The sequence below is a fragment of the Salvelinus namaycush genome, chromosome 4, assembly GCF_016432855.1.
Source record: "Salvelinus namaycush isolate Seneca chromosome 4, SaNama_1.0, whole genome shotgun sequence".
Lineage (NCBI taxonomy): Eukaryota > Metazoa > Chordata > Actinopteri > Salmoniformes > Salmonidae > Salvelinus > Salvelinus namaycush.
The window spans coordinates 62,771,806-62,915,984 of record NC_052310.1 but is presented as its reverse complement, the minus strand read 5'-3'; the positions used below and the strand labels follow the sequence as shown (position 1 = coordinate 62,915,984).

The 144,179-nt window shown below is 42.4% G+C and overlaps 3 protein-coding genes and 2 pseudogenes across 7 annotated transcripts in view; 3 read left to right on the top strand and 2 right to left on the bottom strand.

Moving 5' to 3' along the window:
- Positions 1-29,957, top strand: part of LOC120046707 (peroxiredoxin-like 2A) — a 31,823-nt gene extending 1,866 nt beyond the window's left edge. The window contains exons 1-7 of one of the 4 annotated variants that reach the window (XM_038992142.1): positions 7,913-8,593; positions 20,918-21,088; positions 21,255-21,300; positions 24,166-24,224; positions 24,403-24,543; positions 24,793-24,960; positions 28,939-29,957. In XM_038992142.1, the coding sequence (XP_038848070.1) occupies positions 21,258-21,300; positions 24,166-24,224; positions 24,403-24,543; positions 24,793-24,960; positions 28,939-29,019 (492 nt within the window). In that variant the 5' untranslated portion in view covers positions 7,913-8,593; positions 20,918-21,088; positions 21,255-21,257 and the 3' untranslated portion in view covers positions 29,020-29,957. Of the gene's footprint in view, positions 1-7,912; positions 8,594-20,743; positions 21,089-21,254; positions 21,301-24,076; positions 24,225-24,402; positions 24,544-24,792; positions 24,961-28,938 lie in introns of those variants that run through there. The other 3 variants (XM_038992141.1, XM_038992140.1, XM_038992143.1) reach the window with 3 other exon arrangements.
- Positions 29,958-30,240: 283 nt separating this feature from the next.
- On the top strand, positions 30,241-43,025 carry LOC120046706 (annotated as a pseudogene).
- A 5,667-nt stretch (positions 43,026-48,692) lies between these two features.
- On the bottom strand, positions 48,693-55,726 carry LOC120045684 (sideroflexin-1-like). 2 transcript variants are annotated; one of them, XM_038990621.1, is made up of 10 exons: positions 55,560-55,726; positions 54,716-54,886; positions 53,675-53,773; positions 53,008-53,083; positions 52,815-52,900; positions 51,426-51,553; positions 49,685-49,734; positions 49,162-49,202; positions 48,939-48,986; positions 48,693-48,789 (listed from the first exon to the last, which is right to left on the bottom strand). In XM_038990621.1, the coding sequence occupies exons 1-10, from the start codon at positions 55,721-55,723 to the stop codon at positions 48,693-48,695; spliced, it is 960 nt and encodes a 319-aa protein (XP_038846549.1). In that variant the 5' UTR covers positions 55,724-55,726. The 2 variants fall into 2 exon arrangements, with proteins under 2 accessions (XP_038846549.1, XP_038846548.1); XM_038990620.1 differs by having other exon boundaries at positions 54,716-54,881; positions 55,555-55,723.
- A 23,819-nt stretch (positions 55,727-79,545) lies between these two features.
- Positions 79,546-136,187, top strand: LOC120045952 (PDZ domain-containing protein 7-like). Its single transcript, XM_038990876.1, has 16 exons — positions 79,546-79,846; positions 80,078-80,215; positions 91,745-91,919; positions 94,749-94,925; positions 95,257-95,404; positions 97,116-97,176; positions 102,521-103,036; positions 119,684-119,917; positions 120,157-120,162; positions 120,635-120,807; positions 123,089-123,180; positions 123,372-123,463; positions 125,883-125,951; positions 127,656-128,357; positions 133,071-133,171; positions 136,038-136,187. Exons 1-16 carry the CDS (start codon positions 79,546-79,548, stop codon positions 136,185-136,187), a joined length of 3,135 nt encoding a protein of 1,044 aa, XP_038846804.1.
- Positions 136,188-141,594: 5,407 nt separating this feature from the next.
- The window catches only part of LOC120045683, a 9,868-nt pseudogene continuing 7,283 nt past the window's right edge, over positions 141,595-144,179 (bottom strand).

Sequence of the window (144,179 nt, the reverse complement as noted above, 5' to 3'; positions counted from 1 at the left end):
TTCATCAGACCAGAGAATCTTGTTTCTCATGGTCTGTCAGCCCTTTAGATGCCTTTTGGCAAACTCCAAGCGGATTGTCATGTGCCTTTTACAGAGGAGTGGCTTCCTTCCAACCACTCTACCATAAAGACCTGATTGGTGGAGTGCTGCAGAGATGGTTGCCCTTCTGGAAGATTCTCCCATCTCCACAGAGGAACTCTGGAGCTCTGTCAGAGTGACCATCGGGTTCTTGGTTACCTCAATAACCTAAAACACAAAGCCAAATCTACGCTGGTGTTGCTTACCAAGAACACACTGAATGTTCCTGAATGTCCGAGTTACAGTTTTGACTTAAATCTACTTGAAAATGATCAACAACCAATTTGACAGATCTTGAATTATTTTTGAACGAATAATCGGCAAATGTTGCACAATCCAGGTGTGGAAAGCTCTTCGAGACTTAGAAAGACTCACAGCTGTAATCGCTGCCAAAAGTGCTTCTACAAAGTATTGACTCAGGGGTGTGAATACTTATGTAAATTAGATATTTCTGTATTTAAATGTAAATGTTTTGCAAAACAATTCTAAAAACATGTTTCTAGTTTGTTATTATGGGTTATTGTGTGTAGATGGGTGAGGGAATAAAAAAAAGAATGCATTTTGAATTCAGCCTGAATTCAAAATGTGTAATCAGGTGTATGAATACTTTCTGAAGGCACATTAATTTAATAATCAACATTGTTATTTCACTTCCATGAGCCTAACTTTGATGCGATTCATGTCACAGGGTCAAACTAAAGGTGTCTTTCTTGTCAGTTAGTCTACAGTACATACATAAGTACAAATGGTGCTGGCCAATAAAGCGAGAGTTGTAAGCAGTTTAGTTCTAAGAATTCAGAATTATCAAGCTTTATTTTTTTATATCGTTCCCAGTCTAAAATACATTAGGACCCAAGTCCATGGGTAAATTGATTTAGGAGGGAATGACCGAGTCGTCGGTCCAGCGACCTGTTGACCCTATCAAGTACTTAGCCCAATGGATTCTGAAATATAAAGAGAGTTAACCCCCGATGAGAACTTGGAGAAGAGAGTAGCCCTTTCCTGCAGTCAAATGATCTAGTGGCCTCATGGGTGGAATGTTATTAAATGTTTTCGTAATTTCATAATTAACAAAAAAATATAAAAATAAACAGCCGAACATCCAATGTTTCTATGTCAAACGGTTTTGTTATATTTCATTTTTCTGTGATGTATAAAAAGTGTAATATTGGGATGCAAACTCCAAATGGTATACATTTCAACTCTATCTGACATAGTACAGGTGTCGTCTTTTTAGCCATGTGTGTGAGGTGTATACTTTTGTTTCAAACTTGATTTGTTTAAGACTGGCAAAGTGCTTCTTGAGTGGCGCAGTGGTCTAAGGCACTGCATCACAGTGCTAGTTGTGCCACTAGAGATTCTGGGTTCGAGTCCAGGATCTGTCGCAGCCGGCCGTGACTGGGAGACCCATGGGGTGGCGCACAATTGGCCCTGTGTTGTCCAGGTTAGGGGAGGGTTTGGCCGGCAGAGATGTCCATGTCCCATCGTGCACTAGCGACTCCTGTGGCGGGCCGGGTGCAGTGCACACTGACATGGTCGCCAGGTGCACGGTGTTTCCTCCAGCACATTGGTGCGGCTGGCTTCCGGGTTAAGTGGGCAGTGCGGCTTGGTTGGGTTGTGTTTTGGAGGACACACGGCTCTCAACGTTCGCCTCTCCCGAGTCCGTACGGGAGTGGCAGCGATGAGACAAGACTGTAACTACCAATTGGATACCACGAAAACGGGGTAAAATAAAAATTATAATAAAAATAAAAAAGACTACCAAGAAACACTCTGTGTGACCCTGATTTAGCCCACTGCAATAAAAGGTTAAGTTATTTTGCTAACAAGCTAGCTAATGGTAATGTTAGCTGTTGTGATGTATTAACATGGGCTGTTGATATGGCTATTGTAAGCTAGGGTGTATTCATTAGTTGGATTCCGTTGCAAAACGTTTTGTCTGTTGCAAAACGTTTTGTCTGTTGCAAAACATTTTGCAACGGAAACCGTTTACCGTTTACTCTAGTAACCAAAACGGAAGCAAATAGATCAAACAGAACCAAACGAGGAGGGACCTAGATGAATTTGTCCAATAGTAACTCTTGTTTTCGTTGCAAGTAAACGGTTTCCGTAGACAAATGTTTTGCAATGGAATCAGACTAATGAATACACCCTTAGCTTGCTAACTTCCAACAAGCTTACCTGTGAAGGCTTTCCTATCATAAGCATAAAATAGTTTTGTTTTACACTGTAATTGTACATTTGCTTGTAAAAGCTATTGCAGCTTCTGTGTTTGACTAGGAGTCTAGCCAGATAATGTTAAAGAATAAACACTTTTTCATCCATTGCCTCTGGAGTTATGCTTCGTTCATAAGTAAGTGGGAAGGTGGTGTTTCCCAAATACGACTGGAAAAAATCTACTTGAACGCTGCTCCAACTCGTAATTACTAGTGGGAAACTCGTCGACTTCTCCCAGATGCTGACTTCTGACGTCACCTACTAAGGAAATGACCTTGATAACAACATTTTTGGCAGTTAAATGTAACAAGAAAACATTATTTATAAAAAGCAATCTATTATTAATATGGTTTTTGAACACTATAAATTTGTTTTACGAGCATGATAGCTGTACTTTATGTTTATGGTTGACGCAGCTTGTTGGCCATTAGCCAATAACCTTTTCTCAAAGAGTTCAAAGCACGTGAATGCATCCAACTAGTATTTACAACTTCACATCTGGTAATGACCCACTTTCCCACTTGGTTATGAACCTAGCATTATAGTACTGCGTTCACACTTATTATAAACATTGGCTAGTCAGACCACTATTACTGTTCCAGCTGGCTTATAGTTGTTGTTGCTTAGGTAGTGTAAAGCATAGCACAGCCTGCCCTAAAGTACCTCATTGTTCTACCAAATAAAATATACAAATATTTATTGACAGAAAGATGCATCAATCTCAGATAAAGAATCAGAGCGAGCGAAACAGCACCCCTCTGTCTCAGTAAGTGTAGTAGACCATGTATCTGATGCTGTCTGGTCAAAAAGAGCATGACCTGTAATACTATTTCTGTCCAGACAGCATCAGATACATGGGCTACATGTAGTATGACAGAGGGGTGCTGTTTCGTTCGCTCGGATGCTTTCTCTGGTGAGAAGCGTGAGTGCTCACTCTCGACAACATCTGTCCAGAATAAGCCCAATGTGTTTCTACGGGCTTAATATGCAGACCTAAGCATCAGTGAATCCAAAACCACCCCCTACCAACTCGCTCGGGAGGCCCTCCGTTGTCACATATTGCTGACGAAACTCAGAGGGTGACTTCCAAAGAGTGGCGACAAAACTGACATGTGCGCGACTATGGGGCAAAACAGACAGGGTTGGCTTAGGTCAAGGGGGGGCAAAGTATCCGGCCCAACGGGCACTTCAATTTGGCTCGGGAGACATTTTTTAAATGTATTAAATATTATTGTATTTGAGTTGCGCTCAGTCTTCATAGCCACTTCATTGCTTGATGACTTTTGATGTGAAAAATGAATGCTGCGAAAATGAGAAAAGTGGACTCTGAATGTCGTGTGTTTAAAGAAGAATGGACAGCAAAATAGTTTTTTACTAATATTGGACATAAAGCGGTATGTCTGATATGCCAAGAAAGTGTTGCCATTTTTAAGAAATATAATCTAAATCGTAATTTTTTAAGCAAGCATGCTAACTACGCTAGCTGCCTGTCCTCTCAGGAAAAGGCCAGGAGGCCTCAGAACTCTGACATCAGAGACACTGCTAAACTTGTAATTTTTGTCAGAGAAATTAAGGAGAACTTTGAAATAACAAAGGAACTTCTTGCGATGGAATCAATGATGGAAACAACCAGGGGCTCTGATTTATATGACAGTGTCTCTGCCTGCTTGGAAAAAATGAATCTATCGTGGAGCAAACTGACAAACGTCACAACAGATGGATCACCAAATCTAACCGGTAAAAACATTGGCCTGCTAAAAAGATTACAAGACAAAGTAAAAGAAGAAAGCCATAACTCGGAGGAATTGATATTTCTTCACTGTATTATTTATCAGGAAGCCCTGTGTAAAAGTGTGTTAAAGTTGGAAAAAGTTTCAATGTGGTTGTAAAACTTCTCAACTTTTTGTGGGCAAGGGGGCTTAACCATCGTCAGTTCATTCAGCTTCTCAATGACACAGAGGCAGAGCACCAGGACTTGTACAATTCAAACGTCGCTGGCTAAGCCTGGGGAAAGTATTTCGCTGTGTGGGAACTGAGAGGGGAGATAGGTATGTTCCTTGATACGGTTGGTAAAGCTGACGACTTCTCCGAATTGAAAGACAATGACTGGCTGGGCGACTTTGCTTGGGTGTGGACATATTGGGGCATCTGAACGATCTAAATGTGAAACTGCAGGAAAATTGTGTTTTTGTGCTTGAACTGTATTCCAACATTGAAGCCTTCAATGCCAAACTTATGTTGTTGTCCAGACAAATGAGCAGCCGGTCTCTCGCTCATTTTCCGACATTGGCCGCACTGAACACGCCCATATCGCAGTGAGACATACAGTAGCACTTTGATCGACTTGCATGCTGAGTTTTCCCGCCGCTTCTCATACTTCACCAAGATTGAGACTGAACTGGAGCTTGTATCATGCCCCCTGTCTTTCGACACTGAGAAAGCACCAACAGACACACAATTGGAGCTCATCGACCTCCAATGTGACAGTGCTTTGAAGGAGAAGTACAAAACAGCAACAATAGACCAGTTCTATGGCCCACTGAATGAAACAAAGATTCCAAACATTAAAAAGCACACCAAAAGGATGCTTGTTTTATTCGGGTCCACATATGTGTGTGAACAAACGTTCTCAGTCATGAATTACAACAAATCCCATCACAGGTCAAATTTAACAAATTACCACTTGTCAGCTGTTCTGAGAATCTCTATATCAAAATCAAATCAAATCAAACTTTATTTGTCACATGCGCCAAATACAACAAGTGTAGATCTTACTGTGAAATGCTTACTTACAAGCCCTTAAGTTCAAGAAGACAAGAAGAGTTAAGAAAATATTTACCAAATAAATGAAAGTAAAAAATTATACAAAGTAACATAATAACATAACAATAGAGGCTATAACAAGGCTATATACAGGGGTTACAGGGGGGGGGGGGGGGGTCAATGTAATAGTCCAGTGGCCATTTGATTAATTGTTCAGCAGTCTTATGGCTTGGGGGTAGAAGCTGATAAGGAGCCTTTTGGTTCTAGACTTGGCGCTCCGGAACGGCTTGGCGTGTGGTAGCAGAGTAAACTGGAGTCTCTGACAATTATATTGGCTGTCCTCTGACACCACATATTATATAGGTCCTGGATTGCAGGAAGCTTGGCCCCAGTGATGTACTGGGCCGTACGCACTACCCTCTGTAGCGCCTTACGGTCAGATGCCGAGCAGTTGCCATACCAGGCGGTGATGCAACTGGACAGGATGCTCTCGATGGTGCAGCTGTATAACTTTTTGAGGATTTGGGGACCCATGCCAAATCTTTTCAGTCTTCTGAGGGGGAAAAAGTTTTGTCGTGCTCTTTTCACGACTATTTTGGTGTGTTTGGACCATGATAGAGCGTTGGTGATGTGGACACCATAGAACTTGAAACTCTTGACCCGCTCCACTACAGCCCCATCGATGTTAATGGGGGCCTGTTCGGCCCGCATTTTCCTCTAGTCCACGATCAGCTCCTTTGTCTTGCTCACATTGAGGGAGAGGTTGTTGTCCTGGCACCACACTGCCAGTTCTCTGACTTCCTCCCTATCGGCTGTCTCATCGTTGTCGGTGATAAGGGCTACCACTTTTGTGTCGTCAGCAAACTTAATTATGTTGTTGGAGTCATGTTTGGTAATCATTTAGGCAGGTTACCTTCGCTTCCTTGGGTACAGAGACTATGGTGGTCTGCAGTGAAGACACTTGCCAGTTGGTCTATGCATACTTTGAGTACAAGTCCTGGTAATCCATCTGGCCCCGCTGCTTGCTCACATCGGCTACCGAGAGCGTTATCACACAGTCATCCAGAACAGCTGGTGCTCTCATGTATGCTTCAGTGTTGCTTGCCTTGAAGCGAGCATAAAAGGCATTAAGGTCGTTTGGTAGGCTCGCGTCACTGGGTAGCTCGCGTCTGGGTTTCCCTTTGTAGTCCGTAATAGTTTTCAAGCCCTGCCACATCCGACGAGCATCAGAGCCGGTGTAGTAGGATTCAATCTTAATCCTGTATTGACGCTTTGCTTGTTTGATGGTTCGTCTGAGGGCATAGCGGGATTTCTTATAAGCGTCCGGATTAGTGTCCCGCTCCTTGAAAGCGGCAGCTCTAGCCTTTAGCTCGATGCCGATGTTGCCTGTAATCCATGGCTTCTGGTTGGGATAATGTATGTATGTACGGTCCCTGTGGGAACGACGTCATCGATGCACTTATTGATGAAGCCGATGACTGAGGTGGTGTACTCGTCAATGCCATTGGATGAATCCCGGAACATATTCCAGTCTGGGCTAGCAAAACAGTCCTGTAGCGTATCATCTGTGTCATCTGACCACTTCCGTATTGAGCGAGTCACTGGTACTTCCTGCTTGAGTTTTTGCTTGTAAGCAGGAATCAGGAGGATAGAATTATGGTCAGATTTGTCAAATGGAGGGCTGGGGAGAGCTTTGTATGCATCTTTGTGTGTGGAGTAAAGGTGGTCTAGAGTTATTTTTCCTCTGGTTGCACATGTGACATGCTGGTAAAAATTTGGTAAAACTGATTTAAGTTTGCTTGCATTAAAGTCCCCGGCCACTAGGAGCGCCGCTTCTGGGTGAGCATTTTCTTGTTTGCTTATGGCTTTATAGAGTTGGTTGAGTGCGGTCTTAGTGCCAGCATCGGTCTGTGGTGGTAAATAGACGGCTACGAATAATATAGATGAGAACTCTCTTGGTAGATAGTGTGGTCTACAGATTATCATAAGGTACTCTACCTCATGCGAGTAATACCTTGAGACTTCTTTAATATTAGACATCGCGCACCAGCTGTTACTGATAAAAAGACACACACCCCCACCCTCTGCTGGTGCATTGAAAATCCCTCCAGCTCTATATTATCCGTGTCATCGTTCAGCCACGACTCCGTGAAACATAAGATATTACAGTTCTTAATGTCCCGTTGGTAGGATAATCGTAATTGTAGGTCATCAATTTTATTTTCCAATGATTGCATGTTAGCAAGTAAAATTGATCGCAGTGGGAGTTTACTTGCTCGCCTACGGATTCTCAAAAGGCAGCCTGATCTGCTTCCTCTTTTTCTCTGTCTTTACTTCACGCAAATGACAGGGATCTGGGCCCGTTCCCGGGAGAGCAGTATATCTTTCTCGTCGGACTCGTTAAAGGAAAAAGCTTCTTCCAGTTTGTGGTGGGTAATCCCAGTTCCAGAAGTTATTTTCGGTCATAAGAGATGGTAGCAGCAACATTATGTACAAAATAAGTAAAAAAACAAGTTACAAACAATGCAAAAAAACAAACAAAATAGCACAACTGGTTACGGCATGTAAAATGTCAGCCATGCTCTTCGGGCGCCTTCTTAACAGACACTTAGTGTCTAATATATTATAGACCCATCAAAGATGACACCAGACGTTGATGTCCTTGTCAGGAGAGGTGACCAGACCCATTGTTCACATTAAGACACAAATAACCATGACTGTGGTAGGCAAGGATTCTGATTTTTCATGGTGATGGTTATACAGTGAGAATTATCCAGCAATTTGTCCCCATACCTGCCAAAAAAAAAGACTTTCTTCATGACAAGGGTATCTGGATTCTGCCCCTTGCGAATGGCAGCCACAGCACTGGACTGCAGTGTCTCCATGGTAACCAAGCCACTAGAACATGATTTAACTTTTCTCGCTGCCTCTGCACGGCAGACACACTAAACAGCTCATATTCTAGCAATCTCTGCCTCCTTTACAGGAAATTCAAGAAGCTCATGTGCATGCTTCCCACCACAATTGCGACAGTCAAGCGAACCCATCTAGAAACCCATCAACCTCGGGACACACTCCTGACTTGATTGATGCAATTAATGTTCCACTTTTAAATAGTAAAACAAGCATTCAAATGAACAAATCCCTCCTGTCGTTTTACAAGATATAAACCTCAGTAACAGTTAAACATTTAATTTGGGAGGTATTTAATCTGTTACAAGTCTTGAAATCAGACATAAACAAATGCACATGGCAATATGATTACACCTTTCCATTCATGTGTATGAAATTGCACAAACTCCAAACATATCACAGTGCATGTGGGGATAGCACTTGCTGGCTCAGTCGAAGTGTCTGTCTGAGGGTCTAATTATCCCCTACAACCCTAAAGCTCACCTCTGGACCTTGAAGCCAGTTCCACTGCATTTTCTATATGCTCCTCTCTAATCAGGGACTGATGTAGACCTGGGACACGAGGTGGGTGCAATCAAGTATCAGGTGGAACAGAAAACCAGCAGGCTCCGGACCTCGTAGGGTAAGAGTTGAATACTCCTGCCTTACACCCTCGGTAATTGTGCAAATGGCGGGGGGTGCATGTGAACACGCAAATGGAGTGGCGAGGGGAAGGGGGTGATTCAACCCTTGTCACTTGCCTTCATTTATCCTGTTCAATATAAATAAATATAAATATACAATGCATTTGGAAATTATTCAGACCCTTCCATTTTTCCAAATTTTGTTCCGTTACAGCCTTATTCTAAAATTGATTAAATTAATCGTTTTCCTCATTCATCTACACACAATACACCATAATGACAAAGCAAAAAAAGTTTTCTTTGTGTATTTACTGTAAGTATTCAGACCCTTTGATATGAGACTCGAAATTGAGCTCAGATGCATCCTGTTTCCATTGATCATCCTTGAGATGTTTCTACAACTTGATTGGAGTCAACCTGCGGTAAATTAAATTGATTTGACATGATTTGGAAAGGCACACAACTGTCTATATAAGGTCTCAGAGTTGTCTGTAGCATTGAAGGTCCCCAAGAACACAGTGGCCTCCATCATTCTTAAATGGAAGAAGCTTGGAACCACCAAGACTCTTCCTAGAGCTGGCCGTCCGGCCAAACTCAGCAATCGGGGGAGAAGGGCCTTGGTCAGGGAGGTGACCAAGAACAAGATGGTCACTCTGACAAAGCTCCATAGTTCCTCTGTGGAGAATGGAGAACCTTCCAGAAGGACAACCATCTCTGCAGCACTCCAACAATCAGGCCTTTATGGTATAGTGGCCAGACGGAAGCCACTCCTCAGTAAAAGGCACATGACAGCCTGATTCTCTGGTCTGATGAAACCAAGATTGAACTCAGGCCTGAACGCCAAGCGTCACGCCTGGAGGAAACCTGGCACCATCCTTACAGTGAAGCATGGCGGTGGCAGCATCATGCTGTTCGGATGTTTTTCAGCGGCAGGGACTGGGAGATGAACGGAGCAAAGTACAGAAAGATCCTTGCCGATAACCTGCTCCAAAGTGCACAGGACCTCAGACTGGGGCGAAGGTTCACCTTCCAACAGGACAATAACCCTAAGCACACAGCCAAGACAATGCAGGAGGGGCTTTGGGACAAGTCTCTGAATGTCTTTGAGTGGCCCAACCAGAGCCCAGACTTGAACCTGATCGAACAGATCCAGAGAGACCTGACAATAGCTGTGCAGCGGTGCTCCCTGTCCAACCTGACAGAGATTGAATGGATCTGCAGAGAAGAATGGGCGAAACTCCACAAATACAGGTGTGTCAAGCTTGTAGCGTTATACCCAAGGAGACTCGAGGCTGTAATCTCTGAATGAGCTTCAACAAAGTACAGAGTACAGGGTCTGAGTATTTATGTAAATGTGATATTTCATTTTTTTTATTCGCAGAAATGTCTAAAAACCTATTTTTGCTTTTCATTATGTGGTATTGTGTGCAGATTGATGAGATAATAAAACAATTTAAGCAATTTTAGAATATGGCTGTAACGTAACAAAATGTGGAAAAAGTCAAGGGTTATGAATATTTTCTGAATCCACTGTAAATATACACTACTGGTCAAAAGTTTTAGAACACTTACTCATTCAAGGGTTTTTCTGTATTTTTACTATTTTCTACAATGTAGAATAATAGTGAAGACATCAAAACTATGAAATAACACATATGGAATCATGTAGTAACCAAAAAAGTGTTAAACAAATCAAAAATATATTTTGTATTTGAGATTCTTCAAATAGCCACTGTTTGCCTTGATGACAGCTTTGCACACACTTGGCATTCTCTCAACCAGCTTCATGAGGTAGTCACCTGGAATGCATTTCAATTAACAGGTGTGACTTCTTAAAAGTTAATTTGTGGAATTTCTTTCCTTCTTAATGTGTTTGAGCCAATCAGTTGTGTTGTGACAAGGTAGTGGGGTATACAGAGGATAGCCCTATTTGGTAAAAGACCAAGTCCATATTATGGCAAGAACAGCTCAAACAAGCAAATAGAAACGACACTCCATCATTAATTTAACACATGAAGGTCAGTCAATACGGAAAATCTCAAGAAATGTGAACGTTTCATCAAGTGCAGTCGCAAAAACCTTCAAGAGCTGTGATGACTGGATCTCATGAGGACCGCCACAGGAATGGAAGACCCAGAGTTACCTCTGCTGCAGAGGATAAGTTCATTAGAGTTACCAGTCTCAGAAATTGCAGCACAAATAAATGCTTCACAGAGTTCAAGTAACAGACACATCTCAACTTCAACTGTTCAGAAGAGACTGTGTGAATCAGGCCTTCATGGTCGAATTGCTGCAAAGAAACCACTACTAAAGGACACCAATAAGAAGAAGAGACTTGCTTGGGCCAAGAAACACGAGCAATGGACATTAGACAAGTGGAAATGTGTCCTTTGGTCTGGAGTCCAAATTGGAGTCCAAATTCAAGTCTGTTGGAAAAGCATTCCAAGTGAAGCTGGTTTAGAGATTGCCAAGAGTGTGCAAAGCTGTCATCAAGGCAAAGGGTGGCTATTTGAAGAATCTCAAATATAAAATATATTTTGATTTGTTTAACATTTTTTTTGGTTACTAGATGATTCCATGTGTTATTTCATAGCTTTTATGTCTTCACTATTTTTCTACAATGTAGAAAATAGTAAAAATAAAGAAAAACGCCACCTAGCAATTTTATGAAGTTGGCTTTAGCTAGCCCAGATCGGTTTCCAATCTTCCAACCTAATAACTAGCTAACAAGAAGCCATTTCAATCAAGTTACAGTAGCTAGCTTGTCTAACTATTTTAGCTGGCATACCTGCTGGCAAGGTTGGTAGACTTTAGAAAAGCAAGCGATAACTAAATGTACTGAATAAGACTCACATTCCTTTCAATCGTTTACCCAGATTTTAGCAGAGATGCAGAGAAGCATATTTAGTTTCTTTAAAAAAATGACAGTCAGCTCAAGAGGTATGCTTAGATAGGCAGAAAATACACTTTTCTTTTTAACATAAATCTTAACTTAATGATTATGGCTCTAGATTTTATTGCAAAATTCTCTAACTTATGGACGGTGGACCTAGCCCCCCCCCCCCCCCCCCCCCCCCCCCCTTGGACCACCCCCCAGCCATCCTCAAGTAATTTGTGACCCCGCTGATTTTTGGGGTGCATGATGCCCCTGCCTGCCTTCCTGCTTTCCTGCCTTTGGAACAACGACTCCCATTGTTGGGGCAGAGACATGATCATCTTGTCATTATATACAGATCTCTCGTTACAGCCATTCACAAATTGGAATGGAAAGTTGGCAGGTGAACAGTGCACTGTTCAGATGCTGTCTTCCCCTAAAGTAAATTGATGTTTTGACAAAATTATATAATTACTCCTGTCCACTGGCATACCGGACACCCCCACAGCCCCATGCGCCCATCATCAATGTTTATTTTTTGTATATATAAATAATTTTGACAGTAATCTTCTAAAAAATCATTCATAAACCTTTTTTAATTTCCATATGTACTAGGAAGCTAGGTGTTTGTTTCTTTGGCTTCAAGAATGTGACTGATCAAAGTGCCTCAGGCCCCACAAAAATAAATAATTGAACTAATTGAACTGCTTAGGCTATTTGATGTGTATTTATTTATATATTTTTTTATGAATAGCAGATAAATAGCAGCTAAATACTGTCGGCCTATAGCTATAGATAGTAGGCTATACTGCATAATGAAACAATTCATAGTAAACTAGTGTTTTGAGGGTGGACTGACTGTATTATTTGGCATTAACAGACTGGTTTTAAGAACAACAGCTTTATATCCAAGCTGGGCAAGAGCAAGGACTGCTCATGCCATGAGGGTTCAGGTAGGTTATACAGGAACGTTTTATATTCAAAAAAATCTATTGGTTTCTGATAAGTATACTGTTGTTTCAAACATTTATTTTACAATCTGCATTGTTTGAATTTCCAACTTTAAAGTTGCACTATTCAAAAATCGCTCTGCCATTTCCTGGTTGCTAAAACTCTAATAGTTCGCCTAATTTCAGTTTATGTGACCAAATAAGCTAGTATAGTGTAGAAAATCATTCTACCATCTAAACCGCTGTGAAATATATTTTCCATAACCAAAAATATTGTCAAAACTGAAAGTAAAAGACAGAAAACAAAACTTAAAAACGAGAAGAAATAGCGCACATAGAATAGTTCTACCACTTCTTAGACTTGCTTTCAAGTAGAATGATAGATCTATAAATAACATTTCTATGTGAATTTGATCAGGTCACCCAAAAGGTTACATATTGCCACTTTAATTACTGAACAAGTAACTAAATTGCAGCCTTCCCACACAGTACAGCTTCGTGAAATGTTAAGCTTAACATTAGAAAATTATGACCAAGTAAAACATTTATGCATTAGCAATAAACATTTATCCATTAGCTAATGCAAAGCTATAGGCTACATGCCCTGGCACCACAGAAAACCTATCATCCATTTGATAGGCAGCCTCATAGACATGTCACAGTTTCAGCACCATGGACTGCGATCCCTAGTCTATAGGCTACTTTGTGAGTGGCTGTCTGGATGACACATTCAGTTTTTACTTTAGGGAGTGGGGGAGGGGCAAAAACCGACCTAGTGGGGGTCCAGAGAAACTGTGTTAAAAACCTCTTGAGAATATAGGGGGTGCTGTTTCGACTTAGTGAAAATTGGTCTCCAAATTAAACTGCCTCGTACTCAATTCTTGCTCGTACAATATGCATATTATTATTACTATTGGATAGAAAACAATCTCTAGTTTCTAAAACCGTTTGAATTATGTCTGTGGGTGAACCAGAACTCTTTCTGCAGCGAAATCCATGACAGGAACTGCGAAGGTCTGAAAATGAGGCTCTGTTCTCAGATCAGTTTAAAGCTCTGTATGTATCCTATGGGTCGACATGAACTGCACCCGCCTTCCCCTGGATGTCAGTAACCAATGAGAAGTGGAATGGAGTTTCTACGTAGTTCTCAGAGTTTATAAAAGGCCAAGGAACGAGGGGAGCTCTCTTTTCGACGTTCGTCATTGCGCAAAGCAGGACCTCAGGATGGCATTTTGAAACGCTCAGTTATCGACCTTAGATATATCCGTCTGTAATTTAATTCGATATAGGTGTTAGAAACATCATAACGAAGTTATTTTAAACCGAGTTATATCAGTTTATGCGAGTATATTGCTATTTTCGGAATTTCCTTAGTATTGCGTTTGGAGGATTTGGGCATGTTGTGGCCACATAGCTATTCTTAGCTGCTAATTCCGAAGTTGAAGACGACGTTTTACAACCAAGCAACGATTATTTTGGACAAGGGACCACTTGCACAAGATTCTGATGGAAGCTCGTCCAAAAGTAAGAGCTATTTATGATGTTATTCCGTATTTATGTGGAAAAATGTAAACGGATTTGTCCGCCATTATTGCGGCACTAGTCTGGCTGTAACGCACACTGTATGTCTAGTAACGTTAATTTTAAAAATCTAACTCAGTGGTTGCATTAATAACTAATGCATCTTTCATTTGATGTCCAACCTGTATTTTTTAGTCAAGTTTACGATTATTTATTGATTAGATTAGGTGCCTTTCCAAGATGGCGCCGGCCAGAATGCATGACCTGTTGCCACTGATCACATTGTATAACCACGATTTGTGCTGCTAAGTATGCACATTTTCGAACAAAACCTATATGGATTGTGTAATATGATGTTACAGGACTGTCATCTGAAGAATTCTGAGAAGGTTAGTGAAAAATTAATTTATTTTGGTGGTGAATACGTTATCGCTATGTTTGGCTGGAATCAATGCTGTTGTCTGGTTTGCTATTGTGGTAAGCTAATATAACGATATATTGTGTTTTCGCTGTAAAACACTTAGAAAATCTGAAATATTGTCTTGATTCACAAGATCTGTGTCTTTCAATTGCTGTACGCTGTGTATTTTTAAGAAATGTTTTATGATGAGTAATTAGCTAATACACGATGGTCTCTGTAGTTATTCTAGTCATTTTAGTGAGAGTTGTGATGGGGGCTGCAATTGTAAACTATGATTTATACCTGAAATATGCAAATTTTTCTAACAAAACCTATGCTATACAATAAATATGTTATCAGACTGTCATCTGATGAGGTTGTTTCTTGGTTAGTGGCTATTTATATCTTTATTTGGTCGAATTTGTGATAGCTACTGATGCAGTAAGAAAATGGTGGAGTATGGGAGTGGTGTCTTTTGCTAACGTGGTTAGCTAATAGATTTACATATTTTGTCTTCCCTGTAAAACATTTTAAAAATCAGAAATGATGGCTTTATTCACAAGATGTGTATCTTTCATTTGGTGTCTTGGACTTGTGATTTCATGAACATTTTATTATATGATATCCCTGTGGCTTTAGGCTAGGCTATGCTAGTCAGCTTTTGTGATGGGGGGGATCCCGGATCCGGGTTTGGGAGGTGTTAGAGGTTTAAGCCAATGCTCCTGTCTAAATAGAACCATTCAAAATACTTCACCAGAGAGCATGACTTAGCCTCAGAGGATCATTAGCTTTTTTTTTGTTGTTGCTGTGGATTGTTTTAAATCACGCCTATTTGGGAAACCCGCAATTTGGGCAGCGAGTGTGTGTCACGTCCTGACCTTAGAGATCCTTATTTATTCTCTATGTTTGGTTAGGTCAGGGTGTGACTCGGGTGGGAGATTCTATGTTTTCTATTTCTTTGTTGTTTTTGCCATGTGTGGTTCCCAATCAGAAGCAGCTGTCTATCGTTGTCTCTGGTTGGGGAATATATATAAGTTTTGATTTTCCGTTTGGGTTGTGTGGGGAGTTATTTTCTGTTTAGCTGTTTTGTTGCCTGACAGAACTGTGCGCTTTCGTTTTTTCTACTTTGTTATTTTGTTGCGGTGTTCAGTTTATTAAAAATCATGAACGCCTACCACGCTGCACCTTGGTCTCCTTCTTCATCCGACGACACACGTTACAGTGTGGCAATAGGCCTAACTGATTATTGAGTTGCAGATGTCAGTGAAAAGCATCTAAAATATGTGTGAAGACAATGTGTCTTGGGTAAAATTTAAAACATTGAGACAAGAAGAAGGGGAGGAGTGTGTGGCTAAGATATGGCGAGCCTCTCTCCAGAACGCATGCTCTCCAGAATGGCTCAGCTGTCTCCAGACAATTCTTGCAGATTCATTGTTTCATTGTGTGAATTGTTTGCCCTTTGATTGTTTATTTTTTATAAATTCCCCATTACATACTGTATGTCACCAGTAGGTCTCGTAAATGTACCGTTAATCCCAGACATTTGGTTACATACATTTCTGTGAATGCATTTATTAATTAGGCTACAGTCACAACCTGCTACACTTGTGTGAAACAAGTTTTAGTTTATTTCATAACCATCATTAATGAGTTTTGTCTTTTTTTATGTCTTTTGTTTGGAGTGTCTTGTGAGCAATGAGCATGTGTCTGGTTTCTCTGTCCTGATAATTTTGAGGGAGCGTGCGTGCCTGAGCACGCATAGAAGTACCTGGCCTTCTGCCACAAAGTGCCCATTTGGGGATGTCTAAATTTCTTATTGATTGTCTTAACTCACCACATCCACCATGAGTTCCTCAGTAATATTTTCTTCACCTCACACAGTAAGTCAACAAAGTATGTTTTTTAAACATTCATTGAGAATGATAGCCTAATAGTTCCTCACAGTATTTGAAAAATCTTTACAACACTCTCCCGGCCTCGATAATCACCAAGCCTCAGTATGAAAAAGCTAAATATCATGATCTGATGATCCCATACAGTATATCCAGGGAATTATTTTTTAGCACTGTGCTATGCTTTACACACCACCTACGTAGCATAAAATAGGCTATAAGCCAGCTGGAAAAGTAGGCTAGTAATTGTCTGACTAGAAAGAAATCAGCCAAGACCTCCAGACCTTATTGTAGACCTCCACAAGTCTGATTCATCCTTGGGAGCAATTTCCAAACGCCTGAAGGTACCACGTTCATCTGTACAAACAATAGTACGCAAGTATAAACACCATGGGCCCACGCAGCCATCATACCGCTCAGGAAGGAGACGCGTTCTGTCTCCTAGAGATGAACGAACTTTGGTGCGAAAAGTGCAACTCAATCCCAGAACAACAGCAAAGGACCTTGTGAAGATGCTGGAGGAAACGGGTACAAAAGTATCTATATCCACAGTAAAACGAGTAATATATCGACATAACCTGAAAGGCCGCTCAGCAAGGATGAAGCCACTGCTCCAAAACCGTCATAAAATAGCCAGACTACGGTTTGCAACTGCACATGGGGACAAAGATCGTACTTTTTGGAGAAGTGTCCTCTGGTCTGATGAAACAAAAACTGAAGAACTGTTTGGCCGTAATGACCATCGTTATGTTTGGAGGAAAAAGGGGGAGGCTTGTAAGCCGAAGAACACCATCCCAACCATGAAGCAGCATCATGTTGTGGGAGCGCTTTGCTGCAGGAGGGACTGGTGCACTTCACAAAATAGATGGCATCATGAGGTAGGAAAATTATGTGGATATATTGAAGAAACATCTCAAGACATCAGTCAGGAAGTTAAAGCTTGGTCGCAAATGGGTCTTCTAAATGGACAATGACCCCAAGCATACTTCCAAAGTTGTGGCAAAATGGCTTAAGGGCAACAAAGTCAAGGTATTGGAGTGGCCATCACAAAGCCCTGACCTCAATCCCATAGAAAATATGTGTGGGCAGAACTGAAAAAGCGTGGCGAGCAAGAAGGGCTACAAACATGACTCAGTTACACCTGTTCTGTCAGGAGGAATGGGCCAAAATTCACCTAACTTATTGTGGGAAGCTTGTGGATAGCTACCCGAAACGTTTGACCCAAGTTAAACAATTTAAAGTCAATGCTACCAAATACTAATTGCATGTATGTAAACTTCTGACCCACTTGGAATGTGATGAAAGAAATAAAAGCTGAAATAAATCATTCTCTCTACTATTATTCTGACATTTCACATTCTTAAAATAAAGTGGTGATCCTAACTGATGTAAGACAGGGAATTTTTACTTGGATTACATTTCAGGAATTGTGAAAAACGGAGTTTAAATGTATTTGGCTCAGGTGTATGTAAACTTCCGACTTCAACTTTAGATGTTCTTTACCATTCGGCCATCAGATTTGCCATCAATGCTCCTTATAGGACACATCACTGCACTCTATTCTCCTCTGTAAACTTGTCATCTCTGTATACCCGTCGCAAGACCCACTGGTTGATGCCTATTTATAAAACGCTCTTAGGCCTCACTCCCCCCTATCTGGGACACCTACTGCAGCCCTCATCCTCCACATACAACTCCCATTCTGACAGTCACATTCTGTTAAAGGTCTTCAAAGCACACACATCCCTGGGTCGCTCCTCTTTTCAGTTCGCTGCAGCTGGCGACTGGAACGAGCTGCAACAAACACTCAAACTGGACACTTATCTCCCTCTCTTCATTCAAAGACTCAATCATGGATACTCTTACTGACAGTTGTGGATGCTTCGTGTGATGTATTGTTGTATCTACCTTCTTGCCCTTTGTGCTGTTGTCTGTGCCCAATAGTGTTTGTACCATGTTTTGTGCTGCTACCATGTTGTGTTGCTACCATGTTGTTGTCATGTTGTTTTGCTACCATGCTGTGTTGTCATGTGTAGCTGCCATGCTATGTTGTTGTCTTAGGTCTCTCTTTATGTAGTGTTGTGGTGTCTCTCTTGTTGTGATGTATCTTTTTTTTTCTCCCAGCCCCTGTCCCCGCAGGAGGCCTTTTGCCTTTTGGTAGGCTGTCATTGTAAATAAGAATTTGTTTTTAACTGACTTGCCTAGTAAAATAAAGTTTAAATAAAATAAAGATAAAAACAGTTATGACCTAAAGTTTTTTAGGGGGGTGCCTATGTCATACACAACATACAGCACATATAAGGGTAACCCAAATCTTAATGGAAATGTCCAGCACCCCCTGGGAACTCCTGTGACTTGACCCCTGACCTCAGATCTTTTTAAAAAGTCTGTAGAGCAGGGGTGTTAAACTCATTCCATGGAGGGCCTAGTTCCTGCAGGTTTTTGGTTTGTCCTTTCAATTAAGCCGTAGACTACCAAGTGAAGGGAGTTCTTTGATAAATGAAGGTCACTAATTAGTAATCAAGTACAAGGGAGGAGCGAAAAACCCGTAGACACTCGGCCCTCTGTGGAATGAGTTTGAGATGTGCTGTAGAGCCAGTCGCAGAGGTTAAGACCCTTCTTAAGCCCCTCCTGTTCCGGCGGTCAGAGGGGGTCAGTACAGCCACAGTACAGTACAGTAGAGTAGTAGTATTATCTAATATATATTACTGAAATAGTGGGGTCAATACAGTAGTAGTATTGTCTTATATCATATTAGTACAATAGTAGTTATAGTGGGCCACCTGTGCTGTGCGTAGGATATATACAGTATACAGTACATTTGATGCCTCAATATCGTCACACCCTTTTCAGGAAGAAGATGTTTGAATATTCTAAATAAAGGCAGACCTATTTATTAAATTTTGACCTTCTTGACAACCAGCCATGCAGCAATTCAACACCACTATCATGCCAGTCTCTATCCAAAAGCATAACAAACAGAGTATAGCCTAATTCCATAAAATAGAATATAGTTAACAGTGTCATTTCAGATCCCTAAATAAAAGCAGTGAAGAATTAGCCTGGTCCTAGAGCTGTTTGTGCTGTCTTGTCATTTGGTGTGACAATAACCATAGGAATTGGCAAAACAGCACAAATAGATTTGGGACCAGGTTAGTGAGGAATGGGATGAGTGAACAAAATGATAGCATCCTGATGGGCATTTAAGCTAATGTTGGCGGTGAAGCAGAAATCTCCATTCATTCATGGAAATGTTTGAGTAAATGTCCATTACTTTAGACTCTGGGTCCTATTCACTAGGCGCGCAGCGTATGTTAACGTGCCGAAACGTGGAGGTACCATCTGGAAACACTGGGAACAGTCAAACACTCATTTTTGTTTTACGTTGCTCAACATTTTAAAACGTTTTCCTTTGCATGCCCTTATGAATACGACCCTGTAGTACCCCGTAACAGGGGCTCATCGTGAGCTGTGTTCCACCACAGTGTGTGAGTAAGGTCATACTGAACAGGGCTGGTACAGTGATGTGATTGGACTGGGGTTGGTTAAAGGGCTTAGTGCTTAGGGGTTGAAAACACACCAGACCAGGGGATTGAATCCTCCTCACGATAGTAGCAGGGAGACAGATATTGGTGAGTATTTTTTTTTCACACTTACTCTATGCTATAGCTTCAACTAAATTTGATTGATAATGTATTTAATGGATATTTGATCAATGGAATATACATATTGATTGGGTTTTCATTGATGAAGGAGGAAGGCTAGCTTTTGCTGGATACATTTTAGTTGATGTTGAATTTCCTTTATCTAGGCTACAAGTCACAAACATATTGATTAATTAAAGGGGAATATTTTTTTTACAGTAGGTTGATTGTTGAACTCTCAGCATCTACTGACCTGCATTATCTTATGTCAGATAGGGCGTCAATTCCACCTGCACTGATTGGTTGAGGGACGAGCGTCGCGTAGGAGTGATGCGATCTGACTTAAGACAATGACTGATCTGTAGATAGATTGCTCAAGAAGTGTGATTTAAGGAATTTATTTTTTTAGTAGCATATTCCGTTTTTTATAAAACAAGATAACACTCTTGTATGCTGTTTTCCATTCCCGTCTTTGATAATCTCTTTTCAGTGTCACACTGAATGACTGTGCTTCATAGTAACACGATTTAGCGTTACAATTAATGTCGTTCAAAGTCAGCGATATAATAATATAGCCCTGTTTTCAGAGCGCTACTGCAGTAAGCTTTGATTATCAGCTCTGAAGGTCTGGGCTGTAGCTGGCATTGCTCACTGCTCAGAAACAACTAACTGATCGGGTCCAGCAATTACATAACAAAACACCACAACAAAGCAGGGTCCATGGGATGTTTGTAGCAGATACACACACACACACACGCATGCATGCAAAACTACACACACCTACACGCACACACACACACACACACACACACACACACACACACACACACACACACACACACACACACACACACACACACACACACACACACACACACACACACACACACACACACACACACACACACACACACACACACTGTATGTATTATGCATGAGTGGACAATATATTTCAGGGATGAATAGGCTACTTTATTCTATTTTACTCCACATATTCCTATCCCATTCACATCCTGTCTTGAGCCATATTTTTACCCCCAGAGTGGTGTGAAGTGTCTGAGTGGGCCATGGTGACTGCTAACCAGGCGCTGAAGGCAGTAGGCCTGTTCATAGCTTATCTACTGAAGTCCATCACAGACCTGTTCCTCACCAAGCCTTTGTGGGCCAGCCTGAAGGTTCTGGAGGACACTGACCTAAGGGCCACCGGAGGAAGTAAGAATAGAGTCCAGAACACTGAACATTTTATATCCAAATTAATAGGTAAAATAGTTAGTAAGCCAGATATGTTTGTTTTAGATTACAGATCTCCTGTTAGCGTTTGACCTCTTCATAGATTTGGAGAAGTAGGCTATATTTAACCCTTCTCTGTCTCTTTCAGTTCATGAGACATATAAGGCCAAAGCTCTGTGGGAGAAGACTGGGGCTGTCACGCCCTGGCCTTAGTATTCTTTGTTTTCTTTATTATTTTAGTTAGGTCAGGGTGTGACATGGGAAGTTTGTGTGTTTTGTCTAGTTTAGGGTGTGTGTATTGTTTAGGGGGTGTTGTATAGTGTATGGGGTTGTGTTCAGGAGAGTTCTAGGAAAGTCTATGGTTGCCTGGTTTGGTTCTCAATCAGAGACAGATGTCATTAATTGTCTCTGATTGGGAGCCATATTTAAGGCAGCCATAGGCTTTAGGTGATTGTGGGAGATTGTCTATGTTGAACGTAAGTAGCTTGTGTGTGCACTTTCGTTTGTAGCTTCACGGTTGTTTGTTGTTTTGTATAGTTTGTATAAGTGTTTCGTTTCGTGTTCATCTTCGTCGTAAAATAAAAGAAGATGTATTCATATCACGCTGCGCCTTGGTCCATTCATTCACCTCAAGACGACCGTGACAGAATCTCCCACCACACATGGATCAAGCAGCGTGAGCGGAACCAACAACAGCGGCAAAGTAACCAGGACTCGTGGACATGGGAGGATGTATTGGACGGCAAGGGTTGCTACACATGGGAGGAGATCCGAGCTGGAAGAGATCGCCTTCCATGGGAACAGCTGGAGGCGATTAGGAGAGCAGAGGCAACCGGAGAGAGGAACCGAAGTTATGAGGGTACGCGACTAGCAAGGAAGCCTGTGAGTAAACCCCAAAAATTTCTTGGGGGGGGGCTAAGAGGTAGTGGGCCGAGGGCAGGTAGGAGACCTGCGCCCACTTCCCAGGCTAACCGTGGAGAGCGGGAGTACGGGCAGACACCGTGTTACGCAGTAGAGCGCACGGTGTCAACTGTACGTGTGCATAGCCCGGTGCGGGTTATTCCACCTCCCTGCACTGGCAGGGCTAGATTGAGTATTGAGCCGGATGTCATGAAGCCGGCCCTACATATCTGGCCACCAGTGCGTCTCCTCGGGCCGGTTTACATGGCACCAGCCTTACGCATGGTGTCCCCGGTTCGCCTACATAGCCCGGTGCGGGTTATTCCACCTCCCCGCACTGGTCGGGCGACGGGGAGCATTCAACCAGGTAAGGTTGGGCAGGCTCAATGCTCAAGGGAGCCAGTACGCCTGCACGGTCCGGTATTTCCGGCGCCACCTCCCCGCTCCAGGCCAGTACCACCAGTGCCTACACCACGCACCAGGCTTCCAGTGCGTCTCCAGAGCCCTGTTCCTCCTCCACGCACTCTCCCTATGGTGCGTGTCTCCAGTCCAGTACCACCAGTTCCGGCACCACGCACTAAGCCTCCTGTGCGTCTCCAGAGCCCTGTACGCACTGTTCCTTCTCCCCGTACTCGCCCTAATGTGCGTGCCCTCAGCCCGGTACCACCAGTGCCGGTACCACGCACCAGGCCTATAGTACGCCTTGAGAGTCCAGTGTGCCCTGTTGTTGTTCCCCGCACTAGCCTGAAGGTGCATGTCCTTAGCCCGGTACCTCCAGTTCCGGCACCACGCACCAGGCCTACAGTGCGTCTCAGCCGGCCTGAACTGCCCGTCTGCCCTACGCCGTCTGAACTGTCCGTCTGCCAAGTGCCGCATGAGCTGCCCGTCTGTATTGAGCCTTCAAAGCCGCCCGTCTGCCATGAGCCTGCAAAGCCGCCCGTCTGCCATGAGCCTACAGAGCCGTCCGCCAGACAGGAGCCGCTAGAGCCGTCCGCCAGACAGGAGCCGCTAGAGCCGTCCGCCAGACAGGAGCCGCTAGAGCCTTCCGCCAGACAGGAGCCGCTAGAGCCTTCCGCCAGACAGGAGCCGCTAGAGCCTTCCGCCAGACAGGAGCCGCTAGAGCCTTCCGTCAGACCGGATCAGCCAGAGCCTTCCGCTAGACCGGATCCGCCAGAGCCAGCCAGCCAGGATCCGCCAGAGACAGCCAGCCAGGATCCGCCAGAGCCAGCCAGCCAGGATCCGCCAGAGCCAGCCAGCCAGGATCCGCCAGAGCCAGCCAGCCAGGATCCGCCAGCCAGCCAGGGTCAGCCAGCCAGTCCGGTGTTGTCCCTCAGTCCGGAGCTGCCGTCCCTCAGTCCGGAGCTGCCCCTTATCCTGGTGCTGCCCCTTATCCTGGTGCTGCCCCTTATCCTGGTGCTGCCCCTTAGTCCGGTGCTGCCCCTTAGTCCGGTGCTGCCCCTTAGTCCGGTGCTGCCCCTTAGTCCGGTGCTGCCCCTTAGTCCGGTGCTGCCACTTAGTCCGGTGCTGCCCCTTAATCCAGTGGGGTTAATTTGGAGGGTGGCCATTTGGAGGAGGATACGAAAGCGGGTAGTGACTATGGTGGGGTGGGGACCACGACCAGCGCCAGAGCCGCCACCGTGGACAGACGCCCACCCAGACCCTCCCCTAGACTTTATGCTGGTGCGTCCGGAGTTCGCACCTTGAGGGGGGGGTTATGTCACGCCCTGGCCTTAGTATTCTTTGTTTTCTTTATTATTTTAGTTAGGTCAGGGTGTGACATGGGAAGTTTGTGTGTTTTGTCTAGTTTAGGGTGTGTGTATTGTTTAGGGGGTGTTGTATAGTGTATGGGGTTGTGTTCAGGAGAGTTCTAGGAAAGTCTATGGTTGCCTGGTTTGGTTCTCAATCAGAGACAGATGTCATTAATTGTCTCTGATTGGGAGCCATATTTAAGGCAGCCATAGGCTTTAGGTGATTGTGGGAGATTGTCTATGTTGAACGTAAGTAGCTTGTGTGTGCACTTTCGTTTGTAGCTTCACGGTTGTTTGTTGTTTTGTATAGTTTGTATAAGTGTTTCGTTTCGTGTTCATCTTCGTTGTAAAATAAAAGAAGATGTATTCATATCACGCTGCGCCTTGGTCCATTCATTCACCTCAAGACGACCGTGACCGGGGCAGTGATCATGGTGGTACGACGCCCTGGATGCTTGTTGTGCAGAGAGGTGAGCGCTGTGGTTGTGGCGTCTCCTCTAGACTAGCTTGTCTATTTTATACTTTCACACTCCTGACAGCAGCCAGACTCGAGTACTGATGTTTGTCCATGCCTCTCTCGCTCTCTTTCTCTGTCTGTCTCTCTGTCGCTTTGTCTCTTTGTCTCTCTCTCTCTCTCTTTCTCTCTAGGAGGCCATTGAGCTGTCCTCTCTGAAGCCCCAGCTAGAGGAGTTGGGGATCCCCCTCTTAGCCGTGTTCAAAGAGAACAATGGCCAAGAGCTGGACGCCTTCAAGACATTTTTTACTGGGGAAGTCTATGTAGACCAAAAGGTCAGTGATTAACTCATGAATTTACAAAGTTAACATTCACATGAGACGATAAAGTACACAGTTCCTTGTAAAATACATGTTTCCATCGTTTGTTCAGTCACACTGCACACCTTTGTACAATATATGATATAACATTTATTTCACGACATCTTTTCAAATATACATCCAACTGTAGATGTCAGCAAAGTACAGTATCCTACCAATGTCACTGTATCCCTCCATCTAATAACCAAACCTGTTTTTCCTCAGAGAGCGTTATACGGTCCTGTGGAGCATTATATATTCCTGTCTGCGTTGCTGCGTATCGGGGTGTGGAGAAGCCTGTGGAGGGCCAATAGGAAGGGCTGCACAGGAAATATAATCAAAGGAGAAGGTCTTTTACTGGGGGGAGTGTTCGTCATTGGGCCCGAAGATCAGGTAGGGCTATACTGCTTGAACTGGGCACTCTATCCAAGCAATAACAAACAAAAGTGGAGATATAGTTGGAACTGATTAGAAATAGCAAGAATCGATCTGCAAATATGTGACCTATTTCATATGTATTGGATGTTAGGAAGTGCGGTACTAAAATAATTTGCAGCAGGTCTGTATAGTTACGTGAGCATATACAGGTAACTGCTAAAATAAAGGAAAAGCCAACATTTTGCGCTGACGGAGATGGCAGCATCGCAACTAGCTCTTAGGAAACTTTGCCGTATTTAGTTTTTTTTATATACTATTTTTTACATTATTAGCTCAGGAAATGTTTTGTGTCATTACATACAGCTGGGAAGAACTATTGGATATTAGAGTGGCGGTAACTCACCAGAACTACCAGCATTACGACCAGGAATAATACTTCCCTGGAGCAGTTCACTCTCCCAAGAGCAATTAAACTTACTCCAGAGGCCGACCCAAAACATCGCCGGCGGAGGAGAGGCACTCGAGGTTTGATTTCGGAGGCGCACACACCACCCACCACTTCTGAGTATATTACTCACTAATGTTCAGTCTTTGGATAACAAAGTTGATGAGCTTAGAGCAAGGATTTCTTTCCAGAGAGACATCGGGGCCTGTAACATACTTTGTTTCACGGAAACATGTCTCTCTCGGGAGACTCTGTCGGAATCTGTAAAGCCAGCAGGATTCTCAATACATCGCAATGACAGGAATAAATATCTAACCGGGGAAGGATGGAGGGGTGTGTTTCATGATTAACGACTCATGGTGTAATTCTAGAAACATACATACATAAGTACTTTTGTTCACCCGACCTAGAATACCTCACAATTAAATGCCGACCATATTATCTCCCAAGAGAATTTGCCTCTGTCATCGCCATGGCCATTTACATCCCACCTCAAGCCGTTACCTTGACGGCCCTCAAAGAACTTCACTGGACTTTATGCAAACTGGAAACCACATATCCTGAGACTGCATTTATTGTATCGGGGGATTTGAACAAAGCAAATCTGAGGACTAGGCTGCCGAAGTTCTAAAACATATCGACTGTACTACTCACACTGCTAAGACTCTCGACCATTGCTATTCAAACATCTGCAATGCTTACAAGGCCCTCCCCCGCCCTCCTTTCGGCAAATCTGACCACGACTCCATCTTGCTCCTCCCGTCCTATAGGCAGAAACTCAAACAGCAAGGACCCGTTTTCTTCAAACTATTCAACGCTGGTCTGACCAGTCGGAATCCACGCTTCAGGATTGTTTTGATCACTTGGACTGGGAAATGTTCCGGGTAGCTTGTGAAAATAATCTAGATGTATACACGGATATGGTGACTGAGTTCATAAGGAAGTGTATAGGAGATGTAGTACCCACTGTGACTATTAAAACCTACCCTAACCAGAAACCGTGGATAGATGGTAGCATTTGCGCTAAACTGAAAGCACAAACCACCGCATTTAACCATGGCAAGGTGACTGGTAATATGGCAGATTATAAACAGGGTAGTTATTCACTCCGCAAGGCAATCAAACAACCTAAACGTCAGTATAGAGATAAAGTGGAGTTGCAATTCAACGGCTCAGACATGAGACGGATGTGGCAGTGACTACAGACAATCATGGACTACAAAAGGAAAACCAGTCACATCGCCGAGACTGACTTCTTGCTTCCGGACAGGCTAAGCATATTCTTCACACACTTTGAGGATAGCACAGTGCCACTGACGCGGCCCGCTACCATGGACTGTGGGCTCTCCTTCTCTGTGGCCGACGTGAGTAAAACATTTAAACGTGTTAACCCTCGCAAGTTTGCTGGCCCAGACAACATCCATAGCCGCGTCCTCAGAGCATGCGCAGACCAGCTGGCTGGTGTGTTTACGGGCATATTCAATCTCTCCCTATCTCAGTCTGCTGTTCCCACATGCTTCAAGATGGCCACCATTGTTCCTGTACCCAAGAAGGCAAAGGTAACTGAACATAATTGACTAACGCCCCGTATCACTCACCTCTGTCATCATGAAGTGCTTTGAGAGACTAGTCAAGGATCATATCACCTCTAGCTTACCTGCCACCCTAGACCCACTTCGATTTGCTTACCGCCCCAATAGATCCACAGATGTTGCAATCGCCATCACTCTGCACACTGAATTCCTATGTAAGTATGCTGTTTATTGACTATAGCTCAGCATTCAACAACATAGTACCCTCCAAGCTCATCATTAAGCACAAGGCCCTGGGTCTGAACCCCGCCCTATGCAACTGGGTCCTAGACTTCCTGACAGGCTTGATTACCATCACCTCCACTCCGTTGATTCTCAACACTGGGCCCCACAAGGGTGCGTGCTCAGCCCCCTCCTGTACTCCCTGTTCACCCATGACTGCGTGGCCAAGTACACCTCCAACTCAATCAAAAGTTTGCAGACAACACAACAGTAGTAGGCTTGATTACCAACGATGAAGGGACAGCCTACAGAGAGGAGGTGAGGGCTCTGGCACTGTGGTGCCTAGAAAACAACCTTTCAATCAACGTCAACAAAACAAACGATCGTGGACTTCAGGAAACAGCAGAGGGCGCACCCCCCTATCTACATCGACGGGACCATAGTGGACAAGGTGGAAAGCTTCAAGGTCCTTGGCGTACACATAACTAACAAACTGGACCACCCACACAGACAGTGTGGTGAAGAAGGCCTCAAGAGGAAGAAGACATTTGGCTTGAACACCAAAAACCCTCACTAACTTTTACAGATGCACAATTGAAAGCATCCTTTCGGGCTGTATCACCGCCCGGTACGGCAACTGCACCGCCCGCAACTGCAAGGCTCTCTAGAGCCGTTCCGCTCTGACATCGTTTGTCCATATGTATTTAGTCTTAATTCATTCCTACTTAGATTTGTGTGTATTGGGTATATGTTGTGTAATTTGTTAGATATTACTTGTTAGATATTATTGCACTGTCGGTGTCACGCCTGCCCCCGCTCCACCTCCCTGGCGCTCGAGGGCGCCAGGCAACCCATCTTTACACGCACTTGGCACCATCATTACACGCAGCGGCGCTCATTGGACTCACCTGGACTCCTTCACGTGGTTGATTGCCCCTGTATATTTGTCTGTTCCTCGGTGGTGTTCCCTGTGTCCGTATTAATTGTTATGTGTTCCTGTCCAGACGCTGTTCCCGTTCTGTTAATGTCCGTCAGTTATTAAACCTTCACTCCCTGTACCTGCTTCTCATCTCCTGTGTTAATCCTTTCAGTCGGAGCTAGAAGCACAAGCATTTCGCTACACCCGCAATAACATCTGCTAAGTACGTGTATGTGACCGATAAAATTTGAAGTGTCTTAATAGGGCTTTGGGCCACCATGAGCCGCCAGAACATCTTCAATGCACCTTGGCATAGATTCTACAAGTGGTCTGGAGCTCTATTGGAGGGATGTGACACCATTCTTCACACAATTCTTCACACGAGAAATTAAATAATTTGGTGTTTCGCTGGTGGTGGAAAACGCTTTCTCAGGCGCCGCTCCCGAAACTCCCATAAGTGTTTAATTGAGTTGAGATCTGGTGACTGACGCACACATACACACTTTAACCCCCTATGCTCTTTTGAGACCCCTCTTTCAAAGTCACTGAGATTCTTCTTCTAGCCATTGTAGACAAAATAACGGGCAACTAGGAATTTTTATACATGACCCCAAGCATGATGGGATGAGAAATGCTTAATAACCACACCTGTGTGGAAGCACCTGCTTTCAATATACTTTGTATCCTTCATTTATCTAAAATTAGGATTCAGGTCTAGTGCAAGTATGTATCAGTGGGTGTGCTTTTATTCTGCTATCATTTACGCATGGTGTGCATTTCATAATTTATTCCTGCTTATACAATGACCACTTGCTGTACTTCCACAGATACCAGTTTTGAGACCCATGTCTGTTCTCTTTCTCTTCCCCATGCAGGGAATTCTGCTTGAGCACCGTGAGAAGGAGTTTGGGGATAAAGTCAACCCAATTCAAGATGGCTTGGCTACTGCGAAATAGTTTACACAAACAGCTTAAAGTCACCATGCAGTCTTTTTAATTGTATTTTTAAATCATCACTGTATGTATAATACATCACTGTGTGTGTGTTTATTTCATGAAAATAACTCAAAATATATTTTTCATAATTTATTGTCCTTTTGCCATTGAAATACTCAGTCTGATCATGTGGGCATGTTGATACAAATTTAAATATATTTACATACACTGCCCTAATTTGCCGGATAGGATCGTCTGGACTAAAGAGCCTACCTAACTTTTAACGTGGGGCGATTCCTATTTTCCACTTAATTTGTATTTAGTGACACATTTCCCCCCCTTTTTAGTGACATGTTCACCCCCTGGTTTAAAAGCACATGCACGAATGGTTCTTTATACATTTAACATGGTAGTTTTGGTTCTTTTATGCAGGAATGACTTTCCACTCACATGTGTTAGCCTCTCATTGACTATGAGTATGCACTTTTGTGTAAAATGTATAGTCTATAGTGAATGTATTTGTGCTACTTCACAGTATGTCTGTCAGTCTCTGTGCATAGAATTTTTACTTTAGATTGTACTTTTTTCTGGCATCCATAATCCTGTAGGTGATTTATACATCATTGAAATTGACCCAGCAGATCCACCCCCAAAACCAGCAGAACCTTTCCCTTTTTCATTGTGCTGAACCTGTCCTGATCTCATCCCTGGACATGTCCTGTCAACAGTGCTGTGTTGTCCTGTGTACTGGTCTCACTACTGTCCGGTTGTCGTCATGGGACTGTGTGGGTGTTAATGAAGGTCTGTGTCTAAACTCTGAATGATGAGAGCTCAGGGCTGATGCTTACACACGCAGTCACACTGCTCAATGGACAAAGATTAGGCTCGCTACCAGGAAAATGCATGAACTGTTACAAGGCATTTGATAATAATAAAGTATATATTTATTCAACCTTTTACTTTTGTTTGTGAGTTTTATGTATACCGGCACTGCAAGTTGTTTACTAAATGGTTGTGTCATATTTTTAAGACATACAAATAAATTAAATGTTTCACCTAATAAAATGGTTGTCTTTATTTTATATTTGTATACCTACACTTATCTACACACATCTTTATATATTATATATCTTTATTTTTTATTCGGTTTTGCCTAGGTCAATCTGTTTTTATTGTTAAAAAATAAGGTTGATTAGTTGATTTATACCAAGGGTCCATGTTATCTTGTGCGATTAGTTTTCCCTGCAATGACTAATCCATTTATCTGGCTCGACTGATGCGCCTACCGCAAATTTTGTTCATTTGAACTGATAAGTTTCTACTGCGCTCTTCTCCGTCAACACAATATTTGTGAGTATCATACCTTTTAATATACATTATTAAAAATATTGTTAAACATGTTGTTGCGAGCATTCAGACCCATAGTATATAAATCTGCAAGCTAACTTGTAAACGTCATCATGCAGCCAAAATCTAGTTTGCTGGTTTAGCGAACTCAGATAGCCAGCTAGTAGTAGATAGCCACATGTGAAGTCAACAAACTACAGTGTCGTTGCTATTACTAACTTCTAACGTTACTTGGCTTATTTAATGCATAAATCAAAGAATACCATACTGTAATTTAGTTAGCTAGTAAAGCTCACTTTATAATACTACTTGCCCCTCAACATGATTGTCTGTAATGCATCCTCAAGGTTGCTTATCATTATAAATAGGCTAGCTAACGTTAGCTAACTATGCCAAATTGCATGGCATGAGTTGAGCTCTGCAAAATTGTCTTGATAGGGTTTGCATGAAAAGCCTAATATATTTTTTCCACTCCGTTTGAAATAAGCTGTAAGACAAGGAGGTGCAGAATTCAGCCAATATTTAGATCTGTAACTAGCTAACATGACATCTTTGTGATTCTAATAATAGGCCCTATGTCCTCATTTTCATTGTCAATATCATTCCGTTTCTCCACTCATTGTCGCTGTAAGCTTAACTACTGATTTATACAATGTAAAGATTCCTTTTCACTCTCTATCTACATGGTATACAAGGAATCCAGTCAAGTTCAGTTCATGACATCTGCCAGGTAGTCTTTATTGGCTGCTGTTATCATTAGGGTTTAGTCCTTTGTCCTTTGAGAAGTGAAAGTCACATTGCAGTAGTTAAGCCTGTCAAGTCGCAGTGAAGTGCAGAACAGAGTACCTATCTGGGATTGAATGAGTTTAAGTTGAGGGGCATTTCTCGAGTGAGTGCAAACCTTTCAGTGGGTGATTGATATATGAATCAATGTTTGAAAATTAAATGAGTTTAAAAATAGTGACTGTACTTGAAGGTTTGGTTTAGTCTGGTTTCACATATCTTCAATGCATGTAGGCCTAAGCATTTGGTGAACCATTTTAGAATGTCATATTCATAGTGTTCAGAGAACCTGAATGATTCATATCTTGAAAAAATAACATCTAAGCTAACCATGACAATACATTAACAGTATGTTATTTGTATTCATATACTAATAACTATGCTCAATTGACTATACTGATGATTTATTGTTGTGTAGCTGATAAGAGAATTTCCAATCCCAATGATAATAACAATCAATCAATAGCTCTGACCAACTCCCGAGGTTTGTAAGACCATGGGTATAATAATAATTAGTCAAAGACTCAGCTTATACAAAAGATTAGTACAGTTTATTCAGAGAACGTTCTAAAGTCAGGAATACAAAACAATTCATTTTATACTGACTTCTCACGCCTACACATTCACACAACCATACGCACGCACACACACACACATACATACAGACAAACACACACACACACACACACATACATACAGACAAACACACGCACACACACACACATACATACAGACAAACACACACACACACACACACATACATACAGACAAACACACGCACACACACACACATACATACAGACAAACACACGCACACACACACACATACATACAGACAAACACACGCACACACACACACATACATACAGACAAACACACACACACACACACACATACATACAGACAAACACACGCACACACACACACATACATACAGACAAACACACGCACACACACACACATACATACAGACAAACACACGCACACACACACACATACATACAGACAAACACACGCACACACACACACATACATACAGACAAACACACACACACACACACACATGCATACAAACAGACGCACACACGTCCTGCTACCCAGCCGCCAGAGATTAGTGACCTTGTCCTTGAGACATACTCCCTGTTCTTCTCCCAAATCTCTAGTCAGGTCGGCACCAAGCTCAGACAGTCTGTGTTTATAATACCATAAAGACATATTGTCTTTACCCTAATTCTGACTAGACTACACATTTATTGATTATGATGTTATACATTCTAATCACTTCCATACAATTATATGTTTCAGGGCGGAATATTCTAACCATTCAATTAACCGATAATTCTCACCTAACAGTAGCCTACTGCTTGTAACATTGTATGTTATGGCCCATCTTGCTTATACAAGGGGAAAGAGGACTAGCCATGTTAGCTGTGGTCTGAGGCATTCGGGTGTGTGTGTGTTGAAGTGTGTGAGTCACACGCATAACTGTATAACCACATACTGTGTCTAGTACAGTACAGTTTGATAGTCTACTTAAGATAAAACGTAACAAACTGAGCAGCTCACATGGTTTGTTTACTTATCCTGCATAAGTCATGTATCAGTTTAATTTTGAGGAAATGGAAAGTAGACGAGCAGGTTTACTGTCATTCATTTGAGTGGTTAGATGTGGTCTGTAGGCACAGTTCTAGGATCAGTTTACCCTCCATTAATCATAGAGGAATCATTGCAACACTGACCTTAGATCAGCATCTAGGAGCAACTGAATTATACTCAGTTAGTACTAGAGGTCGACCGAATATGATTTTTCAACACCGATACCGATTATTGGAGGACCAAAAAAAGCTGATACCGATTAATCGGCCAATTGTTTTATTTAAAAAAGTTTTTTAAATATATATATTTGTAATAATGACAATTACAACAATACTGAATGAACAATGAACACTTTTATTTTAACTTAATATAATACATAAATAAAATCAATTTAGTCTCAAATAAATAATGCAAAAACACAGTGTTGAAGAAGAAAGTAAAAGTGCAATATGTGCTATGTAATAAAGCTAACGTTTAAGTTCCTTGCTCAGAACATGAGAACATATGAAAGCTGGTGGTTCCTTTTAACATGAGTCTTCAATATTCCCAGTTAAGAAGTGTTAGGTTGTAGTTATTATAGGAATTATGACGCGTCGACTATTTCTCTCTATACCATTTGTATTTCATATACCTTTGCCTATTGGATGTTTTTATAGGCACTTTAGTATTGCCAGCCTAATCTCCGGAGTTGATAGGCTTGAAGTCATAAACAGCGCTGTGCTTCAAGCATTGCTAAGAGCCACTGCCAAACGCAGTAAAGTGCTGTTTGAATGAATGCTTACGAGCCTGCTGCTGCCTACCACCGCTCAGTCAGACTGCTCTATCAAATATCAAATCATAGACTTACTTATAATAAACACACAGAAATACGAGCTTTTGGTCATTAATATGGTTAAATAAAGAAACTATAATTTCGAAAACAAAACGTTTGTTCTTTCAGTGAAATACGGAACCGTTACGTATTTTATCGAACGGATAGCAACCCTAAGTCTAAATATTGCTGTTACATTGCACAACCTTCAATGTTATGTCATAATTATGTAATATTCTGGCAAATTAATTACGGTCTTTGTTAGGAAGAAATGGTCTTCACACAGTTCACAACGAGTCAGGTGGCCCAAACTGCTGCATATACCCTGACTCTGCTTGCACTGAACGCAAGAGAAGTGACACAATTTCCCTAGTTAATATTGCCTGCTATCATGCATTTATTTTAACTAAATATGCAGGTTTAAAAAAATACACTTCTGTGTATTGATTTTAAGAAAGGCATTGATGTTTATGGTTAGGTACATTTGTGCAACGATTGTGCTTTTTTCGCGATTGTACTTTTGTTAAATCATCACCTGTTTGGCGAAGTTGAAGTAGGCTGTGATTCGATGGTAAATTTAACAGGCACCGCTTTGATTATGTGCAACGCAGGACAAGCTAGTTAACCGAGTAATATCATCAACCATGTGTAGTTAACTAGTGATTATGTGAAGATGAATTGTTTTTATAAGATAAGTTTAATGCTAGCTAGCAACTTACCTTGGATCCTTGCAGCCACAAGGCCCTTTTGATGCTGCACTCGCGTAACAGGTGGTCAGCCTGTCACGCAGTCTCCTCGTGGATTGCAATGTAATCGGCGTCCAAAAAGGCAGATTACCGATTGTTATGAAAACTTGAAATCGGCCATAATTAATCGGCCGACCTCTAGTTAGGACGCACCTTCAGCTTCACAGTAATTGATATCGCTTGCCTCACCCAGACAACACTGACGAGAGTGAGAGTTTTACATACATTACATACACACAGTGAAACTAGTTTTTTCCTTTTTTTGTCAACAATACACATTTAAGCTACATGTCCCCAGACTGTCTCTGAAAAGAGAATAAAAAACGGAGTCTTTAGCCTACTGTTGGAACCTCAGTCACTACTTCCTAACAGTCATTGGCATGTGAACCCCATGCCATTTTTCGAACACAAATAATTTGACGCTCACGGTAAAGGCTTCTGTTTTTTAGTTGTCTTTCCAGAGAATGGCTGAGTATGCGTTGTATGAGTCAGAGAGAGAGTGAGAGCTCTGGTAGGCTGTGTTTACATAGTCATAATGGCCAAAGGTCCAGGCCCTAAGCTACAGCCCCAAGGGCCAGATGGAGGCTATCTCAGACTCTGCACTGCCTCTGGAGGGGCGTCACTCACAACAGCCATCCCTCTACCACCCCTACAGCCAGACTCCCCTCTCTGAGAATCCAGGCTGCTGCCTTTTACCTCAGCACAGACTCATCCAGCCCTGACACTAACAAGCCCAAATCAGGCAAGGAGCATTACATTATATCTTTCTAGTGACACATACTGTAAACATCCCTTGACTTGTCTCCCAGTTAATATTACGGCCTAGATCAGTGGCCCTTTTTCTATATTGTAGAATAATAGTGAAAATATCAAAACTATGAACAGTCTTGAAGGCAAGGGTGGCCATTTTGATTTGTTTAACACCTTTTTTGGTTACGACATGATTCCATATGTGTTATTTCATAGTTTTGATGTCGTCACTATTATTCTACAATGTAAAAAGAAAGAAAAACCCTTGAATGAGTAGGTGTGTCCAAACTTTTGTAAACTGTAAATTATGAGGAACTTCACAGGGTGGTGAAAGGTGATGAGCTTGATGCTGCTTTCCAATAAATATCGAGAGTCTTATTCTGGTGACATGATGATCAATGTTTTTTTTTGTCAAAACGGAAGCCAAGCAATCTTGCTATTTTGTCCCTAATAATTTCATCATTTAGGTAGCCTATCTGTGAGTTGTTGGCTAGAGCGCACGTGGAAAGACCAGAGTGGGCACATTCACTATACAACACCATTTTTTTGTGACAAAATGATCAGTAGCCTAGAGTTGAAAATGCGATGGACACCTATTTACTTGTATTTTTTATTCAGTACATGGGAATTTAACAGCAAAAGTTATTTTTACGTACACTACGTCATCACGCATAGCTTTTTATCCGCAACAAGTCAATTTGATGGAAACACATTTCTGGTGGGAAAATGCACATTTAGTTTTTATGCAGATTTTCGAGTATTTGCATGAAAATCTGTCGCTTATTGGATGGAAACCTAGTTACTAACGGTAAAGTCCCATGAACTGACTAAACGAGAAGTCATAAGTGTGGCCAAACAGAGTGTGGCCCCCTCCCCCTCACTCCTCTAGTTCTGTTTCCTCTCAGTTTCTTCTTTCCCAAGAACAATATATTTTGTAAATCGACTCTGATAATCATGTTTGTCTATGTCTTCTCCTATCTTTGTCTGCAGTGCTGTCTTCTGTCTTCGCGGTGGAACTGTTTGAGATGGGGATTTGGTCTCTGGGTCTGGGGGCCTTAGGAGCAGCCATCGCAGGGATCTTCCTGGCTAATACTGACCTGTGTCTGACCAAGGCTGCTCAGGCCTCGCTGGAATACTTGGAGGACGCAGACCTCCACTCCACTGGAGACGGTACGAGGGCCCAGGTTTTCCTATTCTACCACCACATAGAAGCATTGCACAGGCCATGAATTTAGACCAACGACATGACAAACAATTTAACCAGTTTTCCAAACCTTAATCCTTGATGGTCAGTCAAAGTTACTTTGTCTCAGGAAAGGTGACGTCACGGTGCAACGCTAAAACCAGCTTCCTTCCTCGACATCAGCAGAGCTAGTCATTTACATTGATGAATTCATTCCAAAAAATATATTTCAGTCCATATGTTTACAAACAATTTAAACTTGCATCCCAAGTGAAAGATTCCATTTTTGTATTATCCTATATAGGTTATTGTAATGTGGGTAAGACGTGCTGTACTGTCCACAAGCTAAATCCTCGCCAATACATGGTAGGCTACATAACTCCCGCAAAACGCTTTGAGAACCCCCAGTGAAAAGCAGTCTTTAAATGCAGACCATTATGAGCTAGCCTATCCTATGCAATTTTCCCTCCGCATGTAACAAGGGCTTAATGTAAAGAGGGAACATGATGTAAAACGGTTACGCTCTCCTTACTAAGTACATTTATCCATGTGTTTAAACCAGTCTTTATACAGTGCCTTAAGAAAGGTGCCTTAAGATTTTCCCCACATTTTGTTGTGTTACAGCTTGAGTTTAAGATATTTCTTTGTGACTGGCCTACACACAATACCCCATATTATGAACGTGGAATAATGTTTTTTTTTTAAATGTTTACAAATTATTGAAAAATGAAAAGCTGAAGTTTCTTGAGTCAATAAGTATTCAACTTTGTAGTTATTCCATAATATTAACAGAATTACAGAATTAAAATAGTCCAAAACATGCATTGTTTTTGCAGCAAGGCACTAAAGTAATCTACAAAACATGTGGCAAGGCAATACACGTTTTGTCCTGAATGAAAAGTGTTATGTTTGGGGCAAATCCAAATCAACACATTACTGTGTACCACTCTCCATATTTTCAAGCATAGTGGTGGCTGCATCATGTTATGGATATGCTTGTAATCAGGTATGGAGAGTTTTTCAGGACAAAAAATAAATGGAATGGAGCTAAGCACAGGCAAAATCCTAGAGGTAAACCTGATACAGTCTGCTTTCCACCAGACACTGGGAGATGAATTCACTTTTCAGCAGGTCAATAACCTAAAACACAAGGACAAATCTACACTGGTGTTGCTTACCCATAAGAGAGTGAATGTTCCTGAATGGCCGAGTTACAGTTTTGACAAATCTAGTTGAAAATCTATGGCAAGACCTGAAAATGTTTGTCTAGCAATGATAAACAACCAACTTGACGGAACTTGATGAATTTAGAAAAGAATAATGGGTAAATGTTACACAATCCAGTGGTGGAAAAATTTACCCAGAAAGACTCTAACATGTATTGATGCAGGGGGTTGAACTCTTATCTAATCCAGATATATTAGTGTTGTATTTTTCAAATGTTTTTTTTCAAATGTTATAATTTTTCTTCCACTTTGACATTACAGAATATTTTGTGTAGATCGTTGACAAAAAATGACAAATCAATTTTAATCAACACTTTGTAACACAACAAATGTTGAAAAAGTCAGGGGGTGTGAATAATTTCTGATGGCACTGTACATGTAACACTGCAGGCTTGGAGTTCTTCTTGGTCATGTAGTCAGGGAAAACTAACGTATGGCCCAGAGGTATTTAATGTACAGTTGAAATCGGAAGTTTACATACACTTTAGCCAAATACATTTAAACTCAGTTTTTCACAATTCCTGACATTTAATCCTAGTAAAAATTCCCTGTCTTAGGACAGTTAGGATCACCACTTTATTTTAAGAATGTGAAATGTCAGAATAATAGTATAGAGAATGATTTATTTCAGCTTTTATTTATTTCATCACATTCCAAGTGGGTCAGAAGTTTACATACACTCAATTAGTATTTGGTGCATTGCCTTTAAATTGTTTAACTTGGGTCAAACGTTTTTGGTAGCCTTCCACAAGCTTCCCACAATAAGTTGGGTGAATTTTGGCCCATTCCTCCTGACAGAGCTGGTGTAACTGAGTCAGGTTTGTAGGCCTCCTTGCTCACACATGCTTTTTCAGTTCTGCCCACAAATGTTCTGTGGGATTGAGGTCAGGGCTTTGTGATGGCCACTCCAATACCTTGACTTTGTTGTCCTTAAGTCATTTTGCCACAATTTTGGAAGTATGCTTGGGGTCATTGTCCATTTGGAAGACCCACTTGCAACCAAGCTTTAACTTCCTGACTGATGTCTTGAGATGTTGCTTCAATATATCCACATAATATTCCTCCCTCATGATGCCATCTATTTTGTGAAGTGCACCAGTCCCACCTGCAGCAAAGCACCCTCACAACATGATGCTGCCACTCCCATGCTTCACGGTTGGGATGGTGTTCTTCAGCTTGCAAGCGTTCCCCTTTTTCCTCCAAACATAACGATGGTCATTATGGCCAAACAGTTCTATTTTTGTTTCATCAGACCAGAGGACATTTCTCCAAAAAGTATGAGCTTTGTCCCCATGTGCAGTTGCAAACCGTAGTCCGGCTTTTTTATGGCAGTTTAGGAGCAGTGACTTCTTTGAGCGGCCTTTCAGGTTATGACGATATTGGACTCGTTTTACTGTGGATATAGATACTTTTATACCTGTTTCCTCCAGCATCTTCACAAGGCCCTTTGCTGTTGTTCTGGGATTAATTTGCACTTTTCGCACCAAAGTTCGTTCATCTCTAGAAGACAGAACGCGTCTCCTTCCTGAGCGGTATGACGGCTGCGTGGTCCCATGGTGTTTATATTTGCATACTATTGTTTGTACAGATGAACGTGGTACCTTCAGGCATTTGGAAATTGCTCACAAGGATGAACCAGACTTGTGGAGGTCTACATTGTTTTTCTGAGGTCTTGGCTGATTTCTTTTGATTTTCCCATGATGTCAAGCAAGGAGGCACCGAGTTTGAAGGTAGGCCTTGAAATACATCCACAGGTACACCTCCAATTGACTCAAATTATGTAATTTAGCTTATCAGAAGCTTCTAAAGCAAGTACATAATTTTCTGGAATTTTCCAAGCTGTTTAAAGGCACAGTCAACTTAGTGTATGTAAACTTCTGACCCACTAAAATTGTGATACAGTGAAATAATCTGTCTGTAAACAATTGTTGGAAAAATGACTATAGTTTGTTAACAAGAAATTTGTGGAGTGGTTGAAAAACGAGTTTTAATGACTCCAACCTAAGTGTATGTAAACTTCCGACTTCAACTGTATGTGCTCTGTCTAATGTATGTACTGTGTGTGTGCTGTAGATGAGAAGACCATGAAGGCCAAAACTCTGTGGGAGAAGACAGGAGCAGTCGTCATGGCTGTACGACGGCCCGGATGATTTTTGTGCAGAGAGGTGAAGTAGTGATGATACTGATACTTTACAGTGTAGTCAGCTTTTTTAATTCTTTCAGAAATGGTCTTAATTCAAGTCTATATTCCACACCATATGTTGTTATGTAGATTCCACTGTATGCGTTAGGAGAAATCTGCAGGCCTAAATTTCAAGTAAACAAGGCCCCATCCTATAATTTTGAATTGTACTAATTGTGTGTGTAGGAGGCCTCTGAGCTGTCCTCTCTGAAAACCCAGCTTGAGGATCTTGGTGTCCCTCTGGTTGCCGTGGTGAAGGAGAACATCGGCACGGAGATCCAGGACTTCCGACCGTACTTTGCTGGGGACATTTATGTAGACGTGAAGGTGAGACTGACCTGACGCTCTATGGGTGCATCTTAATAGTTTAACAAAGGCTTCCTCTCCTCCTTTCCTTCATCTGCACTGGCCTGAAAGAACTGTGAACATGTTTGAATAGATCACTACATAGGCCTGCTATGAAGGAGAGGAACTGAACCATTTGTAGATCAGGGTATGTGAGCGGAGCGAGGAAGCGAGGTTCTTAAAGGCTGGAGCTTCGGCCTTCTTGCCCGCTCCAATTTCGTTCCAGTAGCGCTCACTTCACGAGCTCAGGGCATGCCCGGCCCAGCATGCATTTGTAGTCTACTTTTGTGCTGCTATAGCCCCTTGCTTTAGCTACTGTCATGGCGTTTGCTAAATATTTTCATAAAGAAACTGATTTACAAAAATGAGGATCAAGTACAAGTGCAGTGATTTAGTGTCCACAACTAAATAATCATTGTGGAATCTGAAGACATGTATCCTGAAAGCATGATGGTATACTTACTATGTGCACATGTTAAAAGAAAGGAATGAGTTGGGTAGATAACGAAGTGTGTCATTGTAGCAAAGTATTTATAAACTAAAAATCAGATCTCAAACATTTCATTCAATTTTTGTTCTATTATCTATAAAATTGGCTATAATTGATTTTGGCATATTCTCCCATCCTATTCTCCCATCCCAGCTTTCTGTTTTGATTGGGTTATTTTTTTAGGCCTACCTATAGAAAATTTTCAAAACAAGTCTGCATCTCTGCCCAACCTGGCAAGGGTGGCCAAAAGTGTTTAGCATCCCCAGTGGCTCTGCAAGTGTGGAGAGGATATTCTCTGCTGCCGGCCGGCTCTCCAGACACCATCGCATGAGACTGGCCAATCTCGTGTTTCTAAAAACAAATTCAAAGGCACCAAGTCATTTTTTTTGTTTAATTTGTATTTAATTCTAAGTAAGTCACAGCCTATATGCGCAATTTAGACTATAATGATTGAATACAATAGAATGTTGTTTATATGCTGAGCGCTTTGTCCCTACCAGACTTTTGTGTCATAGGTTATAGCCTTGAATAATAATTTAAATAATATAGTTTAAATAATTCATTTTCGTTCCATCTTAGGCTGCCTGTCTGGCTCCTCGCCTATTTAGAGTGTTTATATGTTTAATATGACATGTAGCCTATTTGAAATCTGTGCTTCTTTACATTCACCTTTTCATGTTTATTCAAATACTTTTCTTTCAGATCCATATGGTTTGGTTTCAATACTTCTAAACCAAATGTTAGGTCCAGGTAGTCACAAAAATATATGGCTGTTGGTTAAATTGTGATTTTTAATGATTGGAGTGGCTTTAAAAAAAAAAAAATTGTATTTGTGAGTGCGGAGTGGAAGTTGGAAAGGACAAGGAGTGGAATTTCCAACCGCTCAACTTTACTCACATGCTCTGGTGTCGATATAATATGCCCATTGTCTGTGCCTGACTTTGTTTCAAGTTTTATTTTCTCCAAGGACTGATTGATTTGTTCGTGTCCGTTGCAGCATCACTTCTACGGCCCACTAGAGAGGAAAATGGGGGGGCTGGGCTTCATCCGTCAGGGGGTGTGGCAGAACTTAATGCGGGCCTGGAAGGCTGGTTACCAGGGCAACATGCTGGGGGAGGGCTTTGTCCTGGGAGGTGTGTTTGTCATCGGAGCGGGGAATCAGGTACCACACCACACACAGGGCTGTGCATCTGGGCATCATTGATTGGAGCTGTTAGACTCAAACTGCCAACACATACCGGGCACAACCACTATCTGTTATCAACTCCTTAGTAATCAGGACAATATGGATACAAACATGATTTAATGAAAATGAATGGACAGAGAGCAGCATTGTTGTGAGCTTGTTTGGTATTATGTATGTCCCTTTTTAAATTAATGTTGTCTTTTTTCCTCAGGGTATTCTTTTGGAGCACAGGGAGAAGGAGTTTGGCAACAAAGTGGAGAATGAAGATGTTTTAGAGGCTGTGAAGAGAATTGTGCCAGTGCAATAGATTTAGTTTTTGTTAGTAGCATTAGATCAACACTGATAAAGAGGCCTCAGACACAACTACTTGGTTATTTCCTGCATTTGTCTTTTCTCAATTCCCTTCAAAACTGAACCATATGCAAACAACAATGCAAGTGTTCTTGAGTTTTGTATGATTACAAAACATTTGACATTTGATCTAGAAAAGCACTAACCTTTGAGTTCTCAGATTGCTAGCTCCACCTATCATAGGACATATGAAACGTGTCAATTCCTCAATAAAAATGTGAATGTTCTAGTATGCTCAGGTGAATAATCTTCACTGCTCATTAGCTCCTACGCCCATAACTTCCTGCACTCATAAGCCCATTGGAAAATGAATGTGTAGCTTATCTCTTTTCTCTAGATGTGGAACCTCACAAATTGTACAAACTAGATGCGTTCTATAGCCTAAAGGCCTTGGTCAGGCCATTATTGTAAAAGAGAATGTGTTCTCATGTCTTACCTGGTTAAATAAAGACATTCTCAGTCAGGGACCTTACAGCATGCACTAAACTGTGAGAACACTTGTACATTACTCATCCTTTGGGAAAGAGAAGTAGATCTACAACGATGGTGTGTTTCACGCTTTTATTGATGTCTCCAATGGAGTCGAACTCAACTTGAGGAATGCATGGTTCTCTATGCCAGTGTTTCTCAACCCTGGTCCTCGAGAACCCCCAACAGTAATCAATTTTATTGTAACCCCGGACAAGCACACCTGATTCAACTTGTCATCAAGCCCTCAATGAGCGCTACAATGAGAATGTGTACTGTTGGGGGTACACGAGGACCAGGGTTGGGAAGCACTGCTCTATGCATCTGGATTCTGTATGTGTTTCATGTTTACGTGTTTCATGTTTACCTGTTCAGGTACTCAAGCGTGACTTGTGTGTGGTCTGTGTTATTAATGAAGACCTGATTGTAAACTCGGCAACGAGGGGAGCAGGTTCGATATCCAAACACACACTGCCTCATACTCACTATGGCCAGGGTGGCCAATGTGCCTGAAACAGGTGTGAGAATGCAAAGCACAATAAACCCTAGACCTCATCACACCATCCTCTTGTCTCTTTTCATCGGACATACAGGACGACTTGGCTTATTGTATTGGGTAATGATGCCAGTGTTGCTGCCACCAGTCTTTTCACACAGGTCACTGGGTGAAAAAAAAATACATTTTTAGAAAGTTCTACATTCAGAGCATCCCTTTCATAAGTCTTTCCATAACACACTGTTCATCTACTTGTGTAGCTCTCTTTTTCAATCCCCCCTGTTTTTACTGGCTTTTGGACAAAGGCATTCTACGAAACAAGTAGAGTTTACCTCAGGCAATGGTCCGTGTTTGTGTACTATAGGAGGTGCTGTAGATGACCTTGTAGGACCACTCCTTTGTTGGAAGACTGCGGTCTGTAAACATTGAGCAATGCAGAGTGTGTCTCACCCTAACGTCAGTGCCGTTAACACATTAAGCAGAGCACAATGTTGTGGAACATTCAGATAAAATAATTATTTCATTTCAATCACTTTATTCTATAGGTCTGAGTAAATACATCTTACATAGTTCAGGTGTGACATAACACTTCCAATGCAATAAAACATGGAGGGGGAAAAACAATCAGGTAGTGAATTCCAATACTGAAAACTACATGGGTATTGAACAACAGTACAAGAGTTACTGTACGTGGACACATTGACATGAAACATCCATACCATTCATGGAGTGTAGCGACGTCATAGATTGTCTTCAGTGTTGTGCCTTCAATGTGCTGCTGAGACCATATTCTATGACATGCCGAAGCTAACCTTGAGATATATTTAACATATAACATTAATATTGCATGAGAATAACCTGCTAGTCAAATAAAACTTAAGCAATGACAAACTTAAGCTCTGCTTTCCCAACTTTATCAACCCCGTCTCTTCCTTGGCTAGGTTTGTAGCTCTGTGGCTCTGTGTGATACACAGCACATCTTTGCCTTGACTAAATGAATAGTACAATCAATCGCAAGCCTTGCATGTTTATCAGCACGATCTAGCTCTAGGTTCATTTTTTGTTCTAATCACATTTCCTTGCCCTCCCCACCAAAAGGACCAGAAAACAACTAAATGGCAGTGATTAAATAAAGCTAGCAGCTGCTGGATAACTAACTTACTATAAACTCATAATAGTAAGCTGTGACTTTGTTTATATCATAGGCATTGTCAAGCACATATTTTCAATACATTTAGAAGAGGTACCCCACACCCCCACCCCCACCCTTTACATTGGTTACTATATAGCACCCAATTGCAGGCCACTTTTACCCAAGATACAACAGAACCCCCCAAAGCCCCAAGATACAATAAAGATGGGGTGTCTTTATATAGTAATAGGCAAGTGAATGAGTGAGTTTTACAATGGTGTCAACTTGCTCATGAAATACATGGTATTATATGGTATTATATTCAATTATGGACATAAAAATTGAATTAATGTGACTTGTGGAATATCCATTTACTCTGCATGTGTGCTTATGTACAGTACAGATGAACCAGTATCTACCAGGATTTCAATTCAGTCAATTGAAATGGAACTGACTCCAACCCTGGTATTTGCAGTTGAAAGCCATGGCATAAATGTAGCAATGTTTACTGTTTGGCCATAATAACACTGCTGCGGTGCATCTGATTGTCTATGGATGATGATAAACATTTGCACTGAAAAGTATGAGGAATCTAGCCTGGTTCCAGATCTGTTTGTGTTATCTTGCCAAATTCTATCTTCACTGTCCCACTAAACAAGACGGCACAAACAGAAATGGGACCAGGCTATGTGGAGTCATTTCTAAAAATAGAGCAATAGAATAAAAAGTCTGTGAGAGGAGGAGATTCATTCATGACCACTGACGTCCATTACAGTGAAATGTCTTGTTAAATATCGGATTTAATTGAGAGACGTGATCTACAACTACCAAGCACAGTGGGATGGTAGGCATGCCATAGAGTACCCCAGTATGAGTCATAATACCCATAAAACCTAGCGGTTAAACGGAACTGGTTCCAATCGTTAAAATAAGGGCTGTGATTCGTGTAGGCTTACGCTGGCATGATGTTTTGATAACTATGTAAATCTCTCTCGGACAATAGGGACTTTTATCAATATAGTCGCCTGTATTTACCCCCGAAAACTGAAATGCTAATGTGGCTATCATAAAGAACTACAAATGCCATGATGATCTGGACGAGACTGCCGAATCGAGGCAAAGGTAAGAATCTCTGGATTAACTATCTAATGTTAGCGTCAGCTAGAGATGACGTGAAGGAGCTTGCAGGTATTTGTAGTTTTGCATGATGTCTACTTTGACGCTAATTAGCATTTTTGAATCAGAGTAAATAGAGATGAATAGATTGATAAAAAGTCACCTTGTGCGAGAGATGTACATGGTTATCAAAACGTCACGCTAGGTTAAGCCTGCACAAAACACAGCCCTTATTTTAAATGTTTCTAAAATCCCCTATGAGAAAATTGAATGGTGAAAAAACAATTGGAACCATTTCCCTGTTTGACCGTTAGGTTTTATGGGTATTATGACACCTCAACTGTGGAGCTCTATACTGACTTTGACAGAGGAAAAGGTGATCTATAGCCTGACAAGACAGCAAACAAATCTGGTACCAGGCTAGGTGACCGAGCCTTACTAAAATCAACCGGGCCAATACTGATGGGTGGTTTTGACTACTACATTCAAAGTCAACTCTCAGACACACAAAAACACAATGGAAATGTGTAATAGTTGGTCTAACTGCCACCTAGTGAAGAAATGGAGCACCGCACCCTGAAGTTTAAAATCTAATACATCTCTGCTATTTATTTGTTAAATATATCCTCTATATTCCACAAAAATGTACGCGTTTTACATACCCGATTTCGACCACACAAAGTTAAATTCAGTTGATATTGTACTACGAAATAGTCTGGTACTACTCGACCAAGCATAAAAAGACATATTACTACTACACTGTCAACATCGATATATTAACAACATTAATATACAGGTTTGATCAGGGATGCTCCAACTAAGCCCAGTTTTTACACACGGGAACTAAAGGTCCCAGCATTACTTCCAACTGTCCTATAATTGATTGCTGATTTATTTTAGCTCAAGGGTTTAAGACAGGTGTCTCAAATTTTATGACCACGGGCTGCATTTCCTAATACAACCACGGGCCACATTAAATCAGCTTAGGAGGCACATTTTGTCAGTCGGACAGTAGTTTCAGACCCCTGGTTCTCACAACTTTGCTTTTGTTTCATGACATTAAAACAATATTATTTGGTATACATATCACCACAACTAATCTAAACCTGACATCATACAGAGTGGGATTCATATATGTACCCTTGCCTCTTATTGCATACATTGGAACCACCATGCGTCTAGGTCTGTATGGCAGCACTGCAAGCCAACTCTTCTTGCCCTTCTCTATTGTAACAGAAGAATGAGCAGTCTAAAGAGGGACCAGGAGAGTCACAAACTGACAGGGGGGACAAAACATTAATAATATCCTTATTACTTTAACATTTAGACACAATACAGTACATTCCCCTTCAAAGGCATTAGTAATGCAAGGCACAAATTTCACCAACAATCAAACTCTTGAGGTCCATTGAAAATGCAGTCACTATCCAAATTAGTATATAGTATATATTTTAGTTATTTAGTAAGCACTCATCCAGAGTGACTTATAGGAGCAATTAGGGTTAAGAAACTTGCTCAAGGACACGTCGGCAGCTTTTCACCTAGTCAGTTCAGGGATTCGAACCAGCGACCTTTCGGTTACTGGCCCAATGCTCTTAGCCACTAGGCTACCTGCCGAAAGACCATGATATGGGGCGGAAACATTATGCCTAGATCCTATCCTAGATAAACCTTTCTGCTGGCATATCATTGTCATCAGTGCAACGAGGAATGTGCTTTTTGAAATCTCAGTAAGGAGTGCCCCCGCAGTGTCATAGCATCTCTAAAGGTTTTCTTCATAACAAAACAGACAGGGTTACTAGGATGAGAGGGGTTTATAAGGTTATCTGGTAGGACAGTGTGTGTGTAAGTACACTTCCAAGGGCAGTGGTGAGAGAGGGAAGCTTTGCTAGTCAACTGGTTAATGTTCATTAGGGCACACTGAAGCAATACGTTTTGCAATGATAAACAAAACCCTGGTAGACCGAAAAAGGAATTTAATAGTCTATATTGTGCTCATAAACCAACTGTTGTATTTTACTACAGACTACAGTTGAGCCAACTTGAGGGAGTGGATATCTAGCAGATTCAATTTAACTATTTTCTAATTCCAAGTCATGAATGGTTTTAGTGCACACAGCTTAAAGGATACGATCTCAAACACAATGGAAAAAACAAATACACCCTGGGGAGAAAAAATATCTCTGGGATTGAAACGAGGGGCGATCTAGTTTGGGGTGATTTGATAGAATTTGTCATTCAGTAACATTCAGTAATTAAACACCCACAACCCCATGGAGGATAAACGCAAAAAAAAAAAAAATCAAACCATAGTCTGTTTGTCAATGTAGCAGTATAAGATAACCGTCTGTCACACTACGCTCGCCTGCGTTTCATTACTTCGAAGAGGCTTTCTCCCCTTGTCTCTTTTATTTGGGAGAGGTGATAGTGAGGGTTGCGTCTCAGTCCTGCAAAGTTGCTTCCTTGTCTGAAATGATGGAATAGGTGGTGAAAGCCTACCAGTCAAATTTTTCTGATTGTACACTGAACTAAAATATAAAAGCAACATGCAACAATTTCAACAATTTTACTGAGTTAAAGTTCATATAAGGAAATCAGTCAATTGAAATAAATAAATTAGGCCCTAATCTATGGATTTCACATGACTGGGAGCCAGGCCCACCCACTGGCGAGCCAGGCCCAGCCAGTTAGGCCCACCTGCATCTATACTGAACAAAGATATAAAACACAACATGTAAAGTGTTGGTCCCATGTTTCATGAGCTGAAATAAAAGATCTGCAGGAATGTCCACCAGAGCTGTTGACAGAGAATTGAAAAGGTAATTTCTCTACCATAAGCCACCTCCAACATAGTTATAGCGAATTTGCCAGTACGTCCAACCAGCCTCACAACCGCAGACCACGTGTAACCACGCCAGCCCAGGACCTCCACATCAGGCTTCTTCACCTGTGGGATCCTCTGAGACCAGCCACCCGGACATCTGAGGAGTATTTCTATCTGTAATAAAGCCCTTTTGTGGGGAAAAACTAATTCTAATTGGCTGGGCCTGGCTCGCCAGTGGGTGGGCCTGCCTTGCTCCCAGTCATGTGAAATCCATAGATTAGGGCCTAATTTATTTATTTCAATTGACTGATTTCCTTATATGAACTCAGTAAAATTGTTGAAATTGTTGCATGTTGCTTTTATATTTTAGTTCAGTGTACAATCAGAAAAATTTGACTGGTAGGCTTTCACCACCTATTCCATCATTTCATACAAGGAAGCAACTTTGTAGGACTGAAACACACCCCTCACTATCACCTCTCCCCCCCCCCCCCCCCCCCCCCCCCAAAAAAAAGCCTAGAACATCATAAACAAACAGGTAAATAAAAAAATATGCATAAATATAATATTCTCTTTGACCTTACAGTTGTTCCCACTGAGCTGTAGTAGCGGGGTCCAACCAGCAGATGGGGATTACCTGTGGTGGGTGTTATTGTGTGGTCCTAAAGGCCTTTGTTGAAGAAGACAGTAGAAGTGTGGGGACTGCTATGTAGTATCCTCTCCTGAAGATCTGTCTCCAGGCTGCTCACAGCCATAGAACTACAGAGAGAGAGGGGGAGGGAGAGAAAAGGGGCCAGAAACAGAGAGAGAAAAATACATTGATTATTAGAGTGTACAATCTCGTTATGTTAAAGAAAAGCAGATCCACTGTCTATAGCTAAGGTATGTAACATATGGCCATATTTTACCTCTTCTGTGGGAAGAGGGCACAGCACAGAGGAGTTGCAAACACCAGGCTGAAAGAGAAAAGGAAGTTTTGTAAACAGTGCAATACAAGCAGTACGCGGAATACAATCGTGACGTGCAGTATTCATGTTATGGTTAGTTTGCTTACAGCGCATGTCATTGAGAGAGGAAAATTACTCCCTTAGACCAACGCAGACTACAGTATCATTAACTATAGATACTTACCACAGACCCACCTGTACTGGGGCGTTTAGGACTGGGAAGCGCTGAGGAGAGAACAGAGACAGAAATTGTGAAAGCAACTCCAAGCTGAAGCAATTTTTTATGAAACCAACTGACAGTATATAGACATTACACTGACAGTATTGAAGAGCTTAACAAGCCTGGTCCAAGATCTGTTTGTGCTTACTCATATGGTCATTGACAAAACAGCTCAAACAGATCCGGGACCAGGCTAGAGATTGCGGATCAACACAGGATATCAGACACGACAAAACACAGAAGCCTGGATTTCCACTGGCTTCTCATGACACCAACAAACAAGTAGCATATTTTACATGGCTGAACCCCACATAGAATGACACTATTTAATTCTGTGGTTTGAACTCCAAATAGAGGATAGGCTTAGTACAACAGTGGCTACATGCCACAGATTATCCTCCACACACACTGTATGTAGTACGGGCTCCAGTAAACCCACTGACTGTTGACAGCATGACAAGCATCCATTCGTCTCTTGTAACATTACCTTCATAAAAGCTTTCTTCTCCAGGGCGTTCATTATCACAGGTGGGATAGCTGTGGACAGACCGAGAGAGAGAGAGAGAAAACAATGAGGACTTTCAAGAGGCAACACATATTTTATTTTATAAAATGCGTTTTTTGGCAGAAATGCCTTCTGGAACATGTTAAGTTTCATGTGCCTTAAACTTGTGTGACATCTGTAAATACGAATACAATTGTTAAATCGCAAGCCTAGTTGGTTTAGCCACAGAAAGACAGGAAACTTCCCGCTAGCCATGATTGGCTGAGATAATGGATGGGCTGGACATGGCGAGAGAGAGAAGTTCAGATTGGTCTGCCATGTAACACGCTTCAGTCAAACATGAGCTGCTCAGTTTGTGTAGATAATCCTTGCTACCTGAGCTTTTTTGAAAGATATTACCTTAGCCATGGAGAACTGCAAAAGTGTTGCTACTGCCCACAACAACATTGCTGCCCCGAATTTAGCCGGTGCTATCGACAAAGATCAGTGGGGGAAAAGTTGTGATGGACTACTTTCTGCACACGGTCAGTGTGAACCTGTGTGACTTGACACAACGCGGACCAAACAAGCTGTACAAACGAAATGGAAACACAGGACGTCTTAGTTAGCTAAAGGGTTTCCAGTCTGCCGTGAAGCGTTCATCCATGTATATGGGTAAGAGTCTAGCTACATTTTCAGATATTATAAGTTTCTAATTTAGTCAGAAAGTCATTTTCATTGCAAGTTAAAGCATACTGTTGGCTAGCTAGCGAATGTTAGCGTGCTGGCTCGCTAGCTAACGCTATGTGTATGATCTGTGTAGTAATATTATTTGTATCTGAGGAAGCCATTTGAATTGCTAGCTATAGCCTAATGTTAGTTAGCTAACAATGAACTTAGTTTGTTAGCTTTAGCTACTTGCAGATTCATACTACAGCATTTCATGCATAGTGGCTAGCTATGACAATATGTTTGTATTGCTAATAGTATGGGTTGAGATTATGGTTCATCGTTTAGCTAGCTAGACAATAATGACCCATCCACTTAGCTAGATGTGGCTTGGGTTGGTTATAGCATTTCTTTCACACGAACCATCAATTTAGACAAGTGTGTCTAGGTAAGCATCATCTAATAATTACACAATATTTTTTATGTGGACACTTCCTATGCAAATAACCATTTCACTGTACCATTTACACCTTCTGTATCCTGTGCATTTGACAAATACACTGATTTAATTTGATATAGTGTGCGTTTATCAGAGATGGTAATATCAAGAACATGACCTGCACCAAAGTCATATTAGGATATAGGCCAAGGACTAGATACGTGTATTTTTAACTGGAGTTTTTCCTTATTGTAGGCTACTACTTTCACCACTTTTCGTCTTGAAATCTTTGGTAGTTTACTACACTACCTTACTAACTCTGTTTAGGACATGGCCTCACACATTCATTCTTAAAGAAATGGGTGGGGCTAAGGCTTAAGAGGGTGTGAACGATGCTGAATAGGTGTAGACAAAAAGCTCTCCAGTAGGTGTACTAAAACATTGAAGGGCCATTTTCTCAAAAGCAGGGTTACAAATTCATCAACTTTCAAAGCAGAATTACTTTCCCATTGTTCCTCTAGTGCAGTGTTTGATACACAATTTTGTTGCGCGGAGTCTCTACTTTCATCCATTGTAGAAAAACACCAGTCCAAATCCAGGCGGTCAGTCACATTGTGTCCGAAACACAGTGCTTACCCATAGCTGGCACAGCCATGCCAATCCTGGACACCACCACCTGGATGATGCCTGACTTGGCAGCGGTGACTGACTCTCCTAACCGGTTCCCTTCCTCATCTGTCACTGGAATGCCGTACTTCAGCTCCCTAAGAAAAGGGACATAAGGAGAGAATGAAATTCAGCCAAATCATGTTGCTATGTCCAAAGTTAACCAGGATATTGTTGCATACGAGTCATTCATGATTTGAAATGCAATCAAACATTTTAGTTTGAAAATAAAATAAAGCAATCCTTGAATTATTTGTGTAAACAATAAATCGTTCCATTTCGGCAATTGTATTCACGAATGCATGAGACTGTTTTTAGTGTTGTTTTAATGTAATTTATTTAGTGTTGTTTACATTGTTCCAAACGATCAGAAAAACAGCACCTGTTTTTGGCACACACAATAAGCACACAGCGCTTGCTCCTTACCTTCTTTTTCTTGATCTCCAGTATTTTCCACAACTAGTCAAATTTATTCCACATGTCTGACTTCCCCTTTACCTCCTGAGCAACCAGTAAACATTTCCCTGTTTCGAGTTTATTTGTCACGTCCTCTGCATCCATTTTGCTGTCACGTGTTACAGTGTTCAGAGTTTGTTATAACCAATTTATTGATCGCTATAAAATCAGGCCCTATTGGTTATGTGCATGCAATGCATACATGTGTCACCTAAAGAGAGCAAGGGTTGAGGGAATGTTTTTCCTAAACAAAAGAGGGATTTCGGTAACAAAACTTGTCAGAAATGGCTGTAATTATGTTGCAGCTTCAGCAACACGGACAGCGAGATTAACACTGTTGATGTTCTGTGGTAGTCGCCGCAGCAGGGAGGAGAGATACACAACGTAACTAGTCAGTCACTCAATGTAAAATATATTATATTTTTTTACTAAGCCCGACCCGGCACAATCAAATCAATTGCCGTCGCACTCCCTCTAGTCATTTGTGTGTCTTCATTATTTAATCAAACAGAGAGCTTAAAGCATCAGACAAGCTCAGTGCATATAGCTGATTTGATTAAAACACATAGGAAGTGTCCATATATGGAAAAATACACTATTTAAAATTTGACCAATCGATTGTTCGAAACAGATGACTCTCGGTCAACCAAGATTTTTTTGAGTCTGGGACATCCCTAGGTACGTTGCATTGAAAGTGGATAATGTGTTGATTCAATCACAATTCCCACAGTAAAGGGAAACGCTGATAGTGTTAACTAAGGGGGAAAATTCTGAACTTCACTCAACTTTCTAATCTCGTGCTTCTCTGCATGGGCAGAGAACATTTCTTCTGCGCGGCAGTCCTGGGGCACGCCCACAGCTTAGAGGGAACATTGGTTGTGGTGTCTTTAAACTCTAGCTCACCTCTGCCTCATGAAGGGGATGTTGATACAGTTGGCAGCCGCTACAGCAAAGAAAGGGACGAACCGGCTCATGACGGCTGGAAGGCGCTGGGAGAGAGACGGAGTTTGTCTCAATGTTGATTTTTCATGGAGCTAAAATGCAAAGCGAAGTGTAAATCAACTTGAACTAAGATGATCCAGAGACAGTCCAGTACCTTGGCTAGAGACTTGAGTCCCAGGGCTGTGACTACAGCTCCTGTGGTGGCACTGATGTACGCTGCAGCCAACTGACTGAGAGAACATAGGGGCCCACATTTACATCTTAGCATCTTACTAAAACAATTTACTGAGCCTCAATAATGTTCCTGTTCCAAGCATTTACCAGAATCTAGTCTTATCTAATACACAGATAGAGGTCTCAAGGCACATGGTCACAATGCATACGGAATACATGCATTCAAATCATAAGCAATATTTATTGCAAAACTTGACAAGTCAGGCAGACATGACGATGTACAGTTCAGGAATCTCTCCACAGTAATAATGATTTAAAATGGTCCCCAGTCTTTACATGCTCTTTCCATATAAACTGAGAAGCACCAGCATTGCTTGTTCTCATTCCGCATGTGTCCTGGTTAAAGTAGGTGCATCTAAATAGTTTAAAGTGGCACCCTTTCCATGTCTCCTTCCTTTTATCTGCGCTGATCTGAAATAACTAGACCTATCCATGTCCTTTCAGATCAGTACTGATGAAGGAAAGCAGATGAGGAGAGGAAGATACAGTAGCTAAGGCTATGAGATGCACCATAGTACTAGCCAGTTACAGGTACTGTAGGGCTGGTTTAGTAATGTGGTTGTGGTGTAAGTGGTCCCAGTCCCTACTTGGTGGTGAGGGCAGCGTCTCCACTGCGGTTGCTGTAGTTGACCACAGCGTTGAAGGACTGGTTCACCCACTGCCAGAACACAATGGCTGGAGTCGTCCTGGAGGAGTAGAGGTGAGGAGAGAGGTGATGGGAATGTGGGGGGGAGGAAAGAGGGTCAAAAGGGGTGAGAGGGGAGGAGAGAAGGTGAGAGATGTTAAAGGGATTACAGAAAGGGGAGATAAAAGGGAGGGATATGGAAAGGCGAAATTATGTAAACATGGGAGAGAAGGGTAGGGAAAAGGGAAAGACGAGAGAAGAAGGAGGACAAGGAAAGTGAGAATAAGCATGAATAATTTCTGATATTTCATTGAGGCAGATTGTTTGAATTTCTCCTAGAAAACAAAGCTAAATCATGACTTGTAAAACAGCTAAAAATGTAACTTTCCACTTCTGTGCAATGTTTACATAATGGTGTTACAGTGTGACTTTAAAAAATATAACCTTTATTTTAGCAGGGAAATCCCATTGAGACCAAGGCCTCTTTTTCAAGGGAGCCCTGCATGTACACAAATCATACAAATACAATGCATAAAAACATAAAATAGTTATAAGAAATTCAAGAAAAGCAGTCACATTCCTAAACACGGAGGTCCTCCATCAACAACCTGAACTGCCCTAGAGATAACAGCCTCAAGGTGCAGAGCGCTCTACAGATAATTTCATACAGGCTGCAAAAACACAGAATGCAGATTGACCTAATTCCGTGGTAAAACGAGATTTAGCTGCAGTATGCTACTCTGGTCTTGCCCTCTGAGCTGGAATGTAGAGGGTGAGTTATTCAGAACTATCCATGTCATCCACAATAGCTGTGTCCTGACTAAGTGAGTAAAATGACCATTTTAACATGCTGAATTTATTTAACATAATCTATGCATTTCTCTCAGACAATTTCACCATGTGATATTTTGGGATAGTTTTTTTACCTGTTCTGTATCTTATGCTACACACAAATTGTATTTAACATGTATTAAATTGAAAACGGAATACACCCTAGTAGTACCTGTAGAATGTGAGCATGCAGCCGGTGATGGTCATGTTCATGGGGACCTGGGCAGACATGCGTCCCACCACCACCATCTTTTCGCCGGTGTCAGGGTGGAAGGCAGAGTCATAGATGTACTTGGCTCTCCACAGCTCATCTTCTGTCAGACCTGGCTTCACCACTCCTAACCTGGACACAAGTACATCAAACTCTTTAAACAATGAATGAATGATTGACACAAATTCAGCATAAAGCATAATATAAGTACATCCGTTGTTTTAAAGGAATGTGCCTATTTCTGCATTTGTTCATAACAAAGACACAGCTTAGTCTTACATATTTATTTTTGTGTTTTCAGTTCATCTCTGGTGTAAGGGAGAAACCAGTAGGCCAGATGTTCCAGCCTACAGGCCAAGCCTAATTAGTTGTCTGTCTGTCAAATGTTGTTTGTTTCTTTCTCTTATTATGCCGTGGGGGGGGGGGGGGGGTCAGGTTATAACGACAGCTAGCTAACTTCTTGAACTCTTTAGTTCAGAGACACTGCTATAGATTGTTTCCATGCTCATACATGTCGAGCCACAGAATCAATAGATTTTTGGTTTGATGCTTCCAATAATGTAAAGGAATTCCTTCCCAGGCACCACACACCCCATCGTACAGAGAGAGGAGGAGTAATGCAGTAGCTTTCCAAGGTATCATAATTTTCCTTCCCAAGACCTCACCCCTCCTTATCCTCTCCTCCACCTATACTTGTAATTTTCAACAGTGACCCATGTGTTCTCAGCATCTCACTTGACAGCAGTTCCACCCACCCGTTCCACCACTTTATCCTCACCCATCCTTCCCTCTCCTCCCACCGTACATGTATTTCTTCACAGTAACCCGTGCATCCTCCAGGGTCTCAGAGGACTTTAGAATGTTCCTGGGGTCAGTGGCGAAGAAGAAGTGCTGGGCGCGGCCCATGAACGTGCTCTGGTCCCATCGTGGCTCCTTGATGTTAATGTCCAGGGACAGAACTCCAGACATCCTTGTTTTACTTTGGGACCGGTTAACAGAAACATATGTTAGTTAGGCATGGGTTTAGTTCTCTGCACATTTGACACAAGACTTTCTTCAGTGACATTTTTTTTGGGGGGGGGGGTGGGGGGGGGGGGGGGGGGGGGGCAAAAAGAAAGAGAAAATAGACCTTGTGGAAAATTTAACGTAATTAAAAAGATAAGTCCTCCTCCCCAGCTAGGCCTAAGCCTTGATAGCACGGTAAGCCCCCTACCTCTCCGATTCATTTATAGCTCTCACTTCCTCTGTGGCCAAAACAATCCTAGTGATTGGAGGGGCCTACTGCACCTCTAGTCTCCTCCTCAAAATATAATTATATATAATATAAATAATTATCCAAATTCTCTTGACGAATTAGCTTGCGCCGAAATTATTAGTCTAAAAATTATTGATGCGAATTACATTGGCATCCTGAACCTTCTTTTAGCATTTTAGGCCTTAATTCAACCTGAATTAAAAAGATGACCAGTCCAGCACACAGTTTGCAAATAGGCCTAAGTTACTGGCTGTCTTTTACATGCACATCTAGGCTATGCATCATCTGACCAAGGCTACATCAGAGCCTTGCAGTACAACAATAAACAAACTGAGGAATGAAAAGCTTTCAGCAACTAGAGTTATCATGATGTTTGGTTTCCTAGGTAATCAGATGATAAACAGAGGTCTTTCTAGCTGAAGGGTCTATCTGCAGACCACGTTTACTACATGCCACGCCCACTACATGCTTCGCCCACTATGTGTCACTTAATACATGCCGTGCCCACTGCCATTGAGGCTACTAGCTAGCTAGGACACTGGCAGTGTCCTTCACCCCCACCTGCCGAGTACTGCTTTCCCGCAGTTATTTTAACGTTATGGCGAGGGTAATCACTAACCGGTATAGCCCTTGATCATGATTCATGACACTCAGTTCCATTTCATTACACATTGGATGAAGGTGTCCTCTGTACGGGGTAGTCTTGTTAAGAGCCCAGACGCTCAATCTGGACATTAACACACGTGGCTTGCGGTATGGTATTGGAAGCATTAGGACCTTATTTTTCATATCAGTGAGAAATTATTTTATTAAACTAAAAAAGTAAAATTGATACACACTTTGATAGGGTTCAATCAATCAAGTTTATTTTATATAGCCCTTCGTACATCAGCTAATATCTCGAAGTGCTGTACAGAAACCCAGCCTAAAACCCCAAACAGCAAGCAATGCAGGTGTAGAAGCACGGTGGCTAGGAAAAACTCCCTAGAAAGGCCAAAACCTAGGAAGAAACCTTGAGAGGAACCAGGCTATGAGGGGTGGCCAGTCCTCTTCTGGCTGTGCCGGGTGGAGATTATAACAGAACATGGCCAAGATGTTCAAAATGTTCATAAATGACAAGCATGGTCAAATAATAATCAGGAATAAATGGCAGTTGGCTTTTCATAGCCGATCATTAAGAGTTGAAAACAGCAGGTCTGGGACAGGTAGGAGTTCCATAACTGCAGGCAGAACAGCTGAAACTGGGACGGCAGCAAGGCCAGGTGGACTGGGGACAGCAAGGAGTCATCATGCCCAGTAGTCCTGACGTATGGTCCTAGGGCTCAGGTCCTCCGAGAGAGAGAAAGAAAGAGAGAAGGAGAGAATTAGAGAGAGCATACTTAAATTCACACAGGACACTGGATAAGACAGGAGAAGTACTCCAGATATAACCAACTGGCCCTAGCCCCCCGACACAAACTACTGCAGCATAAATACTGGAGGCTGAGACAGGAGGGGTCAGGAGACACTGTGGCCCCATCCGATGATACCCCCGGACAGGGCCAAACAGGAAGGATATAACCCCACCCACTTTGCCAAAGCACAGCGCCCGCACCACTAGAGGGATATCTTCAGCCACCAACTTACAATCCTGAGACAAGGCCGAGTATAGCCCACAAAGATCTCCACCACAGCACAAACCAAGGGGGGGCGCCAACCCAGACAGGAAGATCACGTCAGTAACTCAACCCACTCAAGTGACGCACCCCTCCTAGGGACGGCATGAAAGAGCACCAGTAAGCCAGTGACTCAGCCCCTGTAATAGGGTTAGAGGTAGAGAATCCCAGTGGAGGGGAACCGGCCAGGCAGAGACAGCAAGGGCGGTTCGTTGCTCCAGAGCCGTTCAAAGCCGTTCACCTTCACACTCCTGGGCCAGACTACACTCAATCATATGACCTACTGAAGAGATAAGTCTTCAGTAAAGACTTAAAGGTTGAGACCGAGTCTGCGTCTCTCACATGGGTAGGCAGACCATTCCATAAAAATGGAGATCTATAGGAGAAAGCCCTGCCTCCAGCTGTTTGCTTAGAAATTCTAGGGACAATTAGGAGGCCTGCGTCTTGTGACCGTAGCGTACGTGTAGGTATGTACGGCAGGACCAACTCGGAAAGATAGGTAGGAGCAAGCCCATGTAACGCTTTATAGGTTAACAGTAAAACCTTGAAATCAGCCCTTGCCTTAACAGGAAGCCAGTGTAGGGAAGCTAGCACTGGAGTAATATGATCAAATTTCTTGGTTCTAGTCAGGATTCTAGCAGCCGTATTTAGCACTAACTGAAGTTTATTTAGTGCTTTATCCGGGTAGCCGGAAAGTAGAGCATTGCAGTAGTCTAGCCTAGAAGTAACAAATGCATGGATTAATTTTTCTGCATCATTTTTGGACAGAAAATTTCTGATTTTTGCAATGTTACGTAGATGGAAAAAAGCTGTCCTTGAAACAGTCTTGATATGTTCGTCAAAAGAGAGATCAGGGTCAAGAGTAACGCCGAGGTCCTTCACAGTTTTATTTGAGACGACTTTACAACCATCAAGATTAATTGTCAGATATAACAGAAGATCTCTTTGTTTCTTGGGACCTAGAACAAGCATCTCTGTTTTGTCCGAGTTTAAAAGTAGAACGTTTTCAGCCATCCACTTCCTTATGTCTGAAACACAGGCTTCTAGCGAGGGCAATTTTGGGGCTTCACCATGTTTCATTGAAATGTACAGCTGTGTGTCATCCGCATAGCAGTGAAAGTTAACATTATGTTTTCGAATAACATCCCCAAGAGGTAAAATATATAGTGAAAACAATAGTGGTCCTAAAACGGAACCTTGAGGAACACCGAAATGTACAGTTGATTTGTCAGAGGACAAACCATTCACAGAGACAAACTGATATCTTTCCGACAGATAAGATCTAAACCAGGCCAGAACTTGTCCATGTAGACCAATTTGGGTTTCCAGTCTCTCCAAAAGAATGTGGTGATCGATGGTGTCAAAGGCAGCACTAAGGTCTAGTAGCACGAGGACAGATGCAGAGCCTCGGTCTGACGCCATTAAAAGGTCATTTACCACCTTCACAAGTGCAGTCTCAGTGCTATGATGGGGTCTAAAACCAGACTGAAGCATTTCGTATACATTGTTTGTCTTCAGGAAGGCAGTGAGTTGCTGCGCAACAGCTTTTCGATTTTTGAGAGGAATGGAAGATTCGATATAGGCCGATAGTTTTTTATATTTTCCGGGTCAAGGTTTGGGTTTTTCAAGAGAGGCTTTATTACTGCCACTTTTAGTGAGTTTGGTACACATCCGGTGGATAGAGAGCCGTTTATTATGTTCAACATAGGAGGTCCAAGCACAGGAAGCAGCTCTTTCAGTAGTTTAGTAGGAATAGGATCCAGTATGCAGCTTGAAGGTTTAGAGGCCATGATTATTTTCATCATTGTGTCAAGAGATATAGTACTAAAACACTTAAGTGTCTCTCCCGATCCCAGGCCCTGGCAGAGCTGTGCAGATCCAGGACAGCTAAGCCCTGGAGGAATACGCAGATTTAAAGAGGAGTCCGTAATTTGCTTTCTAATGATCATGATCTTTTCCTCAAAGAAGTTCATGAATTTATTACTGCTGAAGTGAAAGCCATCCTCTCTTGGGGAATGCTGCTTTTTAGTTAGCTTTGCAACAGTATCAAAAATAAATTTTGGATTGTTCTTATTTTCCTCAATTAAGTTGGAAAAGTAGGATGATCGAGCAGCAGTGAGGGCTCTTCGATACTGCACGGTACTGTCTTTCCAAGCTAGTCGGAAGACTTCCAGTTTGGTGTGACGCCATTTCCGTTCCAATTTTCTGGAAGCTTGCTTCAGAGCTCGGGTATTTTCTGTATACCAGGGAGCTAGTTTCTTATGACAAATGTTTTTCGTTTTTAGGGGTGCAACTGCATCTAGGGTATTGCGCAAGGTTAAATTGAGTTCCTCAGTTAGGTGGTTAACTGATTTTTGTCCTCTGACGTCCTTGGGTAGGCAGAAGGAGTCTGGAAGGGCATCAAGGAATTTTTGTGTTGTCTGAGAATTTATAGCACGACTTTTGATGCTCCTTGGTTGGAGTCTGAGCAGATTATTTGTTGCGATTTCAAACGTAATAAAATGGTGGTCCGATAGTCCAGGATTATGAGGAAAAACATTAAGATCTACAACATTTATTCCATGGGACAAAACTAGGTCCAAAGTATGACTGTGGCAGTGAGTAGGTCCAGAGACATGTTGGACTAAACCCACTGAGTCGATGATGGCTCCGAAAGCCTTTTGGAGTGGGTCTGTGGACTTTTCCATATGAATATTAAAATCACCAAAAATTAGAATATTATCTGCATTGACTACAAGGTCCGATAGGAATTCAGGGAACTCAGAGAGGAACGCTGTATATGGCCCAGGAGGCCTGTAAACAGTAGCTATAAAAAGTGATTGAGTAGGCTGCATAGATTTCATGACTAGAAGCTCAAAAGACGAAAACGTAATTTTCTTTTTTGTAAATTGAAATTTGCTATCGTAAATGTTAGCAACACCTCCGCCTTTGCGGGATGCACGGGGGATATGGTCACTAGTGTAACCAGGAGGTGAGGCCTCATTTAACACAGTAAATTCATCAGGCTTAAGCCATGTTTCAGTCAGGCCAATCACATCAAGATTGTGATCAGTGATTAGTTCATTGACTATAACTGCCTTTGAAGTGAGGGATCTAACATTAAGTAACCCTATTTTGAGATGTGAGGTATCACGATCTCTTTCAATAATGGCAGGAATGGAGGAGGTCTTTATCCTAATGAGATTGCTAAGGCGAACACCGCCATGTTTAGTTTTGCCCAACCTAGGTCGAGGCTCAGACACAGTCTCAATGGGGATGGCTGAGCTGACTACACTGACTATGCTAGTGGCAGACTCCACTAAGCTGGCAGGTTGGCTAACAGCCTGCTGCCTGCACCCTATTTCATTGTGGAGTTAGAGCCCTGTCTATATTGGTAGATAAGATGAGAGCACCCCTCCAGCTAGGATGGAGTCCGTCACTCCTCAGCAGGTCAGGCTTGGTCCTGTTTGTGGGTGAGTCCCAGAAAGAGGGCCAATTATCTACAAATTCTATCTTTTGGGAGGGGCAGAAAACAGTTTTCAACCAGCGATTGAGTTGTGAGACTCTGCTGTAGAGCTCGTCACTCCCCCTAACTGGGAGGGGGCCAGAGACAATTACTCGATGCCGACACATCTTTCTAGCTGATTTACATGCTGAAGCTATGTTGCGCTTGGTGACCTCTGACTGTTTCATCCTAACATCGTTGGTGCCGACGTGGATAACAATATCTCTATACTCTCTACACTCGCCAGTTTTAGCTTTAGCCAGCACCATCTTCAGATTAGCCTTAACGTCAGTAGCCCTGCCCCCTGGTAAACAGTGTATGATCGCTGGGTGATTCGTTTTAAGTCTAATACTGCGGGTAATGGAGTCGCCAATGACTAAGGTTTTCAATTTGTCAGAGCTAATGGTGGGAGCCTTCGGCGTCTCAGACCCCGTAACGGGAGGAGTAGAGACAAGAGAAGACTCGGCCTCAGACTCCGACTCGCTACTTAATGGGGAAAACCGGTTGAAAGTTTCTGTCGGCTGAATGAGCGACACCAGTTGAGCATTCCTACAGCATTTCCCTTCAGAAGCCATGAGAAAGTTGTCCGGCTGCGGGGACTGTGCGGGGGGATTTATACTAACGTTAGTATCTGTACTTACTGGTGGCACAGACGCTGTTTCTTCCTTTCCTACACTGAAATTACCTTTGCCTAACAATTGCGTCTGAAGCTGGGTGTCACGATCGTGTGGAGGAGAGACGGACCAAAACGCAGCATGTGGAAAATAAGCCATCTTCCTTTTATTATAGAAGAAGGCAAAACGAAACAAAACACTTACAAACTAACAAAACAATAAACGACCGTGAAGCTAATAAACGTAGTGCACACACACAGGCTACAAACGTTCAGACATAGACAATTCCCCACAACAAACTAAAGCCTATGGCTACCCTAAATATGGCTCCCAATCAGAGACAACAGAAACCAGCTGTCTCTAATTGGGAACCCATTCAGGCAACCATAGACTTTCCTAGACAACTACACACAACATAGACACTGCTAGACAACTATACTAAACATAAACCCAACTACTCTAAATAAACCCCCTAAACCTTACAATCACCCTGGACACTACAAAACCCACATAAATACCCATGTCACACCCTGACCTAACTAAAATAATAAAGAAAACAAAGAATACTAAGGCCAGGGCGTGACACTGGGCTTGTAGCACAGCTATCCTCGCCGTAAGGCGATCGTTCTCCTGTATATTATGAGTACAGCGACTGCAATTAAAAGACATCATGTTAATGTTACTACTTAGCTTCGGCTGTTGAAGGTGCTGACGAACCATGTCCAGATAAAGCGTCCGGAGTGAAAAAGTTGAATGAGGGAAAAAAGTTGTGATGGAAAAACTAAAAATATAAACGGGTTAGGGTTGATGTTCCCACATGGTCATATATATACAGTGCATTCGAAAAGTATTCAGACCCCTTCCCTTTATCCACATTGTTACGTTACAGCCCTATTCTAAAATGGATTAAATTATCACCCCCCCCCTTAATCTACACACAATACTCATAATGACAAAGCGAAAGTGTTTTTTAGAAATGTATTACAATTAAACAGAAATACCTTATTTACATAAGTTTTCAGACCCTTTGCTATGAGACTTGTGCATCCTGTTTCCATTGATCATCCTTGACATGTTTCTACAACTTGATTGGACTCCACCTGTGGCAAATTCAATTGATTGGACATGATTTGGAAAGGCACACAATTGTCTTTATAAGTTCCCACTGTTGACAGTGCATGTCAGAGCAAAAACCAAGCCATAAGGTTGAAGGAATTGTCCGTAACGCTCCGAGACAGGATTGTGTCGAGACACAGATCTGGGGAAGGGTACCAGAAATGTCTGTAGCATTGAAGGTCCCCAAGAACACAGTGGCCTCCATCATTCTTAAATGAAAGAAGTTTGGAACCACCAACACTCTTCCTAGAGCTAGCCGCCCAGCCAAACTGAGCAGTCGGGAGAGAAGGGCCTTGGTCAGGGAGGTGACCAATAACCCGATGGTCACTGACAGAGCTCTAGAGTTCCTCTTTGGAGATGGAAGAACCCTCCAGAAGGACAACCATCTCTGCAGCACTCCACCAATCAGGCCTTCATGGTAGAGTGGGCAGATGGAAACCACTCCTGAATAAAAGGCAGATGACAGCCTACTTGGAGTATGCCAAAAGGCACCTAAAGGACTCTCAGACAATGAGAAACAAGATACTCTGGACTGTTGAGCCCAGACTTGTCTTGAACCCAATCGAACATCTCTGGAGAGACCTGAAAATAGCTGTGCAGCGACACTTCCCATCCAACAAGACAGAACTTGAGGATCTGCAGAGAAGAATGGGAGAAACTCCACAAATACAGGTGTGCCAAGCTTGTAGCGTCATACCCAAGAAGACTCAAAGTGTAACAGTTCTGTAACGACAGATGCTGGGAGACTAGAAGCAAGTACTGGGTGTAGATTTAACAATAAGTAGACAAAACAAGAACAGTGTCTGGACAGGAGAAACATAACATCAATGCTGACTCAATGCTGGGGGGGGGACTATTTAATCCATTTTAGAATAAGGCTGTAATGTAACAAAATGGAACAAGTAAAGGGTCTGAATACTTTCCGAATGCACTGTATATGCACATGGTGTAGGTCTTGGAAAAACAAATCACTTAAAATAATTTTTGGGGTGGGTGGGATGTGGAGGGTTTAGTTATGTTATTCTAATAAAAGTGATTTAACCACAGCGGTTTTCTGTTCTTATGGCTCTCAATTTTGCAATAGAATTCAAACTAAATTGTCCAAGTGAAAATGCTAAACTGTAAAATGCAGCTAGAATGTTTGTTTGATGCTAATGTAAACTGAAAAAAGCTAGACAGGTTAGAATTATTATTTTCCTAATTACTATAATTTTGATTGTTGATAGTATTGTAACTAGTTAATAATAACATATGGTTTAAATATAATCAAGGCTTTTAGGAAACAAATATCAAGACATTTGCTTGTTATTATGCTTTATCTTCCTGAGAATAGTGCACATATAAATATCCACATTCTGTAAATGAGAATTGAGTCCCATGAAGTGGCAGTTGTCGATACTTTCATTGTTGATCAATAGATTTAGAGTGAAATCAGACTGTTCGCCAATGCGTTGATAACGTGACCGATAATTAGTTTTTACCAGACGACTCCCTCGTTAGAACTAACAAAAAAAGTTGGGTAAAGTACATGGACATCCGTTTATTTCCATAAAAAAAAATTGAATAGCGTCCGATATGGCGCATCGATATGCTACTGTAAAAAATAACTGGACCCTAAAATTACAGTGAACCCAAGGCAAGCTTTAATGCAATAACACATGTGATTGGTGCCTGACACTCACGACAAGTAAAGGAGAAAGGAAGACCAAGCTAGAAGTGTAACATTATCTACAATTTTCAGTATATAGTAGATGGATACAAATCAACCTGCGTCTCGCAGCGATATGAGTGCAGTTGACGTTATTAAAATAGGAAGCTCACAATAGCATGCTTAAGTTTAGGTAGCTAATGTTTGACCATCAGTTTGCTTGTCCAATATTGTAGCATGTGAGGCTGACATACACTGTCTTGATATAAATTACTATATTGTGAACGAACACGGTGCCTTCTTACTATGTGCAATTAAAAAACACAACCACTAACGTTAGCTAGCTAGCGTACGTATAAAAAAAAAAGAAACGACCGAACGTTAGCGTCTTCCGTTAGCTCGAGCTAGCTACACATTTACAACATGTAACACACTGCCAATAAAATCACCAAAACATACCTAGTTTCAATGTCAAGCTGTGCTCACTCTACACACCTTGCAGAGACCTGAAAAACAGTGACTTATTCTTTGGGATTTCGTTGGCGGATCCCATCCAACTTTTAGGTGCATACACCGCCACCTACTGTACGGGTGTGTGAGGCCATTCACGGCCTACCTAATTATATTATTTGATACAATATTATAAACTGGGTGGTTCGAGCACTGAATGCTGATTGGCTGACAGCTGTGGTATATCAGACCGTATACCACGGGTATGACAAAACATTTATTTTCACTGCTCTAACCACGTAGGTAACCAGTTTATAATAGCAATAAGGAACTGAGGTTTGTGGTATATGGCCAATATACCACGGCTAAGGGCTGTATCCAGGCACTCCGCGTTGTTGTGCTTAAGAACAGCCCTTAGCCATGGTATATTGGCCATATACCACACATATACCACCTACCACCTATTAGCCCTCTCTAAAAAAACAAAAACCACACATTCCAGTATTTTACCTTATCTAGTCCTACTCCAGACGACTAGATAAGGTAAAACACCCCCTGCAACTGTTCTGCAGTAAATCTTTGCAATCTAAAGTACTTCTCTGCCGCTGCCACCACAACCTCTATTTTCTGTGACTTTCAACCCATTTCTGCAGTACAATAAACAACCATGGCTATGAATGCTAAAAATCACACTTTACTGAAGCACATATTATTCCCATCACTCTCTTGATCTCTGCCTACTCACATAAATCCTCTCAGGATCCCGCACCCTGTACCCATGCGTCAGCATACGGCACTTTCTCTACTACTCTAACCCTGGCAACCTCAATCAGCCTTTCTCTCACCGGACATCTCTGATCTCCATGATCACCCCCACAACTAACACACAATTTTCTCCACCGATGTGTGTACCACATATTCCTTCGTCTCATGACCATTGTGGCTGCTTCGCGTGATGTTTTGTTGTCTCTACCTCCTTGCCCTTTGTGCTGTTGTTTGTGCCAATAATGTTTGTACCATGTTTTGTGCTGCTAACATGTTGTGCTGCTGCCATGTGTTTTTACCATGTTGTGTTTCTACCATGTTGTGTTGCTACCATGCTGTGTTTTCACGTGTTGCTGCCATGGTATGTTGTCTTAGGTCTCTCTTTATGTAGCGTTGTGGTGTCTCTCTTGTCGTGATGTGTGTTTTGTCCTATATTTTATTTTGTATTTTTAATCCCAGGCCCCATCCCCGCAGGAGGCCTTTTGCCTTTTGGTAGGCCGTCATTGTAAATGAGAATTTGTTCTTAACTGACTTGCCTAGTTAAATAAAAAATGCCCTCCTGCACACCTAGGCATCTCCCTCTTACACACTGCTGCACTATGCCCATAACCTTGACACCTAAAACACCATAATATTTTCATAACATAAACTCTCACGGGATACCTGACACTTCCTACCTTGACCTTATCTGCTAAAGACTCTGCATCAAAACTCAGCATGACATATAACTTCTTCTCCGTTTCCCCACCATATCTACATCTCACCAAACAGCGGTGTCACAGACATTGGGAATCTTCACTTTCAACTGCTCCTCAACACTTAATGCCACCCCTGTTATTACTCCTTTCAACGGCGCCCTGCTCCGGAGAGCAAAGCACTAATCTCGTAATCCGGAGCGCCCCGCTCCCTCTGGGCTGAGGAAGCAAAAAATAGAGTCCACTCGAGTTACCTAACCCAACTCAACAGTCCCCAACCTCTCCTCCACCCAACCTGACACCACATATGTATCAACCAAAAAGCACGGATCCATTCTCTCGACAAATCTCACTCCCACTGTGCCAAAATCATCCTTATCATCCTTGGGACGAGACCTGAACTCAGCAGTCCTCAGCTTCCGGCCCCAGCTTCCGGCAGGGCAAGCCGGAGGGGTAGGTTTCGGGTTGAGAGCCAGACCCTGTCCCCCGGTACAAACACGGGGGCCTCACTGCGGTGGCGGTCAGCACTCCTCTTCTGCCGTCCACCGGCTTGCTTAAGGGATTCCTGGACGGCTCTCCAGGTCTCCTTGGAGCGCTGCACCCACTCCTCCACCGCAGGAGCCTCGGTCTGACTCGGATGCCATGGTGCCAGGACCGGCTGGTAGTCCAACACACACTGAAATGGTGATAGGTTCGTAGAGGAGTGATGGAGTGAGTTCTGGGCCAACTCCGCCCATGGGACGTACTTAGACCACTCCCCTGGCCGGTCCTGGCAATATGACCGCAGAAACCTACCCACCTCCTGGTTCACTCTCTCCACCTGCCCATTACTCTCGGGGTGATAACCGGAGGTCAGGCTGACCGAGACCCCCAGACGCTCCATAAACGCCCTCCATACCCGGGACGTGAACTGGGGACCTCGATCAGAGACGATGTCCTCCGGGACCCCGTAGTGCCGGAAGACGTGGGTAAATAGCGCCTCCGCAGTCTGTAGGGCTGTAGGGAGACCGGGCAACGGGAGGAGTTGGCAGGACTTAGAAAACCGATCCACAACAACCAGGACCGTGGTGTTTCCCTGAGAGTGTGGAAGATCGGTCAGGAAATCCACTGACAAGTGAGACCATGGCCGTTGTGGAACGGGGAGGGGCTGTAACTTCCCTCTAGGAAGGTGCCTAGGAGCCTTACTCTGGGCGCACACCGAACAGGAAGAGACATAGAACCTAACGTCCTTAGCCAAGGTGGGCCACCAGTACTTCTCCCTGAGACCCCGCACTGTCCTCGCCACACCCGGATGACCCGAAGAGGGTAGTGTGTGAGCCCACCGAATCAGTTGATCACGAACACCAAGCGGCACGTACTTGCGACCAGTCGGACACTGAGGAGGCGCAGGTTCCACCCGTAACGCCCGCTCGATGTCCACCTCCCATACCACTGGTGCCACCAGCCTAGAGGCTGGAAGGATGGGAGTAGGATCGGTGGGCCGATCCTCCGTGTCATAGAGACGGGACAGCGCTTCGGCCTTCGTGTTCAAGGAGCCTGGTCTATAAGACAGGGTGAACCTGAATCGGAGGAAGAACATGGCCCACCTTGCCTGACGCGGATTCAGTCTCCTAGCTGTCCGGATATACTCCAGATTCTGGTGGTCGGTCCAGATGAGAAGAGGGTGCCTAGCCCCCTCAAGCCAGTGTCTCCACACCCTCAGGGCCTTGACCACCGCCAGTCCCCCACATCATAGTTACGCTCCGCCGGACTGAGCTTCCTCGAAAAGATCGATAAGGAAGAAACTAATCCGCTCCTTATGATTCCCCTGCGTTACCATGTCCAGTGGAACTGTGGCCTCCCTGACCAACCCTGACCCTAATGGCCGGCTATCTAGGGAGTGCACGGGAAAGTGGGGATCTATCGGCACTAGCGGAATACCCAGCTTGATGGCGAGTCCGCGATCCATAAAGTTCCCAGTTGCGCCTGAATCGACTAGCGCCTTATGCTGGGAAGAGGGAGAAAATTCAAGAAAAAAAATAAAAATACAAACATGTGACCAACAGGGGGTTCTAGGTGAGTTTGGTGCTGACTTACCTGGGGTAACCGAGAAGTGTTCCGCCTGCCCTCTCGACTCCCAGACGGGCTCCCCCAGCACCGGTCGGCCGTGTGTCCTCTCCAACCACAGCTAGTGCAGGAGGAGCCTCCTCCTCCGGTACCCCTCGGCACGGCCCCCCCTAACTCCATCGGAATGGGAGCGGGAGCGCTAGGTAGTGGAACAGACAGGACCCTCTCCGAACGCCCGCGGGCAGCCAGCAGATTTTCCAGCCAGCAGATTGTCCAGCCGGATAGACATGTCTATTAGTTCGTCGAGGGAGAGAGCGGCGTCCCGACAAGCTAGCTCCCTGCGGACGTCCTCCCGGAGACTACACCGGTAGTGGTCTATCAGGGCCCTGTCGTTCCACCCAGCCCCAGCGACCAAGGTCCGGAACTCTACCGCAAAATCCTGCGCGCTCCTCTTCTCCTGCCTAAGATGGAATAGTCTCTCACCCGCCGCTCGGCCCTCTGGAGGGTGGTCAAATACGGCACGAAAACGGTGGGTGAATTCTGGATAGTGCTCCTTTGCCGAGTCTGGAACATTCCAGACCGCGTTGGCCCACTCCAGAGCACGACCCGTCAGGCAGGAGACGAGGGCACTCACCCTCTCCTCATCCGAGGGAGTTGGTTTCACGGTAGCCAGGTACAGCTCGAGTTGGAGCAAAAACCCCTGGCACCCAGCCGCCGCTCCATCATACTCCCTAGGGAGCGCAAGACGGAGTGTGCCCGAGCCGGATGCGGAGGGAGGAGAAGGTGGAATCGTCGGAGGAACCGGAGGTGAAGAGAGGAGACCACTCCTCTCCCATCGGTCCATTCTCTCCATCATCTGATCCATCGCCGATCCTATCTGATGAAGGACGGTGGTGTGATGAAGGACGCGTTCCTCCATCGATGGAAGGGGGTTGGCAGCTGCTCCTGCTGACTTCATTTGAAGGTGCGGGATTCTGTAACAATCTGGGTGTAGTGGGTGCGAAGTCAGGTGCAGGAAGCAGAGAGTTCAGTGGTAGTGCTAATTTAATGCACTTAACGGTGAACATAAGCCACCCCACAAAACACAGGGCGCACACAAAACAAATGCCCCAAAACCGGGGACTGAAACAGTCCAGCAAAACCCACAAAACACGAAACACGTATACCTCTAACGTGCACCCTAGTTACACAAACAATCCCGCACAAATAGCAGGCGGGCCTGCTGGGTAATATAGCCTAACTAATTAACCAAACACAAAACAGGTGAAACCAATAAACAGAAAAGGGGAAAAAAGGATCAGTGGCAGCTAGTAGGCCGGTGACGACGACCGCCGAGCGCCACCCGAACAGTAAGGGGAGCCACCTTCATTAGGAATCGTGACACACGATGACCTCTGATAGTGCCGCACCGGTTGATGTACACAGTCCCAGCCGATCTATCCCCAGGGGTACGCGCAATGCCGTCGGGGATACTCCAAATAAAAATGTGATATATATTTTTATCTCGCCTGAGTAGCCTCGTTTCACTGCCAAAAATAAAATTAAACCATCTAGTGTTCAGCGAAATAACACAATGTCAAATACAGGTAGCCTAGTCAAATAATTTACATCCAATCACATTAACCATTACTCTCTCGCGGGAATTCTACTAAAGGTCCGTATGTAGCCAAACGTAGCTGCTGCTCATTCCGTTTGCTCGAAAATGGATAAATCGTTCAAAAAAGTAAGGCCCGCATCCATAGTACTACACCTGCACCTGTCGACAACACAAGTTGTTCTGCTTCCACGAGCACATCCAATGATAGCATCAGTAATTCTAAATTTGTTGTTAGCCCAGCTAGCATGGACACTGACAGTTGTGAACCTGATGCAGCCGAAGAGCTACTGCCCCCTTACCCGGGAAAGCACTGAACAATAGACAGGGACGTTGGACCATTGAAGAGGCGCAAATATGATGAGAACTACATTGATTTGGAGTTTATTTATATTGGGAGTAGTGCCTTTCCTCAGTCACAGTATGTCATATGTGCAAAAGTACTACCTCACAACTCAATGAAACCTCCACTATTGTGCAGACATTTATAAACGAAATATGCCAATTTGAAAAATAAGCCACTGGAGTTTTTTTGAGCGAGAATTAAGACGACTTTCGAGTAGTAAGGCATGTATAAAAGCAACGGATACCACTCCGGGATCCGGGATCCTCCTCATCAGAAACGCTGACTAGCATAGCCTAGCATAGCGCCACAAGTAAATAATAGCATATAAATATCATGAAATCACAAGTCCAATACAGCAAATGAAAGATAAACATCTTGTGAATCCAGCCAACATGTCCGATTTTTAAAATGTTTTACAGCGAAAACACAACATATATTTATGTTAGCTCACCACAATAGCCCGAAACACAACGCCATTTTTTCACCGCAAAGATAGCTTTCACAAAACCCACAAAGAGATAAAAATAATCACTAACCTTTGAACAACTTCATCAGATGACAGTCTTATAACATCATGTTATACAATACATTTATGTTTTGTTCGAAAATGTGCATATTTATAGCTACAAATCCTGGTTTTACATTGGCGCCATGATCATAAATGGCTCCAAAACAGCCGGAATAATTACAGAGAGCAACGTGAAATACAGAAATACTCATCATAAAACATTTATGAAAAATACATGTTGTACACATAATTAAAGATAAACATCTTGTGAATCCAGCCAACATGTCCGATTTTTAAAATGTTTTACAGCGAAAACACAACATATATTTATGTTAGCTCACCACAATAGCCCAAAACACAATGCCATTTTTTCACCGCAAAGATAGCTTTCACAAAACCCACAAAGAGATAAAAATAATCACTAACCTTTGAACAACTTCATCAGATGAGTCTTATAACATCATGTTATACAATGCATTTATGTTTTGTTCGAAAATGTGCATATTTATAGCTACAAATCCTGGTTTTACATTGTGAACATGGCGCCAAAATGCTCCAAATTGTCCGGAGAAATTTTAGAGAGTCACGTAATCTAACAGAAAAACTCATCATAAACTTTGCTGAAAAATGTTGGACATATAATTAAAGATACACTGGTTCTTAATGCAACCACTGTGTTAGATTTAAAAAAATAACTTTAGTAAAAAGCACAGCATACAATAATCTGAGACAGCGCTCAGCCATTCTCCGCCATGTTGGAGTCAACATATTCAACAAAAATACGAAATAACATCATAAATATTCTCTCACCTTTGATGAACTTTCATCAGAATGCAGTGCCAGGAATCTTTGTTCCACAATAAATCGTTGTTTTGTTTTAGAATGTCCATTTCTTCTGTCGAATTAGCAAGTTTGACGCATGGAACGAAAAATTCAAAAAGTGATAATAAAAGTCGAATAAACTGGTCAAACTCAGTTGAGAATCCATCTTTAGGATGTTTTTCTCGTATGTATCCAATAACGTCCCAGACGGAGCATTTCTTCGTGTCTACCTAAGGCATTGCAGACAACGATATGGTGCACCCAGGTGCGCAGCAAAATACTGCCAATATGGGTGACCTGTCACTCCAAAAGCTCTCATTCGGTCCCACATCAGGCTAGACACCTCATTCAACGTTCTACTGCCTGTTGACATCTAGTGGAAGGCGTATGAAGTGCATACATATCCATAAATACAAGGCAATTGAATAGGCAAAGCCTTTCACAGAGACCCATTTCAGAATTTTCACTTCCTGTTTGGAAGTTTGCCTGCCAAATGAGTTCTGTTTTACTCACAGATATAATTCAAACAGTTTTAGAAACTTCAGAGTGTTTTCTATCCAATAGTAATACTAATATGCATATCATATGATCTAGAACAGAGTACGAGGCCGTTTAATTTGGGCACTATTTTTTCCCAAAGTGAAAATAGCGCCCCCTATTAAGAAGAAGTTTTAATAAGAAGGGGCTAGAAGCGTCTTATATGGTGAGCTACCGAGTGGCTGGGACAGGCAAGCCCCATACTATTCCTGCTGCCGTGGATATGGCTGGAAAATATAAAATTAGATTAGATTTTTTTGACAATGCTGGGGGAAAAGGCCCCAAAAAGTATACAGACAATGCCTTCATCAAACAACACTGTTTCACGACGCATCAGTGACATGGCAGGAGATGTTTTGAAACAATTACTGTTCCGCATACAAGCCAGTGAATTCTATGCATTACAGCTGGATGAGTCAACAGACGTGGCGGCCTGACACAGCTCCAGGTATATGTCTGTTACGTTTATGTGGGGTCAATTAAAGAAGACATCCTCTTCTGCAAACCACTGGAAACCAGGACAACAGGAGAGGATATTTTTTAAGTACTGGACAGCTTTGTGACATCAAATGGACTTTGGTGGTCAAGATGTGTGGGTATCTGTGCTGATGGCGCAAAAGCCAAGACAGGGAGACATAGTGGAGTGATAACGTGTGTGCAAGCAGTTGCTCCGACGCCACTTAAGTACACTGCAGCATCCACGGAGAGGCTCTTGCTGCCAAATGAATGCCTGACAGCTTGAAATACATTTTGGACACTATAGTGAAAATGGTTAACTTTGTTAAAGCAAGGCCCCTGAACTCTTGAGTATTTTCTTCACTGTGCAATGATATGGGCAGCAACCATGTAACGCTTTTACAACATACAGAAGTGTGCTGATTATTAAGGGGCAAAGTATTGACATGTTTTTTTAAATTGAGAGACGAGGTTAAAGTTTTCTTTACTGACCATAACTTTCACTTGTCTGACCGCTTGCATGATGACGGGTTTCTCACACGACTGGCCTATCTGGGTGATGTTTTTTCTCGCCTGAATGATCTGAATCTAGGATTACAGGGACTCTCCGCAACTATATTCAATGTGTGGGACAAAATTTGAGGCTATGATTAAGAAGTTGGAGCTCTTCTCTGCATTAACAAGGACAACACACAGGTCTTTCCATCATTGTATGATTTTTTTGTGTGCAAATGAACTCAAGCTTACGGACAATGTCAAATGTGATATAGCGAAGCACCTGAGTGAGTTGGGTGCGCAATTACGCAGGTACTTTCCCGAAACGGATGACAAACAACTGGATTCGTTATCCCTTTCATGCCCTGCCTCCAGTCCACTTACCGATATCTGAACAAGAGAGCCTCATCAAAATTGCAACAAGCTGTCACGCCCTGACCATAGAGAGCCCTTGGTTCTCTATGGTGTAGTAGGCCAGGGCGGGACTAGGGGGTGTTCTATCTTCATATTTCCATGTTGTTTTTTGTATGGTTCCCAATTAGAGGCAGCTGGTAATCGTTGCCTCTAATTGGGGATCATATTTAGGTAGTCATTTTTCCCACCTGTGTTTGTGGGATATTGTTTTGTGTTTGTGCATGTGCACCACGTCTTTCACGTTTCGTTATTGGTTTATTGTTTTTGTTTAAAGTTTTACCGAAATAAAGATGTGGAACTTCAATCACGCTGCGCCTTGGTCCGCTCATTACGACGATCGTGACAGAATATCCCACCACGAAAGGACCAAGCAGCGTGCCATGGAGGAGAAGGTGTTTTGGACATGGGAAGAAATCATGGGAAGACACGAGACCCTTCCTTGGCGGGAGTCGCCAAGGAGCATAGGGGGACAGCGACAACGCCGGGGACCACGGCCACAGAAACCCCAAGATTTTTTTGGGGGGGGGGGGGGGGGGGGGGGGGGCACGAGGGGTGGCCGGTCGAGCGGAGGAGAGTGCCAGAGCCCACCTGGGAGTCGATTGAACAATGTGAGGAAGGATACCGGAGAGAAGAGTTAGCAAGGAGTAGGCTGCAGCGCAGGCGGAATGAAGAGCGGGTCATCAGTCCGGTGCCATCTGTGCCGGCTCCACACACCAGATCTCCAGTGCGCCTCCCCAGTCCGGGATGTCCTGTGCCGGTTCCTCGCACTCGCCATGAGGAGCGTGTCGTCAGTCCGCTGCCAAAGAAACCCCACGATTCTTTTGGGTGGGGGCACATGGAGCTGGCGGCTGAGCCGTGGGAAGAGCCAGAGACCGTCAGGGAGACGATGGAGAAGTTGGGAGAGAGAGAGATGAGAGAAATGCTATGTAAGTGTGTTCTGCACGGAACCCGACCTGAAGAGCCTGTCAGCAGTCTGGTGAGTCCTGTGCCAGCTCTCCACACCCTTCCTGAAGTGTATGTCACCAGTCCGGTGCCACCTGTGCCGGCTCCACGCACTCTCCCTGAAGTGCGTGTCACCAGTCCGGTGCCACCTGTGCCGGCTCCACGCACCAGGCCACCAGTGCGCCTCCCCAGTCCAGTACGTCCTGTGCCAGCTCCACGCACTCTCCCTTAAGTGCGTGTCACCAGTCCGGTGCCACCTGTGCCGGCTCCACGCACCAGGCCTCCAGTGTGCCTCCCCAGTCCGGTACGTCCTGTGCAATTTGTGAGCAAGGAGGATTACAAACCTGACTCAGTTGCACCAGCTCTGTCAGGAGGAATGGGCCAAAATTCACCCAACTTATTGTGGGAAGCTTGTGGAAGGCTACCCGAAACGTTTGACCCAAGTTAAACAATTTAATGGCAATGTTACCAAATACTATTTGAGTGTATGTAAACTTCTGACCCACTGGGAATGTGAAGAAAAAAATAAAAGCTGAAATAAATCATTCTCTCTACTATTATTCTGACATTTCACATTCTTAAAATAAAGTGGTGATCCTAATTTACCTAAGACAGGGAATTTTTACTAGGATTAAATATCAGGAATTGTGAAAAACTGAGTTTAAATGTATTTGGCTAACGTGTATGTGTCACGATCGTCATGGGAAGAAGTGGACCAAAGCACAGCGTGGTACGTTTAATGAACACTGATAACAACAAAACAAATTACGAACGTGACGTTCTGCAGGGCAAAATAACAACCAATGCAAAAATAAGAACCCACAAATGAAAGAGGGAAAAAGGACTGCCTAAGTATGATTCCCAATCAGAGACAACGATAGACAGCTGCCTCTGATTGGAAACCACAATCGGCCAAAAACAAAGATATAGAAAACATAGAAATAAAGAAACTAGAATGCCCACCCTAGTCACAGGGCGTGACAGTATGTAAACTTCCGACTTCAACTGTATGTAAGATGGCTAAATAAAGAGCAACATTTTTGATGATTATTATTATTATTATTTGTGCCCTGGTCCTATACGAGATCTTTGTCACTTCCCACGAGCCGTATTGTGACAAAAACTCACACTCATTCTGATGTTTCATAAATGTATTGTGTGTGTGTGTGTGTGTGTGTGTGTGTGTGTGTGTGTGTGTGTGTGGCAGGCTTACAATGATGCCAAAAAACAACATTTGAGTGTGCGCTGACCCTGGTGCTAGAAGGGGTATGCAGCTGGAGGTTGAATGTTTTGAAGGGGTACGGGACTATAAAAAGTTTGTGAATCACTGCGCTAAAGCAAGTTTGTAATTTGTTCCATTGCTAGGGGGATAATGATTGGTTTCTTGTATTTTCCAAGCCAAATACTTAAAACAAACTTTTCAAACTATGTCAAATGAATTGATGTCATATGATTGACCTGGATAATTAAATACATTTTTGGAACATAAATCATTTAAATGTTTTTCCATTGAACAGTCTATCATAGTTGGTGCTATGATATGACCTTCATCAAGCCTTCAAATGTTTGTGTCCCTCAACTTTAAGGCATAGTTTGGGATTTTGACGTCAGATGAACTTGTGGATTCCATTTTTATGTATCTTCGCCCAGTATAAAGAAAGTTGCACACAGATAAATAAAAAGGGTATCCACGAGTTCATTTGACTCTGGGGAAGTAGATAATGGGCCTCATTGTCAAAATCCCGAACTATCCCTTTAAGGTGAAGACAGTCTTTCCCCACCACAGCCCAACTATGTATGAACAGCCCAGTGGAAACTAACTCTGACTCACCACAGAGATCCTGTGACTCACCAGTGGTCCTTGCCCACCATTTTGGGTAACAGCTTGAACTGAGACAGGTCTTGAGAGAGGGAAGTATAAGAAATATGTTATGCATCACAATGTGTGTGTGGGGGTGGGTGGGTGTGTGTGTGTGTGTGTGGGGGGGGGGGGGGGGTGCAGCAGCACCATGTGCTAATAGATATGATTGATTGACAGTTTTTATAACAAGTTAAGAGAAGATGCTTTCATTCATAACTGAGTTTATAAAATACATGATAAACTGGGTGGTTCAAGCCCTGAATGCTGATTGGCTGACAGCTGTGGTATATCAGACCGTATACCACGGGTATGACAATATTTATTTTTACTGCTCTAATTGCCAGTTTATAATAGCAATAAGGCGCCTTGGGGGTTTGTGGTATATGGCTAATATACCACGGCTAAGGGCTGTATCCAGGCACTCCGCGTTGCGTCGTACTTAAGAACATCCCTTAGCCGTGGTTTATTGCCTTATTGCTTAATTATAAACTGGGTGGTTCGAGCCCTGAATGCTGATTGTCATCCCCTCGTGACTTATTGCTTAAGTAGACTACTAGCCTACATTTCCTTCATTATCAGGGATCATATACTACTGTCATGAGATGGAATTACTCAGACAGACGATGGCAGTATAACACCAATACAAGATAATAATATATTCTACCTCTGTCACCCAGGAGCAGTATCCATGTAGTCTCGTCAATTACAGTAAGTATGTTATCTCATTAATTATCTCCTTAAAGTGTCAATCAGCAGTTAAAACAATAATAAAGCGTACTCCACACTCCTGTTTTGGTAAAAAGCTGAGGGATGGGGCTGAAGAAATGTAACCACTCTCAAATTCATAGACAGAGTTATGGATGCAAAGACTGGCCATCCTTGATATTAACATTTTAGTTTTAACCATGTTTAGAAGCTATATAGTGTTTTTTTACATTAAGTTTGTTTCCAAACATTAGAGTGAAATAACTTATATTTTGGGTTCTGATGGGGTACGACAATTTAACTGAGCTCATGAGTAATTTATAAGTTATATTCTTCAAGAATCATTAATTCATAAGTCCCAAAACGTATGAAGCAACTGCAGATTGCCCCTTTAACGAAGCAGGTGAACAGCAATTATGTGACTTTAGTAGTTTCAGTTTGTTAAAGTCTCTCTAAGATCTAAAAGCACAGGGAGTTTTTTCTTAGTAGCCTAACTAAGTTATTCTAGATAGTTAGTTAGTTACTGTGTGAGTCAAACAGCTTGTGTGTTTAGTGCCTAAAAGCACCACAATCATTTTTTAAATTCTTTGCTACTTTGCAAGCCTTGTAATATAAGCATGGGCATAGACACCTGGCTACGTGTTACAGTGTAGGATTAATTAATACCCAAGACAATTGTCACTGTCCAGAGCAAATGAGATGGCACTAATGTGTCTTAAGCCATCCGCAGGTGTCCAATGGTATGGGAGAGGGGCGGGCTCATGCACGTCTATCTGTGTTGGTCACAGGTGAGGTCACAGAGCACAACATGGTTACAGGTAATGTTATTGTTAAACTTAGCTGAATAGTTTGCATGCATGTGTTAATGGGGAGTGTGTGTGTGTGTGTTTAACTTAAGCAAACTGTTTAGGTAGGCTATTATTATTTATTTACCAAAGAACTAGTTTGATACCAAGCCAAAATTGTTGGTATCTTTTGTGTGTCTCTGTTGCATCTCTCTGACCTCTTAAGGATCCTCTTTAGGTCCATGTTAAATATCCGTGAGCCTAATTATAAAGTGGTCTTGATATGAATCCCTTTATGGGCTTCATATCGTTCGTCATTGCGCTAATGTTTTATATGCTGAAGTCACCTTTTAAGTTATTCGTATACTAAAATAACTTTTGACTAAATTGGACTGAATTGTCTACAAACTTCTGAAATAGCAAAGCCAATATAAGGTATGTCATCAGTACTATTATAGAGGGGGCTCCTCTTGCGGGACAGGTATTTAGCCAAGAGTAAAGCTTTAATTGTAATTTTTTAAATCTTTGTTTGTTTACGTAACCCGTTGCTCGAGCACTGTCCAAGGTGCTGAAGGGGAGCTGCTGAAGTGGTGCGCTGCGCATGAACTCCATTGGGCGAACGCTACAAAGGAATTGTCTACACAAATTGTATCTACTTAGGTGCAGGACTTATTCTACCTCCACTCATAATGACAATCAAAAGTAGTTGTGTATACTTGAATAAATCAAATAATCTATACTTGGTGACAGGTTAAGTGTGTCTCAAGTGAGTAGCTTTTTAGAAGGTGAGCAGTGTTTGAGATACCTCGCATTATGAAACCGTACTCCACACTATGTCACCTTTATCTTTTTAATAAAACATGAATGTTTTCGGGGCCGCTGATATCCGACTACGTCCCGTGGGAAATCATGGAATTTTTTTTTTACAGAGCGGTGCCCGACAACGTCTCGCTTCGTAGATGGGTGAGCGGTGTGCTGGGACAGCATGGCCGAGGAGAATGGACTCAAAGGCCACTGTGGCAGACATCTTGGCCCCGGCCGCTGGACCGGAGGAAGTGGACGACCCAGTTGGAATGGCAAAAGAAGGACATCTTTCTGGATTAAAAGTGACTGATCTTGAACGGTGACTGCCATGGATGTGCCCGAAGTTCATTAACAGACAGCTCATTTTGACGTCTACAAACAAACCCAAGGATGCACTTAAGGATACAAATATTGGACTATTTCAGTCCCATAACTGTGCCTGGATGAAATACTTTGGGAGTGAGGGGACTTAACTCTTGATTGATTGATTGCAACCTGACTAGTTGCCATAACTTATTTATCTCCTTTAACTAATGGACTCAATTTTATAATTTTGTTTTTTATGTCTCTACTAGCCTAATGTGGCTTTTGGACATTTCTGTATTGGACTTCACTATTGACAAGCAGTAATGGATGGATTTTTTTTACTTGTTCCCTCTGTTTAACTCTTGATTGATTGATCCAGCCAAACCACCCACCCACTCACTCCCCTCTACCTCTCCTCCCGTCCCCTCTGCATCTCCAGGCGAGTCCCTGGTGTGGATGAGTGTGGGAGGGGGAGTAGGCCTCTCGCCATGGCTCACTCCTCTGACTACCACAACCATAGGGAAATGACCAACGGGCGAGGACATCCTCTCCCCCACCCTCACAATGGGGGAGGCTACCCTCACCCCCACAATCACAATGGGGGAGACCACCCTCACTCTCACCCCCACAATGGGAGAGGCCACCCTCACTCCCACAATGGGGGCCATGGGGGCCAGGCTGGGGGGTTCCACTCGACAAACCGCTACATGCAGAAGAAGCATCACCGCCACAGGGGAGGCAGGTCCTCACCCATGGGCAGAGTCATCCTCATCAACTCTCCTGTCGATGGTAATAATTTTACTGTGTCTACTCCCCCTCCCACAGTAACACAGTGTTGTATGGACTCTTAAGTCCACAAAACTAAAGCCTGCTGAGCTAAAGATCCTTCATTAGTTCAGGACAATAATACATTTTACTTACATACTTACAACTCCCATATTTCTGCTGTAGCCAACTTGTTGTCAATACAGTGTTTCTACTGCATTGGATCTCAGAGTGCCTATTTCCTCTTGTGTACAGGTGGGGATGACTGTGAAGACCTCCACACAGTGACAGTAGATAAGAGTGCAGACGGCCGTCTGGGATTCAGTGTTAGAGGTGGTTCCGAACACGGACTCAGCATCTTCGTCAGCAAGATAGAGGATGACAGCTCTGCAGGTAGGCCCTATAACAGAGGGAGGGAGGTGTGTGTGTTGACCCCATAATGACCCCTGTTTGACTTGCAGAGCATGCAGGCCTTTACGAGTGTGTTTGTGTGGGTATGCGTTTGTGGGCTTCCGTGTGTGCATATGCATTTGTTTGTGTGTGTGTGAGTTCCTACAGTTGAAGTCGGAAGTTTACATACACGTTAGCCAAATACATTTAAACTCAGTTTTTCACAATTCCTGACATTTAATCCTAGTAAAAATTCCCTGTCTTAGGTAAGTTAGGAGCACCACTTTATTTTAGGAATGTGAAATGTCAGAATAATAGAAGAGAGAATGATTTATTTCAGCTTTTATTTATTTCATCACATTCCCAGTGGGTCAGAAGTTTACATACACTCAAATAGTATTTGGTAACATTGCCTTTAAATTGTTTAATTTGGGTCAAACGTTTCGGGTAGCCTTCCACAAGCTTCCCACAATAAGTTGGGTGAATTTTGGCCCATTCCTCCTGACAGAGCTGGTGCAACTGTGTCAGGTTTGTAGGCCTCCTTGCTCGCACATGCTTTTTCAGTTCTGCCCACAAATGTTCTATGGGATTGAGGTCAAGGCTTTGTGATGGCCACTCCAATACCTTGACTTTGTTGTCCTTAAGCCATTTTGCCACAACTTTGGAAGTATGCTTGGGGTCATTGTCCATTTGGAAGCCCCATTTGCGACCAAGCTTTAACTTCCTGATTATGTATTGAGATGTTGCTTCAATATATCCACATCATTTTCCTACCTCATGATGTCATCTATTTTGTGAAGTGCACCAGTCCCTCCTTCAGCAAAGCACCCCCACAACATGATGCTGCCACCCCCGTGCTTCACGTTTGGGATGGTGTTCGTCGGCTTGCAAGCCTCCCCCTTTTTCCTCCGAACATAACGATGGCCATCATGGCCAAACAATTCTATTTTTGTTTCATCAGACCAGAGGACATTTCTCCAAAAAGTACGATCTTTGTCCCCATGTGCAGTTACAAACCGTAGTCTGGCTGTTTTATGGCGGTTTTGGAGCAGTGGCTTCTTCCTTGCTGAGCGGCCTTTCAGGTTATGTCGATATAGGGTTTGTTTTACTGTGGATATAGTTACTTTTGTACCTGTTTCCTCCAGCATCTTCACAAGGTCCTTTGCTGTTGTTCTGGAATTGATTTGCACTTTTCACACCAAAGTATGTTCATCGCTAGGAGACAGAACGCGTCTCCTTCCTGAGCGATATGACGGCTGCGTGGTCCCATGGTGTTTATACTTGTGTACTATTGTTTGTACAGATGAACGTGGTACTTTCAGGCGTTTGGAAATTGCTCACAAGGATGAACCAGACTTGTGGAGGTCTACAATTGTGGAGGTCTTGGCTGATTTCTTTTGATTTTCCCATCCCATGATGTCAAGCAAAGAGGCACTGAGTTTGAAGGTAGGCCTTGAAGGTAGGTCACAGGTACACCTCCAATTGACTCAAATGATGTCAATTATCATATCAGAAGCTTCTAAAGCCATAACATCACTGTAATTGTGATACAGTGAATTATAAGTGAAATAATCTGTCTGTAAACAATTGTTGGAAAAATTACTTGTGTCATGCACAAAGTAGATGTCCTAACCGACTTGCCAAAACTATAGTTTGTTAAAACCTCTCTGGGAGTAAGGTTCTTACGTAGGACGGCGGACGTAAAGGTAACGTAAAGGTAATGGCGGACTGAACGAAGTTATGTAGAGCACCTCAAGATAAAACATAATATTCGAAATATCTGCTAAATTAGACTAAAATATTAGCACTAAATAATCTGGTGGGTGATAACCTTCAATCTGGATAATAACACAAAACAAATCCTAAGATTAGAGACATTTATCGACAAATATTACGAAAACAAGCAACACCCAAACATGACGGAGAGTAAGACAGGGGAACCGATTCAAAAACGAAAACGTGACTCCTCAACCGACACGGATGATTTAATATTCTCACCACCGGCAATGGTAAAGGTCGAAACCGATCTGTTAAAATCAATAAATGACAAACTGGGTATACTTGAATTAGTTAGTAAAGATATAAAAGAGTTGAAGGCAAGCCTAGAGATGAGTGATGAAAAAGCTGCGACATTGGAGAAGGAAACACACGCGCTAAAAGGGACAGTCAATAAAATTGAAACCGAAATGAATGAAATTAAAAAGGAGAACACCGTTCTGAAGGAATGCTTACTAGACATACAAACTAGATCCATGAGAGAGAATTTGGTACTTACAGGTATCCAAGAGAAAGAAGGAGAGGTTCCTGAATCTGTAGTTAGAGAGTTCCTTTTTGCAGCGCTTCAGATTCCACGCGAAGTTATCGATAAGATCCAACTTGAACGTGTACACCGCCTCGGACAGAGAGGGCAGAGGTACGAACGCCCAATCGTTGCCAAATTTGCTTCATTTAAAGATAAAATAATGGTTAAAAGCCTGGGTAAAAGACTTGCTGGGACCAAAATTGGCATGAATGATCAGTTTCCGAAAGAAATTGCAGAACGGCGCAAAGTTCTGTATCCAATTTTCAAAGAAAATAGATTAAAAGCGAAACGAGTAGCTCTCGTCGTTGATAAACTATATATTGATAACCAGTTGTTCAGAGACACAAAGACTACTCCATGGTTATTTTAAAAATTACAAAGTTCTCATAGATGAGGAAAATAAACACAATTCAAGCCCGGTTATTGATTGTAACAATACAATACAAAATATAGCTTTTCTATAAATCTTCATATATAACTAATTGAACACAAGCACTATTTCTACATAGTGAAGATAAAAACTAAGTAAACAGAAGGCACAGTATGTGTGGATGGTGTGGTGTGTGTTTATTTTTATTTGTTATGTTTGGAAAGTTGAGTGAGTGAGTAATGAAATAGTTGCATATCCCAGAGCCAGTGTATTGCTGTGGGCCGGGTATGAGAGGGCTTTCAATGTTGTTCAGATGATGGATATACTTTTATAATGAATTATACGTCTTATTTATTTATTGTCCTATCATGGGGAACTACATTTTTAAAATAAATTATATCTAATTATTTATTATCCTATTTTAATGGTACGGTCCATGGCCCTATACCCTAGACACCCACATGAATGGCCCAGATACTAAGGAGAAGTCCCTAACTGTTTTATGTGCATGCTGTAAGCGGTCTGTATGCAGCCAAAATGAGGTCAGGGACCAAGAGCAGCACTGCCCCCTCAAGATTCTGAGCCTGCTTGGCAGGGTTGGTCCTGCAAAGCCAAAGCCCCCTAAAGGGAGAGCATAATAAACAAGGAAATTCTCAAAGCTGCTAATGAGAACCTTGACGACCTTGTACCTAGCCGGTGGGGATTCCGGTGGGGTGCCCCCACCCAGGCAGTGGCAGTGCTGGCAACACTAGCTGCAGTAACCCATGGGGAGGGGGTCACACTCGGACATTCAGAGAGGGGGTATATTATTGTGGCCCTGGTGGCACGAAATCAAGTCGGACTGCATGGAGATGCTTGGGAACATGGTCAAAATGGATGACCGTATTGTGGGTGTTTCAGGAAGAAGGTGTACATTTGACCTCCATCATTTAGGATGTGACAATGGTAAATAAATCTCTACATTTATGCTCATTTTTTGCGCGGTCTTGCAGGCCTTCTCATGCAGCTGCAACTGCAAGTACATTTGTAAATCATGATCCATCTTGAGTTGGGCTCTGGGATGGTGCAATTGTTGAGAGGGTGAGCTTATGGTTGTGTGGGGGTAAGGGCTGAATGTGTGTGGGTGTATGTGTGTATCCCACAACTGTTGCGAAGGAAGAAGTAAAAGATGTTAGGGACTATAGAGGATGATTCACAGCAATATGTAATAAAAATAGAGGTGAGGGCGATGGAAATGCATTTGGCAATGGATCTGCTTCGGTTCGGTGGATGGCGCTGTGTGCACTTTTCGAAGGATGGATCCCAGTCGGTCCGGGGCTGTGCGATGCGGGGGGTCGGGGGTGGTCTGCCGGTCATTGGGATGACAACCCAACTCGAGATGGGGGCTTTGGCGGGTGGAATAGTGGGGACCAATTGGAGGTTTGCTTAGTGGAGATGCAAATGTCATGGTACAACTATATAGACACTCAATCATTATGTTACTTTTTAATAGGACGTTTACAAACATATATTTTGATAAAAATAATTGAAAGGTGTGTCTCATTATGGTAAGTGGTGAAATAAGTATAGCCAGTTACAATTGTAATGGCTTAGCAGATAATAAGAAAAGACGATCAGTATTTACCTGGCTAAAAGAGAAGGATTATAATATCTACTGTTTACAGGAAACCCATTCGACAGTTTTAGATGAAGTTTTGTGGAAAAAGAACTGGGGGGGCGAAATATATTTCTCCCATGGGCAAAGAAATTCAAAAGGGGTGATGGTTTTAATTAATAATAACTTTGATCCAAATGTGCAACTTGTCCAAACAGATCCTCAAGGTAGATGGATTATTTTAAATATGTTATTGGACAATAAACATATATGGCTTATTAACCTATACGGTCCGAATAATGATGATCCAAGCTTCTTTGACAATATATATAAGAATGTATCAACTCTACAAGCAACACTAGACTCTATTATTATAGTGGGAGATTTTAATACGGTCTTAAATACCTCTATGGACCGGAAAGGAAATCACACTACAAACTATCACCCTCAGGCACTTAAGGAAATCAGGAATGTCATGGATATATTGGAATTAGTGGATATATGGAGACTTAAATACCCTGACCTAGTGAGATATACATGGCGGAGGCTTAATCAAGCTAGTCGCCTTGACTACTTTCTTATATCATTCTCTCTGGCACCAAAAGTTAAAAAGTGTTTGATAGGGGACAGAATGCGGTCGGACCATCACATAATTGGCATATATATTACTCTTACAGAATTTCCACGTGGGCGAGGATATTGGAAATTTAATCAAAGCCTACTAGATGATAAATTGTTTAGAACTAGGACAGAAGAATTTATAACTGACTTTTTTAGACATAACATAGGTACAGCAGATCCCCATATTGTATGGGACACTTTTAAGTGTGGCTTTAGAGGCCATGCAATTCAGTACTCATCTATAAAACAAAAGCAATTTCGATCAAAAGAGTCTATAGAACTATATTGGAACTATATATATTGGAACTATAGGGGGTGCTGTTCCGCATTAGCATATTTGGGTCTCCAAATTAAACTGCCTCGTGCTAAATTCTTGATCGTACAATATGCATATTATTGTTATTATTGGATAGAAAACACTTTATAGTTTCTATAGCCGTTGGAATTTTGTCTCTGAGTGGTACAGAACAATATCTACAGCACTTTTCATGACAGGGGTCAGATTTCAGAAATTTTTACCCCTGATCTGGAGTCTGTTTTTAAGGCGACAGTGAATGCTATGAAGAAACCGACACTGCCTACGTCTTCCTCTGGGTGTCTGTACGTCATCACGTTTTGAATGGAATCGATTGCACAATCCCAGCCCATATAAAACCACAAAACGTGGGAGTACACTCTCTTTTGTTCGCGCGTCACAAGCGGGATGGACATCGGACTTGCCTCATTCCAAATCGTTGTTTAACCAGTAATATTTCTCTGGTCATGTTTTTACTCGTTATAGTTGTTAAAAACATCATAATGTAGTTAATTTGAACCGTTTTATAGCAATTTATATCCGTTTAGTGCGATTCTGAGGAATTTCTTTGTCGTGCACTTTTTAGCTTTGGGAACGTTTCGGGGGTCTCGGTCGTTGGTAGTGGACATTTCGAAGGACAGAGGACATCTATCGACCAAAAGAAATTTATAACATAGAAAGGATACATTGCCCAAGAATCTGATGGAAGAACAGCTCAAAGTAAGCAATATTTAATATGATAAATCGTTGTTCTGTCGAAATATTTTAAACGCATATTTCGCCATTTTGTTTGGTATAGCTTCACTTGGCGAACCCTGTATTGAAAAGTAAGGATAATTTTAAAAATGTAAGTCAGCGGTTGCATTAAGAACTAATTTGTCTTTCGATTCCTGTCAACTCTGTATTTTTTAGTCAAGTATATGATTAGCTTTCGATTAAACTAGATCACTCTGAAAGCTGACGTCCCTCATTTTGATGCTTGAGTTGTGACTATTTCCATTGTATAACCACGGTTTTGTATGGCTAAATATGCACATTTTCGAACAAACTGTATATGTATGTTGTAAAATGATGTTACAGGAGTGTCATCGGAAGAATTCTGAGAAGGTTAGTGAAAAAATTAATATATTTTGGCGATGATAACGTTATAGCTCCCTTTGCCTTGAATTCATGCTCTACTAACGTTTGCACATGTGGTATGCTAACTTATCGATTTATTGTGTTTTCGCTGAAAAACGCTTAGAAAATCTGAAATATGGTCTGAAATCACAAGAACTGTGTCTTTCCATTGCTATGCTTTGTCTATTTTTATGAAATGTTTTATGATGAGTAAATTGGTCATACACGTTGCTCTATCTAGTAATTCTAGTCGATTTGTGATGGTCGGTGCAATTGTAAACTGTGATTTCTACCTGAAATATGCACTTTTTTCTAACAACACCTATCCTATACCATAAATATGTTATCAGACTGTCATCTGATGAGTTTTTTTCTTGGTTTGTGGCTATCAATATCTTAGTTTAGCCGAATTGGTGATAGCTAGTGGTGGAGAGAGAAAATGGTGGACAAAGAAAGATGGTGTATTTTGCTAACGTGGTTAGCTAATAGATTTACATATTGTGTCTTCCCTGTAAAACATTTTAAAAAACAGAAATGATGGGTTTATTCACAAGATCTGTATCTTTCATCTGGTGTCTTGGACTTGTGATTTAATGATATTTAGATGCTACTATTTACTTGTGAAGCTATGCTAGCGATGCTAATCAGTGTGGGGGGGGTGGGGGGTGATCCCGGATACGGGGTTGAGAGGCGGTAAAAGTTAACAAAGGAAATTGAAGGACTAACAGTACAGTTAGATAACAATAAAAACGGTACCATAGAGGCACAGAATAAGTTAGAGGAAAAACAAAAAGAAATGGAGGAACTTATTCAAGAAAGATCCAGTGTAATATATTACAAAAATAAAGCGAACTGGATGGAATATGGGGAAAAATGCACCAAATTCTTTTTCAATCTTCAATATAGAAATGCTACCAAAAAAAACGTATTAAAACTTGTTACAAATGATGGAGTCACGCATGATTCACCAAATGATATTTTGAAAGAGGAAGTAAAGTACTTTAAGAATATATTTTCGTTTCAGGCTCCTCCATCTCCACTAACTGAAACTAATTGTATGGATTTTTTCCCTAATAATAATGTAAAATTAACATCTGTACAGAAAGACTCATGTGAAGGCCTAATTACAGAGGAGGAACTACTTGATGCAATTGGGGCCTTTAAGGATGGGAAAACTCCAGGACTGGATGGCATACCAGTGGAAGTATACAAACATTTTTTTGATATACTCAAAGGACCATTATTAGCTTGTTTTAACCACTCCTATATAAATGATAGATTATCAGACACGCAACAAGAAGGTGTGATATCATTATTACTGAAACAGGACCCAAGTGGTATATATAAAGATCCAGTCCATTTAAAAAATTGGAGACCTCTTACACTTCAGTGTTGTGATGCAAAAATCCTAGCAAAATGCTTGGCGCATAGAATAAAAAAAGTTTTGTCAGATATTATTCATCCTAATCAGACAGGTTTTTTACATGGACGATACATTGGAGATAATATAAGGCAAGTACTGGAAACAATAGAACACTATGAAATATCGGGGACACCAGGCCTGGTTTTCATAGCTGATTTTGAAAAGGCTTTTGATAAAGTACGACTGGAGTTTATATATAAATGCCTAGAATATTTCAATTTTGGGGAATCTCTTATAAAATGGGTAAAAATTATGTATAGTAACCCTAGGTGTAAAATAGTAAATAATGGCTACATCTCAGAAAGTTTTAAACTATCTAGAGGAGTAAAACAAGGTTGTCCACTATCGGCATATCTATTTATTATTGCCATCGAAATGTTAGCTGTTAAAATTAGATCAAACATTAATATTAAGGGATTAGAAATCCAGGGCCTAAAAACTAAGGTGTCATTGTACGCTGATGATTCATGTTTTCTTTTAAAACCACAACTAGAATCTCTCCACGGCCTCTTAGAGGATCTAGATATATTTGCTATCCTCTCTGGATTAAAACCAAATTATGATAAATGTACCATATTACGTATTGGATCACTAAAAAATACACATTTTACATTGCCATGTAGTTTACCAATTAAATGGTCTGACGGTGATGTGGACATACTCGGTATACAAATCCCAAAAGAAAGAAATGATCTCACTCCAATAAATTTTTATAGAAAGTTAGCAAAAATAGATAAGATCTTGCTACCATGGAAAGGAAAATACCTGTCTATTTGTGGGAAAATCACCCTGATTAACTCTTTAATCATATCACAGTTTACCTATTTGCTTATGGTTTTGCCTACACCTAGTGACCTGCTTTTTAAATTATATGAACAAAAAATATTCAATTTTATTTGGAACGGCAAGCCAGATAAAATTAAAAGGGCCTATTTATATAACGAATATGAATTCGGAGGGCAGAAATTATTAAATATTAAAGCATTAGACCTCTCACTAAAGGCATCAGTCATACAAAAGTTATACTTAAATCCAAACTGGTTCTCTAGTAGATTGGTACGAATGTCTCATCCTATGTTCAAGAAGGGCCTTTTTCCCTTTATTCAGATTACACCTGCTCACTTTCGGTTGCTTGAAAAGGAAATAATCTCCAAAATATCTTTATTTTTTAAGCAAGCCTTAGAAAGTTGGTTGCAATTTCAGTTTAATCCACCTGAAAGGACGGAACAAATAGTACAACAAATCTTGTGGTTAAATTCAAATATAGTAATTGATAAAAAAAACTGTATTTATCGAAGAAATGTTTAAAAAAGGTATAATTTTTGTGAATGATATCATAAATAGGACTGGTGGAGTAATGTCACACATGCAGCTAACGCAGACATATGGAAATGTCTGCTCTACCCAAAATTACAACCAATTAATTGCAGCATTACCACAAAAATGGAAGAGGCAGGTGGAAGGGGATAAAAGTAAGGAACTTGTATGTCGGCCTTATATTAAAGAACATAAATGGTTAAAGAAAAGTGTGATAAATAAAAACATATACCAATTTCATTTAAGGACCAAAAAACTTACAGCTGTGCCATATAAATTGCAAAATAGTTGGGAAGAGATTTTCGATGTACCCATTCCATGGCACATGGTGTATGAATTGATACGCAAAACAACGCCGGATTCAAAACTTCGAATTTTTCAATTTAAATTATTGTACAAAATTCTTGCAACTAATAGAATGTTATATATATGGGGGATACAATCTTCCCAGCTCTGTAGATTCTGCTGTGAGGAGGCAGAGTCATTAGACCATTTATTTTGGTATTGTCCGCATGTAGCTCGTTTTTGGTCACAGGTCCAGGAATGGTTGAAGAATTGCAACATTTGCGTAGAACTAACGCTACAGATAGCAATACTGGGGGATTTGAAAAGCCATAGTCAATCAATCAATAATATAATAATTATTTTAGCAAAAATGTTTATTTTTAATTTACAATCCGTGGAAGCTATGAGAATAGGAAGATTCAAATCTTTTGTGAAGCATCACAGCACAGTTGAAAAATATATGGCAAATAAAAATCCGAAATGGATGATGTTGGAAGATAGATGGGAAAGGTTGAGTGGAGCTGAAGGGTGGGACTAATAACAAGATAAACAATGTAGGGCATACGGGATCTGTGAAATGTGTATAGGTGCGGAGCTATTGTGAAATAGCACAGTTACAAGTGGAAATCAAACTGGATGGACAACAGAAATAGAGGAAGGACTAAGAACAAACAAGAGAGAACTATTATAAAGTAGACTGTGTCTGTAAAATGTGTATAAGATGTATAAATTGAAGGTAAAAACAGAAATGTTTATCAGTTTACTCCAATTGGGGGATCGGTGGTAGGGTTTGCGGGGAATAATAATAAAGGTATACTCTTTAAAAAAGTATGTATGTCTATGTAGGTATGTGTATGTATATATGTGTATATGTATGCATACGTGAATGGATATATATATTTACCCAAAAAAATATGGGGGATTGGAAATGATGCAGACAATTACATTGGAAGCAACATTCTTTCCGCAATATTAAGCTGATCCACCCCCAAAAAAAACAAAAAACCTCTCTGGGATAGCGGGACGGTAGCGTCCCACTTGGCCAATAGCCAGGGAAAATGTAGAGCGCCAAATTCAAAAAAATATATATAAAATCAAACTTTCATTAAATCATACATGTAAGATACCAAATTAAAGCTACACTCGTTGTGAATCCAGCCAACATGTCAGATTTCAAAAAGGCTTTTCGGCGAAAGCATAAGATGCTATTATCTGATGATAGCACAATGTCAACAAAGAGAGAGTAGCATATTTCAACCATGCCGGCGCTACTCAAAACGCAGATATAAAATATAAAACATGCATTACCTTTGACGAGATTATTTTGTTGGCACTCCAATATGTCCCATAAACATCACAAATGGTCCTTTTGTTCGATTAATTCCGTCCATATATATCCAAATTGTCCATTTATTTGGCGCGGTTGATCCAGAAAAAAATTGCTTCCAATTTGCGCAAAGTCACTACAAAATATCTCAAAAATGACCTCTAAACTTTGCCAAAACATTTCAAAATACTTTTGTAATACAACTTAAGGTATTTGTAAACGTTAATAATCGATCAAATTGAAGACGGGTCTATCTGTTTTCAATACAGGAGATAAACAAACTAACGCTACTTTCTTTAGACTTGCGCAACTCTCAAACAGTCCACATGACGTTACTCTACTTCCTGATGGCCTTCTTCTTCATTGCACAAATGAATAACCTCAACCTATTTCCTAAGACTGGTGACATCCAGTGGAAGCAGTAGGAACTGAGAACAGAGTGATTAGAAATCTGGCTTCCCAATGAAAACTCATTGAACAGACAGTGACTTAAAAAACAAAAAACAAATTATGGTTAGTCCTCGGGGTTTTGCCTGCTACATAGGTTCTGTTATACTTACAGATATGATTCAAACAGTTTTAGAAACTTCAGAGTGTTTTCTACCCAAATCTACTAATAATATGCATATCTTATATTCTGGGGATGAGTAGAAGGAAGTTGAAATTGGGCACGCTTTTTTTCCAAATGTGAAAACTCTGCCCCCTATCCTAGAGAAGTTTTAAGAAATGTGTGGAGTGGTTGAAAAACAAGTTTAAATGACTCCAACCTAAGTGTATGTAAACTTCCGACTTCAACTGTATGTGTGCGTGTGTATACATATGTATGTACTGTATGCGTCAGTCAGTCTGTGCTTAAATCCCTTCGTCTCACCCCTCCAGAGCAGGCAGGTCTCTGTGTAGGGGACAAGCTGGTGGAGGTGAATGGTATCAGCCTGGAAAGCATCACTATGAGCAGTGCTGTGAAGGTCCTGACGGGGAACAACAGGCTGAGGATGGTGGTGAGACGTGTGGGGAAAGTCCCTGGTATACGCTACTCCAAGGAGAAGACTACATGGTGAGAGGGCCTAGTGTAGTGTACTGTACTGTACAGTCTTAGAAAAAAATACGATATCTAGAACCTAAAAATGTTCTTCAACTGTCCCCATAGCAGAACCCTTTGAAGAACCATTTCTGATTCCAGGTAGAACCTCTTTGGTTCCAGGTAGAACCCTTTTGGGTTGCAGGTAGAACCCTTTCCACAGAGGGTTCTACATGGAATCAAAAAGAGTTCTACCTGGAACCAAAAAGGGTTCTACCTGGAACCAAAAAGGGTTGTCTTATTGGGACAGCTGAAGACCCCTTCTGGAACCCTTTTTTCTAAGAGTGTACTAAACTGTTATATTATGTCACGTCATGTACTGCGCTGTACTGTTATGTGATGTAGTTAGGCAGTTCCTAATGTAATGGTTAGTTGAGACAGGGACACGTGTGTAAATGAGTGTAGTTGTTAATCAGCATTCAAGTTCAAGTGCAACCTGATTAGTTCAAGCCACCTGAAGCACTGGAGTGGAGTGAGCGAAGTATGGGTAATGAGACAGGCTGGTATCTTAGACTAGACGTAACATTGTAAATGAAAATCCAAATTAGTATGATATGTTATGTTTGGTATGGTTACATAAGACAGAAAGTTACTTTAGGAAAAACTAAAAGAGGGTGGTTGGTTGGGGTAAACACGAATGTCTAGCATCCCAAGGGTTGAGTGTTCAATCTCATTATGGACAACTTTAGCATTTTAGCGAATTAGCAACTTTGCAACCACTTACAACCTTTTAGCTACGTTGCAACTACTTAGCATGTTAGCTAACCCTTCCCCAAACCCTAACCTTAACCTTAGCCCTAACCTTAACCCCTAACCTAGCTAAAGTTAGCCACAAAATTGGAATTCGTAACATATCACACGAAATGGATGATGGACATTTAAATGCGTACATGTACCATACTAAATGTTACATGTCATACTAATTTGAGTGTCCCAGACTTTCATGTACTATGTTACGTCTACCTCTGAGTCCAGATTTCAGGCAGGAGACTACCTGATGCTTATGATCAGTACAACAACAACACTATACAGAGCACAGGAGGTTGGAGGTACCTTAATTGGGGAGAACGGGCTCGTTGTAATGCCTGGAGCGGAATTAGTGAAATTGTATCAGATACATCAAACACATAGTTTCCATTTGTTTGATTCCATTCTATTCGCTCTGTTCTAGCCATTATTATGAGCCGTCCTCCCCTCAGCAGCCTCCACTGTTACATAGTTTGTGTCACCTGGTTCCATATAATATGTATCCAGTTTTGTGATACAGAGTGTATCGTATGCATCAACAGTGTGTTAAATGCATCACGATCCTTTTGAAATTGATCCCATTAGGCTTATGGTTTGTGAATTCTTTATAAGTATTACGTTTTTCATAGTGTCTCATCAATAGAACTCAATGTAGAACAGCTAGTATTATATCCCTATGGTCACATCAGTATGATGCGTCACCACTAGGTTATCTTGCTGCTGAGGGATCTTGGTTTCATGGTGCACGGCTAGATGGATTTACTCTATGACTATGGCTATTTGACTAATTGATAGGAAGGCCAGAACTCACTGGGGAATGGGGCTGCTGTTGTGTGTGTGTGTGCGCATGTGTGTGAGTGTTAGTAGGTGAGGAGGGAGGTGTAGTATGTAAAATTAAATCTGATTTGAGGATGGGGGGGGGAAATGCAAATAGTCTGGGTAGCCATTTGATTAGATGTTCAGGAGTCTTATGGCTTGGGGGTAGAAACTGTTCAGAAGCCTCTTGGACCTACACTTGGTGCTCAGGTACCGCTTGCAGTGCGGTAACAGAGAGAACAGTCTATGACTAGGGTGGCTGGACACCGCCTGGTATAGAGGTTCTGGACGGCAGGAAGCTTTGCCCCAGTGATGTACTGGGCCGTACGTACTACCCTCTGTAATGCCTTGCGGTCGGAGGCCAAGCAGTTGCCATATCTGGCAGTGATGCAACCAGTCAGGATGTTCTCGATGGTGCAGCTGTAGAACCTTTTGAGGATCTGAGGACCCATGCCAAATCTTTTCAGTCTCCTGAGGGGGAATAGGTTTTGTCGTGCCCTGTTTACGACTGTATTGGTGTGCTTGGACCATGTTAGTTTTGTTGGTGATGTGGACACCAAGGAACTTGAGGCTCTCAACCTGCTCCATTGCTGCCCCTTCGATGAGAATGGGGGCATGCTTGGTCCTGTTTTTCCTGCAGTCAAAAATCATCTCCTTTGTCTTGATCAGGTTGAGGGAGAGGTTGTTGCCCTGGCACCACACGGCCAGGTCTCTGACCTCCTCCCTATAGGCTGTCTCGTCGTTGTCGGTGATCAGGCCTACCACTGTTGTGTCATCGGCAAACTTAATGATGGTGTTGGAGTCGTGCTTGGCCGTGCAATCATGAGTGAACAGGGAGTACAAGAGAGGACTGTGCACGCAACCCTGAGGGACTCCTGTGTTGATTATCAGCGTGGAGGTTGTGTTGTTACCTACCCTTACCACCTGGGGGTGGCCCGTCAGGAAGTCCAAGATCCAGTTGCAGAGGGAGGTGTTTAGTCCCAGGGTCCTTAGCTTATTGATGAGCTTTGAGGGCACTATGATGTTGAACGCTGACCTGTAGTCAATGAATAGCATTCTCACATAGGCGTTCCTTTTGTCCAGGTGGGAAAGGGCAATGTGGAGTGCAATAGAGATTGCATCATCTGTGGATCTGCTAGGGCGGTATGCAAATTGGAGTGGGTCTAGTGTATGTACATATCTGTGTGTGTTTGTATGTACAGTATGTTTATGTACATATCTAGCATGTGTTTGTTTCTGCAGGGTGGATCTGATCCAGAGGCGTATGGTAGTAGAGGAGAGTGGTCGTACTCCTTCAGATGCCAGTTCAGACAGTGTTCTCCGTAGGATGGTTCACCTCTACACAACCTCAGACGACTACTGCCTGGGATTCAACATCAGAGGGGGCAAGGAGTTCGGACTGGGCATCTACGTCTCTAAGTACGTGGTCCTGGGGAAGTTACAGGTTGTGAAGGTTTATGTTCCCACCCATCACTAGATTGAACTGCTCAAGCATACAACACTGTTGCTCTCAACAACAACAAAATACAGTGGAGATACCTTTGTTTGTAACATGTAAATATATTCAGAATTGACTTGTGGGAGACGTGAGCAGCCCTTATTTGAATCTGAACTCTAACTACTGGATGGTAACTATCAGAGAACAATGTCAGAACAACGTTAGAAGCTCAGAGCAATACAAAACACAACTCAAAACAACCGGCCATCTCCATGACACATCTTCCTTGACTTCTCTGTGTATTGTGATCAGGTTGGACCCTGGGGGTCTGGCGGAGCAGCATGGCATCAAGATGGGCGACCAGATCCTGGCGGCCAATGGGGTGAGCTTTGATGGCATCACCCATAGCAATGCCGTGGAAGTTCTGAAGAGCCACACCCACATCATGCTGACCATCAGGGTGAGAGAGAAGACTCATCTTTGACTGCGTCCCAAGTGGCACCCTGTTCCCTTTATAGTGCACTACACCTGTTGGGACGCAAACTTTTTCTTTAGCTATCTATAGTGCTTTCACCTATCCAGTCCTATCAGATCTGTGAAGTGGAGTGAACTAGCTAGGGCAGATGGAAGGGAACATCTTTCTGAAATGAAACACAGGCATTATAAGTGCATCTCAATAGTCTAAAGTTGCCTCCACTCCTTGTCTCCTCTCCATCATATACACTGATCAATACTGTTCTCCTAAATGCATGTACATCACGGTTGAAAGTGGTACACACTAACCTTTCATATGAAACATGTACTCAATGTTCAAAAGGTTAGATCCATTTCATACCTAACAGTTGATCACGTGGTGCTCTAAGTACTCTGGCACATTAATGGATGTTGCAGTCCGTTAAACAACACCGGCTCTTCTTGCGCTGGGGAGTGAGACAGCATAGTAAAGCAGCTGGCACCTAGCCCATGCATTCCTCTGTGTTTGTGTGTGTGTACCTGTGTGTGTGTGTGTGTGTGCGTGTGTGTGTGTGTGTGTGTGTGTGTGTGTGTGTGTGTGTGTGTGTGTGTGTGTGTGTGTACCTGTGTGTGTGTGTGTGTGTGTGTGTGTGTGTGTGTACCTGTGTGTGTGTGTGTGTGTGTGTGTGTGTGTGTGTGTGTGTGTGTGTGTGTGTGTGTGTGCACGCCCAGCCCCTCGCATTCCAGTGGGCTCACTTTACTCCTCTCATCTCGGGTTCCGTGCGAGAAAAAACGCCAGAGACGACGTTCATTATTTACAAGGCAGCAAGATCAAGTTATAATCAGCAGAAAGCCTTGTTTTATGTCTCTCCTCTGCCCCGCGCTAAACCACATTATGGCTCAAAATTACACACATAGGATCCGGGTTAGTTTGCTAAACGCCCCCCAACACCTGCCCAGACCAAGGCACATTGTGGAAGCTCTCAGAGGGGGTCCACTGTGACTTCCGCCTGACCTGAAATGGTGGCTTTCCTTTGTGGTCTTAAGTGTAGGGATCTTAGAAGTAATCAAGTGAGACTTGTGTTTGACCTAAAATGGTGCCCTGTTCTCCATGTGGGCCTGTGCTAAGTAGCAGTATGGTGAGAAGGCATAAGCTGCCCTGGAGAGGTGGTGAATCTGGTGAGTGTCTGCCATCTTGGGTCAGGGCTCCAGTTTTTCCCTAGAGCTGTGTTTCTGTATTAATACAGGGTGTGTGTGTGTGTGTGCGTGCGTGCGTGCGTGCGTGCGTGCGTGCGTGCGTGCGTGCGTGCGTGTGTGTGACCTCATGTGGAATTGCAGTGAGGTCCGCCAAGTCCCTAAGGGTCACTTGTCCTTGTAGCACCCACACACTTTCACTGAGTGGAAGGTCACATGTGCCCCAGAGCCAGAAGAAACTTCTGTGAGACTCTGTAAAGGTCATGAAATAGAGGCTAGTCTACTTATATCCTGTCCTCAGAACACCTATCCTAGGGTAAACGCATCCAGATATCCACATATAAGGACTGAGAACTGAACTTCTGATAAAATATTTATAGAAATGTTGTGTGTGATGATGATGATGATGATGATGATGAGTATGATGGAGAGAATAAGGTGGAGGATGATGATGATGATGATGATGATGATAGAGAACGAATATGATTATGATGATGATGTGATGTTTATCTTCATCCTAACAGGAGGCAGGAAGATACCCTGCATACAAAGAGATGGTGGCTGAATACAGCTGGCTCAGCAAAAGTATGTATCTCTCTTCTTAGTATGCTACTCACACACAGACAATCCTGAATGTATAGTATACTAATGGAAGTAGAATGAGCTAATAAGTAACATGAAAGGATTCAAACGTAAAAAATAAAAAATAAGTACATTAAACGCTTGACCTCAATGTTTATTTGAATATTCCATTCATTTCATGAAAGCTTCACCAATTCTAAAATCCCAATCTCCAATTAAGACTCTGCCAGATTCTACATTACATGACATTACATGACGTGTCAATCTAAAGTAGAGCACCGGCTACATCACATGTACTTTAACTAAATCCCTCTGCAGTATTCATCTCAGTCCCCAGATCTGATCCTCTGCTTTTTGCTTAATATGAGTGGGTCTGAAAATAGCCCCAGATTAGTGCTGTGTGTGCTCTAAGACAGAGCAGTACTCTGGGTTGGGCACGGCGTGTTACGACAGGTTGGTGGCTGGGTGGCTGGATGGGTTTGTGTCCCAAATGGCATCCTATTCCCTATTTAGTGCACTTTTGACCAGTGTCTATAGGGCTCTGGTCAAAAGTAGTGCACTACTGTATATAAGAAATAGGGTTCCATTTGGGACATACTCTCGGTGTATTTAGGTTGCTGGGATCTAAGGCTACTGAGTTGTTTATGGCTTTTATATGATTTTTCCTGATGATTCATGTAGTTGAATTGATTCTCTGGATTTACTGTAGTTAAAGCCAATGGGATTAGCTAACACAGCGGTTTGTTGTTTTAAAGTTTTGAAAGTCTCTGAAAAAGTTTGGTTACTTTTTGATCCCGTGACACGGTTAGCCTCAGTTGCTGGTACCGCTATATCTGTCCAGGGATACTGCCAACCAAAAGTTTGAAGAGATGCTTGGCGTAGCAGCTAGCCTAACTGCTAACTAGCTCTCAAGCTAGCAAGGTTTCCTTTACAGATTGAACACACGCAGTTAGCCCTTGTGGCTGGGACAGCAGATTGACCCAGGCTTGTGGCTGTCTGAATCCCTGCTGTTTGCTGCTGTTTAAATCTTCCCTGCGACCTGCCCTGTCTTCTGGAACTGCATGGAGTACCAGCATTGGCATGCAATCCTACCATGGCATCCAAAGCCAAAGGTGGGAGTCATGGAGGGGACAGTATTTCTCTATCACAGGTGAAGGATCTTTTAAACAAACAAAAAGAGTTTGTTGCAAGCAGTTGTTACAACAATAGGAAAATAGCTTCAAGAGCTTTGTCCAAATACTGATGGACTCAACTAACAAAATAATAGACGATCTGACCAGAAAGGTCCAGGACCTTCAAGAATTGTTTGCAAGGAGAGGATGTCCTGAAAGAAACTTGCAGCAAGATGACAAAAAACTGTAAATTCTCTCGCTGACATCAGCACTCTCTCTGTGAATCATTATTAACAACGCCTGGAAAAAAAGACTATCTAAAGGGACAAGCCAGGAGGAATAACATTGTTATGAATGACATACCAGCGTCTTCACATGAGAGCTTGACCGAGTCTGAGGAGAAAATACGAAAAAATGATCACTGAAAAGCTGCCGATGGATCATACGAAGATTGAGGTGGAACGCGCCCACAGGTCTGGAAAACATGTAACCAGCCTAGGTGACAGACTGAGGCCGATAGCGGTCAAGTTCCTGAGGTTTAAGGACAAGATGGCTGTTCTGGAGAGAGCCAAGAACTTGAGAGGAACCAACATCATCCTCAACGAGGACCTCTCTGAAGCTGTGTGCCAGAGGCAGAAAGAACTTATCCCAACTATGAAAGCTGTCAGAGAGCATGGGAACATTGCTTACATCTGCTACGACCAGCTCATTGTCCATCCTCCCTCCAAAAAGCCTGGGAGGAATGAGAAATCCAAGCCTCAGGGTCAGTAGCTTCAGCCCAACATCTCTCTCTCTCTCTCTCTCTCTCTCTCTCTCTCTCTCTCACACACAGACACACACACAGACACACACACAGACACACACACAGACACACACACACACACACACAGACACACACACACACACACAGACACACACACACACACACACACACACACACACACACACACACACACACACACACACACACACACACACACACACACACACACACACACACACACTTTTTTATTTTGTCTCCATATTATGTCTATCTCCAATAAGCTACCAATGCAAGGGCTAAGAATAGCCCATATTAGTATATGTAGCCTTAGAAATAAGGTTCATGAAAGAAAATAACTTGCTAACATCAGATAACATTCATATACTGGCCATCTCTGAAACTAATTCCTTTGATACAGCAGTAGCAATACAGGGATATAACATCTACAGAAAAGACAGGAATGCCCATGGTGGAGGTGTTGCTGTATATGTTCAGAGTCATATTCCTGTAAAGCTTAGAGAGGATCTAATGTCAAATGTTGTTAAAGTGTTGCGGTTGCAAGTTCACCTGCCTCATCTAGAGCTTCTTATTTTGGGGTGCTGCTATAGGCCATCAAGTGCTAACAGTCAGTATTTGAATAATATGTGTGCAATGCTTGATAATGTGTGTGACGTTAACAGAGAGGTCTATTTTCTGGGTGACCTGAACATTGACTGCTTAGCAACTAGCTGTCCTCTCAAGATGAAGCTTCTAACTGTGACTAAGGCCTGTAATATGACTCAGGTTATCACTCAACCAACTAGAGTGCATACCAATAGTGTTGGATCAGATCTTCACCAATGCTACAGAGCCTTGCTCCAAAGCAATATCAGTTTGCATTGTCTGTAGTGACCATAACATTGTGGCAATAATAAGGAAAGCCAAAGTGCCAAAGGTTGGGCCTAAAGTCATTTATAAGAGATCATAGAAAATGTTATTTTGTTGAAGATGTAAAAAATGTATATTGGTCTGATGTGTATGAGGAATTGAATCCAGATGCAGCACTGGAAGTATTAAAACAAGTATTAATGCTAATTGTTGACAAGCATGCACCTGTTAGTTTCCTAACTGCGAGAATTATTAGAGTTTCCTGGATTGATGATGAATTTAAAAAAAAATATGCTTCAAAGCAATTATGCCAAAGAGGTGGCAAAGAAGTCAGGCTGCTCAGCTGATTGGTTGACATGATGTAAATTGAGAAATATTGTGACTAAACATATATTACCAAACAAAGATAAATGACATAAAACACAATGGAAAAATACTTTGGAGTACCTTAAATGATGTCATGGGCAGAAAACCCAATTAATCTCCATCGTTCATTGAAGTTGATGGGTCATTTTTAACGAAACCTTTCGATATTGCCAATCATTTCAATCACTATTTCACTAGTAAAGTGGAAACTCAGAAGTGAAATGACAACATTGAACAGTGAACCATCATATTTTTGTATAAAATATCTAAAAATGAAAGTGAAGGATTGCTGTTTGGAATTTGGTCAAGTTTGTGTGGGAGAGGTGGAAAAACTATTGTTATCCATCAATAATGATAAGCCACCAGGTATAGACAACAGTGATTGGAAACTATTGAAAATGGTAGCAGACTGTATTACCGCTACTATTTGCTATATCTTTAACCAAAGCCCAAATGAGTTTGTGCCACAGGCGTGGAAGGAAGCTAAAGTAATTCCACTGCCTAAAAATAGTAAAGCACTCTTTGCTGGCTCTAACAGTCGCCCAATCAGTTTGCTGCCTGTTCTTAGTAAACTGATGGATAGGATTGTGTTTGACCAAATACAATGCTATTTTTCAGAGAACAAGTTAACTACTGACTTTCAGCATGCAAATAGAGAAGGGCACTCAACTTCTACTGCACTGACTCTGACTGATGATTGGTTAAAAGAAATAGATAATAAGATTATAGTTGGAGATGTATTGTTAGATTTCAGCGCAGCCTTTGATGTTATTAATCATACATTTTTATTGAAAAAACTTTATATCACCTGCCATCACATGGTTGGAGAGTTATTTATCCAATAGAACCCAGAGAGCGTTCTTCAATGGAAGATATGTACAGTGCAGTGTCCCAGGGGGGCAGTTGCCTTGGGCCATTAATCTTCTCTATTTTATCAAAGGATTTGCCACTGGTCTTACATGAAGCTAGAATGACTATGTATGCAGATTCCACATGTCAGCACCCAAAGCCAGTGAGCTCACTTAAATTCTAAATAATGAGTTAAAGTCAGTATCAGAGTGGGTGATTAATAATAAACTGTTCTTGAATACATGGTATTTAAGACTGGTACGACCATTGAGCAAGTTGAGGAAGCTAAACTCCTAGGTGTATAACATTGGATGGTCAATTATCAAGTCATATTGACAAATTTCTTGTGAAGATGGGGAGGGGTATGTCTGTTATAAAAATATGTTCTGCTTTTTGACACAACAATCAACTGTATTAGTTGTTTAGGCTCTGGTCTTGTCCCATCTTGATTACTGTCCAGTAATATGGTCAAGTGCAGCGAAGAAAGACTTAGCCATGCTGCAGCTTGCTTAAAACAGAGCCCCTAACTGCACATACAGAACAAACATAAACAACATGCATGCCAGTCTTTTCTGGTTGAGGGTTGACGAGAGATTAACTGCTTCTCTTCGAGTTTTATGAGAAATATTACTGTGGTGAAAAATCTAGATTGTCTGCATAATCAAATAACATTCAGCTCAGACACCCATACATACATACCACCAGGGGTCTCTTCTCAGTCCCCAAGTCCAAAACAAATTTCCGGCAACACACAGTTTTATACAGAGCCATGATTGCAAACAGCAAATGTACCTTGAAAAAACAGATTAAAAACACACTAACACACACATCATTTTTGTGGTTGTATTTTTTGTATAATTTTTTAGTTGCTTTGTTTGTATATCGTTGTATTTAAAATGTGTGTGACTGTCCTTGTCTATCAGTGTTTTGTTACTTGTCATGTTTTGTGTTTTTTGTGGACCCCAGGAAGAGTAGCTGCTGCTTCTGCAAAAGCTTATGGGGATCAAAATAAACAAATAAACAAACAGTGAACTCAGCCAGATGTTAGTCTGTACCAACTACAAAGACTTTATGATCGTGTGAAAAATGTGTGTTATGTATACAGCTCGTGGACTGTGGGATGGGAACTAGAGTTGGATGATTTGAGGACACACTATAAAACTGAGGAAAACATGACTTCATTCTGATTACACAATAAACCCTGATTTCAACTCCACTTATGAGGTTCACTGGTGGTCACTTTCATCAAACTACCAATACGTGTCTTTAACATAAGTTTTGCATCATTAGAGAATATTATATTGTGTCCTTTGGTATTGAAACACTATACATTTACTTTTCAAATCTCCAGCTACTGTTTCTAAATGAGTTCCTCTTCTTCCCCATGCAGTGGCCAATGGAGGGCCTCCGTCCTCCTCCCAGGGATCTGACTCTTACTCCTCGGCCTCCTCCCTGTCTTCCACCCCCCTCAGCTCCCTTAGTGGTCTCTCCCAGGTCCTCTTCCCCCCCGCCTTTGGCTCCGACATGGTGGACGTCTGCATCTCCACTGAGGACCGCTCTCGCCGCACCAGCAGCTCCGAACGCACCGCAGAGACCGCCATGCAGACTGACCTACACCCCCCCTTGGACTCTAACGCACCCCACTCGCCTCATGGAAGGCTGGTTGCCATGGAAACAAGCCGGACGCTAGGCGCCACTGTGATTTTGAAGGACACACCAATTCGGGGGAAAGGAGAGGGTCCTGTGGAAAGGGGAGGGGCTGGAGATGGGGGAAGGGGCAAAGGGGGGATGTTGTCACCAGGGGAACAGGACGTGGCGCAGGACTCCCCGAAAACGGCGGTGCTTATGGCCCTGAGCAGACCGAGAAAGCCCATCAGACGATCCCAGAGCCATATCACAGTTACAGGTGAGGAGCAAAACTATGATCAGTTCATGTAAATAGTTCCCAGTCCACAGTGTATGATCCGCAAGAAATCCAAAGGTCTAAGAGAACAGAGGCCATGGAATCATAAATGGGAAATACATTGTTGTCAAAAAACAGTTTTTGGAATGTATCCCTCCCTCCTGTTTTTGATACATGAATAGGCATACCTGAATATCTAATCCTAACCCAGAGCAACTATCTCCTTCGCCACACTAGAGTTACCCAGAGTTCAGTTCAGTGCCTGTGGCTGTGGGTGCCTCTGGGTAATGAGATACGCCCTCTGAGCTTTAGGGAGATCCCCTCTGAGCTGGAGTCTGATGACCTGCACACGACCCCACTGGCCCTCCCTCTCACCAGGAAGTCAACGAAAACAACACTGAAGCCTTTTTCACACTATAGGGCCAACCCGAACCAAACTGTGTTGGCCAGGACATTTTTATTTCACATTGTCCTTTCCAGCATGGTTTCAGAACTATGGTGTATGCTTAACCAGGCCAGCATTGCACAGCTCGACTTGGCTCAATAGTGTGAATCAGGCATTACTGTCTGAGGGTGCATTTCAATAGTCTATGCTCTCCTCTCCTTCAACTGCACTGATCTGAAAACAAAGAAAAGGTGAAAGCAAAATGGTGGTGATACCGACAGTCGTGGCCAAAAGTTTTGAGAATGACACAAATATTAATTTCCAAAGTTTGCTGGTTCAGTGTCTTTAGATATTTTTGTCAGATGTTACTATGGAATACTGAAGTATAATTACAAGTATTTCATAAGTGTCAAAGGCTTTTATTGACAATTACACGAAGTTGATGCAATTAGTCAATATTTGCAGTGTTGATCCTTCTTTTTCAAGACCTCTGCAATCCGCCCTGGCATGTTGTCAATTAACTTCTGGGCCACATCCTGACTGATGGCAGCCCATTCTTGTATAATCAATGCTTGGAGTTTGTCAGAATTTGTGGGTTTTTGTTTGTCCACCCGCCTCTTGAGGATTGACCACAAGATCTCAATGGGATTAAGGTCTGGGGAGTTTCCTGGCCTTGGACCCAAAATATCAATGTTTTCTTCCCCGAGCCACTTAGTTATCACTTTTGCCTTATGGCAAGGTGGTCCATCGTGTTGGAAAAGGCATCGTTCGTCACCAAACTGTTCCTGGATGGTTGGGAGAAGTTGCTCTCGGAGGATGTGTTGGTACCATTCTTTATTCATGGCTGTGTTCTTAGGCAAAATTGTGAGTGAGCCCACTCCCTTGGCTGAGAAGCAATCCCACACATGAATGGTCTCAGGATGCTTTACTGTTGGCATGACACAGGACTGATGGTAGCACTCACCTTGTCTTCTCCGGACAAGCTTTTTTCCGGATGCCCCAAACAATCGGAAAGGGCATTCATCAGAGAAAATGACTTTACCCCAGTCTTCAGCAATCCAATCCCTGTACCTTTTGCAGAATATCAGTCTTTCCCTGATGTTTTTCCTGGAGAGAAGTGGCTTCTTTGCTGCCCTTCTTGACACCAGGCCATCCTCTAAAAGTCTTTGCCTCACTGTGCGTGTAGATGCACTCACACCTGCCTGCTGTCATTCCTGAGCAAGCTCTGTACTGGTGGTGCCCCGATCCCGCAGCTGAATCAACTTTAGGAGACAGTCCTGGTGCTTGCTGGACTTTCTTGGGCGCCCTGAAGCCTTCTTCACAACAATTGAACCGCTCTCCTTGAAGTTCTTGATGATCCGATAAATGGTTGATTTAGGTGCAATATCCTTGCCTGTGAAGCCCTTTTTGTGCAAAGCAATGATGACGGTACGTGTTTCCTTGCAGGTAACCATGATTGACAGAGGAAGAACAATGATTCCTAGCACCACCCTCCTTTTGAAGCTTACAGTCTGTTATTCGAACTCAATCAGCATGACGGAGAGATCACCAGCCTTATCCTCGTCAACACTCACACCTGTGTTAACGAGAGAATCACTGACATGATGTCAGCTGGTCCTTTTGTGGCAGGGCTGAAATGCAGTGGAAATGTTTTTTTGGGATTCAGTTCATTTGCATGGCAAAGAGGGACTTTGCAATGAATTGCAATTCATCTGATCACTCTTCATAACATTCTGGAGTATATGCAAATTGCCATCATACAAACTGAGGCAGCAGACTTTGTGAAAATTAATATTTGTGTCATTCTCAAAACTTTTGGCCACGACTGTACAGTAACAGGTATTTGATTTTACCCGATGGCTACTTTATGCAGATGAGGGAAAGGACACAAAGAAAGTCACTTCAGACTATTGAGATGCACCCCGAGTCATACTTTTGTTAATGTTATCCAGATGACTGCGGCAGAGGTTTCAAAATAACAGTGAATGTAACCATCTGTGTACAATACATCAATATTACCGGGTTCTTGTCTACTAGGAATGATTTACTGGAGAGGGCAGAGAATGTGACTGGATGAGAGATGAACAGTCTTTAACCTCTTACTGAAGAGTGTATCATCCACTTGTATTGGCCAGTGTGAGCATAGAACCATGCAAAGTCTAATGAATTATACTTTGAAATAACAAACACATACAATTATTTTTGTCATTTTTCTCTGTGAACCTCAATCTGGCAAAGGTACATCCACAAGCAAAGCATTTAACAAAGACCCATTTAACAAAGACAAAGAGATTACTTGTAACAAATGGGCTTTTCACATGGTAGTATTTGATTTAATTTAGTCAATTTACTTTAAAGGTGAATATGCAGAAATCGTGCCGCCATTTCCTGGTTGCTAAAATATATATTTTAGATTTTTTACTTTATTTATCGATTTTCAGATATAACAACAAAAACAGTACAACCGCAACCCCTCATTCTCCCATCCATCCATCCATCCCCTCCCTCCCTCACTCCCTTCCTCCCTCCCAACCACCCACCCATCAAGACATCTATAAAAGTAAGTTAAATAGGAAAGAAAAACAGAAACTAACAGTAATAGAAACAAAAACGAAAAAAGTTCAATAAAGATTATCAGCACAAATGACCACTAGAACAGACATGACTTGCTTACCAAACTATGCAAGTTACACTAAGTAAAAGGCAGGCTCGTCACGTATTGTATTAATGGGGACCAGATTAAGTCTAACTTTTGTCGGGACCCATGCACAGTGTACCTAACCTTCTCCAGAGGCAGAGATGACATCACCTCCTTAACCCACTGCATAAAGGAGGGCGGCTTTGCAGTCTTCCAGTGAAAGAGGACAAGGCGGCGAGCTAGCAGAGTGGCGTGGTAGCATTCTGGTCTAGAGGAAGTTCCCCAAAAATGTCAGTGACTGGGTTGGGGCTAACAGTTGTATTACACATATGTGAGAATGTCTCAAAAATGGGGTCCCAGAGGCCACTCAAAGATTGGCATGACCAAAACGTGTGTCCCACAGTCGCTGCATCTCAAACACTTGGGGTCAACATTTGGGTATATTTTTGCCAACCTTAAACTGAATAAGTCCATGCCTTATTCAAAATGATGATGTGTGGGTACACTCAATACTTTGTTGCCATATATCATCGGGTAGCTCGCCACCTATGTCTTGCTCCCATGCAGATTTTGTATTTGCAAAGAAAGGCGGATTAATGTTCTGTATTATGTTGTATAATCTCGAGATTGCGCCCTTCAGATAAGGGTTAAGATCTAAGCACCTCTCGGCTGGACACTTAGTAGGCTCGAGTGTAAATGAATCGAAATCTTTTTTTGGCAAAGCTGTGAGTTTGCAGGTATCTAAAAATGTGTTGGGTATTGGGAATATTACGGTCAACCCTCAGAGTATCGAATGAGACCAACGTGTTATCAACAAATAGGTCACAAAAATAACACCAGACCGCTCCTGTGCCAGAACTGGAATGTCGTGTCAATCTGTGACGCTGGGAAGAGATGATTAAATGTTAATGGAGAGCAGCCGCTTGCTTGTTTAAGGATAAAGTGACTTCGGAATTGGGACCAGATTTTAAGGGAGGGTTGCTAAAATTCTAAAAGTTCACCTAATTTCAGTTTATGTGACTAAATAAGCAATGTGTAGTGTAGAGAATCAATGTACATTCTAAACCGCTGTGAAGTATATTGTCAACAACCAAAAATATTGTATTTTCAGCATTTTGAAAGATGCAAAAACTAAATTTAAGAATGGGAAGCATAGAAATAGCACACATATAACAGATCTACAGTGCATTCGGAAAGTATTCAGACCTATTGACTTTATCCACATTTTGTTACGTTACAGCCTTATTCTAAAATGGATAAAAATTTGTTTTTTTCTCATCAATCTACACACAATAAACCATAATGACAAAACAAAAACAGGTTTGTAGAATTTTTTGCAAATGTATTTTTAAAATTTTAATTATCGTATTTACATGAGTATTCAGACCCTTTACTCAGTACTTTGTTGAAGCACCTTTGGCAGCGATTACAGCCTAGAGTCTTCTTGGGTATGACTCTAGAAGCTTGGCACACCTGTATTTGGGCACTTTCCCCTATTCTTCTCTGCAGATCCTCTCAAGCTCTGTCAGGTTGGATGGGGAGCGTCACTGCACAGCTATTTTCAGGTCACTCCAGAGATGTTCGATCGGGTTCTGGGCTATGGCTGGGCCACTCAAGGACATTCAGAGACTTGTCCCAAAGCCACTCCTGCGTTGTCTTGGCAGTGTGCTTAGGGTCGTTGTCCTGTTGGAAGGTGAACCTTCGCCCCAGTCTGAGGTCCTGAGCCCTCTGAAGCAGGTTTCCATCAAGGACCTCTCTGTACTTTGCTCCGTTCATCTTTCCCTCGATCCTGACTAGTCTCCCAGTGTCTGCTGCTCAAAATCATCCCCCCAGCATGATGCTGCCACCACCATACTTCACCGTAGGGATGGTGCCAGGTTTCCTCCAGACGTGACGCTTGGCATTCAGGCCAAAAAGTTCAATGTTGGTTTTAATCAGACCAGAGAATTTTGTTTCTCATGGTCTGAGAGTCCTTTAGGTGCCTTTTGGCAAACTCCAAGTTGGCTGTCATGTGCCTTTTATTGAGGAAAGGCTTCCATCTGGCCACTCTACCATAAAGGTGTGATTGGTGGAGTCCTGAAGAGATGGTTGTCCTTCTGGAAGGTTCTCCCATCTCCACAGAGGAACTCTAGATCACTGTCAGAGTGACCATCGGGTGGGTTCTTGGTCACCTCCCTGACCAAGGCCCTTCTCCCCTGATTTCTCAGTTTGGCCTGGCGGCCAGCTCTAGGAAAAGTCTCGGTGGTTCCAAACTTCCTCCATTCCAGAATGATGGAGGCCGCTGTGTTCTTGGGGACCTTCAATGCTGCAGAAATGTGTTGGTACCCTTCCCCAGATCTGTGCCTCGACACAATCCGGGCTCGGTGCTCTTCGACCTCATGGCTTGGTTTTTTCTCTGACATGCACTGTCAAATGTGGGACCTTATATAGACAGGTGTGTGCCTTTCCAAATCATGTCCAACAATTTAATTTACCACAGGTGGACTTCAATCAAGTTGTAGAAACATCTCAAGGATGATTAATGGAAACAGGATTCACCTGAGTTCAATTTAGAGTCTCATAGCAAAGGGTCTGAATACTTTTTTCATAAAAAAAAAAAAAAACCTGTTTCCATTATGTCATTATGGGGTATTGTGTGTAGATTGATGATTTAAAAAAAAATGATTTCAGGGCAAGGCTGTAACGTAAACAAATGTGGAAAAGGGAAGGGGTTGGAATACTTTCTGAATGCACTGTACTTCTTCTTAGACTGGCTTTCAACGAAAATGACAGATATATAACACACATTTCTATGTCAATTTGGTTGGGTTTCCCAAAAATGTACAGCTTTAACAAGTGAAATTGTTCTGCTCCTTAACCACTCATTTGATACCAGAGCCTTCATGTCATAACTCTTCCTAACTGTTAGGAGTCGCCTGATATCTCCCATCTATCCTACAGCATACTGAACAAAAATATAAACACAACATGTAAAGTGTTTGTCCCATGTTTCATTAGCTGAAATGAAAGATCCCAGAAATGTTCCAAACGCACAAAAACGCACAAAAATTCCAGAAGCACAAAAATCTCTCAAAGTTTGTGCACACATTTGTTTACATCCCTGTTAGTGAGTATTTCTCCTTTGCCAAGATAATCCATCCACCTGACAGGTGTGGCATATCAAGAAGCTGATTAAATAGCATGATCATTACACAGGTGCACCTTGTGGTGGGGACAATAGGAGCACTCTAAAATGTGCAGTTTTGTCACAGAACACAATGCCACAGATGTCTCAAGTTTTCAGGGAATGTGCATTTTAAATGCTGACTGCAGGAATGTCCACCAGAGCTGTTGCCAGAGAATTGAATGTTCATTTCTCTACCACAAGACACCTCCAATGTCATTTTAGAGAATTTGGCAGTACTTCCAACCAACCTCAGAACCGCAGACTAGTGTAACCACGCTAGCCCAAGACCTCCACATCCGGCTTCTTTGCCTGTGGGATCGTCTGAGACCTGCCACCCGGACAGCTAATGAAAAAATCAATTTTGTGGGGAAAACCGAATTCTGATTGGCTGGGCCTGGCTCCCCAGTGGGTGGACCTGGGACCGAAGAAGGTGGGTCTATGCGCCCACCCATGGCTGCGCCCCTGCCCAGTCATGTGAAATCCATATATTAGGGCCTAATTGATTATTCTTTATTAACAGTGTACTGGAAACACTCAACCATTGCTACTCCAACTTCCGGGATGCCTACAAGGCCCTTCCCCGCCCTCCTTTCGTCAAATCTGACCACGACTCCATTTTGCTCCTCCATTCCCATAGGCAGAAACTCAAACAAGAAGTACCCGTGATGAGGAGTATTCAATGCTGGTCTGACCAATCGGAATCCACGCTTCAAGATTGTTTTGATCATGCAGACTGGGATATGTTCCAGGTAGTCTCCGAGAATAACATTGACGAATATACTGATACGATGACTGAGTTTATCAGGAAGTGTATAGGAGATGTTGTACCCTATTAAAACCTACCCTAACCAGAAACCGTAGATAGATGGCAAAATTCGTGCAAAACTGAACGCGCAAACCACCACACTTAACCATGGCAAGTGGACTGGGAATATGGCTGATTAAAAACAGTGTAGTTATTCCCTCCGCAAGGCAATCAAACTGGCAAAGCGTCAGTATAGTGACAAAGTGGAGACGCAATTCAACAGCTCAGACATGAGTTGTATGTGGCAGGGTCTACAGACAATCACGGACTACAAAAGAAAAACCAGCCATGTCACGGACACCGACGTCTTGCTTCCGGACAAGCTAAACACCTTCTTCGCCCGCTTTGAGGATAACACAGTGCCACCAACGCGGCCTGCTACCAAGGACTGTGGGCTCTCCATCTCCGTGGCCGACATGAGTAAGACATTTAAGCGTGTTAACCCTCGCAAGGCTGCCGGCCCAGACGGCATGCCTGGCCGCATCCTCAGAGCATGCGCAGACCAGCTAGCTGGTGTGTTTACCGACATATTCAATCTCTCCGTACCCCAGTCTGCTGTCCCCACACACATCAAGATGTCCACCATTGTTCCTGTACCCAAGAAAGCTAAGGTAACTGAACTAAATGACTATTGCCCCCAAGCACTCACTTCCGTCATCATGAAGTGCTTTGAGAGACTAGTCAAGGATCATATCACCTCTAGATTACCGGCCACCCTAGACCCACTTCAATTTGCTAACCGCCCCAATAGATCCACAGACGATGCAATGCACACTGCCCTATCCCATCTGGACAAGAGGAATACCTATGTAAGAATGATGTTCATTGACTATAGCTCAGCATTCAACACCATAGTACCCTCCAAGCTCATCATTAAACTCAAGGCCCTGGGTCTGAACCCCACCCTGTGCAACTGAGTCCTGGACTTCCTGACGGGCCACCCCCATGTGGTGAAGGTAGGAAACACGTCCACTTCGCTAATCCTCAACACTGGGGCCCAACAAGGGTGCATGCTCAGCCCCCTCATGTACTCCCTGTTCACCCATGACTGCGTGGCCACGCAAGCCTCCAACTCAATCATCAAGTTTGCAGACGACACAACAGTAGGGGCTTGTTTACCAACAATGATGAGACAGCCTACAGAGAGGAGGTGAGGGCTCTGGGAGTGTGGTGCCAGGAAGACAACCTCACACTCAACGTCAACAAAACAAAAGAGATGATCGTGGACTTCAGGAAACAGCAGAGAGAGCACCCCCCCTATCCACATTGACGGGACTGCAGTGGAGAAGGTGGAAAGCTTCAAGTTCCTCGGCATACACATCACTGACAAACTGAAATGGTCCACCCACACAGATAGTGTGGTGAAGAAGGCGCAACAGCGCAACAGCGCCTGCCGTACCTCCTGGTACCTCCTGGTACGGCAACTGCACCGCCCACAACCACAGGGCTCTCCAGAGGGTGGTGGGGTCTGTCCAAAACATCACTGGGGGCAAACTACCTGCACTCCAGGACACCTACAGCACCCAATGTCACAGGAAGGCCCAAAAAATCATCAAGGACAACAACCACCCGAGCCACTGCCTGTTCACCCCGCTATTATCCAGAAGGTGAGGTCAGTATAGGTGCATCAAAGCTGGGACCAAGAGACTGAAAAACAGCTTCTATCTCAAGGCCATCAGACTGTTAAATAGCCATCAATAACACATTAGAGGCTGCTGCCTACATACATAGACTTGAAATCACTGGCCACTTTAATAATGTTTACATATTTTGCATTACTCATCTTATATGTATATACTGTATTCTGTTCTACTGTATCTTAGGTCTGTGCCGATCTGACATTGCTCGTCCATATATTTATACTACCGTTCAAAGTTTAGGGTCACTTAAAAAATGTCCTTGTTTTTGAAAGAAAAGCAAAAAAATTGTCCATTTAAAATAACATGAAATTTATCAGAAATACAGTGTAGACATTGTTAATGTTGTAAATGACTATTGTAGCTGGAAACGGCAGATTTTTAAAAATGGAATATCTACATACAGTAGGCGTACAGAGGCCCATTATCAGCAACCATCACTCCTGTGTTCCAATGACACGTTGTGTTAGCTTATCCAAGTTTATCTTTTTAAAAGGCTAATTGACCATTAGAAAACCATTTTGTAATTATGTTAATACAGCTGAAACATGTTGTTCTGATTAAAGAAGCAATAAAACTGGCCTTCTTTAGACTAGTTGAGTATCTGGAGCATCAGCATTTGTGGGTTCGATTACAGGCTCAAAATAGCCAGAAGCAAAGAACTTTCTTCTGAAACTCATCAGTCTATTCTTGTTCTGAGAAATGAAGGCTAACATAGTCTTCAAACATAGTCTGGGACAGTTGTGGGATGCGATAGATCCTAAATTAATACAACCACTAGTATAAAAAAAGCATTTAAAAAAACGCTTTATGCAATGTGCCGGACATAACAGATCAGAACATTTAGCTTGAAATGTTTCCAAACTATTAGGCTAATTCTTCACATTATAAGCACAGCAATGCGCACATGGTAGTAGGCTATAAGCGGAATGTTCCATTAGCTGAAAACACCATTATCAAAAGTGACCGCAAAAGCAATTATGCATGTAATGCTTTTATTATAAAGGTGCATTTTTGTGATGAAAATGATCTTCCCCAAACTTTACTCAAGCGCTGCTTATGTATGCCAGTTTGCTCTACACCACTTGTAAAGCGGATTAATGAGCTTTATTATATTAAGAAGTTATTTGGCCACTTCAGTTGTGATACAAACCTTGTCAAAACCATATAGGCCTATCAGCTAGACTACATGAGGTGTGCTACTATGAATTGAAAAAGTTGGGGGAAAAAGCATTGTTTCTTATGCTTGGCATCATTCACAAGTGATAATATATAATTCACAAGTGATAGGCTAATATTGTCACCCATCAGACTATTCCTGATTTAATCTTGTCTTTACATATACTAAATAATATGTGTAAAATTTGTTTTGATTCAGAATGGACCATTATCATGCACCTGCATCGAAACGGGCAGCGGGAAAAAATAAATGTCATCTAATCACTTGAATATATCGAATGGAGGACGCTAGGCTAAACTCCTGTTGTAAATACTGTATAAGCAATGTGCTTAATATATATTAGGAAATAAATATAGTAGACCTAGCCTATAGAAAGCTGATGGGATCCTCCTCTTTTTAGTAGATGCCATCACTCTGTTTTCTCGCGCAAATGCATAGCCTATAGAAATGTTGTGCAACATGAGCTCATGGGCTCTCATGAAGTGTTTGATTAGATTTTCGCATTGACGTCAGAGTGATTAGAGGGACAATAGAGTGCTGAGGACCAGGCAGTTAGAAAGTTTGGTAGGCTATTAATCTTGGGGGTAGGTGTCCCGCTAGCGGGATTGAAGCCGACAACATCCGGGGGAAATTGGAGGGCGCGCAATACATTTTTTTTTTGTAATATTAAACATTCATGAACATCTTATATCATTTAAAAGCTTATGTTCTTGTTAATCCAGCTGCATTGTCAGATTTCAAAAAGGCTTCACGGCGAAAGCATACCATGCGATTATCTGAGGACAGCGCCCCACATCAAGATATTTTTCAACCAGCACAGGCTTCACAAAATCACAAATAGCGATTAAATAAATCACTTACCTTTGAAGATCTTCCTCTTTTGTTCAATAAAATGTTTCTTTATATGCCAAAAAGTCAGTTTAATTGGCGCCATTGATTTCAGTAATCCACTCGTTCAAAATGCAGACAAAGGAGTCCAAAAAGCTACCGGTAAACTTTGTCCAAACAAGTCGAACAACGTTTCTATTTAATCCTCAGGTAGTCTAAAATGTAAATAAACTGTAATATTTAACACAGAAAGTACTATGTTCAATAGGAAAGGAAAATTCGTAAGCACACGCCTTCTCCCTCGCACGCCGAAAGACTGATTTGGTCCAGGTGCTCTTCCAACAAAAACACCAAATACTTGTTAGTTTTTCAAAAAAGAACCCTGATACCTTGAATAACCTTGACTGTTGACATCTAGTGGAAGCCATAGGAATTGCAATTTGGGTGACGGACATAGGGGTTTCCAATAGGTTTCCATAATAAGAGCCTGGGAGCTGAAAAAACAAATTCTGGTTGGATTTTCTTGGGATTTTTGCATGCCCTATCAATTCTGTTATAGTCTCAGACATTGTTCTAACAGTTTTAGAAACGTCAGAGTGTTTTCTATCCAATGCTACCAATTACATGCATATCCTGGCTTCTGGGCCTGAGTAACAGGCAGTTTACTTTGGGCACATCAGTCAGGCGGAAATTCAGGATACTGCCCCCTAGCCCTAAGAAGTGACCAGCAGCAGCATCAGAGCTTGGAGAAGCCTAATTACCGTGACTACATGGAATTTGACTGCCTTCATGACTCGTGACCACCAGTGTGGCCGTAATACGGTCACCGCAACAGCCCTATTCATCAATGTTTGCTTCATTCATGTGACTGACCATACTGGGTCATTCTTCTAAACTGAGACCTTGAAACTGCTTCATTCTCAAAACAAGGGTCTGCGCATACTGCCAAATTCCAGATACTGATAGTGAGGATTTGTCACTTGCATGAACACAGAAATTGGTTATTAGAAAAGCACAAACAAAGCATTTTCCGTCAGATTCCCTCCTCTTATCACTCAATCTGTGATAATTATCATTACATTTTATAGGTAAACCTTAGCTTATAGCTTCTCTCATACGGTTCTATACTTTTGAGTAAGGGAAATCAACACATAAAACCAGACACTTCATCATTTCAAACCCTTCATTCTAGGTTGTACAATTCTTCTTGTAAAACCATGGCTTAACACATTTGCTCCATACAGTTACACATATGCTTCATTACACAATTTCATTGATGGATTCTGGCAATGACATTTCCGCTGGAGCTTTTGTCGCTAGTGTCATGTTAATGACAGATCGGTATCTCAATGCATTTCTGGTCTAAAGTACTATAGATTTCGCAGCGTGCAGACCTCCACAGTAATCCCGATACCTCAAAATCAGTTAAGGGCACAGTTGTCCACCCCCCTCTCTCCCGGCACTCATTCTTCTGCCGTTTCAGTTCGTCCCAATGGCACATGTTAAAAGTGGATGGCCCTTGATAATGTCCCGATTTTCTCTCACCTGAGCCGCCACTGTCCTTTACAGTCCATTATGTCTTGTTCATTTTCCTACTAGTACACCAGCAGCATGAGAGAAGTTAGGCACCTGCCTCAGGAAGCCCCTCAAAGGGAAAGACACAGAACCATTGGAAAACATATTTTAAAAAGACTTGGTAGTGGACATTCCATACGTTCTGGAAGAAAGAAAATAAACATCTTAATCGAGTTTACTGCATCTTGTGCAGGAAGTCTTGATAAACCCATGCGCATACAGAATTATACTTCAGACACATCAGATGATACAGTGTCCCGTCAAGCTGAATAGGCACCTTTTTAAAGTAAACAGTCCCAGAGCTCCTCTCTTGTAATCATTGTCATTTTGACCTGTTGCATTCACATACAGTTCTGTACAAACTGTCCCTGGGACATAAACTAGTCAAAATATGAAACCTGCTAGGACCTTCAAAAGGTTGGTGCAGGCTTATCAGCTCAATATTCGTTACTAAAACATTTACTTGGAACTACTTATACTGGACACAGTTCCATGTAATGGAAACAGATGATTGTTTTAGATGACATTACTTACTTAAATCAATGGACACAGTTCTATGTAATGGAAACAGATGATTGTTTTAGATGACATTACTTACTTAAATCAATGGACACAGTTCTATGTAATGGAAACAGATGATTGTTTTAGATGACATTACTTACTTAAATCAATGGACACAGTTCTATGTAATGGAAACAGATGATTGTTTTAGATGACATTACTTACTTAAATCAATGGACACAGTTCTATGTAATGGAAACAGATGATTGTTTTTGATGAAATTACCTTCTTACTTAAACCACTGGTGCTACCCAAACTATAGAACTGAGTAATAATAATTGGAAATTGTCAAAAACGTGTCTTATTCAATTAATTATTCATACCTCTGTCACAAATTTCTCCACTGTGTCCCTTACAGCCTGTTTGAGTTCAGTGTGTACTGGTGGCTATCTATTGTTCCACAGGAAGCTTATCTCTAACCCAAACACCAGACAGCGGCCTCTAATTTAATATCAGTCCCAATGCTCAATCCTTCTGTTCGTCATGTGACCTTGTATTAAAACATTTACTTCTTCAAATTACTAAGACATTGCATTATTAGAGTGCAATCTGAAAGCCAATTACCATTCACTTTGTTACTTTCACTAGTCTTCATATCTGTTTCCCTCAACTTGGACTACCTTCCCAATAGGAAGACCTTCTCAATCTAATACACTCTGATCACACTTTCTGTTTCATACTTATTAAATGTCCATTATTTCAAGATTAACATGTGATTTATAAAATACAGGGTATGGGGTTTATTTCAAAATGTATTACCAGGGTGGTGAAAATCTCATAATAGTTTATAGTTTTATTGGTTACGGGTAAGTTAAGTCCCATACAATGCTTTAACCTTATCTTTATCACATGATCTGTAATGGGACCACCCTGAACATTTCTCAGAATACCTTTTACTTTACACCACTTACGTACATCTACGTGTGGGTGTGCAAGTTGATTATTATTTATATTGTTACTTCATCATCTCCAGTAACCCATTCTAATCAATATTATGTTACTTTATCTATAGTAACCCATTATACATTTGTGTTACATCACAAATTCCTCTACACCAGTGTTCCAGTCATACAGGGGTTTAAATATTCACTCTAGTGTTCGATTTAACAGCATATTCAGAAATAATACTCTCTTCTTTCGTATCTCCATACAGAATCCCTATTTATCATTATACATCTTTAGTTATTCACATCCACACCACCTACAACGATCACAGCGCAGCAGCCCGAGAGGTACACATATCATGTTCTCGAGGAAATGTCAGTGTCCGTGGGCATCAATGAACTTCATTGTTTCCAGCCCTTATCCATCTCAGCTGTTGCCCTCTCAAACTTTTCAATGGCTTCTCGTGTCAGTGCTCACTACATGTAGCTTGATGGGCGGTGGTGTTCACTATATGTATCGTCAACGGTTCCTTATGGTTTCTCGACCACATAGACACTTCTCTTATAAATGCCTACAGACAATTGTCAGTGGAGCCTCCTGCCCTCACTTTAGCCTTCTCCTAAGACTAGCTTGCCGCTACTTCCTATACATTTATAATAACCGTAGATAACGTAATAGATTGGACTCAGCTAACAGAACTGGTTGGAGTACTTATTCAGACACGCACAGTAATCTCCCATATTACCTCTTTCACACCCAAGCTAGTCCCCTGACAGCTTCCATTCACTCAGTACTTAATAGTCTTATTTATCCAAATTCCAATCCCTTTATTATCCTAATTTCACTCCTCTTGTTATCCAAATTTCAATCAGCTTAACACGCCCTTTCACACTCACACAACTTTCACTTAGTACTATTCCCAAACACACTCAGTAATCTCCCTTATTACTCCATGTACCTCTTCAATTATTCTCTTGTCGTTACTTCCTATGCACCATATGTATCTCCTATACATATAGAATAGCACCCTGTGCTATTGTTAGTCACTGCAGACACACAGGACACTTCTCTTATAAATGCCTACAGACAGCTGTCAGCGGGGCTTTCCATGGTACCGTTACTTGCTCTCGCTGTAGTCTTCTCTCTAAGTCTGTCATATGTATCACTACCACGGTTCTTCCATAGTCTCTACAGTCGCCATAGTCTCTACAGTACCTATGCTCTTTATAGTATCTATAGTCTCACGTCTCTATAGTCTCTCAGTGTCTATAATCTTAGAAGTTTATGTAGTCATAAATGCTATGGTCCCTATAGATTCTATAGTCTTGCTGCATACATATAGAATAACAGACGCACTTTCCCACATTCACTCAGTACTTATTATGCACATTTCAATCAGCTTACTATCCGAATTTCAGTCACTTAACTAATATTCCTTAACATCCAAATTTCAATATTTTAATATCCAGATTTCAATCAGCTTAATAGCCATATTTCAATCCTGTTATTATCCCAATTTCAATCATCTTAATACTTTCCACACTCACACAACTTTCACATAAACATTCACTATACTCACACATCTCACATCCACATTCACTTCATGCTATTACTTGACTTAAGACTAGTGGTACCCTCCTCCATTTTTATGTTTCGTTTTATTGATTTTATTATAATTTTTTAACATTTTTATACAAATTCATTTAAATTGACTTACTGAAATTAGTTGCCGTGTCCCTAAATTGTTTGCGGATGTTGTGTCTCCTCCAGGCAGCTCATAGCTTTTGGTCAGATGGGAATTTTCCTCAAGCTTCATAAAATGCGGCATTGGTTTTCCTTGCAGACCCCCACTGGAAAGCTCTGCATGCAGAATCAATCATCCTGATCATTGACGCCAAATTGTCGTGGAAATTACCACCAGGGACAATCAAAGTCAATCTTGAATGAATCATCCTTTATTATCAGCGCGCTGGAGAGGTTCCAACCAACTAATGCACCAAGTACAGATGTCAATCAGGAGCTCCACCTGGGGTAGTCCTGTTAGTTCTCTTATATAGAGACAAGTTATATTTGCAGGATTTAGCTTATTCATCATTCATCATTAAAGTTTGCTTCATTCATGTGACCGACCAATACTGGGTCATGCATGTGAGGAGGGTCGTTCAGTCACTTGCATGAATACAGAAATTGGTTATTAGAAAAGCAAAAACATAAAATGTTCCATCACACTATGATAGGGCAACTATGTAACCATGATAGGACATCTATGTACCCATGATAGGGCTCCTATGTAATTCTGATAGGGCATCTATGTAACTATGATAGAAGCCCTATGTCCAACTAGCTCTCACAGTCTCACGTCAGAATTAGATGTTCATCCATGTTGAAGTTGTTGCAAAGTGTTTAAAGTTAAGTTCAGGCATTAACTCCAAAATCTTAAGTTTAGGCATTAACTCCCAATGGTTAGGTAAGAGTTAAGGTTTGGGATAGGGTTAAAAAAAAATACACAAAATATATTGTATTACTGGATTTTAACTTTCAACCTTTGGAATCAGAGGCAGATGATTACACCCATTTGCCATTCCCATCACAACACCTGAAAAAAACCTACTTGAAGGTAACAGTGCTCACTGTTGCCCCCTAGTGGCTGGTTTCCACGTCATCTCCCGACATCCTCAGACATGGATGGATGTCGAATACTGACTTGTATCATGGGTGACCAGGCTTTCTGTCAGTTTTCCCTGACCTAGGGCCCACACCAAAGTTTCCTGGGGATCGCAGGGCCTTACTTGATTTGACCGTTCCCCCTAACCACCAAAGGACAAGCAACAGCTGCAGAAGAAGTGAAGAGTAGAGGGAGTGCTAGTCACATCAGATCTAGTATTCAAACTCAACAGTGTCAAAGAAATTAATACAGTATATTATGATGTCACTTAACAAATCACGAGGTGGTGCATTAACCTTGATCTCTATCCATGCTGCTCCCTCAGAGGACAAGCAGAAGAAGAAGAAGCAGGGAAAGGAGAAGAGTGCAGGAGAGAGAGAGGGCAGCAAGACCCTGCAGCGCTCCAAGACCTTCGTCAGCCTCCTTTTCAAGAGAGATGCACGGAGAGATATGTCCAGGAACAGAAGAGAGAGAGACACATCACGGGACAGTAGAGAGACAGGGACAGGGGACTCCCACAGGGGTCGATTTAAATCACCCTCCCACCATGCTGACAAAGGTGAGAGGACCAAGATACACTGGCACAACTTTATAGAAAGACACATCCTACATTCACTTGGACAACCACACAAACACATGAATGCATGCATGTTAGCAATCAGACACACAAAAGCACCAGTCCTTCCATCTCAGACTGGAGACCTTCACACCCATATCCCTGTTTAACCCTGACCATAGCCATGATCCTAACCCTGACCATAGCCACGACCCTAACCCTAACCCTAGCTTAATGCCCAGATCCCGGTTCAACCCTAACCATAGCCTCGACCCTAACCCTAGCTTCATGCCCACATCCTGGTTCAACCCTAATCATATATCGACCCTAACCCTAACCCTAACCCTAGCTTCATGCCCACATCCCGGTTTAACTCTAACCATAGCCTCAACCCTAACTCTCAACCACAACCCTAACACTAACCCCACTGTGCAACCCACGGTTTGATACCAGCATAAACAGAAACCCTCTTAAACCTAACCCCACTGGCTATTATACCTCACCCTTACCTCTACCAACTCGCTAGCGTCGCTAAACAGATGTTCCCTAATCACTCTCTAGCATTTTACTACTACTACTACTCACTCAGTAGCTCTGTAATTTTGTGGTTCAGAGAACAAGCACATTTTCTGTCGCTGTGTTATTTGACCAATGTGAACGTTCATTGTGTGATCATGTTGTTCTATATATCCCCGGATATCTGTCCCCCTGACTCCCTAGATAAAGAGAGGGGTCGTCCGTTCCAGCTGCTGACCGCTCCAAGGGAGACCCGTGCTGGGGTGAAGGACAGCAGCCCCCTGCTTCACCCTGAGACCCTGGGACAAGTGGAGAACATGGCCAGGAAACTGCTCAGTCAGGACGAAGTCACTGCAGTCATGAGACACTGTAAGCGGGTGAGTCACTGAGCCAAAATGTCAAACTAAGTGAAACACTGTAAATGGGGCTGTTCTGAGCTGTAATGGCTAATGGAGACATTTTAAGAGTAAATTCTGAACCAAATTGGCAGACAGACACTCAGAGAGGGAAAATGCTGAGCTGTATTGACTGTCATAAGACAATGCAGGTAAGTGAGTTCCTGAAACAAAACAGCATATTGAGTGAGACACTGCAGAGCTACTGAGCCGGAATGGCTGTCTGAAACAGTGCAAGGGCCAATCCAGAAACAATTCCTTGCCCCTCTTCCTAGACCTTACCACTTTGATGTCCGTAGAAATGAAGGAATCAGACATACCCACCACAGAAACAAAAATAACAAAGCAAGAAAATAACATTATTTCAATCAGGCACTTGTGAGTGTAAGTGTGTGTGTGTGTGTGTGTGATGCGGGGCTGGATGCGGGGCGGGATGTCACGAAATGGTCCCTTGAAGTCGTCAGGACATTGAGTCATGGTCCCCTAGAGGTTTTGTCTACAGTAGTTCCCTGTTGGTCCTGGGGTCGTCCCTGAGGACGTTTTTAAGACTTTCTTGGTACGTTGTGTCATGGCCCCCCGAGGACGTTTTGTCTTGTTCCCGGTTTGTCCCGGGTATGTTTTTTCAGGACATTCTTGTAATGTTGTGTCATGGTCCCCTGGAGGTTTTTGTCCAGTTTCTAGTTTGTCCTTGGGACGTCACCTGATGGTCGCAAAGAAACGTCCCCCCCCCCCCCAAAAAAAATGTGTTCTACCCAGGGCACACACACCCTAGTTTCATTATACATCACCCCTTGTTACTGTTCCCAAGCCCATCAAGGCCCTGATTGGTGAACCGTTGATCCAGTCACAGCTCGCTGTCTTTTTACAATGCTAGGGGGACACAGACAGCTTTTAACTTACATATTTGACACACTTGTTTGTTTATTCATACAGTAATTTAATATTATTATTTTATATTCTGAAAACATAGCAACCATGTTCTGTGTATGTTTGACATTGATGGAATATTCTCCTAGCCCTCAGAAAACTAGACACAGGAGTGTTGTTCCCATGAAACATGTCTAACATGTTATATTCTGAGAACAGTCAGTGAATGTTTGGTGTGCGTTTTGTTTGACATTAAGGGAATGTTCTTCTAACTTTAACACCAAAACATGCTAAATAGTTTCTTAGGAGGTTTTAACTAACATACATAGAATGTTCCCCCAACTAACGGAAAACTGGACACTCAAACATCAGGGGAACATTACGGGTAACATAAAAAAAACTTTCTCTCCCTAGAATTGTTAGCTGGGATGAGCCTGTCTAGTGGATTTAAGCAACGTTCGCACGCTTTCTGGCAGCCTTCATGGCAGGGATCAGTTATTTTTGCCTCTGGCGCACAGCTTGAGGAAGATGTTGGTTCCTCTCAGATTCAGACATACCTACCACTTTCGGAGCAGCTAACAGTGAACAGACTGTACCCATAGTACTGTAGACTGATGAGTTTCATGTAAAGTATGGTTTCCTGTGTGTGTCTGAATGTCTGACAATGATTGGTGTGTCCGCCGGCGTCTCAGACAAAAGACAGATTTTCCACGTCATTTACAGATGTAGGATCTTAATTTGAGCCAGTTTGCGAAAAATAATCCTGCAGCAACAGGAAATGTGAATTATTATGTGGATTATAATTAATGGACATTTTTGTAGGGGTTGATACGTACATTTTTCGTTAGGGCAAATCAAGTCTGAAACTCAAATACACTACAAGTTCAATTTCCTATCTGCAACAAAATAGTGATTAAATTAAGATCCAACACCTGTATGTATGACAAGGGTCAAATATCGGCCATCATCTGATCTCGCTCTCCCAGTCTAGTGATATTTTTTGCTATAGACAAAAGGGTTAGTGATATGTGTCTGGTATTGTATGGATGTTTTTAAATAAACAATGCTTCTGATGGAGCTCCTCTCTTTCTCTCTCTATCCGTCACACTCACTCGCTCTACTCCTCACACCAAAATGATCAACTCCTCAGATTTTCCTTCAGAACTCTGCATAAGCTATCAGGGTGGCATCATCTGTACCTTGTCTCAAATCCACACACGTGCATAGGGGGTAGAGGGAAGGGAATATGGGCTTGACCTAGGGGTACATTTTTTAAGATGAATACTGTGAATCTTCTCTCACCTGTCCAGTTGTTTCAGATGTAGGAAAGGAAAACAACATTATTTATTATAGACTATTAAGATGAACCCTCTCTCTTTCTCTCTCTCTGTATCAGTTTATGTTGGCGTGTGTGGTGGAGGATCTAGTACACCCTCTACTGGCCATACTGGACCGACCTGAGAAACTACTACTGATACGAGAGATCAGGTGTGTGTGTGTGCGCGCGTGTGTCCGTCCATGCGTGTGTTTACATGTGGGATGTTTGTGTGTGTGTGCTATATGCTAGTGTGGTTAATGCACTCCATGGTGTGTCACTACTACTGATACGACAAAGCAGGCGTGTGTGTGTGTCTGCGTGTGTAGTTCCTCTCACCAAGCCTCTCTCTGTCTCTTTCCAGGATGCTGATCCCTCCTACAGAGATGGGCCGTTTTGACAGTATTGTCATGCCCTTTGAACTGGAGGCCTACGACATACTGAAGAGCCGCTCATGTAAGAACATCAAAAATATCCGGGGCTCCAGTCTGTTTCTGCTCTAGTGCTAACTCCTTATAGAAGAGGCAGGTGGCAGCGGGAGGAGGTAGGGAACTGGTCTGTCTGCCCAATATAAAGGATCAAAATTGGCAGAGGAACAAAAATAGCATAAATAGGAAAGTACAGTTGAATACATTTAGGTTGGAGTCATTAAAACTCGTTTTTCAACCACTCCACAAATTTCTTGTTAACAAACTATAGTTTTGGCAAGTCGGTTAGGACACTTACTTTGTGCATGACACAAGTAATTTTTCCAACAATTGTTTACAGACAAATTATTTTACTTATAATTCACTTTATCACAATTCCAGTGAGTCAGAAGTTTACATACACTAAGTTGGCTGTGCCTTTAAACAGCTTGGAAAATTCCAGAAAATGATGTCATGGCTTTAGAAGCTTCTGATAGGCTAATTGACATCATTTGAGTCAATTGGAGGTGTACGTGTGGATGTATTTCAAGGCCTACCTTCAAACTCAGTGCCTCTTTGCTTGACATCATGGGAAAATCAAAAGAAATCAGCTAAGACCTCAGAAAAAACATAGTAGACCTCCACGAGTCTGGTTCATCCTTGTGAGCAATTTCCAAACGCCTGAAGGTACCACGTTCATCTGTACAAACAATAGTACGCAAGTATAAACACCATGGGACCATGCAGCCCTCGTACCGCTCAGGAAGGAGACGCGTTCTGTCTCCTAGAGATGAACGCACTTTGGTGCGAAAAGTGCAAATCAATCCCAGAACAACAGCAAAGGACCTTGTGAAGATGCTGGATGCTGAAAACGAGTCCTATATCGACATAACCTGAAAGGCTGCTCAGCAAGGAAGAAGCCACCGCTCCAAACCTGCCATAAAAAAGACCGCAACGGTTTGCAACTGCACATGGGGACAAATATCATACTTTTTGGAGAAATGTCTGATGAAACAAAAATAGAACTGTTTGGCCATAATGACCATTGTTATGTTTGGAGGAAAAGGGGGAAGCTTGCAAGCCGAAGAACACCATCCCAACCGTGAAGCATGGGGGTGGCAGCATCATGTTGTGGGGGTGCTTTGCTGCAGGAGGGACTGGTGCACTTCACAAAATAGATGGCATCATGAGGGAGGAAAATTATGTGGATATATTGAAGCAATATCTCAAGACATCAGTCAGGAAGTTAAAGCTTGGTTGCAAATGGGTCTTCCAAATGGACAATGACCCAAAGCATACTTCCAAAGCTGTGGCAAAATGGCTTAAGGACAACAAAGTCAAGGTATCGGAGTGGCCATCACAAAGCCCTGACCTCAATCCCATAGAAAAAAAACTGAAAAAGCATGTGTGAGCAAGGAGGCCTACAAACCTGACTCAGTTACACCAGCTCTGTCAGGAGGAATGGGCCAAAATTCACCCAACTTATTGTGGGAAGCTTGTGGAAGGCTACCCGAAACGTTTGACCCAAGTTAAACAATTTAAAGGTAATGCTACCAAATACTAATTGAGTGTATGTAAACTTCTGACTCACTAGGAATGTGATGCCACCAAAAAAAATGCAATATTTGGGGCATGCAACCATCGCAGCTCTGCAGATTTTGTTGCGAGGATACAGAATCAATATACCATTTGTTCTGGTATTGCCCTCAGATAGCCTGTTTCTGGACTCAGGTTCAGGAATGGCTAAAAAAGCATAACATTATTCTAAAATTGACCCTAGAAATAGCATTGTTGGAAGATCTGGAGAGACTTGGTCAGTCAATTGCTAATATACTAATACTCTTAATAACCTGTGGATTCTATTCGATTAGATACATTCAAATTGTATGTTAAACATCACAGCATAGTTGAAAGATACAGTATATGGCGCGTAGAAATCAGAAGAGGGTGGCCAGCAGAGATGGGTGGGATGGGCAGAGGGAAGCTGGGGGTTGGGATGTGGAACTGGAGACAAGTGGGAGTGGAGTTTCTGGGTGGGGGATAAAATGACGGTCAAAGACAAATGTCAAAATAAGTTTTGAATGACTGTTACATCCAATGCCTGTTTGCATCAGGCTGAGGTACAAGCAGGTGCTTGTACGCGTGTGAATGCACATGTGTGCATTCAAACGCACACGTGCACACACTAGGACACATACACACATGTAAATAGTGCCACACTTGCACTCAAACACATACAGTTGGCCTTGCTGTTTTGTTTTTTGTTGTCCTTGATGTCTTTTGTTTGTTTGCATTGTTGTTTTCCTTAATTGTTGTCTTTTGTTCATTTTGTTGGTGCATTGGTGGACAGTGGCTTGGTGGTGGGAAGGAGTTGGGGGGGAGTAGAGGGAGTTTTTTGGGGGGGGGGGGGGTAATGTTTTGTATTCTAGTATTGTATGTTCATATCTTTGTTGTGTTCTCGTCCTCAGTGAGGTCTCCTGTCCTGCGCTCTCCTCGCAGTGGAACCCCTCGACGACACCTCATCACCCCCATACCAGGTCTCTCTCTCTGTCGTGTGTGTGTGTGTGTGTGTATATAATGCCCCCTCATTCCCCCCTCCCTCCCTCTCTCTCTCTCTCTCCGCCCAATCTCTTTCTCTAACCGCTCTCCTCTGCTATTATATAACCAGAGAACTTATCCTCTTCCTCCTCATCTCTTCCTGTGTCTCTTCTTCTCCTCTTTTCATATCTCCTCTCACCTCCCTCTTTTTCCAGTACATCTCATTCCTGTCTGACGGAAACACCTGCTCAATATCCAATATCCATTTCATACACATGCAGCACACACACAGGGCCGGCCCTAGAGTTTTGGTGGTCCCTAAACAAAATGTTGTTAGGGGGCCCCCCACCTCGAGGTCAAAACCTTTTAGTGGCCCCCGTCTTGACGGTAGAAAGAAAAAAAAGTATGTTTTAGAGTTAATTTCCAGTAATTCAACACATTTTGCAATGAGGTGCAGAGAAAATGTTGCAGTTTCAGAGCAAGTTTGCTGCAATTTTACACATTTTGCCATGGGTCTGTGGGACAAATTCATGACAGATAATTTCCTGCAATTCTACACATTTTGGCAAGGGCCGGAGAGAAGATTTAGATATATTCTAACAAATTTCTTGCAATTCTACACATTTTGCCATACCCTATGCCATATTAATATGATATTTGCATGAGAGTGACTACCAAAATCAATGGGGGACCCCTGGAGGTCAAGGCCCCTGGGCATGTGCTCTTCGTGCCTGGTTGATAACTCAGCCATGATTACTACAAGTTTAGATGGCTAGCTAAACTAACTGACTAAACATGTTAGCTGACATGCATGGGCTAATTGAGTGACTGCCAGTGACTGACATAACAAAAGAAAAATGGCTGATGCACAACAACATTTTGAAATTGCACATTGTCTATTCTACTACTATAACCTTTTAACAGTAAGACCCCAACTGAGCTCTTGAGACCCCGACTAAGCCGGGGGCCCTAAGCAACCGCTTATGTCGCTTAGGCCCAGCCCCGGCACTACACACCACACACACACACACACACACACACACACACACACACACACACACACACACACACACACACACACACACACACACACACACAGGCCTATGTCAGATGACTTCAGTAGGAAGGCTTGTATTATGTCTCTGTGAGAAACACAAAAGCCAGAGAGGAGCAGTGCTAAGTCATAGACATGCGTGGGCTGACTGCATGGAGCCTTTGAAGCCTTTCTCAAACTAGACCAATTCAAGAGTCAGACACAGTGCATGTGTGTGTGCATACCTTAAAAGCTTCTCAAACTCTCTCTCCATTCAAGAGTAAAAAAACACAGAGCGAAGGCATTTTCTACCGCCCCCACAGAAGTAAATGACCCCAGCCATCTAGCACTCAGAGGTGAGGGGTTAAGGGGTTGAAAGGTCAGCTGACTCCACCAGGGTGGAAGAAAACGGACATGTCAAACACAGCCAGTGAGTTCTGACAGGTCAGGGTGATGACCTCCGATAGAGATATGCAGATTGGGCCCTTTGGTGAATGGACTCCATTTTGTAAACTCCCACTCAGTGTCACTGCCAAACAGACGGTTGACCAGTGCTAGGAAGGTTTAGAATATTGGTACAATACAGTGGGTCTTCTGGGGTTAAAGGGAATGAGCGAGTGTCTGTGTGTGTGTTAATATGTGTGTGATAACATGCATATCTCCTCTCCAGACTACCATGGTGGTTTCCAGCTTCAGCCAGCCAAGGACTTGGGGAGAGACCGTCAGCTGATGGAAGACCTAGAGAGACTACGTGTGTCTGGCCTCCAGGATGGTCTCCTGCCCCCTTCCCGTGCTTTCACCCCCCTCTTGGATGTCCCCGTGGACAGCTACACCCACCACACCCCACGCTCACGCTCTCCGAGCCCCTCACCCCCCAACTGGCTCCTCACAGAATCCTCACACACTACCAGACGCCAACCCCAAACCAACCACTCTCCCCATAGGCGAGACAATGGTTTGTCCTGGCCCCGGCACTATGATGAGACCTCATTGCTGTCGGAAGATACCACTCCTGAGCGGGGGCGGTTGCCGGTGAGGAACGAACATAATGGAAGGGTCAGGAGGGACCAATGGGAGGGCGGCTCTGAGAGGAAGGGAGGGATGGCCGAGGGGTATATGGAGGTGAGAGTACACTTACCCCCCAGGAACATTCAACCCACCCTGGCTCAGGTGCTTGAGCCCCCCCCAAAGGACCGAAGCCCCTCGACAGGGAGGGAGAGGGGGGGACAAGGGCAGAGAGGGAAGGTGAAGCAAGTGAACAGACTTTCGCCGGGACGGTCGCAGAATGGTCACCATGGAAACGCAACACCTGTAGCCATTCAGGAGTATGAGATCACCACGGTGACCATCTCCAAAACGAAACAGTCTCTGGGTGAGTAGGCCTATTCGAGAGTCGCCAACTAATCTGCAGCCTGCTAGTACTCTACCTTACCAGTAGAGATCAGTGTTATTACATAACAATGGCCCTGTATAAAATAAACCCCTTGTAAGGCTGTTTACAAAGTGTAACACATCTGATTCAACTGTCTTTTTTTTGTTCTATTTTTACATATATTTTATTGGATATCCCCCCAGCTCTACAGTCAACAAATGCAATAAATTCAATAAATTTGGCACTTTACAAAACAAAAGCAGTTCATACGTTCTCATAGATCATCACATAGTGTTAAAATCCCATAATATTGGAAGGGAAGGTGCACATTTTCTACGATTGACATAAATGCTCAAGCATATACTCACACATACTATACATGTACTTACACTGCTTTCAGATAGTATTCATACCCTTTGACTTATACCACATTTTGGTGTTAGTCTGAAAAAAACATGTAATAGATTTTTTTCTCATCAATCTACACACAATACCCTATAATGACAAAGCAGATACAGGTTTTAAGACATTTTTGCAAATGTATTACAAAAAACCCCAGATACTTTATTAACATAAGTATTCAGACCCTTTGCTATGAGACTCGACATTGAGATCAGGTGCATCCTGTTTCCATTGATCATCCTTGAGATGTTTCTACAACTTGATTGGAGTCCACCTGCGGTAAATTCAATTGATTGGACATGATTTGGAAAGGCACACACCTTTCTATATAAGGTCCCACAGTTGACAGTGCATGTTAGAGCAAAAACCAAGCCATGATGTCGACTGAATTGTCCATAGAGCTCTGAGACAGGATTGTGTCGAGTCACAGATCTGGGGAAGGGTACCAACGCATTTCTGCAGCAATGAAGGTCCCCAAGAAAACAATGGACTCCAGACCATGAGAAACAAGATTCTTTGGTCTGATGAAACCAAGATTGAACTCTTTGGCCTGAATGCCAAGCAGCACGTCTGGAGGAAACCCGGCACCATCCCTACAGTGAAGCATGATGGTGGCAGCATCATGCTGTGGGGATATTTTTCAGTGGCAGGAACTGGGAGAATAGTCAGGATCGAGGGAAAGATGAACGGAGCAAAGTAGAGAGAGATCCTTGATGAAAACCTGCTCCAGAGCGCTCAGGACCTCTGACTGGGGCAAAGGTTCACCTTCCAACAGGATAATGACCCTAAGCACACAGCCAAGACAACGCAGGAGTGGCTTTGGGACAAGTCTCTGAATGTCCTTTTGTGGCCCAGCCAGAGCCCGGACTTGAACCTGATCGAACATCTCTGGAGAGACCTGAAAATAGCGGCGCAGCAACGCTCCCCATCCAACCTGACAGAGCTTGAGAGGATCTGCAGAGAAGAATGGGAGAAACTCCCCAAATATAGGTGTGCCAAGCTTGTAGCGCCATTCCCAAGAAGATTTGAGGCTGTAATCGCTGCCAAAGGTGCTTCGACAAAGTAAAGGGTCTGAATACTTATGTAAATGTGATATTTCCTTTTTTTATATATACATTTGCAAAAATGTCAATCGGTTTTTGCTTTGTCATTATTGGTTATTGTGAGTAGATTGATAAGAAACTATTTAATACATTTTAGAATAAGGCTATAATGTAACAAAATGTGAAAAAAGTCAAGGGGTCTGAATACTTTCCGAATGCACCGTAAGCATTCACACCCCTGAGTCAATAGATGTTATAATAACCTTTGGCAGTGATTACAGCTGTAAGTCTGTCTTGGTCTCTAAGAACTTTGCACACCTGGATTGTACAATATTGGCACATTATTATTTTCCAAATTCTTCAAGCTCTGTCAGTTGGAATGTTAGCCATTTTCAAGTCTTTCTATTGATTTTAAAGCTGATTTAATTCAAAATTGTAACTAGGCCACTCATGAGCATTCAATGTTGTCTTGGTAAGCAACTCCAATGTATATTTGATATTGTCTTTTAGATTATTGTCCTGCTAAATGGTGTATTTGTCTCTCAGTATCTACTGAAAAGCAGGCTGAATCAGGTTTTCATCTAGGATTCTGCCTTTGCTTAGTGCTATTCTGTGTATTTTTATCCTAAAAACTCCCTAGTCCTTGCCGATGACAAGCACACGCATAACACGATGCAGCCACCACCATGCTTGAAAATATGAAGAGTGGTACAGTTCTTAGTGATGTGTTGTTGGATTGACCCCAAACATAACTCTTTGTATTCAGGACACATTTCTTTGCCGTTTTAGTTTAGTGCCTTATTGCAAACAGGATGCATGTTGTTTAATATTGTTATTTTGTACAGGCTTCCTTCTTTTCACTCTGTCATTTACGTTAGTATTGTGGAGAAACTACAATGTCATTGATCCATCTTAGCCTACAATTTCCACGCTGCTGCGGAAATCTAATTAACATAATACAACATTCCCCATCAAAGTCTGTCTGTTTAACCTAGAAATATCAATCCACCACAACCGCCGATATCGCCCTTCTGCAACTGCGGTGAACGGTGGCAGAGCTACAGCGGTATTTGTCAGACCATGAGACTTCCTGAAAATCAGTCTTCTCCCAAAAACGTTGGTTTGACAAGTCTTGTCTGAAGTCGGTACAGCCTCTTCTGCCAACTTCTGTCTACAGCTTCCAAACGGTTTGGGCTACACACTAATATGACCCCTCTGTGGAAACCTGAGAGACTCTGTTTTGCTCTAGGACTGAAGGTCCCCGGTACCAGTAAAAAAAATGAATGGAAGTATATATGGAGATAGTTTAATGCAAAAAATAAAGGGATAAATACATGTAAAAAAATTATTTATTATCTCTCAGATTTTCTTATAAACTCAGCAAGAAAAGAAACGTCCCTTTTTCAGGACCCTGTCTTTCAAAGATAATTAGTAAAAATCCAAATAACTTCACAGATCTTCATTGTAAAGGGTTTAAACACTGTTTCCCATGCTTGTTCAATGAACCATAAACAATTAATGAACATGCACCTGTGGAATGGTCGTTAAGACATTAACAGCTTACAGACAGGAGGCAATTAAGGTCACAGTTATGAAAACTTAAGACACTAAAGTGGCCTTTCTACTGACTCTGAAAAACACCAAAAGTAAGATGCCCAGGGTCCCTGCTCATCTGCGTGAACGTGCCCTAGGCATGCTGCAAGGAGGCATGAGGACTGCAGATGTGGCCAGGGCAATAAATTGCAATGTGCATACTGTTAGACAGCGCTACAGGGAGACAGGATGGACAGCTGATCATCCTCGCAGTGGTAGACCACGTGTAACAACACCTGCACAGGATCGGTACATCTGAACATCACACCTGCGGGACAGGTACAGGATGGCAACAACAACTGCCTGAGTTACACCAGGAACGCACAATCCCTCCATCAGTGCTCAGACTGTCCGCAATAGGCTGAGAGAGGCTGGACTGAGGGCTTGTAGGCCTGTCGTAAGGCAGGTCCTCACCAGACATCACCGGCAATAACGTCGCCTATGGGCACAAACCCACCGTCGCTGGACCAGACAGGACTGGAAAAAAGTGCTCTTCACTGACAAGTTGCGGTTTTGTCTCACCAGGGGTGATGGTCGGATTCGCGTTTATCGTCGAAGGAATGAGCATTACACCGAGGCCTGTGCTCTGGAGCGGGATCGATTTGGAGGTGGAGGGTCCGTCATGGTCTGGGGCGGTGTGTCACAGCATCATCGGACTGATCTTGTTGTCATTGCATGCAATCTCAACGCTGTGCGTTACAGGGAAGACATCCTCCTCCCTCATGTGGTACCCTTCCTGCAGGCTCATCCTGACGTGACCCTCCAGCATGACAATGCCACCAGCCATATTGCTCGTTCTGTGTCTGTGATTTCCTGCAAGACAGGAATGTCAGTGTTGTGCCATGGCCAGCGAAGAGCCTGGATCTCATGTCTGGGGCCTGTTGGATCGGAGGGTGAGGGCTAGGGCCATTCCCCCCAGAAATGTCCGGGAACTTGCAGGTGCCTTGGTGGAAGAGTGGGGCAACATCTCACAGCAAGAACTCTGGTGCAGTCCATGAGGTCACACCAGGTCACACCAGTTACTGACTTACTTTTGATTTTGACCCCCCCCCCTTTGTTCAGGAAGACATTATTACATTTCTGTTAGTTACATGTCTGTGGAGCTTGTTCAGGTTATGTCTCAGTTGTTGAATCTTGTTATGTTCATACAAATATTTACACATGTTAAGTTTGCTGAAAATAAACACAGTTGACAGTGAGAGGACGTTTCTTTTTTTGCTGAGTTTATTTCACATGGTGAAATCTCTGAGCGGGTTCCTTCCTCTCCAGCAACTGAGTTAGGAAGGACGTCTGTATCGTTGTAGTGACTGGGCGTATTGATACACCATCCAAAGTGTAATTAATAACTTCACCATGCTCAAATGGATATTCAATGTCTGCTTACATTTTTTAAATGAATTTGTAAAAATGTCCAAAAACATGAATCTACTTTGACATTATCGGGTGTTGTGTGTAAGCCAGTGAAACCAAATCGCCGTTTTAAATTCAAGCTGTAACACAACAAAATGTGAAAAACTCAAGGGTTGTGAATACTTCCTGAAGGCACTGTAAATACCCCTATAAATACATCAACTAAGTCTTGACTGAAGACTAGGATTACTAGTTGATTGGCTGGAGCAAAAGCCTGCACCTACACCGTCCCTTTGTGGATAAACTCTCTATCTCTGCTCTACAGGTATCAGTATCTCAGGTGGGATGGAGTCCAAGGTGCAGCCTGTGATCAAGATAGAGAAGATCTTTCCAGGAGGAGCTGCCTCTACCAGTGATGTTCTGAAGGTAAGCTTCTTTAAGAGCTCACTGCAATATTAGGGCAGCTCATGTTTTAATCAGAACTGAGCCCGATGAAACAGGGTGACGTGTTTAGCAGTTTTGGTCTGTGACATTTGTAAACGGCACTCTAGTTTAGTTTGGTATTTTGTGTGTGTGTGTGTGTGTTTTTTATATCTCCAGAATGACTGATGAGGTACAGGTAATTTACCTCATCAGTCGGGCTGGGCCAGGTAATGTATGGGTAATATGACTCAGCCAGAGTGTATTAATAGAAGGGAAGAGATACTGAATGAAGCAGGGGGATGAGGTCAGAGGTTAGAGGTTGCAGTGTGGTGAAGGGGGTAATGTCTGAGACGGCCCTACCGTAGCGATCTCTAGATACTAGGTCGAAGTTTCAAAATCAGGTGTTGCTGCCGTGAGCCTATCAGGTGACAGCACTTCCCAGGTTCGATAGGGCCATGACTCGAGTGTCAAACACTCTGCAGATCTGGTGTCGGCTAAGCCTTTCAGTTTCCATGAACTTCCCCTCCGAGTCCCCCTCTCTCTCGCTCTCTCTCTCACACACACACACATACACACGCACTGACATGCATGCACACAAAAATGTGACAGAGACCTTCGTGAAGGAGAGGAAGGGAAGGACAAGGCGGGAGAGAATTGTTTGGGAAAGAGAGAGACAGACCGATATAGACGGAGCTAGACGTGGTTGGTTTGCTCCAGCCCCTTAATTCCTTGGCATAGCCTGATAGCCTGTCCCTAACTTGTGTGTATCTGTATCTTTTGTCAAAATTGACTTTTTGTAGCAGGTTAGGAGAACTTATGCAGCAGGTTAGGAGCATTAACATAGCAGGTTAAGATAATTATATTATCCTTTTTAAAATGGTTAGGGTTAGCTAATATGCAACTACTTTTTTGTAGTTCACAGTTTGTCCCAGGATGTTTTTAGGATGTTCTTGGAACGTTGTGTCATGGTCCCCTGAACGTTCTTGAGACGTTGTGTCATTGTCCCCTGGAGGTTTTTGCCACGTGATGGTCCCTGGTGTAACAAACCACTGTAATTAAAGAAATGAAATGGCATGGGGGTTTTAAGGTAAGCTGTTCAGCTAAAATAGTGTAAAAATCTTTTATCAATGAACGCACAACCTCTAGATTTGGGGTATGCTGATCTTTCTGCTGCACCACAAAGTCTGTAGAAGTTCAGAGGTACTCTACACATTCAGCCCCTATAATACATCTCTGCACTTAGCAAAAAAGTGCCATCTGCTTTATAGTTATCATTTAAACTGACATTTGTGTCATTGATTTAATTGACTTATTTCAGCAATTTGAGTTTGTGTTTTTTGTATAGTTGTCCAATGTTGGTGGGGCGTGTCATTTTGTGCTAATGTTACACCTGAATTGGAATGCCGTGAACCAAGAGGTTGTGAGTTCAAATCCTAGTTGAGGACATGTTAAGTAATAATTGCTGTTGGAATAAACATACACAATTTAATCATGTATTTTAACGTGTGTCAATTATGTAAGTAGAAAACAGTATGTTAAAAGCACTCTGGTTCACCAATCAGGGCCTTGATGGGCTTGGCAACAGTAGCAAGGGGTGATGTGTAATGAAACTAGCTTGCGCGTGGAGGACGACGGCGTTTCTTTGAGACCATCAGGTGATGTCCATGGGACAAACCGGGAACTAGACAAAAACATCCATTGGACCATGACATAATGTCCTAAGAACGTCCTAAAAACTTCCTTGGGGACATCTCGGGACCAACCGGGAACTAGACAAAACATTTAGGGGACCATGAAACAATGTCTTGACGACTTTAGGAGACAATTTTGTGACATCCTGGGGACATCCTAACAACTGATTATTGTTTGCAGGGTGTGTACTCAACTGTACTCTAAAAACTAGATGATTATACCATTTAACCTGTCCTAGTGTTCTGGTGTTGCTCTCTCCAGAAATATGGCCTGGAGTCTGGACAGTGATCCACTACCACCACTGCCTAGAAATTAAGAGCAATGCACATAGCTGAATAATCCACATGAATAGGTTTAAAGTATAAAAATAACTAACTATTTGTAATTTCGATACTGTATTTGTAATGTCAAACCAGACTACAATAGAGAGATCTAATTCAGTAGGGAGGACCATTTAGTGGATGATGACTGTTGGTTAGAGAGAGAGGAAGCCTCAAAAATAACATCCATAAATGTTTACCAAAGAGGATGAATGACATTATGTCTAATATTCAGAATTACTTGTATTAATCTGCTCTTTAGTTAAATGGATCAAAACATTTTGATACTGGCATCACGGGAGGAAGGGCATGAATGTTTTGGGTCAATAAACACGATCAGATATTTTGTTGAACAACATTTTCATGAGGGGAGATATTCCAGCAGGTGCCCTGGTTTGGGTAAGATACCTTGTAGTCTCACATACCTCTGGCTTTGTGATTGTGTTGTAGCCATTCAGTGGGTTTGTGTTGTGAGTGTCAGCCAGGTGCATCCTCGGTGTGCACTGATGACATCACAGGAACTTCCTCTCCTCGAGGTTCTAGAACTCGGCAGTACTCTGTTCTCTTCCTGCAGGAAACAATGCAGGGGGAGGCATTAAGTGTGGTTGGTGTGTGTGTTTTCAACATAACCTTGAGCTTCATCTACTGGGATATGAGTATGGAGATTAGAGAAAAAGACGCTAAGTGGGAGCCGAGGTCAATGCACAGTAAGCATGTGTATGCCTATGTGTGTGTATCACCTCTAACCCGTATTTGTGTATGGTTTGTGTGTGTGTGTGTGTGTGTTTTGTCTATGCATGCATATGTGTGTGTGTGTGTATGTGTGTGTTTCTCTCTTTGTGTGTGTGTCTCTCCAGGCTGGGTATGAGCTGGTGTCGGTGGACGGTGAGTCTCTGCAGCGTGTGACCCATCTTCATGCGGTGGACGTAATTCGCCGGGCATTCAGCAACAAGGCCAAAGACTCCATGGTGTTCATCGTCAAGGTCCCCAAGAGCCCTGCTGACTAGCCCACTGTCAGGCTTACACAAATACTACAACCTCAGTACTACAGGCCTGTCAAAAAGGATGCTCCGAGGTGCAGTTCACCAACCCACTTTGTCTGGAAATGGAAATGAATGAAATGCTGGTGTTCAAACCAGAACGTTGTCAGATCTGACATCAAGTATGTGGATTTACAGAAGATGAGGATTCGTCTGATGCAGATGGTTCGGAATGGAAGGGAATGGTCTACTCACAGAGAAGAGGAAGGTACCTCTTACACTGACCAATACGCTTGCTTCTCCTCTAGGGCAAAAGGGACAATGATTCCATAGAAAACAGGAAATACTGCTAAAACAAAAATTGGTAACGTGACATGTTATGTTGTAACTGCAGTCGACATGTGGGTCTACTGTGCCTACTTTGAGTATAATAATGTGATAAATAATATTTATCAAAGATAGACTGGATTATATGTATCCCTTTTGTTATATTAACTTATATTGTTAGCTAGAGTTGTTAGGAGTCAGCAGCTATAGCAATCATATTAATATAATGTACTGTAGGTAACTTCAAGGGAAGGAAACTTTATTTTGTGGAAGCAGAGAAAAAAAACATGCAGGCACGCAGACTCACTCACTCACTCACCAACCCACACTCTCACCACTCGCACGCATAACCCCCCCTATACACACAGTTCCAGGGACCATTTCAGTCCACCGGGGTCCTGTCAGAGAGAGAGAGAGATTACTGTGTCCAACGTCATGAGATTTATAGTCCAGATTAAGCCTCTGTATTATAGTTGTGGTTTAGTGGATGTCTAGGGGATCAGTACAAATTGCAGCTCTGTTTAAAACTGTATTTCTGGCAAACAGAGTTCATGTTTCTGGAGCAGGATGCCACTTTAGATGCTTGATTACATAGGCTTGTGGACTGAGCCTGAACAGACATGTGGAGGAGATGGAGGAAAACCTAAATGATGTACAGGATGTGAGGACCAGTGGCTTAAACTAAGGCTGGAGGGAGAGAAGTTGGGAGAGAGGCAGAGGGGCTAGGGCGAAGAGAGAAAGGGTGGGAGAGAGGGACTCTCTGGGCCAGGGAAAGAAGGGCTGGCACGACAGGAGGTTGGTGGTAATGACTGGAGCGGAATAGGTGAAATGGTATGAAATACATGGTTTCCATGCGTTTCATGCCATTCCATTGGCTCTGTTCCAGACAATATGAGTCGTCCTCCCCTCACCAGCCTGGCACAGGAACAGAGGGGCAGGGAGAGAGGGGGTAAGACTGGGAAAGATAGGCTAGGGCTGGGAGAGAGTGGGAGAGAGGGGCTGCATGGGTCTGGTAAGGGTTGATGAAGGGCGGATGTTAGGTCAAGGGTTAATATTAGGTTAGGTTTAGGTCCCTAACTCCCTGGAATCACCAGAGTGTACAGTGCACCACGCATAGTTCCTTACCTTTATGAGCGGCAGAGGGCTTGAGCGGTGCTTACATATGACTTGCTGTAGGGCTAGAACGTCTGGCTGGTGACAAATGCTGCGGTAAAGCTCAATGGCAGTATGGTCGGATAAGCTTCTGTTATTTATATATATGTTTATGTGTATATATATATGTGTGTATATATATATATGTATGTATATCTGTGTGTGTGTGTGTGTGTGTGTGTGTGTAATTAAGCATAATATACATGTAATAAACATATAATAAGGTACATTCAAAATGTTTTCAGAGCTATTGTATTAATTTATCACAAATGTTTGTTTTATTGACACCGTCTTTCTGTGTCTCTGGATCGTGTAATATTAATGGAAGTAGTTTGGTTGTCAACTGATAAATATGAAGGGGCAAATCTTCACTTCCACTTAAGTCAAATTTTCACTAAGGCTGAGATTCATTTGTTCAATGGCAATGGCAGATTGTGAACATTTGAGGGAGTTAGGATTCACCCCAAAAAGCCTTCATCACTTCAGAATATTTTTTTTCACCAGTGCATCAGTGTAAATTCCAGCAACCATTACTCCATGATGACATTTTGTATCTTTAATTAAAAACAAACGTAATTTTGTACAATAAATTTACAGCATGAAAATATACATGAATGACTACAAACACCATGGATTAATAAAGAAACGGAACACCTAAACACGCTAAAATATAATTGTATACTTATGCACACTAAGGAAGAAAAGAAACAAGACAAATACAAACAAACGTGTTACGTTGCTTTGGTCTAGTCGCAGTGGCTACATTTGAAATATATATTTTGGTCTGAGTAAAGGACTAGAATGTCACTCAATGTAGAAGTAACTGCCAAAATAAAGGAAACACCAACAAAGTCTTAATAGGGCGTTGTGCCTCCACGAGCCAGAACAGCTTCAATGCACATTGGCATAGATTCTACAAGTGTCTGGAACTCTATTGGAGGGAAAACGCTGGTGTTTTGTTGGTGGTGGAAAACTCTGTCTCAGGCACCGCTCCACAATCTCCCATAAGTGTTAAATTGGGTTGAGATCTGGTTTTCATGCTCATCAAACCATTCAGTGATCACTTGTGCCCTGTGGATAGGGGCCTTGTAATCGTATGGGGGCATAGCCACGGTAGCCAAAATAATGGACTGCCCAGCATTTTTATACATGACTCTAAGCATGATGGGATATTAATTGCTTAATTAACTGAAGACCCACACCTGTGTGGAAGCACCTACTTTCAATATACTTTGTATCCCTCATTTACACAAGTGTTTCCTTTATTTTGGCAGTTACCTGTATGTAATTTTCAGTTAGATACTGACTGTATTTACACCCCAAAAAACTATTATGGGGTTATGAAGTGAGAAATGTGGAAAGGGCATCCAGAGTGCACTGTGCTTTCACCGAGGGGGTTCCACAGTTACTTTAGTCAACAAAAATAAGGACTCAAATATTTGTCAAACACCTACTTTTTCAGTGGCAGTTGACTAGACTATAACTGACTAAATAGACCAGAAAAAAACTATAACTAAACAAAAAAATATTTCAGTTGCCTAAAACGAGACGAGACTAAATGATCTCAAGTCTGACTACTAATTGAACTGAACAAGAGTTTTTAGAACTGATCGGTGGTGGTGTTCATGATTCCTCATCACTCAGAAGTTATGTCGAATGTTTCCCAGTTGCTTTGAATGTTCAAAATCATAGTGTAGGAACACTTTTAAAGGCTCAAAGGAAAATATTATCCAACTTTCAAAACCACTTGAGGGCAAATAAATCTGATTTTCCCGTTTAGACACAAGTCACTTGGCCAGGAATCAGATTTGTATCTGACTTCAAACCACCTATGAAGGTTAGTTGACAACTCAACCAAATGTAAATCAAAACTAGACGTTGAACTGACGTCTGTGCCCTGTTCTACTTTTGGACATCAATGTGGCTGCGACGTCTGTGGAACGTTAATAACAATGGAAATGACGCGACCGAGGCCAGATAATTCTTATATATGTTTGTCATATTTCTGCTGTTGGGATGAGAATAGCATTTTATGCAGAAAAGTATGTTAGTAGAACAAGGCTACTACTGTATGTATGTGTGTGCACATGGAAGTCAGTGATTTATGTTTACTATAGGTTAATGAGGCAATACAAATGTGAAGTGACTAAATTACTAAAATGAAAGGGCATTTAGTTGACAAAAATGGACCACTGTTTTTGTCATTTTGACAATAACTACACTAAATCATTATTCAAATGTGAATCAGACTTAATGATATTTAAGTAAAAATGACTAAATCTGTTACAGAGTGCCAAAATTAACACTGGGGTCCCTTTCAGTTCACTTTACCTGTGCTACTGTTCTGTGTTAACCATTACACCTGTGCTACTGTGTTAACCATTACACCTTTGATACTTTGTTAGTCATTACCACTTGGGGGCTCCCAAGTGGCGCAGCGGTCTAAGGCACTGCATCTCAGTGCTAGAGGTGTCACTACAGACCCTGGTTTGATTCTGGGCTATATCACAGCTGGCTGTGATTGGGAGTCCCATAGGGCGGCACACAATTGGCCCAACGTCATCTTGGTTAGGGTTTGGCTGTGGTAGACTGTCATTGTAAATAAGAATTTGTTCTTAGCTGGCTTGCCTAGTTAAATAAAGGTTAAATTAAAAAAATTACACCTGAGCTGCTTTTTCCACCTGACTGTGTTAAAGATGATGGTACATCCACACTGGAACATAATATGTTCTATTCATCTTTTAAAGATACATCTTGAATGTTGTAAAATAGTAACCTTGTAGACCTATACGACTAAATTGAAGATGAATGTTTCTACCATATGTGATGAACACATTTTTAGTTGAGATATTATTTGGATGAAATGCTTTGTGTGTTAATAAGTGTAGTCTGAAGATGACAAACACAACGATGACGATGATATTGGGTGATATAGATGATAATGGCCGCCAAATGAAAACTCAATCGCATTGAACAAGGATGACCATTAATGTGCTGACCAATGTAAACCTTGGCTAAAAGCTGGATATTTCCCATATTTTTGTATGTTTGTTAAATCATAATGCAGCTTGGTCAACAACAAAGAGTGGAGTTTGAATCATTACTTTTTTTGTTTGTTCAAGATGATGTAACATTTTTTTATGCATGCAATAGATGTTTGCGCCACTCTTTCCAGACCCTTTCCAATTGTGTTTAATCATCTCATTGGTATATGTGTGGTACTGTAAAGATATATAGAACTCTTTATTATACTTTGTACATTAAACCCACAATGGTACTGGTGTTACCACAAAATATCTTCAGGTGCTATATAAAAAATAAAATACATCATCATCATAGATCATATTGATTTCCATTTATCTGTTAGATTCCTTTTTATAAACTCTGTTTACCTCTGTAATATAAAAGACCAGAGCTCTAGTTTAATCCCTTCTTATGAGGAAGCACAACTGAAGACTCCAATATTTATCTATGGTTCCCCACATATAATGAATAGAATGTAATTCTATTTCTATTTCTATGGCAGTGGTTGCCAAAATGTTGATATAACCACTGTAACAGTTCCATAATGACCTGTTTGTCATGCCTTAGGCTAATATATCATGCACTGTCCAGCACAAACCCCTACATCAGGGATCATCAACTAGATTTAGCCGCAGGCTGACATTTTCTTGAGCGGATGGTCAGCGGACTGGTACATTACTACAAATAATTTGTAGACCGCAAATTGAACGTAAAATGCCCAAACAGATATATTTGACTAAAACAATAATTTCAAACCTTGTTTACATTGTATACGATCACATGTATCTATTTCACTATTATGCATGGGAATACTTTGGAAGAGATTTCCAAAATTAAATTCACCTGGAGCTGATTTGCTGGTGTTTTTAGTCGTTTATGTCCAACAACGTTTAAAAAATATATAATTATATATATATATGTTTTTTTGCTCAGAAAACTTGGGAGGCCAAATAAAATCCCTGCCAGTTGGGGAACCCTGCCCTACATTACCTGGACCGGCCTCTCCCAGACTTTGACAGACAAGGGAAAGACATGCAATTTTGCCATCCACATTATCTAGGTGTCAGTGAGTGAGCCTCACAGTCACTGGCCAGAATGGACAGGAAGTCTAGGAAGTGTTACTTGGCTTTTTGATGAGAGGGAGGGAGAGGGGGGGGGTCTAGTAATAAAAGGTAAAACGTTAGAAGAGTATTCAAAGTCCAGCGTGTGCGACAGGGAGAGACGCCAAGGGAGGGAGGAGCAAAGTACAGTTGAACAGGGATGTTTTGTTGGTTTCACTGTGATACCATAAGGAAAAGTGACACCATATGCTCACTGATCCAAGACGGCTCCATAACAGTCCCAGCAGCCAATGCAGCATCGATATCTTTGACGGGCAGCTTGAGTTGACCAATCAAGGTGTGTTTCTTCCTCTGATATGACAGTTTGTGCTGAGAGAGAGAAGGGCAGCGGTTGCATTTGTGCTGATATCTCCCTCACATATCACTCCCTCATAGTGCTACATGCTTCTATTTGTGTCATTCACATGAGAGAGGTTGTAGAGAAGATACAATAGGGTGACTATTGGCTTAGAGAGAGGAGGAGCACAACACAGCACTCACATTAAGCCTTTGATGTCTTCTTTTGGTTTTCTCTTCCTTCTCACCACATCTCTCAGTCTGATATGGGGAGCTGAGAGTCAATATCAACTGACAGATATGGTTCAGCCAATGACAGAAGAGAATGTTGACATGTTAGCTACAAGCAGCCAATGATAGAAATCCAGGATGTTTGAAGATTCCATGAACAAGGAAGAGTGTAGACTACAGTTCCTTTCTTAGCCAGTGCTGAAAACTGAACAGTTGCATTTGCTATTTGTGCCAAGAGTCCTTATACATCCCATCAAAATACTACATACAGTAGTCTTTCCATAGCTGAGAAAAGACAAGGTTGTGGCTTCCAATTCCACCGAATATAAATCCATATTTCCTGGCCAGTGGAGTATTTCTTGTCCTTTCCGTACTACTTCTAGATGAGTTGCTGATCCATTGAACACTGTATATATAACATTGACAGCACAAATTGTGGAAGTGTTATTACATCATTGCTTTAGTGCAAAGGTGCACAAAGTCCTGTGGACGAACCAGTCGAGTGGTGATGATGTCATCGTTATAGTAATGTCATCATTATGTGCTGGTGGTCAGGTAGTCACACCTGTGTGCTCCATACAGATGTGATTATACTTGACTTGATTCTCCCCTTTGCTTTCAATACACTGATTTGAGCGAGGTTTGAGTGGTACCTGCTTGTTTCTCAAGTCAAAAGTCATAATATACGTCCCAAAGAGTGCTGGTACTATAGCTGGGCAATCAAACCCATGTGAGGAGGCAAGGAGGATGTGTTGGTCTGAGGGCGAATCTTACTCTGGGGAGGAAGACACTCTCAACTATTGAGATACACACTAACCTCTCTTTTAAGTCTGCAGATCCACCCTTAAACAGAGATGCTCCCTTAATGTCCATGACAGCAAACGGTCCATAGAGAAGTAAAGAGTGCTTGTACTGTGGTTAGGGGAATACGTTCAGATATACCCTCGGTATTCTAGATGCAAATTTCAAATGGCACCCTGTTCTCTAGCCAAAGGTAGTGCACTACATAGGAAATCGGGTTCCGTTTTGGACACAGCCCTCTCAGTAGCAGTGATGGGGAAATCAGATCATTTCAGGGTGCTGGTATTAATAGTCATGCGGGCGAGAGGACACCCTTGTCTCTAAATATCAGAAGATGCTACTGTCTGAGCTAGAAACACAAGCATTTAACATATGCTAAACACATGTATGTGACCAATACAATTTGATTTGGATATCACTGGGGTTAGACGACGTCCCTGTCTGGTCTCTAAATCTCAATGGGGCGAGAGGACACCCCTGTGTTGTCCCCTCTAGATCTCAGTAGCGGTCATCTCCTCAAAGTGGATGTCGTTGCTGCCGCTGTGGATGTCATAGTCCTCTATGTCTCTGTTCTCCAGCTCTAGACTGAGCTCTCTCATCACCCTCTCCAGATCTCTGTTCCTCCTGTACATCTGGATGTAGTTCTGCTGCAGCTGCTTCTGGTAGCGGATCACCTTTTCCTTCTCTTCCTGCCAGACCCTCCTCTCCTCCTCGAATCCTCCCAGCTGCTCCTCACTGCTCCTCCTCTCGTACATCAGCTCTGCCCTCAGTCTCTCCACCTGACAGAGAAGTGATTGATTCATTGATTGACTGAAAACCAGCAATACACAACAGATCAGCGCAAAAACAAGTATTATTCAAGCACCATTCTGCAGATAATAAATTAACAAAAGAATGTCTAAACATTGTTGGAGCCCACCTGTTTCCTGAGTCCCAGCACAGCTTCAGCACTCTGCCTCTGAGTCTTGGCCTCATCACTCTCCCCTCCCCATACCAGCCTGCCCTCCTCCGCCTCACGGTACCCCATAGAGGGGCTGGGGCCCCCCTTTCCACCCTCCATACCCGCACGGCCCTGGGGGAGGGGCAG

Coding starts and splice junctions, on each gene's coding strand:
- LOC120045684 (XM_038990621.1), bottom strand. CDS start 55,723: ATGTCTGGAGTTCTGTCCCTGGACATTAACATCAAGGAGCCACGATGG. Junction 53,774..54,715: donor TGCATGCTCACATTCTACAG/GTACTACTAGGG, acceptor CTACTCCTCCAG/GACGACTCCAGCCATTGTGT. Junction 48,790..48,938: donor GCCCTCTTCCCACAGAAGAG/GTAAAATATGGC, acceptor CTCTCTCTGTAG/TTCTATGGCTGTGAGCAGCC.
- LOC120045952 (XM_038990876.1), top strand. CDS start 79,546: ATGGCTCACTCCTCTGACTACCACAACCATAGGGAAATGACCAACGGG. Junction 80,216..91,744: donor AGAGGATGACAGCTCTGCAG/GTAGGCCCTATA, acceptor TCACCCCTCCAG/AGCAGGCAGGTCTCTGTGTA. Junction 94,926..95,256: donor CTGGGCATCTACGTCTCTAA/GTACGTGGTCCT, acceptor TATTGTGATCAG/GTTGGACCCTGGGGGTCTGG.